Below are 144,179 nucleotides of genomic sequence, written 5' to 3' on the forward strand. Positions count from 1 at the left end.
TAATTAACAGCAAGAGGAAAGGGGTGGTGAGAATCAGCTGTCAAGAAAAGCAGTGACTTAAAGGAGATATTGATGTCCTTTCACAGAAGTGTCAAGAAGAAATGGAAATATAGCTGGGCAATTTCCTTTGCTGTTAAAACTACAAAAAACACCTTTAAACTCTAACAGTCATATACTGTATACCCTGGATATAATGCTGTTCTTAGAAAGAAAGTTCATCTGCTATTTTCTCTGATGGGGGAGGGGGAGGAAGAAATGAAAGAAAACAAGGAAACAAGAAAAAAGTTTGTCCTCTTGTGACGACTGATGACTGCTCTTGTGTCACAGTGAGATGGAGAAAAAACTAACCTACATAAATATGGCATGGGATTGAAGGACTTGTTAAATAAATCTTTCCACCGTTCATCCACTGGATTTTTTTCCAGTAGTTAACTTGTGGGAGAAATACACTTAAGGTGAAGTTTGATATGTAGGTTTCCCTAGAAGACATTTTATACTTTTAAAAAATAAATTTGAGTTTGTTTCTGACCAGAAAGTGGTACTGGAATATTCTGATGTGCAAATAATCAATGATGACATAAAATCAGCCCTAGAATTTAATCCCTAGAGGTCAGTGTTATTGAAAGGTAGATCTGCAGAAGGAATCAACCTATCTATACTCACTTAAAGGAACCAGTCCAAAATTTCCATGAGGCCTCCAAAAATCTTAGTAGACCTTGAAATTTGTAGAAACGTTGCCTGAAAGATGCAATTTTTAATAAATTCTATATAGTAATGTATTAACTTTGATGTAATTTTAATTACATTTAAATAAAACAATTTAAATTTCTGTCCTGGGTCCACTCACTTCTTTGTCTTTGTTCTGCCTGCTTGTTGGACTGCAAGTTTTAGCATAGCCTTCAGGTAGAAAAAGGCTGTCAACACCTATACCACTGGAAAAGAATGAAGGTAAGGAAGAAAGTACTTGGCTGTGGCATGTACAGCTAGAACTGGACAATTGGCCCTCTCCCCCACAAACTATATTGTAACTTTCTAACCAATGATACATTGGGCAGGGGATTGAAAAATGAACAGGGTGACAATGGAGAAAAACCTCTACCAAATGTGAAAATGGGTAAGATGTCCATTTTAAGATCCACTTTATTATAGCAAAGCCATCAAAAGTGAACCCATGAAAAACAATTTCTCTTTTCTACTTCTATTGGGCCAGCATAGTATTTCTGGGGCAAGCTGTTTTAAGTGGTCGAGGTTGCTGTTTGTCCAAGGATTAGGAGGGTGAATCTTCCAGAAATTGCTGTGAGATGATACAAGTTGATGAGTTCCTTGTTGATATTGAGTGTGGATGAATTTCAGCTTGTATTAATAAGTTTCAGACATGTTGTTTGAAAGGACTAGACCAGACATGTGCCCTTTGGAGCTTTATTAATTTTGTTTATAAAAGTTGCTGAAGGGGAGTTGACTGAGTAGCTGTAGATGCTGTAAATGTTCCCTTTGATGAGGGGCATACACCAGTCCCTCTATATGAGGTGATGAGAAAATGCTTCATAAGGTAGCCCAAACTAAGTTCTGTAATTCAGGATTAGGAGGAATTTTGCCTTCTGTGGGGTAAAACTCTGATGGTAAACCACTTCAGTCTCATCAGGAGTGTGTTAATGAAGAACAAAAGGGACAGGGCGGCAAAAGCCTAGAACCAAATATGCAACTAAGGACTGGGGTCAAGAAATCAGAACTCAAAAGTAGAAGCAGATAACCAAGATGGGACCTCAGGGTTCCACAGCAAATAGCAGCAGAAGGGCCAGTAAATTATCATATTTGAAACCTCAGCTGTTTCTACACCAATGGCCAGATTATGTGAGACAAACAGGGAAAATTAGAGATTCTAACTCAGAAATACAAATGTCATGTGATAGGCATCACTGAAACTTGGTGAGATGATACTCATGATTGCCAGATAGTACCAGAAGGCCATAATTTATTCATAGTCCTATCCATAGGACTGATAAAATGGGTTCGCAAGGGTGTCTGCTTTTTCTTTTAATTTTTTGATATATTTTTAGAACTCTCAGCCTATGGTGTTAAATAAAATAATATTCATGACTCTTTTCATAATTTATTAGTATATAAATCAGTATTATATATAGATTATATTTTAATATTGTTATTTTTCCCTGAATTTCATATGCTTGAATGAAATCTGGCCTTGATGCAATTGATTAATGAATTTAGTTGAGTTGTGGTACACTGTTAATTAGTCTGTGTCAGACCTGGATGGGGAGAAACCAATTCTGGCTCAATCTTACCAAGAATGAGTGGCTTGTCAACTTGTTAGTGCTTGTTACATTTTGTGTGCCTGAGAATTCCTAGCACCCACTAGAGGTCTTCAAATATAGAGTGGCATCTCTGACATCTGTCAGAGACGCCCTATGGATTCTTAATTCTTAATTTAGCCCTGAAGACTTGGCTCTTCTTTCAGGCATCAGGCCAAGATATTGCATGCACCATCATATGTGCTGATATCTGAGAAGTAAATGTTAACCCTGGTGCTACAGGCATTTATACATGGTTTTCTTGTGTAGGTTGCTTTTTCTTTTTTAGAGGGAGGGAGGGAGAGAGGGAGGGACAAGGATCTTTTGGGTTTAGTTGCCCATGGTATTCTCAGGAGTGTCCTCCAAGCATCCATTCCTGGTTATAGTGCAAAGCTAAAATTGGGGTGATCCATGTTCAAACTGTCATTCAACAATGAAGCCAGTTAAGTAATCTTGAGCAAGGAGAAAATATGTAAACCATATGGAAATATGTGTTACCTTAAGTTCCTTGGAATAAAAAATGAATATACTGTAAATATAAATAATTTCTGTCTTGGCTGACCACTGAATTGTGGCGCTCAGTCACAAAAGACTGCTTCAATCCTATGAATCAAATTATGCATTATTTTGTTCCTCTGAGCAGAGCAGAACAGAGCAATGTTCTTTAAATGTGTTAAGCAGGGATGGACAACCTTGTTCAGAAGAGGATTGCATTCCTTCAGATCTGATGTGTCAAGGGCCAGAAACACAACTGGATGGGAATACTTACTTTCTTTTTCTCTTGACACCAAGCTCTTTCTCTTTCTGAACTAGTTCTTGCCAGAAATCTAACCTGACCTCTTGAGCAGAAATTTTGCTCAAGAAAGCCATGAGTCCCATGAAACTGAGAGGACACATATTTCCCAGCTCTGATGTAATGAGATAAAAAAAGGATACATTCTAGGAAGTTTCAATGCTAAAAACACAACTCTTTCCTATACATGGACTGGAGAGTATCATTAAAGTACTGCCAGTTGCTTGTTTTGGATGTCCACAAACAGGATGGCTAATTAGAGAAATTCAGTATGTTATTATTCAGATGCCCAAATCTAATGAAATGAAATAGTTAGAAATTAAATAGTATAGAAACAAATATTGACTATGTCAGTGACTGATGTTAGGCATTATTTGACAGAACAGAGGGATACTATTACTGTTAAAGCTGTCAGGGTTTATATAGCTCTAGAAAAATAATTGTGTGGTATCTCAGGCTTAGCTAATGCTTCACACAACAAATTTCTAGGCCATAATATAGAACATGACATTGATTTAGTGCCAGCACACCACATACTACCAAAAGAAGAAGCCAATTTGCCTATTGGATAGGGGAGCAGTGATTTACTCCATCATTCTGAGTTACAATTTCAGGATATAATTTCAAAGAAGGAAGAACAGGAGAGACACACAGACTTTTTCTAGGTTTTATGGCCATGTCCCCACAAGGTTTTGCAAAAGTAACTCTTCTTTCACTTATATTTGGAGGAAAATGTGCATGGAGCTGAAGGGAGGAATAATATTAGCCCTAAGACTATTACATCCATTTATATATTTTCCCCCTAATTCATGCATAAAGCCATTTGCCAGCCAAATCACCAAAACCCTCTTCAACAATGAAGCTGTACCAATTTTCATGGATTGTTTGTGTAATTAACTTCATTAGCATGGTGATTTTAAATAGGATTACCAATGTCTGTTTTATGTGCTTTCTTTGTACATGGCTGTAAACTGTGGTCTTAATTTCATTCAAATTCTAGGCATTGCAGCTATTACGGTATTTTGCATGGAATCTGAAGAGAACAAAAGCTTTTCACTCTGGACTGCTCAGTTTCATTCCTTTCAGGTTAATTATACGTACTCACTATTTGGTATCTAGTGGAAGAGCTAAAATGCTGCAGATGCCACTATATGCACTTCAATAGCTTTTAAAGCTATATTACTTAATAGGCAGAACTCCTTACAAATGCATTAAAGCACATCAAAAATAGCTTGCACCATTTCCTAAAACAGGAGAGGCTCATGTATTCTGCAACAGACAAGTGGACATTTGTACTGAATAATTAAATTTCAGTTCTCAGGACATTTAGTTTAGCAAGAAGGCATTCTGCTTTAATATCTGAAAATACTCCTTCTGGATTACTTTATTCTCTTATTTTTTTAAACCAAGCTATATTTTGGGGAATATTTTTTTGCACTTATGGAAACAGTCCCATAAGGATGTACAAAATACTTTAGGAGATGCCTTTCTGAACTAACATCACAACCCACTGAATAATGGTTTAATTTAGAGTAGGGCGGTAACCACATCATTTCCCTATTTCTTGTATATAACATATAGTAGCTGGCTACAATCTCCTATCCTATTTATGGAATGCAGGGGTGGAGCTCACTTCCAGACCCACAGCCCTTGAGTCAATTTAGGGTTTGTGGATTTCCCCCCCCCCCAAAAAAATAAGTGTGGGAATGAAGCAAGAAACTTCCCACATTGCTCACATTTCCATCCTTGCCTTTTCCTACCTTTCCAGCAATAGTAAAAACTGAATATCACATTATGACACTGAATATCACATTATTTCAAGGAGTAGGGTTCCTACTCCTACTCCCACCTTAACCATTAATAAAATGGTGCCAAATTAGCTCCTCCCCTTTTTTCAATGCTATTGCATCACTCCTATGGTATACTAGCTGGTGGGAGGAGCTATTGTGGTCCTCACCCAACAAATGGTTTCCTAGCCTTGATTTAACATAAGAAATGGTTGGAATGAAATGGTTCTTTTGTGCTCTCATACAGGCTTTAAATTTTATCCCAACTTGGAAGTGGGAAAAATGCCCCTGTGCCAAAGAACGTATTCATTTGGGAGCAGGCAGCGGTGCACAGTAATATCCACGTTGAGGATAGTAGTGTTGTCATTGTTTAACTATCCAGTTTGATGAAAAAATATGGTTTTAATTGTTTTTTTCCTCAAAGGAAGAAATATTGCCATATAACATCTCAAAGATTCTGGCAGTTACTTTAGTGATGAGATTGCCCTATTCATGTGAATGTCCCATCCTCCAGAAGAAACACTTTGGAAATGCAGTAAATGCATCTAATAATAAGGCTGGGATGTGACTGGTCATTGCTTTCTCAGAATAGAAATGTGGGAGGGCACAAAAGCAGTGGAAATGTCCAATAGGAAGATATAATGCCCTGCAGTACAGATGGAATGCTTTCCAAGATTTTGCCAGAGTGACTCAATTCAGTTGTTATTTCATCTGGCTTGAACTGCCACAAAGACAAGACAGTAGCATCTTAAAAGTGCAGTCAGTATGCCCCGAAAAGCGCTAGCACCCAGCTGAATACAGCCCACTAAATGTATATGTCAACAGTGAAATGCAGATAACTGCAAAATCCACAATTAAACATTATTTGTTGTAGGGTAGACAATACAAATGTGATAACGTTGCAGGCCTTTAGCAACAAGGAAAAAATAAAGCGACTCAACTGATCATCTTCACTGCTATCTGAACACCATTCCAATTGGGAAGATTAAATCTGGCCTCCAGATATTTGTAATAAAAAGTAGTTGTTGCATTTGTGCTTACACATTGTGCTTAATGTTATGCTTCTTCAATGAAGAACAATGATATTAATTCAGAAACTACTGAAATGAGAGATTTTATTTCTGGAATTATTACTGGTTTGGAGAAAGGCTGCCCATAAGTGTTTTATGTTGCGTGCAAGCAAACTGAATAGTCATTTTGTGAAGATAGATTTTGTGCTAGAGGACTATTTCTAATACAGTAATGATTGAACATGTTATTATGTTTTATTTGCAATGCTTGCCTTTTAATGGAAACCAGTCATGTTTTATCTAGTGATGAAGTCAAAGCAGAAATCATTTCATTAGTATTTCTTTGTTTCTTACATTCTTACATTGGTATTTTTTGTTTCTTACATTCATTAAGTACAAATCAGGAGATGAGATAAAACAGCAAACATTTGGGAATGAAGTGAATTGGGGTATTTCTGGTGGTTGAATGCTCTGAATCAAGATCTGGGATCCCAGCATGGAGAACAATTTTAATTTCATCTGACTGTAAGGAAGGAATACTTTCTGTTCCAATATGGGGCTGCTTTGAAATTCCAAATCCAGACTGATTCTGCAGATGTCTGAGGAGTTACATAGGGCAACAATGAGGCAATGGAAATAAAACCATGTCCTGCATGCCTGATCTTTATAGATATAAACCTATCACAGCATCTGAACATCTTTTCCAAGGTCTTCATTGCTTCTGTATCAAATGCTAGTCTGTTGTGTATTTTTTTGATTGCTGGTTCCTGTATTATTGATAGTAGATACAAAAAGCAGAAGCTATCCACCACTACAGTATCTTAATTGTCAATTCTAAGGCTGATTGCTATACCCATTGTTATTAATTTTGTCTTTTTTAAATTTAATCTTAGTCCAATTTTTTTTCCTGTTTTCCATAATAGTCATTACCAGAGTTTGCAGTTCATTTGCATTTTCAGCTCTCAGAGCTGAAACATCATCAGCAAAGCAAAAGTTATTAGTGTTTCTTTCTCCAGTTTTAAAACCACACTTCCCTCAGTATATACTCAGCATATAGGTTGAATAAATGAAGGGGAGCGTACAGCCTTATCTCACTCCTTTTTCATTATAACAGGTAACTTAAAACAGTAATAACTGACATACAGTATATAAATTGGGGATGATGAAGAGGAATTACATGACAAAGTATTAAAATCTTATCAATAAGTCTATATGTTCCAGTGCAACATGGGAAATATAACCCATATATTTTGCTAAATTCCAGCAAGTGCAAGATGATTTGGCTAGGTGACTTAGTCTGACTTAGCCTTAAAAAACAAAAACTGAATCCCTCAACCCAAAATAATGAGGAGGAAAAAGACGAGGGGGAAAGACCTGGAAAACCTCATACCACTTAAACTTCTGTACTGGGCAAGGTATTAAAATTTATTGTCAAGCAGCATAACTACCAGGAATTAGAAAAGAATGCAACCATTACGTGGAGCCAGAATGGGTGTGTCAATTAAAAAGTCATGATGGACTAACTTTTTTATGACAGAGTAAGTGGCTTGCTAGAACAAGGGAAAACTGTGGATGTAGGATATTAATCTCTTATGATCTCCTTAAGACAAAACACAGCATGGCATTTTGATGGATCTGGAACTAGTCGAACAACCACACCCCAAGGATGCTTGTAAGTAGTTTTGGATCAGACTGAAAAGAAATATGATCTCCAGGGTTTTAAATAACCAAGAAAGTGGAATCAAAAGGAAGTTTATCAGATTTGCATGTAACACTAAACTAGAGTGATTGGTCAGCACCTTAGAGGACAAAACCATGACTCAAAAATGACTTTAGCAGGATGAACATCAGGCTAAATCAACTGGGGTGATGTTTAATATGGCAAGTGTAAGGTCCTGCACCTAAGTAAAAAGAAAGCAAAAGTACAGGACTAGGGAGACCTGCCTTAAATGTATATTTAAGAAGAATCTAGACTACTAAATGACATTCAAAGGTCAGACAAGGCAGTCTCAACTTGTTCTTGCAAGTCATGTTGAGAAGACTTCCTGTTACTCTCATGAAGTACAATATAAGAAATAAAACAAAGTGCATGATCTGTGGTTCCAAATCTTTGAGAATTCCAGGGAAGAAATACATATGTAAATACAAAACGATGGATTTTTATGATTAATTATGACACCCTTTGTCAGGGGAATTACATGTTACAGCTGCTGCAGTGCTCCATTCTAGGTCTTCTCCCCTTCTGTACTTTCACAGCTGATCTGTCCACAACAGTAGGTTGACTTGACCTGCAATAGCCATGGCTCCCTCGTCATCTCTGCCTTAGTCTTAGGACAAATTTCTTCTTGTCCCAACTTGTTTCTGAATTCAGTCAATTGTGTGCTTTTATTTCTCTTCTTCTTTCCTCTTCTCATTCTCCATCCTGCTCCAGTCCTGCCAGTTCCATCTATTAACTGCTGTGGTTTTCACAAATCACTTGCTGATATTTCTTTCTTTCTTTATCCTGTAGGATTCTGACTTTGTTGCTTTAATTGTATTCCCTTTCTTTATTTCACTTATTGCTCTATTCTCTTGTTTTCTTTCAGTCGGCCATCAATTGCCAATATTCACATATTCCTTATCTTCCACCTCCTGCAACCACTGTAGTTTTTTTTCCCATTACAATTCCTATTTCTTTGTTTCTTTCTGACTGTACTCAAGAAATAAAAGTGGTTGTAGGCATCCAGGGCAGCAGTGGTGGACCTCAATGAACTAAAAATCTACTGTTGTGGAAAATCCAATAATAATAATAATAATAATAATAATAATAATAATGTCTTTATGGATCTCAGGGCAGCATGTAAGCCTTAAGAGGGCAGGTATGCAGGGGTCATGGGTTATCCAGCTGTATCGCATTCCTCATTGGATGTAATCATTAATGCAACTCTTTTTCTTTAAAGATACAGAAAGCCCAATATGCCTTCCTTGCTCTCATGCAAACCTTGTTTGGTTTCATTATTTCTAATTTCTTCAAATTTGAAAAGCCATTGAAGAGAAAAGAAGGAATGAAAATTTGAACTTCCATAATACAATTAGTCTAAATTTATCATTCAGGCTTGGATGACTGCACAACTCCATGCTCAATCTAGTATATACATGAAATTATAAAAAATCTCTCTCCTGATAAATCTAAAACTTGCCTTCTAAAACTGTGGAACATTATGTAACACTTCTATTGCTTCACTGCTCACTGTTTCATCAAGTTGGATATTGTTCTCCTGTCAGTACCTAAGTATACCTTCCTTTTAGAGGCATGATTAGGGTACGTCTTGTTCAATAATATGGTATATTCCTCAGCACCTCCAATTTCTTGGCAGCAATACCTATTGAACAGCTGACATTTTTCAAACAAGGCCTGACAGCTAGTAGTAAAACAACCATTCCTCTTGCCTATGAATACAAAATCTAGCTTCGCTCAGAGCATTAATTTGATGCTTTCCATTGTTGCTGATTCTTCTATTTTGTATAGTTATGCCGATCGCTGTGCCGAATAAGACCTTATGTTGAACAGGAACAGAAAATTGAAGAACGGCAATGGAAAGTCATTGATGGCAGCCTCTATTAGCAAATCAATACATAGGAGAGGCAGCGTTAATAAAAAGAGACAGCAAAGACATTCCTAAGACAGGCCAAGTTCTCTCTTCTACTGTTCCCTGATGTCTTCTGACAATTAAAGAATAAATTAAGCAGCAAATAACTTTTAAATATCTTAAAAGGTAGATTTTTTTTTCATATCTCTAAAAAACATTAATGGTGCTAAGGTGAAAAATTGAGACTTTTTTTTCTATTATCCCAATGGTCCTTCTGAATTCAGTAGGATTTAGGAATTATAGACTAAATCTATTTTGCCTTTATCATGGAGAAACACATCCCTTTATATGGATTTACTGAATTGCACAGTTAGAAATTATTTATCCCTTTAATTTTTTTCCATAATTAATATATTTGCTACATCAGGATTATCTTAATACCATCCCAGGCCTATTAAAACTTGAGTAGCAGTTAACTGGCTTTGTTTAACCAGCCCAGTGTCATTTAGAAAGCATGTTCGCTCTTCTAATTCATAATATGTATAACATACTCAGATGCTTTCCGTTGTTGCTGATTAACAATTAACACCCCACTCCCCACCAGTTAATCCTAATGACTTTCTCACACAAAGGCACTGATGCTTTAAGCAACAACATTGTTTTGATATTGTATCCGAACAATCCCAGTTTTATTCCATACTATTACAATGTCATTCCATTGTCCAGAAAAACAAAACAAAAATTTCCAGTGTCTCTACTGCCGAATATGTGGCACCAGTGTGGAACACATTGGCACATGTTAAGCAAGTAGATATCGCTGTGAATGAGGCAATGTGCATAGTGATGGGATGCCTCAAACCTATGCCCGTTAATAAATTATATCCCCTTGTAGGCTTCTAATCTCCACCTAAGATTAGAAGGAAAATAGAAGCAGATGCCGAAAGAACCAAGCAAGAGACTGACTCTCGTCACCCTTTAAACAGATATGCTCCTCCAGTTCGTCAACTTAAATCTAGAAAGAGCTTTATGGCAAGAACTAAAACCCTAGAGGGACCCAAAGAACAGAACCGAATAAGTAAATGGAGGAATGAGCTCACCGATTTAAGAATTCTACCGAAGGAAGAAATGGCCGCAGGAAGCACTATCCCGTATACAGTTTGGAGGACAATGAATAGGATGAGGGTGGGGGTACCAAAGTGTAAGACAAATCTATGTAAGTGGGGGCTGCTGGCTGATGGCAATATATTATGTGGATGTGGAGAAATCCAAGATCTGACGCATCTGATGGTGTGCCGATTATTTCTGGGGCCTTGTACTGTCAATGACCTACAGCAAGTTAATGACAAAGTTGTGGCGGTGGCTACATTTTGGCAGAGCAAAGTTTGATCTGGACACGAAATAAATAAATAAAAACAAAATCAGTGGCTGCAGTTTGCTTTAGATGCACTTTGTAGTCAGGATGGAAACATCACTTTGTTCCTCAGCTATTGATTCATATTTGTTTGGACATTAATTCATCCTGCAGATTAAATCCTTGAGCACATATGACATTTTGCCTGCATTTTCATATGCATTTTCTCTCAGTCTACTAATTTTCTTCTACAATTTCTCTTGATGCATGCATTTTTCTGCACAATAATTCCTAATGTTCTTCATACTCAGTTTCTGAGCCAAGAACTGAACCATTTCATTCAATGCAATCTGAAGAATATCTGTGTCCAAACTGAAACATTAATCTGGGAAAAGAAAATAATTTTTCTTAGAATTAAGTAATGCATATATATTTGTACTTTTGTTGAATAATTTAGTAAAATAGAATAAGTAAATCTTTACAGCCAAAATTCTGAAGCTTGGAGAGAATACTTACATTTAGTCAGTGTAGGTAGTATTGAACAATGTTGGGCTAATAATCTGGCTCAGTTTAAAAATTGTTATATCTTAAAGGAAACTTCAAGACAAAACCTTCTTAGTTTGCAATTATGAAGCAACTTGCTTCCAGATACTCATGTCTTCTTATCCTCATTTATATTTGAAATATTAAGGTAACTATGAGAACATATATTTTTTTTCCCATAAGCAACCAGTTTTGAATAAAGTGACATAATTAATTTTATCTAAGTTCATGATCTTTTCACTGGAAAAATATGTCCAGAATAAGACCAAATTGCAAATAAAAGTTGGATTCTGGGAAAATGTTTTGTTATATGTTGTGGTCATGTGATTATATCTTTGATTTTTTTTTATTGCCTCTCTTTTATCCTATTCTCATACTGAATATTTGTAACTTCTAAATTACTTTTTTTGAAATTGCTTATTAATTGCAAAATGTGTAATTGTTAATGTTTGCCAAACCCTTCATTAATCATTTGAGTCTGAATTAGTCTTAAGAAAAATAAGACTACCATAAAAGCTCTGTAGATAACTGTGCAGATAATTAACCCTACACTTGTTCAGTAACTTACTAAAATGAAACACTTGCTGAATCACAAAATCTGAAACAAACTTAATGGAGATATGACCTACCAGGCTGAATAGAGGCCACCTCCCTATATGGCCACTGTTTGACTGATCACAGCTGTTCAATGTGGCCATCTGCCTGTTCCTTTTGCTGTATTCTTTGCAAATGTCTTGCAAACATTCTTTGCAGTTTCCCCCCATTGTGCGTAGTATATGATACCTCTCATCTGCATGTTTTTTAAAGAATTCCTTCACTTATGTGTATTTTCCCCTGAATCCACAGCCTCTTTCATTTCATCATACTACCAAGCATACTTTTTCAAACTTCCCATTAGCAAATCTCAACTAGCTTCTGTAGCACTCTGTAATACAAATCTTTTCACTCTCCTCCAAGCAGCTTCCTTTTTTCTAATATCCACTTTCCATTCATCATTTGGGGAGATTAACCTGTCTTCTAATACTTTTTCAAACAGGACGTCCACTTTCTTTTCGTGCACATTTGATGCTATAGAAAATGGTCCGTCCCCCATTTAATTTCTTTTGCTATGTGTATATAAGAATTGACCTATGCTTAAAACACACATTTGAAACAATCAGTCCTTTTCTAAATGGACAGCTTTTCAAAACTTCAAAAACAAAAGCAAAACAAAGACACCCCCCCCACCCTTTTCTAAACCAGTTGCTGTTCTTAATCATTCTTATTCAAATGGCCCAATCATTTTTTCAGTACTTTCCATTTAATTCCCAATCATCCATCCATGTCCCCTATCAGAATGTTTTCCTACTGGATCATATTGTCAAAATGTTGCATAATTTTTCCCCAAACCATCCCTATAAAAATATGATAATACTAATTTCTTGCCATCCCGTCCAAGCTGAAGCAATCTTTCAATAACTCATCTGTTCATTAATATTTTGATAATGAAGGCAAGGCTTCATTTGCCTTCTGTTATTAGTTTATTGATGGAAAAAGCACCCCTGCACCCCGCCCTCATGCAAATCACACCTTCATTTTCCCCAACTATACGGTATGCCAGCAGTTTTGAAAAATTCAGTGGAAATGCAATAAAGAAGTAAGTAAAAAACCAACATTGAATTAAAACATTCTAAGGGAACCATTTGCTGTTCCTTCATAAGTTCTTCAGTACAGACTTGAAATGCACTTTTCACCCCTTTTACCTGTTTTTTACTCAAGAAATGTTTTGGCAGAAATATCAGATATTTTATGTGTATCAGAGAAATACAAACAATTTTAATAGTTTATCTTGAAATTCCTAAGGGAATTTTTTTTTGTTAAGAGTGTTGCAACATATAAATAATTGATGCTTTAACAACAATTTCTACCTACAGGGTAAGTCTGAAAGATCTCCATTCTCAAGAGAATCATTTACTTGGAGAAACATACCTCACACAATATCAGACTGCTGATCATTTCTGGAAGAAGGGGAGAGAGAGAGGGTTAGATCAGGAGCTAGACCTGGTGTATAGCAGTCTGCTGCTATCAATTTGCAGTTCATATACGGAGATATTTGGCTTTTCTGACCTTAGCACATTCGCTCTGTAGGTTTGAAGATAGATTCAATTAACAAAAGTGAGAGGGGGTAACCTTTTGGAGACTGCTGTTCTATCCTTGATTCCGTAGCAAATTCTGATGGAATGGAAGGAGAGTTCTTTCTTCAATCAATATGAAAGCAATGAATAAGAATTCCCCAGTTGCAGTTGGAGAAGACAATGCAAATATCTCCATCAGAAATTATGTTGATAGCAGGAACAAAAATGGGGGCCAAAGAGTGGATTTTTTGTGCCTTTCAAAAATGGGGGAAGGATTTTGGCAGCTTTTGAAGAGCAGGGAGTTGGTAGCAATGATTTTGTTTGTAGAGATGAGTGGACTTATTATTTAATATAAAATATACATTCGGTGTTGAATTATTTCCCTCACTTAAGTAAGCTCAAAAGCATTATTGTCAACAAGTCCAGTGACATTTCTGTTTGCTGAAAAATGATAAAGTCTTAGGAAATAGAAAGTCCGAGTGCAAGTATTTAATCCAGCTTTAGTGTGAAACTATATCACTGTACTATCTAATTGAACTGTTCACTGTCAGCCAGCTCTAAGCCTGTAGCATTTCAGGCTACAAAATCACTACAGATCACTCCTCACAAACTTAGTGTGCAATGGATATATTGAACTTCTTTTTTCAGGAACTCCAGCCAGGATGGTCAATACGCATGTTGCTTTTTGTTGTGCATCTTGCAGGTAAAGTGAAAATGCAGAAGACTTTGCATATATGTGGAAGAAGGAATAAATAAATAAATAAACAAATAAACAAAATAATCCAGTGGAAAAAGCTATTGCCAGTTGGGTTTCTCTCTCAGTCTGGCTTTCCTAATAATTTGAAAAAAAAAAGTTAATTCAATCATCTTTTTTAAAAACATAAATTAAAATAGCTAGGAAAAACAGGGATTGTAAGGGAAAACCAAAGGATAGATCAGAACTGAACCGTGCCCTGTCCATGCGATATTCAGCTATGGAATATCCACCACTCTAAATATGCCGTATAAGGAATATATGAGTTTGGAAAGACTATAGTTTCCTTTCAATGTTTGGGCACTCCTAACCAGGCATGAGGAAAATAGCTAGCAGTGAGGGAAGAAAAAAAATCTCTGAAGCTTCACCATTGGCACTGTATTTTTTTTTCCCCTTTCTCAACTTCCATCCTTTTTTATTTGGGTATTTTATGTTCTTTCAGACTGAACAAAACATGAGCATTTTTTGTGATTTTATTATAGTGGTGCCAGCACTTCCTCTTGCCATTGTGTGATACAATAATCCAGTTGTTGCTTTTTATGACTTCTTGGACCATGCACCGATAGCTTTTTATACCATGTCTGCACTTGTCTTTCTGTTAGTAGAGTTAATTGAGAAAATAGGATCAGATAGACCCTCCCCCACAAAAACCTCACTTCTAAATAACCTCCTAATATAACCTCAAACTTTCTCATGGAGGTAGTCAAAGGACACAGTAGCCAAAATTTAGAATTATTAGGACAAAATGGAAACAAAGGGCTGGTTAAATAATTAGCACACAGATTGGAAAAATAGCCTGACACAAATGAGTTGAGAAATAGTTTTATTTGGCTTCGTACACAACAGAGATTCATGTGAATTAATAGGATAGGTATTGTTGTAATATCATGGCCACATGAAAGGAAGGGAGGGAGGGAAGGAATTATCAATGCATACAGTTGGGAGAAGACAGCTTAACTCTTCAGCTAGATAACGCCCCCCCCCCCCAATTCTGGGTTTCTGGAAACCAAAGCCATGTCATAACTATAAATCTGTGGTCACCAAATGTTGACCTTCATGATTGCTACCAACATGCCCAGTTCATTTGTGGAGTCAAACATTTCCTGCTACACAACACCTCTCATATTACTTGGCAAAAAGCCTTGAGAAGATAAATGCCAGTGAGTCATTCCTTTCCTAAGGCAGATGATATGGGCTAGAAGGAAGTCATCTGGGCTATGCTTTTCTTAAAGGGAGTTGTTTGCTTGGAGCTGAGATTCTGCAAAATCTTCATGGGATTCCCTTTAAATCAGGAAAAGACACATTACAACATAAATGCATGCACATGTGCATGCACACAAACACACACAAACATATATGACAGAACTTAACTATGAATGATAAGATTAATAGCCCAGAGAAAATAATAAAACAAGAACAATAATAAAACAGTCTAAAACATGGCTTACAGTTCTATGGAAGAGCCCATGAAGGTTTCCCCATAATTTTTCTCCTGTGTGCATAACGGGAAGCAAGTAAAAAGTATCGCAGTTTCCTATTAGGTCCCAAGTGGGAGCATGGTGCTTTATCCTAAGCCTAGTTAAACAGAACACAGCAAAAAACAGGATATCAAAACACAGCATGAACCTGATTTGTTTCTGTTAATGAAAAATATAAACTACAATTCCTTAAGGTACACAGACTGATATTTGGTTAAACACTACGGTGGAAAAGAGAAGGGGAAGGGAAACAGCATGAAGCCATACTTTGATGGAATTGATTCAAATAACCTAAAGCATGGCTCAGTTTGGGTTGGGCATTCAGCAGCCATGCAAATATTGGTGAATGCTAAAGTCCATCATTCATATATTTTTATGCTAACTTCTGGGACCTGGGCGGTCTCCAAATCTAATAATAAATACATAAAATAAATGATACTTAACGTACTCAGTAGAGAAGCATCGTAGCAGCTACAATTAAATAACATTTGGTAGAGTACACATGGTCTGCCTTGCAAATTCCAAATTGTTGTGGATTGTTCACTGTAAGGTCTGCACTCATCACCTCCTAAAAATCCATCAGTGCTACATACTAAGACCATGAGCTGAAACACTTCATGTTGGCTGCTTTAAATTGAAATAACTAGGGAAATTGAAAGCTGATCCTTATGCAGTTCAAATAGCATTATCTACAAATGAAAGAGAAATATTAATAGACTGGAGGAATCCCAAGATTTGTGTTTAATATTCTTTGAGGGAAAGCATGAAAGTGTGCGGGGAGGAGACAAAAATTATTGAATGAGAACTGATCATACTAAAATAACACGGATGGCTGATTGGAATTTGAAACAGGATCATGGCATGCTGCAACATGCAACCCACTTATTGGATCCTAAAATTTATTCTCAGTGCTAAGCTTAACTATTGATCATCAAGATACTTTTTAAGACCAACCTTAAGATGGAAATTTTGCTGATATGATTTCTAGCATAGATCTATTTTGCTGTTGTTGTTTTGACAGAAACTCCAGGCTTTTCTGCATAACTTATTGAAGTGTAGATTAAAAGTGACATGTTGATTTGCTGCGGACTTTGAAGTTTTCTTTTTATACTTTCTGCCTCCAGCATTATACAGTCCACTGAACAAATAGCTTGTATATGAATCTGCTCCCCCTGTACTTCCCCCATTTTCTAATCTTGGAACTTTGTGATTTTCATTCTAATGCTATGCATGGTGAATTCATCCAACAAAATGGGGAAAAAGTGATGGAACTAATGCCAACAAGACTTGCTCATGCTCCAGAGGCAAAGCATTTAATCGCTTTAAAATGGTCATTGACTTTGCATGCAGTGTATGATTTGGGTATCTTCTCTGCATATACTATAACACTGTTGATAAACTGAGCTAAAATATAAGCCTTAACTTCACAGGATTCATTTATGGATGAAGAGATAGATCATCTGCTTCCACGCTAGCTTCTCTTTTCATATTTTCACACTGAGCTGTTTTGTAACCTTATAGAATAAGAATATGTAGAAGGGAAGATGGCCATAGCAAAATAGGGCACCTATTTTGCCCACAGCAGATTCCAGGTTATGTAGATGCATCCCTCCCTTCAGACTAATGCTGATCACCTAAAAGCTGTGCACATGACTGGCTCATGTGTCAACACTGAGTGAGCAACGTTTGTTAATCCCACACTCCTCCATTCAGAAGCCATAAGTTAATATCAAGTGTCCAGTTCAGACATGACATTTTTGCTAACATAATATATAAATAGATAGTAATTGTAAGGAACCCAATTCATTATTTGATTAGGTGTTTCCCCCCCATGTAGTATCTTTACTATAATAATCAGACCATATATAACTAGCAAATTGCTCTATATAAAATGTGTAATATTAAGCATTTCCAACTGATCGTCCTATAGCCATGGCCCTCAATGGTACTTTAAAAAGTTTTAATAGCATTCGTCATTATTATTTTGATCTTGATACTTCACTAAAGGTCACCTCAGAACCATGTAAATAATCTAATTTAGATTCAATGCAAATCTAAGAATCCCTCCCTTTATAAAAATGAGAACTATCTCTGAAACATCCATCACCGACACTGGAGAACAAGAAGAGCAGCCCACATTCCATAACCTGGGGCGAGTTGCTGAGAAGTCACATGAGGCTTCCCCCCCCTGGGGGTTGCGTGTTAAGTTTAATGGGGTCCCACAGCAATTGCCATTTTTCATGACTAATGGAAATGACTAATTCTTATATGGAAGAATTCAGGGCCACTTTCCCCATGGAATGTTCAAAAGTGAACTTAGTGGGGTTGAGGCTAAAAGGGACAACAGCCAAATGGCTGGTGCAGTTGCATGATGCGGGTGCCCCTGAACTTTGCAATTTGGATAATTTTATGAGAGCCCTAAGAGACCCGTTGGCAAAGCTTCGAGCCAAAACATCTCTCTAGCAAAAATATCCAACACCATATCAGAATATGCCATGGAATTTAAAGCTTTGGCTGGGAAGGTAACCAATTGGTTGGAATCCACCAAAGTGGACTATTTCAAGGCGATCTGCAGCCAGAACTGTTGGGCCTAGGGCGAGGGCATCCTTGCACCATAAGAGAATGAATCTGTTTAGCAGGGGAAGTAGAGAATACCCAATTCCAAGTCAGGTGACAAGTGTGGGCTCAAGCGATGGGAAAAAACACAGGAGCTCCCACTAGTTTACAATCTTCGATGAGAAAGCAGAATCGCCCTTGGGATGAGGAAAGAGAATGATGTGTCAAGAAAGGGCAGTGTTTTAAATGCGGAAAAGATCGACATTGAGCCGCAGACTGTTCCATTTGGGGTAAGAGCAACCACAAAGGCTGGGAGCAAAGCAATGAAATCTCCACTGGTCAAGTGCAAGGGGGCTGCGGCCACTGCAATTGCCTGCAGAGAGGAGGATTATTTCTTTTTGGAGGACTCTGGGAAGAAACTGAGGAAGAAGCCCCCCAGCCAGCAAGAAATGAATCATGCCTGCTCTGAGTTGCACCAACAGGCAGGCGGTGGATGATGGGCATGAAGACCCAATGGTAAGTGATGATTGCCCAACATTGCTGGTAGGAGTACAGATAAAAAAATTAAGAACTAGCTGCAAGGCTGATTTAATGGCCATGCTGGACTCGGGGTGCACAAGGTGTTTAATACACCCTGTTATAGTATCAGGACTGGATTTAAAAGTGAGAAAGCTGAAGCAACACATAGTATTTACTCAAGTAGACAGATCCGAAGCCCATGGGGGTCCAGTGGAGTATTATACAGAGACAATGCAAATAGGCAGCCATACAGATAATTTACAATTTATTGTGGCACCTATCGTGAACTACTCCATAATCTTGGGGTTGCCATGGCTACAGAGCTGAAAACCCCACGTAGATTGGGAAATTGGGAGTTTACAGTTCAGGGATGGATTTTACCCAGGATTACCCAAAGAGGTAATTTACCCAGCCACAAAGAGGGACTTTGCAGGGACTATGATACAAGAGAATTTCCCTCTCTCGAGGGAGCACAATCCATTAATCCCAAGCCAATATAAAGAATTTGCAGATGAGTTTGATGAAAAAAAAATCAGAACAATTACCCCATCATAGAAGAACAGACTGTGCAACTGAGATTAATCCAAATGCCAAATTCCCTAAGCCTAAAATGTATGCTATGTTCCAAACGGAGGTGGTGGTACTTAGGGAATTTATTGATAAAAACTTAGCCCGCAGGTTCATCAAACCTGCCAATTCTCCAGTGGTGGCACCCATGTTATTTCGTGCCAAAAAAGATGGTTCATTAAGACTATGCACCAATTTTAGAGGTTTAAATGCCATTTACACCAGAAACCAGTATCCTCTGCCATTGATGAAGGACATGCTTGTTCATCTATCCAAGGGGAAGATTTTCACTAAACTGGACTTAAAGGAAGCATATTTCCAAATTCGCATTCAGGAAGAGGATGAATGGAAGACTGCTTTCAACTGTCCTTTGGGGTCCTTTCAGTATAAAGTCATGCCATTCGGATAGTCTGGGGGACTTGGAGTGTTCTTGCAGTTCATAAATGAGCTTTTACATGAATATTTGTACAAAGGGTACAAATATTTAGATGATATCCTAATATACTCAAAAAATGAGCAAGAGCATGTTCACCTGGTCAGGAAGGTGCTAACCAAGCTTGGAAACATCCAGCTCTATGCCAAATTGTCAAAATGTGAATTTCATTAAAAAGAATTGGACTATTTGGGCTACAGAATGTTTACTAAGGGAATAGAGATGGATCCTGCCAAAATTCAGGACATTGTTGCATGGGAACCTCCCCGTACGTGGTGGCAATTGCAAAGTTGTCTTGGGTTCACAAACTCATATCATCAATTTATCCCTAATTTTGCACAAATAACATTGCCTTTGACTGAGTTATTGAAAAGAAAAGGGAAAGGGGAAATGTGCAAGGTTGCAAGTCCTGATGCACAGTTAAGCTGGACTGCTGACTGCCAGATCACCTTTGACCGTCTCAAAGCACTTTTTACTGCTGAACCCATACTAAAACATACTGACCCTGATCAGCCATTCATAATTCAGGCAGATGCATCAGATACTGCAGTTGGGTCTGTATTGCTCCGAAAGGACCCTCAAGGCACCTTGTACCCCTGTGCCTACTTGCCCCATAAATTTTCTGACACCAAGCATAGATGGCGTGTATGGAAGAAAGAAGCTTTCACTGTAAAATCAGCCCTTGTAACCTGGCGGCACCTTTTAGAGGGGCCTGCCATCCATTTGAGGTATGGACTGATCACAAAACCCTAGAAGCTTTACGCACACCTCGGAAATTAAATGCCAAGCAGTTTAGGTGGACTCAATTTTTCAGTTGATTCAATTTTACGCTGAAGTATTTTCTGGACAATAAAAAATGTTTGGCTGATGCTCTCTCTTGCCTTTCTCAGCACAACAGCCAACAAAAAAAGACTATAGATACTGTCTTTTCTCCCACTCATCTGGGGCTGGCTGCTGTAACTCACAGGCAAACTGTGGCGGAGAAAGTAAAAGTGCACAGAGAACTGCAACAAGAGTTGCAAACGGTGCTTCAATATGATGCTTGGCTACAAAGTAACAAAGCCAATCTAACTAAACACAATGGCTTCTGGTACTGTGCTGAGAAACTGTATATCCCTAAGTCTTTACTTGCCAAAATCTTGCAATGCTCCCATGACAATAAAACAGCAGGTCATTTTGGATTCGTCAAAAGCTTACATCTAGTACACCACAGATTTTGGTGGCCCACCTTATGTAAAGATGTCAAAGACTATGTTTCTAGCTGTCCTGTGTGCGCTATAGCAAAGAAGAAGGGCGGAAAGCCACAGGGACTTCTCCAACCCATTGCTGACCTTTCTAGACCATGGAAACAAATTGCCATGGACTTTATAGTAGATCTACCTGAAAGCAAAAACAAAACCATCATTTGGGTAGTTATAGACCTGTTTTCTAAACAAGCTCACTTTATCCCCTGTACTAAAATCCCTACAGCTCCCCAACTTGCTAAGCTTTTCCTACAACACATTTACAGATTACATGGGTGTTGTAAGGATCTGACACAATGAATTCAATAATGACCTGACTCATGCATTCATTTAAAATACAAATTTCAGTTTTGTTGCAGATATGTACAGAATGAAAGCAAAAAGCCACGACTAAGGATTCCCACTCAAACTGCCTAATAAAAAGCAAACAGGCAGGCCAGAACTCCCTCCACATTCCTTCCCCCTTTCCACCAGCAGACCGGCATTCCATTTCCAACCATCTCTGGCTGATATGACCTTGGAATCCAACATTAGATGAAACACTATTCTTTCCCACTCTCAGCACATCTCCCCCTCCCTTCTGGTGCTTGACACTTGTTAATGCGACTGGCAGAGAACAGGATCAAACGATCTACCACTTCTGTGATCATGGGTTCTGACAGGTGTCCTAAGCATGTGATCTCAGATCATGGAATTCAATTTACTTCCAAGTTTTGGAAATCCTTTTTAAAATTACTGGGGATTTAATAGGCATTAAGCTCATCTAGCCATCTGGAAACAGATGGATTGACTGAATGGGTTAACTCGACTCTCGAGCAATTCCTCCGCTGCTACATTAACTACCAGCAAGACAATTGGGTTGACCTCGTCCCTTTTTCTGAGGTCACTTATAATAATGCAGTGCATCAAAGTACAGGTCTCACCCCCTTTCAAGTTGTTACTGGCCAGGATTTCATCCCTATTCCCAAATAACCTCTCTCTCCACCTGAGAGTTGTTCTGCAGCAGACTGGAGCAAAAAGATCACTTCTGCCTGGCCGATCATTCAGCAAGCTCTAAACGATGCTAAAGCCATCTATAAAAAAATTTGCTGACTGCAAACACATTCCTGAATGGTCTATGAAACTTGGGGACAAAGTTTACCTCTCTACCAAGTTCTTCCACTCCCCTCAACCTTCAAAAAATTAGGACCAAAATTCATTGATCCTTTTCCCATTACTAATCATTAATCCTGTACAACTCCAACTTCCACACAATCTAAGAAGAATTCACCCTGTTTTTCATTGCAGCCTTTTGAAACCACTTTGTGACTCTCCACCATGACACCCTACCTCACCTGTTCCACTGCCTATCATGATTGATGGTGAATAATATTTTGAAGTTCAAGAAATTTTGGATTCTCAAAAACATTGTGGTTCCTTGCAATACTTAATTCACTGGAAACATTTCCCTGATAATGAATGTCAATGCACCTGCTTTACTTAAAAAATTCCATGCTAAATACCCTGACAAACCTACTGCTTAATACTTTTCTGCCTCACTTATATCCTCTCATTCTGTCTTTTCAATTGCTTTTATTAATTATGCATATAGTTTTCATTTTTTTCAGATGGGCAGTATGTCATGCTCCCTGATCAAACGCTCCCAGAACATCTGATTGGACTCGCATGCATGAATGAACTTAACACGTGTTGGGACTTGCAGGTCAGTAGAGCTGGGAGGGGGAACATGCCAGGAGTGTGAAAACATCTTGTTTGGACTATCTCTGGTATCCAAGGTCAAGCTACTGAGCCATTGGAGACATCTGCATGGAGTTGAGCTGACTGGCATGAAGAGGGAGGCTGCATGCCTGGGAGAGGGAGGGACTCATTCCGTCGTTTAACGTGGGGAAAACATGGGAACTTTCATTCGCAACTTTTTCACTGTTCTGTGTGCTACTTTCCATTAAAGAGATTTCTACTAAAATCATGTATGAATTGAACTTAATGGTAGATTGATTAACACAGTCATTACATTCCAACCCAATGATGTTATTCACTATGTACTATCTGAGCTGTAGTTTAGGGCCACGGAAACTGCTTCCAAGAGCTGGAATATTTCTCATGACAACCCTACATCTGCCCCCTTTGCTCATTACAACTGTGAAGACAATATATTTCACAACTGATGTCAGAGTATCACATCTTTTTAATATTATACTCAGCCTGGCTGAACATCATACTGCCACAGTTTTATTTTTCTAGTACAAGAATACCTACAAGCCTGGTAGAAACATAACATGGATTTTATTTAGCTGTTTCTCTTTATATTTCAGCATAATCCTGGAAACAAAAGGATACCTTGAATATGATTTCCTTCCCCTTTGCTTATTCCCTGTGGTAAAAGAGAATGGGTTTTCATGTATAAAGTCATATCCATCCTTTCCATAATTTCCCACAGAAAAATAGCAATATTGTCTTCCTTTCCAACAAATATCACGGCAACTGGAAAGTTTATTACTTAAGATATAGGCTAAATCCATGAGATTATTTTAATATTCATGAGCATTTTAGCATGGAGCTTCTGAGCACAGTTGGAGCCTAAACTGTAGTAGCAAATATTCAGCTAGCAAGTAGGCTTCGAGGGGAAGGTGTTTCTTCATTGTATTAGACTGTCAGAGTTAGATGTAAGAGGTAGAAGTTAGAAACACTGTTAGAACAAGATGCAAGAGGATGTGGACTCTACGGTTAGAGCTAGTGGAAAAATTTACTATTGCACAGCACAAGTCTAACCCACTTACCTTTGTCTATGGGTTTTCTTTGTAACCAATCATATTCTTACACATCCGTAGCTTTCTGTTGCTTACAGAATTATAAATACAATTTATTTATTTATTTATCTATCTATCAAATTTCTATCACCGCCCATCTATCCTGAAAAGGGGACTCTGGGCAGTTTACAATAAAATCACAATTAAAACATATAAATTACGATATAAATAGATCAGTAAAAAAAATAAAATAGATATATAATATAAAATCCAAGCAGCACAGATCTTGTTTGTTGGGGAGAAATCTATGATACTAGCCACCCCCAAGATGAACTGGTGCCCCTCCCACCCCAAGCAAGGCGGCAGAACCAGATTTTTAGGTTCTTCCGGAAGGCCGGGGGTGAATGGGCCTGTCTCACCTCCGGGGGCAGAATATTCCAGAGGGCGGATGCCACCGCAGAGAAGGCCCACCTCCTGGACCCTGCCAGGTGGAATTCCCTTACCGGCAGGGTTCGTAGCATGCCCTCTCTGCATGACTGGGTGGGGCGGGTTGATGTTAGGGGGATGAGGCGGTCCCTCAGGTCCTCAGGTAACCTGGCCCCATGCCATGTAGGGCTTTAAAGGTGATAACCAACACCATAAATTGGACCCAGAAGCAAACTGGCACCCAATGCAGCTTGCGCAGCAGTGGTGTCACATGTGCTGATCTTGGGGCACCAATAATTGCTTGCGCGGCCGCATTCTGGACCAGTTGAAGCTTCCGGATACTCTTCAAGGGTAGCCCCATGTAGAGAGCATTGCAGTAGTCTATGTTGCTATGTCAACTTATTGCCTTCGTTTCAGGGTCTTACCCATGGGATGTTACCAAACATGTCCATGTATGCCTGACCTGGCTTTACAAACCCATATTAAAGTGTTTGGAGACTGAATTGTTCTTGTGTCCTGCTTGAGCAGACAAAACAAACCTCTTCTTGAGAAGGGAGAGAAAACTTGTTCAAACAATTTGAGAAGTTCCCTCTGACAGATTGTTCTCCAACAGTAGCTTGTTCATGTTAATTGTTCCTCCTGACATCCTACAAAGCTATTAAAAGTGGATATATTCTCTTTTACACCTGGCCACCATATCCTTGATGATTGCAATTGGGCTATTTGAACTTTCCACCACTATAAGGGGTTTATACACTGCTGGGACAATGACTAAGACAAGGGTGGGAACTCACAGCTAGCGAAAGTTTCCTCCTGATTATATCACTAAGATCTGTCACCAGGATTTCTTCCATATGGTGACAAAGGGTCATTTTAGCATATTTTAAGAGTAGTGGGGATCTTAAAATGCTTTCAGGGGTTAGTGAAGACTTATTGGGCTATACTTTTTTTCTTCCAGACCATGTTGTCTGGCTCAGTATTCTTAAACAGAAACATCCCATGGCAAATCTTATACAGCTATTCTGATCTTGTTGTAAATATCTCAGTGCTCCACCAAGAATTCTGGAAGTGCTCAGAGTCTGCAGTAGCTCCATACGTGTATCATATATGAGCTGCAAAAATCAGGACAACTTCTAGTCAGCAGCAAACATCTAAATAAAACTCTAACACTTTGTAGCAATGTTGCAGTGGTCTAGATTGTTTCAGCCTAGAGGCAGTATGCCCCATTTTACACTTAAAACATTGAGTGTGGAATGCTTCCAACAGAGCCAAAACAGCTGGGGACATTCCATTAATGTCAGACTGACCTGCTTTAAGCTCAAAATAGTGGCTATGAATCCAGCACAGATTCTTCTTGTCCTTGTTCCCAAGGATGAGCTTTTGGGCATTCAAAGATGCCCATCTCTACCCTAATGGTTACTTAAGGGCCCAACTGAATATAGTATCAGCTGACTTTTCTTTTTTTACCTGATCACTACTGGGAGCCCACTGCACATCTACAGTAGATTGCAGAGGTCCTCCTGTACCTGCTTTGCTGCAGAATTACTCTCACACAAATAAATGGAAGTGGAGGAAAAATAAGATCACTGGTGCCACAATGGAAGGTCTTTATTTTTCAACTTATGCAAAAGCGAATGGAGTGGCTCATATATCTACGATAATGTTCCAAATATGGATCAGGGCACTGAATGCTTATAGTTGATTTAAAGAGAAACAAACAAACAAAAACAGTGACATCAAAAGATCAGCACATCGGTGTATAGCATGCAATATATTAAGACAGCTTTTATATAGTGTGAAAATTACAAACATGTCACAGATATATAGACTTTGGGGGTGGGCAACTTGAGGCCCAAGGGCAGAGAGTCTGATCAAAATTGCCAAAAATCAATGGTATGGGTGTTTGACATTTTGATGGGGGAAACATGAAAATTGTAGTTAATATTAAAATGGGGTTGTGTGTGCACGTGTGTGCTTTAGAGTCATTGCTGACTCCTGTAGATTGTCTGGATTAGTCTCTGTAGTTTTGTTGGCAAGATTTTGGAAGTGGTTTTCCCTTCCTTTCTTTCTAGACAAAGTGGCTGGCCCAAGTTAATTTTTCCCAGTCCATAAAAAAAATGTAAGATTCTGGGTCTGCCTCTGCGTGATATTATTCTACACATTTTGCACTATCATCTTTTCCTCCTAATCAGATAGAAACTTGATTGAAAAAGCTTACTACTAAATAAATAAAAACGTTAAAATAAAGCTACAAAAATGCAGCTGTATTTGGTAGAGTTTATTCCTATTTCAGACTTCATAGAATCACATTTTATATGATGCTTCTCAGAAGTTATTTCTGGGTCAGCTGTTGATCAACATCTTCAGTAATGAGGTTGAAGTTTTCCAGTGGAGTGGAAACACTGATTCTGCAAACTTTTTAAAGCAAATATCAAATACTAAAAATGAACTCAAGAAATGACTGAGCTAAGTAAGAAGTTCAAAAATGCATACAAGAAGAACAAACTTAAATAGCTAGTTTGAGAAGAAAATAAAATGCACAAGAAAATGACTACTGGGCATAAAGTATCATGAAAGGCAGGACTGAAATAAAGAAAAGTTCTTGTCAAGCTGATCCCTTGAAAGTTATTGCAATAATAGAATGACATCTTAGAATTCTGATTGCTATAGGTGCGAAGGGTCGGCTAAATCTAGATTCGAAGAACAGCAAAAACACATCAATTCATTTTAAAGCCTATATTTTCTGACCAGAGAAACTGATAACTTCAGTACTGCAACTAAAGAGGGGAATGGACATATTCAAAATAAGCAGCTGACATGCTGAACCTTATTTTTCCCCTTAACTGCTATTTCATCTGTTTTGTGATGAGTGAATATAGATAAGGCAAACAATAACAGTTTTTGGAAACCTCACAGGCTGAGAGTTCATTTTCAAGGTTGATCATTTACTTCCAAGGATGAAAAAAAAATGTTTTGTTGTTTTTCATGCAGTGTGTATGTGTCATTTTTGGAGGGTTAGGTTTAGAACAAACTTGTAATACACCAAACTTCTGACACCAAGTGATTTGCACAACTGTGATGCATCAGTTCCAGGGAGACTTCAGAGGCTTTCATAGGCAGCATTTCCATGTCTCTCATCATTTCATGTCCCCTAAGGATCTGATTGGTCACATCCCCACTGAACACATGGCTAGACAGTGAGATCCAAGACTCAGAAGCAGTACCCTACTGTATGGGAGCTGATATTTATTTATTTATTTTTATGTGACATTTATAGCTCACAGAATGTGACTCTGGATGGTGTAAATAAAAAACACATCATAATAACTAACAATTTAAAAAAAAGACAATCTACAAAGAAGAACACCAATTGGGATTATTAGTAACAGAGTATCAGAGTTCCCTCCTGCTTCATTTCTAGGGATCCACTGGTGAGTATTGCCCTCTTTCAGGCTGAGGTGCCCAAACCCATGACCACACAGGTATGTGCGTGTAATCCTTATATTGCATTTTAATTCTTCCTAGTGGTACCTCTGTCACAAAGGCCATGGTGAGGATAGGACTGATCAGGCTTGTTTGCTGCAGAAGGAATCTCATTCCTTGCAAAAATATCTGCTGTTTTGTTTTGCAATATATTATATCAGTGGTTGGATAAGCTGCATCCATACTGCCTTTGTTTCAGAACTTTTTTTTTTCTTGGATTCACAATGTACAATATGGACATATTGCTGACTACAGCACCATCCCATATGCAAAAAATCTCATGCATCATAAAGAAAAATATTGTCTTTTAATTATACTACATATGGCTGATTACTGTGGAACATTGTTGAAAATTATTCCCCAAAATGGTATTAACCTGTCTTGATTTTGTATGTGTGTGTGTCTGTGTGTTCTAATGGGCCAACATGGCTGCAAATATTTTATAAATAGAATATATACCTTTAAGGCTGTACTTTCTGGGCCTTTTTCAAGAATTATCTCCCCAAAGTCAATTTCCCCTGCAAATTCACTTTCTATTAATAAAACAGCAAGTGCCTTGATCATCCCTGACTGGTAGAACACCTAGAGTTTTTGATGAGTGCCAACTTGCTAAAATTTATTTCAGTTTCTGCTGCAGATAGTGGCAATATGCAAAGATTTTTGAAAAATACACATTTAGAAGCTTTTTCTAGTACTTCAGGGTTTAATGTCACCGTTTAAAACTAACAATATAAACAAAACATGTTTATTACTTTGAATCTGTGCTCTGATTCATATATAACTTTGTCCAGAGTTACATTAATTAACATCTAAATAAAGGTTCTGGATAGCTATCAGGGATGGTGTGTTCCTTTAACTGTTTTAATGAACTGAAATGAATGGTACAGAGGTCAAGTTGCGAATGGAGAGTTCCTGCTCAAACCTAGATTTAAAACTACATTTCCTTAACTGGTTCCCTTTCCCACGAAAGTATGTCACCACCACCCCCTTCCCCCCAGAAAGTGGTGTTTCTGGTGTATCTCAAGTCATTGTCCTTGTTGTCTTCCATAGCCATAATAATCCACTTCACACTCCAACCTCACACCCCCTCCCATCTGGCAACACAGTCTACACCCATTGAGAAGGAAATGATGGCAGATGCCCCAATAAGGAGTTCTGTGAATCCTTTGATCGGTGGGATCTGACACAATTCTTCGAAGAAACTTGTACAAGAAGCTAACTAACAAAAGGTATGAAAATGAGCTAAAGTACCATTTCAGTGCTTCTAGATGTGTCAAGTTTAATTCAAGAATACATTCCTGTGTCTTCCAGAATACCTGGAACATTGTGAGTAGATGATGCATCATGCATGCACTCTGGCCTGTGTCTGACTGAGAGTGGTGTAAGCTATATTTTAATCTTTCAGCTCATAGGTCTAGCACCAAAAAACCACAAAAAATTGCTGCAGACTCCAAAAATCTCAGTGTTTCAGGGCATGTTGCTGTAGTATTAACACTGAAAAGATATCATTAGCACAAGGAGAAATCAGAGGAAATATATTTTAGGAAATAATGCAGGCCTAATATCTTATTTTTCTGACATATTGGAGCCATCACCAAACCTTGATCTCTGCAGTCATCAAGAAGAATGCTATGATTCTTCAAGCTGGTAATTAGCATTTCAGCTACCTGTTCTGCAGTTGAACTCTGCACATTTTCTTTTATAATAAATGTATGCATACCTTTGCTGTAAATTACAAATTGGCACATGTTGTTCTTGATGGAAGTAGGATGGAAGTAAGATGAATTGATAAAATAATAAAGCAGACTCTTTCTGTCTGCTAGGATGGCCTTCTGCATACTCCAATCACAGTTCAATAACTTCATCCTGACTCTCTCATAAGAGACAATGAACTTTTACTTGCCTTCTGTTTGTTTCTATTTCAGTTTGGCCAAATCATCATGAGTGATGCTGTTAAAATGAGCTATTAATGCAAAAGTTCCAAGGAAACTGTCATTGTGTAGGTCACCAATCAAATTATTATCACCCTGGAATGATAAAACTCTCCAATCAAGAAATAAGGTAATATCCAACAAATATTTTCAACATTTCTTTCCAGCTTGTTGCTTCTCTTAACGTTTGTTTTTGACCACAGTAGTAAGTAAGGAATTAAGCTGCTGAGGCAGGAACAAATGGTTTCCAGGCTAGAAAGAACAGCTGGGTCAGCATAGATCAGGTGCCTCCCAAGGACATCAAGTGAATGGCCAAGTATTCATTAAAAGGGCAGAAGGAAGAATTGAAACACTGGAGCACAGACCTATAGAAAAGCTTTCACTTTTGTGTACTGCAGTGGGCAAATCAGTGCATATACACCTTCATTCCTGTCTGAAATAAGCAGAGTAAGTTGAGTCTGAGAGCCTTATGCTGAATAAAACAATTCCTGAGGAAGGGTTAAATGTCTGGAGACCAGGATTTACAACCAAGCTTGATACTATCTACTGTCCTAACAGTCAGAAATCACGCTGAGATGAGGAGTAGGTCTCTAGTGTTTATTACTGCTACATAAAACAGAATCCTAACAAACTGAAGAAGCGTGGGAAAAACCCAGGCAGATAAACCCCAAAAGTCAAGGTGGGTCTGATCTGTGTCTCTTTGAATGGCTGCTTAACTCCTCAGTACTACGCATGCATTTTCCCCCCTGGATAGAGGCCCTTCCAGCTCGCCATCAGTACTCATGACATCTACTCTATGTCTACCTGATAGTGGCTACTATAATTTTTTGCTCTGGCAGCAGCAAGTTTCATATCCTGTATTCTTTTTATGCTTAGGAAGTTTCTAATATACCTTAGGCCAGTGTTTTTCAACCTTGACAACTTTAAGATGTGTGGACTTCAACTCCCAGAATTCCCCAGCCAGCATGCCAGTACAATTAAATATGTATTGCATGCTGGCTGGGGAAGTCTGGGAGTTGAAGTTCACACATTTTAAAGTTGCCAAGGTTGAGAAACACTGGCTTGTGCCATTTATTTACATTTAATCCATAGAATTCCTTTCTGCCAGCAAAGGGCCTTGTTTTTATTTTTCCTCAGAAAACACCTGACATAGGAAGCAACCCAGAACTTGACTGACAGTCATTTGGTAACTGTTCTCCAATATAAGTCTTATATTTGAGAATTCATGAATATGCTCACCAACATCTAGACATTAAGACGGCACAAAAATTGTGCTGTCTAGATACTAGACAGCACAATTTTTGCAGGACAGAATCTGCAATCATTTTATATTATGACCTCGTATCTTTCAAAAAGCAGGAATCAAATAGTATGTGGTTATCCACCCCTATCCTCCCCCCACCCGCTTCTCACCCCTAATGTTCTTTTGCATATGCTGAGGTAGTAATGTTGATAATACTAACTATCTCTTGAAAACACTGTAAATGTGGTACATGACAAGAAACAGATATGTTTGTTCCAATTTTGATTTTTGTCTTTTCCTTAAAACTTGATGTTTCTAGATACAGTAGTCCAGCTTTCAGCCATTTTCTGTCACATCCTCCAACAGGTCATAAAAAGGATCACTATCTCCCCTTGGGTATTCCTTGCTTATAACTCTATATCACTTGTTCTGTTTTAGAGCAGGTGGGTCTTTAGTAACATGGACAGCCCTCATGGATAAAGAATAGTCTCCACTGCAAACAATTAACATTCGTATGTTTAAGATGATGCAAGCAGCAAAAATAATAGACTTGCACCCCCTCAGTGTGAGTATTAGTAATATATTGCTAGTAATATGAATAATATGTTTCTATGGTGCCTGAAAAAGGCTGTCATTCAACCAGCAACTAAATAAACTAGGAAGTCCTCAAATCCCAAACCATAATTTTCTATGCATCTGAGGGTTTAAGAGCATTTTCAGTACTGGAAATATCAACCAGCTCCAACATAAGATAAACATTTATAACACTAAAAATAATTTGACTTTTATCTTAAGATACATAGATATAGATAGACAGACTTCTTGGCTGATCTGTTTTCTGCTTAAATTTAGATTGGGATTTATACATTTCATTTCACTTCCTTTGATAATAGAATATCCATTTCACATTTTTATTTCCATTTTATTTGTATCTGCCATTATGTTCCAAATTTTAGAGTCTTGTACTTTGAACCAGAGTATAATAAATGATGGAATTTACATTGTGGGCATTAAACCCTTCAGAAAAGGTATGCAGAGGCAAAGATTTATTATTGTAAGTATGTGAGTCATAAAATACACACATTCACTATAGAAAAAGTGTTTTTATTCCCTTGTTCTTTATAATACTCTGCACTTAATTCTTTTTTTAAAAGGTTGTGCACTTCTGCATGTTTAGAGATCTTTCAGAGGTAATCAAGCTTGCAATATATTCACAGATCTGAAAGTCAGTCTGGAGAAAATTATTTTTCAGTCAATGGAGAAAATGAATGTGTCTAGTTCTTCCCAGCTAAAGCCTAAGTAATTTCTTTGGCTGTGTATGTGGGACAGGGTGGGTGGCGGAAATGTGTAGCATGGACAGAAATCCTCTGTGAAGACAGAAAATAACTTTATGTGCAATAATAGATAATATTTAGGCTAGAGGTTGGGAAATTATGCCCTCCAGATATTTCTGAACTAGAATTTCGAGAAACTCCAGCCAGTATGGTCAGTGGTGTGGAAAAAAGAAAGAAAGCTCTGAATAAAAAATTCAGCAGCAGTCTGCTGTTCTACTTGATTTTTTAAGGATTTCCCCCCTCTCCCTTCCCAAATAAATTTGACAATAAAATGATGTGATGGAATTGCTTATGGAATGCCTCCTATTGCAATCAAAAGCTGTTGTACTAAATATTGCTTTCTCTTCCTTTTCTTTTTGCTGAAGTGCTCTAAATATGTAGTCACTTCTGGAAGAAGTCACAAATCTTAGGAGGTTCAGTCAGCGACACCATAGGCTTCATTCAGATAATAGCTCAAATTCAAGATGGGAAACAGCACTTGCAAATCAAGGGATCCTTTGGGACAATCACAGTTCCATAACAGCATATATTTTATGTGCAGAGTTCCCAACCAAGTACCAAAACTTAGCAGCTTTGATCATCTAGAACAGAGATTGTCTGCCTTATCTCCTTATAGCATCTTCCCACACCCCTCTTTCCATCCCTCGGAGCCCTCCTGTTTTTACCATTTGGGGGACAGTTTTTCCTCCATTTTGAGGAAATAAACTCAAGAATTAAAACCAAAGCAAAACAGAAAACCACCACCACAATCACTCTCAAAATAGAAAAAAGAAAAGAAAATCTCAGCCCCAATGACATAATTAACCAATTTCCTTCTTCTTTATTCCATTGCCCCACCTCATTCCAATATTTTTAAAAGAAACTTTATTAAATTTCAAAATATCAGTAAAACATATGAATAGAAAGAGATTAGAGAAAGAAAGAATAAAAAAAGAACAAACTTTAAAATACAGAAATAAAAAGAAAGATATAGAAAAAAGAGTGACTTCTGACCATCTTCAGTACAGATAAAAACATAAAAATACGTTAACCTCTTACTCTATTTTTAACTGTAAAAAACATTATTTCTATATTCTTATGCAATCCTAATCATCAAATCTCAAAATCAAAACTTAAACTTTTTCAGTTTCAAGCAAAAAGTCTAAAATTAGTTTCCAAGTAGAAACAAAATTAGACAAATTATTTTCTTTAATCAATGCAGTCAGTTTTGCCATCTCTGCCAGCTCCATTAATTTCACCATCCATTCTTCCACTGCAGGAATTTGTAAGTCCTTCTACCTTTGTGCATACAAAGGTCTTGCTGCTGTTGTCATGTATAAAAACAAAGTCCCGAAAACTGTTTATCCATCAAACCTAAAAGAAAAAATTCTGGCTTCAACTGTATATTGACTTATCCTTGAATTAAAGTACATATCAAGGGATGCGGTGGCGCTGCGGGTTAAACCGCTGAGCTGCCGATTGGAAGGTCGGCGGTTCGAAACCGCGTGGCGGGGTGAGCTCCCGTTGCTCATCCCAGCTCCTGCTCACCTAGCAGTTCGAAAACATGCAAATGTGAGTAGATCAATAGGTACCGCTTTGGCGGGAAGGTAACGGCGTTCCGAGTCGTCATGCTGGCCACATGACCCGGAAGTGTCTATGACAACGCCGGCTCCATGGCTTAGAAACGGAGATGAGCACCGCCCCCTAGAGTCGGATTCGACTGGACTTTACGTCAAGGGAAACCTTTACCTTTACCTAAAGTACCTATCAGGCCTCAATAAGTCTTAACTTTCTTACATGTCCACTCATTCCAATATTAAGAGTAGTTCTCATCTTGGCCCCACAAAAGTTGTTCACCCCTTTTTTGTAGATATGCAGACAAAGAGCTGCCCTGTTTTTCATGGCTCAAGCTTCAACAACTAGTATTTTGGATGATCTCAATGAATAGACATACAGCAGACTAAAATACTGTAGATGTCAGGGATGAAAATATATTTCTATATCAGAACTTTGTATATAATATGAGGTATATATAATATATACAACTTGAACTTTATTGTCAGTAACCTGTTTTTTGGTGTTTTAAGAGAACCTTTTTTTTTTTAGGTAGTTAGTAGGTAAACTTTTATTGTAGTCCTTGCCCAACATGTGTATGTGTACATACATTTTTTTTACCATACGGCATAGCAGTTTGGTGTTCATGCTTTTTTTTCTTGCTGGGAAATCCGTGTGAGGTCCAACAGCCAGATGTGTAGACTATTTAGCCGTGACAAGTCACATTGCCTGGGGTGTACCATGAGGAGGTTAGTCTACATTGCACCTAGTTGGACTGAGAGAAAGTGACTGGCCCAAGGTCACCCAGCTGGCTTTCATGCCTAAGGTGGGACTAGAACACACAGACTCCTGGTTTCTATCCCAGAACCTTAACCACTAGACCAAACTGGCTCTCGTATACATACATGCATACATTGATGTATACATACATAAAAGACATTGACACATGTACATTGAAGATGGCAGTTAAAATAAGTTATATGAATTAAAGAGGAAGAAAAGAAGGGGAGGAGAAAGAGTTTTAAAGGTATCAAAGAAATGCAGTTTTGTTGGACAATATTCGTTGCCTCACTCTTTTAGCAGTGAGGTAAAATTTGGCAACATTATGGGTGATAGTGCTTTATGGTCTGCTAAAAGATAGGAGATGTACCACTGGTCCTCTCTCCCTGGGAATTCTTTTATGAGTGGCTGGATTAATGCTTCATGCAGGTTCAGGTAGAAAGTGTACTACAACAGGTCATGCTGAACTTCCTGTATGGCATGCGAATCACAGGGGCAAAGTCGTTCGTGGAAGGGAATTTTTTTTTAATATTTGAGTGCATTGAATCAAGCCAGAGCAAATACAATGTCCATTGTTTATTAAAGATTGACAGTAATCATCTGGCTTGGTGGTAAAAGTCGTAATGCATACAAATTAGCAGTTTGCTTGCTTGCTTGCTTGCTTGCAGTTGTCAATAAGTGTATGAATTTACATCTGGAAATGAAGTGATTAAAGTGTAAATGGAAAACATGCATAGAGGCCTACATAGCCTGCCAGGTCTCTCCCCTGAAAGCTCCCCAGATTATCCTGCCCATCCCATTTTGCACCAACATTGTTCCACATCCCTCCCTCCCTCCCTCCTTCCTCTTCTTCAGCTGCCATCACTCCACGTCCTTCTTTGTTGCCAGGTATGCTTGATGGCATAATAAACCATCTTAGAGGTCCTCATGTAGCTTAGTGTGAAGATGCTATGAACCACAAACCACAGTTTGTGGTTCATAGCATCTTCACACTAAATCTGCATCTTAAATTGAGATACAGTTGTTTCCAGAAACAAAACAATGTTTATAAATTTAACCCTTGAATATATATTCTACTTACTATCTCAGGTTCCTAATAAAGCAGCTATTCCAATTTTGTGCCATTTTAGTGGAAACATATTGCAGTATACAATAGCAGTTAAGGGCATCCCAACCAATTAGGACCTTTTCAGTATGCAAGACACTTTTAACCATATCTGAGGACCTGATTATTTCATTAAAAGATGAAATATCTTCTCTGAAAACTTATTTCCTTTTGGCAGGTTTTCAAGATGAGAATAGAGGTCCAACAGAAAATCATGTGAATCAAAGGAAGATTTTCCATATTTTGCTCTGGAAAATCTGTGTGGTGTAGTGATTAAGATATTGAACTGGCAGAAGGAAGACGTTCAAGTCTGCCATCAGCCACAGAAGCTCAGTCCCTTGGACCAGTGACTCACTCTTTAAAAAATGCATATATTTTCTGTGCACCTTCATACATGTTTCTTACCTATTTAACTACCTGGAAACATAGTTCTCACCTATTTACTGAAACTGTCATTCACTCCAAACAGGAAATTCTGTAGCAGTGGAGAGAACAAACCTGAAAATATTTCTCTGCACTTACTGTGCTGTCAGTAGTTGTGTAGTGTGGATTGGACCAAGAGCTCCTCAACACTCAGGAGGATTTTAAACTGATTTGACTTTCTGCATTGTACCATGCTTGACAGTATATATATTTTCCATGCATTATGAATCCCACTGTAGAATAGTGAGAAGTCATGGCAACATGTTTTGCAGCAAGGCATACAATTGCCTCTTCTGGAAAGCTTTCTGTATTTTCTCTGCCCTCTGAAAAGTAGGAAGACTTTAGGGTAGTTTCACAATTTAACTCCCAATAGTGCTATGTAGCCTGAGAATTTATACCCTGACATAAATGCAATGAAACAAAAAAAGTGCATTTATATATACATCTGCCAAACTGTTTCTGACTCAAAATAGGCTCTCCTTACTCAGAGCACAAATGTAGTCCATGGGAATTGCATTGCAAATACTTCTTGTTGGGCAAAAGGTGTGCAGAAAACTTGAAATGACTGCAAGGTTGAGTTTCTGTAGAGCTTCCTCCTTTATCCAGTCCATTCAGCTTCAGTATTTATACTCCGTTTCCATGAGATGTACATAGAACAAAGCTTTGGCCCCAGTAGTAGTTGCTTCAGATTTGTAGTGTTAGCGTTGAACATTTCCAAATTATAGCATCCAGTTAGACACCATGCACATGGGTCCCTCCACCACTGCTGCCCAGTACATAGAACATTATAATACCAGTCTTTTATAGAGATTCCTTTTCTGTAAAATCTACATACAACAATTAGTATTTCATTAGAGCAGAGGGTAATAGAACCTGTTATCCAAAGATAATTTTCTATACCTGAATTTATTATTTTTCTTTTCATGTAGATTTGAATGTTGTCGGTATATCAATGTAATTTTGTTCTATTTGAAATGTTGATTTATCTAAACATGCCAGGCAAACTACTTATGCAAGTCAGGTCATGTCTCTGCTTCTAAACAATGCAGTACATATCATAGCTGTAATTGTTTTGGGAATACAAAATCTGTTCACGTCCTTTATTTCACCTTGCGATCTAATCTGTCAGAAAATGTTTATTTTGTGATGCAAATGCAAATAATGTATGCCATTAGTTGCAAATGGAAATACTGTAATAGTATACATCATGAAAAGGAAAAAAAAATCTTAAATGGAATATGTTTTCAGGAACTATGAGGCAGGAACATTCAGAATGCCCCAATAAGGTGTCTATTTAATGTGGTTGGTTATTTCCTAGGTCACCTCAACTCTCCATAAAATTTAATAACTACAGTGTTTTCTATAATGCCAGTTCACAATACTGTTCTTTTGAGGTGTGGACATGTCCATTACATGAGAAAATTTTGTTTAGACTTGCAGCCTCCTCAGTGATCACAGCTCTGTGAAAAATGTATACATTAAAAAGCCTTAAATTAACCTAGTTACAATATAGTGTGACTTTTTCAACAAGTAGGTTTTATCAAAATAAGAATGATTGACAACTGATAGGAATCCTTCCCTTCCCTTCCAGCCTGAGGGTAAAAGTGCTGGTTTATTATTTCTTTTAAAATAATTGTTTCCTGTGACATCGAGGAATTGCATTCAATGTGCTGTTTACAAATCAGGAACACACACAATGGTATATAGGAGTAGCAGTCTTATGAGCTTTGTTGTGCAGTTTATTTTCAGTCTACACTCATGATTGTATGAATAAATTTTCCAATATAAATTAACCATTGGATGGGCTTATAACTATTTTTTCCCCAAAGCAAAGAGATTAAAGAGTATTATTTGTTATTATTTATTATTCATTCATTAGCATTATATCCTATCTTTCTTAAAGAGGACAAGGTGGTAAACATGATAAGGCTGTGCAAAGCTTCACAAGAGTGCTTCAATTTTGTAAAGTTTTAATTAAATCATCCCATTATGGCAGATTTGCAAAGTGGGGTCAGTTTTTGAGGCAGGGAACTGAATCAGTGGCTGCAAAACACAATTGATTAAATGGCTTTTCTTCTGCTTCTGGAGTTGTTACCGGTGATATACAATGTTGTATATTACAGATGATATATAACGTCACATCCATATATGGAGAAAACTGAGAGGGTTTTAATGCTGCAATAGGCTCTCTGATTGACATGAGTAGTCAGCCAATGAGTTTAACCACCTCATTAATATTTCTGCCTATCAGATTCTTTGGGGTAACTTGGCTAACCTTCTTTTCGACTTCCTCAGCTGTCAGCATTTTTAATGGGGCCAGCCACAAGCCTTAACTTATCTCTCTTGTGTTCATGAAATGTTTCACTTCTGGCCTGATTCTGTCATTATATTTGGGAGTTCAACTCAGCTTCCAGCACTCTGTATGAAGCCCTAAGGCTGATAAGTCCAGTAAACATTCTTGGGTCAACACAGTATACACTTTTGAATCACTCTCAGCTTTTAAAATCTGTATGACAGCAGCATGTTCAAGATTCTCAACAATGAGTAAATAGATACCTGGCTAACTTGAGCACTTAAAGTCAGTTTTATTAATGAAGGTGCCAAAGTGATCAAGGCCATTTTTGCCAGCATCTTTCTTTGTAGCCTGCCTGTCTCTGTGGCTTTCCTTCTCACAGTACTTGCCTGCTCCTGCTGTCTCTGATAGTTAAACATAACTGTGTTTAGTGAATAATAACTATGGCACTAGCAAGTCCTGCCAGTGATGAGGGTGTCCTTTGCAGAGTTGCCAAGCCTCCAACAAGTTATGCTAACTCTCCTGGCATTTATTAAACCCAGTGATTTTGTGTGTGTATACGTGTGTGCGTGTGTGCCTTTGAGTCACTGTTGACTCTTGGCAACTGCCTGGATAAGTCCCTGCAGTTTCCTTGGAAAGATTTTTGGAAGGGGTTTGCCATTGGCTTCCTTTTAGGGCTGAGAAAGAATGACTGGCCCAAGGTCACCCAGCAGGCTTTGTGCCCAAGGTGGGACTAGAACTCACAGTCTACTGGTTTCTAGCCTGGGGCCTTCACCACTACACCAGATAGGCTCTGTTAAACCCAGTGATTACAGACAGCAAAGCACCACTATCCACAAGAGCAAACAAGTATTGTTCTTCAGTGTTATGCCATGCCTGACATCTCAGAAAAGCAAATAGAAAACTAATTGTTTACTTTTCAAACAATTCTGGAAGTTTTTATTTTTAAATTAGTAGGACAGCTTCTGTACTGGTTGAGCATAATTTCTTCTCTTCACTGGACTATTTGAAGGCTGTTGCATCCTTGCTATCTCTTCCTTTAAAAAGAGGAAAATAATTCAGCAATTTATTGCACTGAAAACCTTGAGGTATCCAGCTGAAGTCTGAGAGCTACTACCTAAAGAATATATAGTCTCTGCAATTTTCACTTTATTCAGGCAGAAAATGAAAGAGCTGAAGTCTTCTGACACTTTCCAGTTATAAGAACATTTGATGCAAATCTTTTTTGAATCAAATTTCAAAATCAAAGTCTCAAATCAAATAATATTCTCTCTGCATCTCAAATCTTCAAATTCAGATCAAGGCTGATTTTCACAGGTTAACTTTGTAGTATTCCATCCTCTGACTGTTCACCACAGCTACAACCCTGTGAGATAGAAAATATAATAAAATTAATGATGGTATAGGAAATTTGTAGTGGATCAATGGTAAACTATATACATTTAATCACTTTTTCCTTTATGATTAGTTTCAGTGTTCAGATTTGGGGTGAAGTATATTATTTTATAATATAGAATATGGTTGTTTTTATATTCTGCTACACTCTAGAAGAGTTATTCATTTATTTATTTATTACATTTCTGCACTGGCCATCTCGTGACCCTGGGCAGTTTACAATTCAATTAAAATAACAAGAGATTAAAATCATAAAAACAAGTACATCATAAAACTATAAATATAAAATATAAAAATATTTAAGATGTATATAAAATATAAATTCCTCAGGGACACATCACAGTTCCAACCACCCCCATGATTGACTATCCTTCCTCCTACCCCTAGTGATATAGCAAAGCCAGGTTTTCACTCCCTTTTGGAAGGCTGGGAGAGAGGGGACCTGCCTCACCTGGGAGTAACGTGTTCCACAGGGCGGGGGCCACATCAGAGAAGGCCCTCTTCCTGGACCCTGCCAATTGAGAATCTCTCATGGACAGAGTCCCTAACATGCCCTCTCTGCCTGACTGGGTGGGACGGGTCAATGTAATGGGAGTGAGGTGTTCCCTCAGGTAACCTGGACCCACACCATGTAGGGCTTTAAAGGTGATAACCAATACCTTGAATTGGACCCAGAAGCAAACTGGCACCTAATGCAGCTTGTGTAGCAAAGGTGTTATGTGCACCATACTTGGGGCTCCTAAAACTGCTCACGTGGCTGCATTCTGAACCAGCTGTAGCTTCTGGTTGCTCTTCAAGGGTAACCCCATGTAGAGCGCATTGCAATAGTCCAAACGGGAGATGACTAGGGCATGAGTGACTGACCAGAGGGATTCCCAATCCAGGAAAGGGTGTACCTGGTGCACAACACAAAGTTGGGCAAAGGTTCCCCTGGCCACAGATGCCACCTGCTCTTCGAGCAGGAGTTGTGAGTCCAGGAGAACCCCCAGATTCCACACCAGGTCTGTCTGGGGCAGTGCAACCCCATCCAGAACCAAAGATGGTAGTTTCCTGGATGCCAAGGATCCCCCAACCCACAGCCACTCCATCTTATCAGGGTTCAGCTGAAGCCTACCCCATCCAGACCCCTACAGCCTCCAGGCACCAAGAGAGGGTGGTCACAGCATCACTTAAATCACCTGGGATGGAGATGTGTAATTGGGTATCATCACTTCTAAATCACTTTATCACTTCTAAACGTGATTAAGAATCACTTTTAAATCACATTATGAATAAACTTTGCATAGATCCATTACACATTTTAGTCTATTTACACCCATCAATCTGTTTCATAAGGTATATAAAACCTTCATCTTAACTCTTATAATTAATTCTTATAATAAATCATTCTTATATTGAAGACATGCAGGCCTAACAGCAATTGTTAACGAAGCCTAAAGAACTAGATTATTGTATGACTCCAAGTAAAGCAGTATGCCTGCAAACCTATCACAAACCTTAGTTCAATTCCTTTCTTATGGATTACCATTTTGGGTATATGTTATACCTGCTTTCTGATAAAAATGCAGTTTTCTGAAATTTTTCACATATGACTTTTCCTTATTAGAATCATGTTGTGAAAACTATCCCCCCAATTCAGTAATGACACTTTAGCAAGCTGAGGGTTTTCCAAAATTTGCATCATAATTCCCAATACTCCAACCAATTTAGCCAATGTTAAAGGGTGTAGGAGCTTTAGTCCCAAATAGCTAGAGAGGACCATGTTGACTTCTTCTGCCTTAATTCTAAATGACTTGAACTACTTTTGCTCAGAAGGAAGAGAAAGAAATACATAATAAATTGGAGAAAATACTAGGAAAAGGAAGAAAATATTGCATGGTAAATATTATTGTGAAGGGACGCGGTGGCGCTGCGGGTTAAACCGCTGAGCTGCCGATCGGAAAGTCAGCGGTTCGAAACCGCGCGGCGGGGTGAGCTCCCGTTGCTAGTCCCAGCTCCTGCTCACCTAGCAGTTCGAAAACATGCCAATGTGAGTAGATTGATAGGTACCACTTCGGCGGGAAGGTAACAGCGTTCCATGTCGTCATGCCGGCCACATGACCCGGAAGCGTCTATGGACAATGCCGGCTCTAAGGCTTAGAAACGGAGATGAGCACCGCCCCCTAGAGTCGGACACGACTGGACTTTACGTCAAGGGAAACCTTTACCTTTACCTTTAAATATTATTGTAGACACGGGAGCTTATCCATCATGCCATGTGCCAGTCAGCATCATTAACAGCAGTGAGAAGATCTAAGGAAGAAGAGTAAATTTCCTTACCTTTCCTTTCCCATTATTTAACATCTTTGAATTTTATCATCTCTAGAAGAGTACAGCAAGAAATAGCAAGAATCAGGTAGGTTGAAGAAATGCAGTAAAACTTGGCACAACAGGCTTTTTGAAATTCTCCACCATTATTTATGGACAGAGAAAATAGGTGGATGATTTCTTGAAGTTCTTTCAAGGAAAGAGGAAATTCTCCAATGATACTTCCCCTTAGCAGTGAAAAAAAAAAGAATAATTTTTTAACCATCCATCCAATTAGTGAAGCTCAGTGAAAAGCATTCCTTTTGATGTCTTTCCTTGGAACCTACTGTAGATCTTCCTTTCTGTTCTCTCTTTTTTTAATTCAACCTTTCTACCTTCATTGTTCAACCCAGTGCCATGATAACGGTAAAATACACATAATCTATTTGTTATTGTTGTTTATTCGTTTAGTCGCTTCCGACTCTTCGTGACTTCATGGACCAGCCCACGCCAGAGCTTCCTGTCGGTCAACATCCCCAGCTCCCCCAGGGACGGGTCCGTCACCTCTAGAATATCATCCATCCACCTTGCCCTTGGTTGGCCCCTCTTCCTTTTGCCTTCCACTCTCCCTAGCATCAGCATCTTCTCCAGGGTGTCCTGTCTTCTCATTATGTGGCCAAAGTATTTCAGTTTTGCCTTTAATATCATTCCCTCAAGTGAGCAGTCTGGCTTTATTTCCTGGAGGATGGACTGGTTGGATCTTCTTGCAGTCCAAGGCACTCTCAGAATTTTCCTCCAACACCACAGTTCAAAAGCATCTATCTTCCTTCGCTCAGCCTTCCTTATGGTCCAGCTCTCACAGCCATATGTTACTAAGGGGAACACCATTGCTTTAATTATGCGGACCTTTGTTGTCAGTGTGATGTCTCTGCTCTTAACTATTTTATCGAGATTTGTCATTGCTCTTCTCCCAAGGATTAAGCGTCTTCTGATTTCCTGACTGCAGTCAGCATCTGCAGTAATCTTCGCACATAGGAATACGAAGTCTTTCGCTGCTTCTACATTTTCTCCCTCTATTTGCCAGTTATCAATCAAGCTGGTTGCCATAATCTTGGTTTTTTTGAGGTGTAGCTGCAAGCCAGCTTTTGCACTTTCTTCTTTCACCTTCATCATAAGGCTCCTCAGTTCCTCTTTGCTTTCAGCCATCAAAGTGGTATCATCTGCATATCTGAGATTGTTAATGTTTCTTCCAGCAATTTTAACTCCAGCCTTGGATTCCTCAAGGCCAGCTTGTCGCATGATGTGTTCTGCATACAAGTTAAATAGGTAGGGTGAGAGTATACAGCCCTGCCGTACTCCTTTCCCAATCTTAAACCAGTCCGTTGTTCCATGGTCTGTTCTTACTGTTGCTACTTGATCGTTATACAGATTCTTCAGGAGGCAGACAAGATGACTTGGTATCCCCATACCGCTAAGAACTTGCCACAATTTGTTATGGTCCACACAGTCAAAGGCTTTAGAATAGTCAATAAAACAGAAATAGATTTTTTTTCTGAAACTCCCTGGCTTTTTCCATTATCCAGCGGATATTGGCAATTTGGTCTCTAGTTCCTCTGCCTTTTCTAAACCCAGCTTGTACATCTGGCAATTCTCGCTCCATGAATTGCTGAAGTCTACCTTGCAGGATCTTGAGCATTACCTTACTGGCATGTGAAATGAGTGCCACTGTTCGATAGTTTGAACATTCTTTAGTGTTTCCCTTTTTTGGTATGGGGATATAAGTTGATTTTTTCCAATCTGATGGCCATTCTTGTGTTTTCCAAATTTGCTGGCATATAGCATGCATTACCTTGACAGCATCATCTTGCAAGATTTTGAACAGTTCAGCTGGGATGCCGTCGTCTCCTGCTGCCTTGTTATTAGCAATGCTTCTTAAGGCCCACTCAACCTCACTCTTCAGGATGTCTGGCTCTAGCTCACTGACCACACCGTCAAAGCTATCCCCGATATTGTTATCCTTCCTATACAGGTCTTCTGTATATTCTTGCCACCTTTTCTTGATCTCTTCTTCTTCTGTTAAGTCCTTGCCATCTTTGTTTTTGATCATACCCATTTTGGCCTGGAATTTACCTCCGATGTTTCTAATTTTCTGGAAGAGGTCTCTTGTCCTTCCTATTCTATTGTCTTCTTCCACTTCCACGCATTGCTTGTTTAAAAATAATTCCTTATCTCTTCTGGCTAACCCCTGGAATTTTGCATTTAATTGGGCATATCTCCCCCTATCACTGTTGCCTTTTGCTTTCCTTCTTTCTTGGGCTACTTCTAGTGTCTCAGCAGACAGCCATTTTGCCTTCTTGGTTTTCTCTTTCTTTGGGATGTATTTTGTTGCCGCCTCCTGAACAATGTTGCCAACTTCTGTCCATAGTTCTTCCGGGACCCTATCTACTAAGTCCAGTCCCTTAAATCTATTCTTCACCTCCACTGCATATTCCTTAGGAATATTAGTGAGCTCATATCTAGCTGATCTGTGGGTCTTCCCTAATCTCTTTAGTCTGATCCTAAATTGTGCAAGAAGAAGTTCGTGATCGGAACTACAGTCAGCTCCAGGCCTTGTTTTTACCGACTGTACAGATGTCCGCCACCTTTGGCTGCAAAGGATGTAGTCAATCTGATTTTGGTGTTGTCCATCTGGTGAAGTCCATGTATAAAGCCGTCTCTTAGGTTGTTGGAAGAGAGTGTTTGTTATGCAGAGTGAATTGTCTTGGCAAAATTCTATCAGCCTATGTCCTGCTTCATTTTGTTCTCCCAGGCCATACTTACCTGTAATTCGAGGTGTCATTTGACTGCCCACCTTAGCATTCCAGTCTCCTGTGATGAAAATAACATCTCTTTTAGGCGTGTTGTCCAGTAGGTGCTGCAGATCCTCATAGAACTGCTCTACTTCAGCTTCTTCAGCATTTGTGGTTGGGGCGTATATTTGGATCACTGTGATGTTAGATGGCTTGCCCTGAATTTGAATTGAGATCATTCTGTCATTTTTTGGATTGTATCCAAGCACTGCTTTAGCCACTTGACTATTAATTATGAAGGCTACTCCATTTCTTCTGTGGTCCTCTTGTCCACAGTAGTAGATCTGGTGGTCATTTGATGTGAAGTGGCCCATTCCAGTCCATTTCAGTTCACTGACACCCAGAATGTCTATCTTTAATCTTGACATCTCACCAATAACCACATCCAATTTGCCCTGGCTCATAGATCTTACATTCCAGGTTCCAATGGTGTGTTGATCCTTAGAACATCAGATCCGCCGTTCACCACCAGCACCGTCGGCTGCTAGCCGTCCTTTCGGCTTTGAGCTAGCTGCGTCATCACGTCTGGGGCTAGTTGAGCTCATCCTCTGTTCCTCCCCAGTAGCATTTTGACCATCTTCCGACCTGGGGGTCTCATCTTCCGATGGTATACCGACATATCTCTGGTTGTACTGATCCATTTAGTTTTCACGGCAAGAATACTGGGGTGGGTTACCATTACCTTCCCCAGGGATCGCATTTAGTCTGACCTCTCTGTCATGACCTTCCTGCCTTGGGTGGCCCTTCATGGTTTAGCTCATGGCATCATTGAGGTGCTCAAGCTCCAGCACCACGACAAGGTAACGATCCTTTGCTGAAGACATAATCTATTAAGTATATTATAATAGCATTTCTTGTATTCTTTGCTCATTTTTTTTTGTGAGCCATGATTGATAAACTCTTCAGTGATCATCATTTCTCTACCACCAGATCTAGATCTGGATGCATACACGATATCCATCAGTAGCCACTGTAACTAAATGATTGTTCTTTCTTTTTCACTGTTGGTGGGCTACAATGAACAAATGGCAATCGGTGAAGTCTAATTTATGCCTAACAACTGAGAAAACATCACACAGATATGGAGTAATTTGGTGAATACTCTAGCACTCCTTGCTATATTTTTCTGTTTTGTGCTGAAGTAATAACTGTTCAATGTAATGTATTTATTCTAGATGGTTGAAATTATTTTATAGTCAGGATAGCAGTGCCAGCGTTCTAGGCCTTTAAAATCAATAAATTATTTAGATTTTATTAAAGGAAATAGTTTAGTTTATTGTTTATTGATTAGTCTAATGACCATATCAAATAAAATAGAGCAAATTATACTGAGCTGCAGTACTGGTTGAGTAATTGTATAGTGTGGAAAGCCCTTGAGATGCTGAGGACTGAATCTAGAAGAACAGAACATCAAGAAGAGGCTGACTCATTACTGTACTGTGTGCAATTTGTTCAATCAAGGGCAAGAGTGATTATGTCCTTTCTGTTGGAGTTTTTAAAGGTTAATAAAAGAACCCCAAGCAGCTAACAGCAATCTTGCAGAGTAGAAGCATGAACCAAAAGAGAACTTGCACATTAAGCTTAATTAGTTTCAGAAATAAATTCAGTCTTCACACTGTAGTTAGATGAAGAAAAATAGAGATAGCTTAATTTTATTCAGTAGATCTGGATACAGGTGGGTTCATAGTAGAAAGCACTTAATCATCACTGGTTCTTTGGTAGCAGAGGATGGTTGGAGAAGGGCTGCATTCCTGCAGCAGCTCCTGCTTGCATGTCTGCCCATGAGGTAATGGAGATTGTTAACCCCCAAGCCCAAGAAGAAGGAGGAAGTGGAAATCAGGTAACCCATGTGACATCCCACAAGCACAATAGAGATGTGATTTGCTAGAGTGACCCCCTTATGCTTATGAGATAATGCTGACTTGACCCTTGATAATTCCAACACTTTCAAGGTAGTCATGTTCCTTGAATCATTCCTCCTACTAGCAATTTTGGTGTTGTGCAGACTCTAACCCAGTGTTTCTCAACCATGGCCACTGGAAGATGTGTAGACCCATGGCTGGCTGGGTAATTCTGGGAGTTGAAGTCCACAGATCTTTAAGTTGCCAAGGTTGAGAAAAACTGTTTCAACCACTGGCAGAATTTTTGACTAGGGGTATAAGTGTATCCCAACACAGATTCCTTTGAGAGAAAGCTCTGATGGATCAAATATACCAACTTTAAGACTACCATATCTGGGCCTGCCAAAATCCAGATGACAATTAGAGGACAAAAAAGAGTTAGTGCTTTCTGCATTACTTTGTTGCCCTTGACTGTCTGGATGGATTATTTACAATTCAGTTCTGCGAGCTCTAGTCAGACAGGAATGCTAGCATCAAACAGACAAAATCTGTTAGCCTGCAACTGGCCCTGATCAAAAATATATGACTTTGCATGGACATGCACTCATACATACATACATACATACATACATAAACATCTGAAAAACAATCTACTGAAGATTGCATGAAAGCCTTAGTTTTTACAAAGAGCTAATACAGGGAAAATACATATTTAAATCATGTCCATCATGCAATATAATATCAAAGAATGAAATGAAGGTAGTTTGCATTAAACCAGGTAGAGAAAGCATGCATCTCATGCTTTCTGGAATTTCCAGCCCACAGCTAATGTGACCAGGAGTGGGGAGAGCTTAAAATGGAGCAATCAGCAGCATTTTAAGCTGTTATCCTTATTATTAAGGTTCTGCTAGACAGAGGCAGATAGCCAAATGAGTAGGCAGTCAAAATCCTAAACCCCTTTACATAATTTCTGTCTGACATTCTGTTGGATTTGAAAGAATAAAAAAGAATTACAGCTATGTAAAATGGGAAAAGGTACATGCAAATGAGAAATGACAAAATCCAGAGTATTATTAATCGTATCATTCTAGGAATGCTCTCATGGGAACATGCCCCATTTGTGGATTCATAAGAAGTGAGCGTGACATGATGATTGATAACGAAGTGGATGGAATTATTTTTACTGATCTGCTAACTTTCTCAGTTGCTTAATTCTTCTCCTTCCTCCTCCTCCTCCTCCATCTTCTCTGGAGATATGCAGAAAGCGTAATGCTTGGTTTATGAAACTTTTAGCTTTTTTTAGCTGGTGAGTATTTTGTTGTCTGTCATTGCTGTCATTTTGCTCTGTTTGTTTTTAGGTAGTATCTTCACTATAAGTTACTTAAGCTAGACCAGAGGACCTCAAATTGAGGGCCATACTTGCCTTCTAAGTGGTAAACCCCAAGGCCACTTGGGTGAAATTAGAACAAGATAAGAACAAAAAATTGTGTAGAGTCCAGATACAAACTAAATTTAGTAGAATGTAGTTTAACTAATTGCATACAGCTAATATGATTGTCCCCATGTATTTAATACAGTTTACCTCTCTGACATTAAAAAATACTGTTTGGAGAGGCTCTGAAGACTACACTCAAAACCTTGAGAAGCAACATGCATCTCAGAGTTAAATTCTACTGGTTGGTTTGGGGTAGCAATTAACTACCCCAATAAGTAGAATGACTCAGCTCTTATTGTTTGAAATCAGTAATTACCATCTCATCACCACTAGAAGCATGGTTGTGTGCAGAGGGGGGACAATCAACAGCATGTGCATTATGACATTATCATGCAAATGAAACAATGTGCATCATTTGTGCAATCACATAATAACCCATGAAGCCATTGCACAATTTGTTACAAATATCTTTGCCAGGAAGTGGCATCGATGATGCCATGTTTCCAGTAAAAAACCTCTTGCTTTATAGGAAAGGTGTGCAGGAAGGCAGCCGTTAGATCAAAATTGGTACAATTATAGTCTTAATAAGGAACATGTCGAATGACATATTTCATTACAGCTCAGACAGGAGCATTAAGAAGGATAGAGAAAACTAGGTATACAACCTGAGAAATGCCAGCCTGATATTAGCAAGGTCCCCAGGGTTTCTCCAGTTCTCCACAAGAAGTGTAGCATTATTGGCATTTTAGAAACAATTGGTAGGCTACAATAATGAACAGCAAATCAGTGTGTGCAAACTACAGCAATCGTTTCACACTTTTTACAAACAAATGAAATTAAAAGCCACTTGATTAAATGAAACAAATACATACTTTGAGGAGAAAAGTATGATAAAAATGTGCATGTTAATTCACCACAATATGTTTAGCTTATCCTTATGTAAATGTATTTTCAATTTTAATTGTAGTTGGAAATATCTTTATTTCTTCTGTCAAAATAAAATAATCTTTCTTTCTGACAGACCACCTGTTTTGCACATGTGCACCAAAGTTTGTAAATCTAATAAATACAGACTAATTAGACTAATAAATACAGCAAACTATTAAATAAATATAGCAAACTATTTGATTTAAAATATGCTAGAATCCAAAAAGATTTGGGCAGTGATCATTTTATGTGACGAACCTGACTCCATTACTGCACAGCTAGATTGCACGTCTCTCACGTAGCCTCAGAATGCTGTATATTCCCTTATAAGGGCATGACTTGTATTTCCCTATTCTCTTTGTACTCACTCCCCCGCCCTGATAGAACTGCTGAATAAAAGGAGGTGGGGGCGTGGCACGCAGGAGGCAGCACCAGCATCCTCCTGAGATGTAGCGTCTCTCACCACAAAAGAATCCTGTACCTACCGTTGTTTTTTCGACCTCACCCTTGCGAGGGAATCGTTGGCTCATTCCCCCCCAGGGAATCCCATAGACCGAAGGGCGAAGGACTGGTCGCGCGACGCGACAACTGGGGGCTCGTCCGGGATCCCTTCGGTCTCACGGTGTGATCTCTGTCTAGAGGTGCACTGCCTTCACTCTCGTTACTACGCACCTGGAAAAGGCTCTGCAATCGTAAGTAATGGGCTCCCCACTCTCCAAAGTTTCGTCAGTTCATAGGGACGAACTTTATGATTTAGTGAAGAAGGCTAACTCTTGTCAAAAGGCTAACGGTACGACCATCTTTCCCATTTCAAAAAAATCGGTGACTCAACTCCTACTGTACATGGAGAGACACTGTCCTGTCTATCCTTCAGAGGGGTCGCTCAAAGCATCCACTTGGGAAAGGATAGGAAAATATTTTCATGATACCCCACGAGCACCCGTGCCTATTCTGACTGCCTGGAAGGCTGTCATGGCGGCCATCAACACTCTTTACCCTCCCCCGTCTTCCCCGGAGACTTGCCCTTCTCCTCCCGACCCAAAAATCCCACCCCCTCTTGCCGCCCATCTCGATGCTGTCTCACCACCACCCCCTCCATACCCAGCCGTTCCTTCTCCCCCTTCAGCTCCAACGCCCGACTCCCCTCAACACCACCCCCTCGGAGGCGCCATCACTGAACTCCTCTCCTCCCCCTCTCATTGGAAATGGAGAGTCCCTCTGCCTTTCCCATGACCATCGGCCTAGGGGCGGCGGGAGGAAATTTGTATAACAATATTGAACTTAAGGTTTTGAAACAAATCAAAGATGCTGTAACCACCTACGGCTTGCACTCTCCTTTTACTAGGGGAGTTTTAGACTCTTTAGTTACTGCTAACACTGTTATGTTATTGTATGATTGGAAAATGCTTTTTTCTATGCTTATGACCCCGGCGCAATACGTTGTGTGGCAATCTGAATACGACAAAGGGGTGGAAGTAGAAATTAGAAGAGGTCTTCCCGCAGGGGTGACCGCAGATCAATTATTAGGAAAGGGACAATTCGCAACCTTAGTCCAGCAACAGAACTCCCCCCGTCGTAGTTTTGCTATCATTCACATGTGCGCCATGAATGCTCTTAAAAGAGTGGATGATTCCGACTCTCAATCCACCCAAACGTTTCTGAAAATTATGCAAGAACCAAATGAACCATACGCTTCCTTCATAAGTTGCCTTCAGATTGCTTTAGACCGACAAATTGATAATGCCACGGCTAAACAAGAGCTGCTAATGAAACTTGCTTTCTCTAACGCTAATCATGACTGCCAGACCATTCTGCAACCCGCAGTCAATCAACCGGGTGTAAAACTTGCAGACTTCCTGCAACTTTGCAGAATCGTTGGTACCACCTCTCACAAAGTGAGCGCTCTCGCTGCCGCCATTACCACCTCGCTGCCTTCTACTAACCCCTCCCCTCAGCTCCATTCCCCGGAAGCCCTCGCAGTCACTCATCATGGAAATTGCTTCAATTGTGGGAAGCCGGGCCACTTTAAGAATCAATGCCGTGCACCCGGGGGAGGTGGTGCGCCCCCTTCCACTCAAAGGGGGCCGCCCCCCCCTTCCAAACCTAAAACTCCTTGTCCCCGGTGCCGCAAAGGCTACCATTGGGCCTCGCAATGTCGCAACAACTCCTCCCTTCACCAGCCTTCGGGAAACTAGATCGGGGGTTGTCAGCTAACCCCGCCCCAAAGGCTGAATTACCCATCACCAGCTTCCCTGTGGAGTTGGCAGAGGATCTTTTGTATGACGATCCGGGGGCTGTCCTTTCCCTTCCTCTCGTTGTCACGCTGAATAAACCCCTTCCTCCTCTTACCCCTGCTTTGCTCATTCCCAACTCCTCGCTCACGCTTGAGGGAATGGTTGCTGCTCCCTACTTGTATGACTCGTCAGATCTGACACGAATTGCTCTGGCAGGAGTGGGAGATAGGTGCTTTTCCTTAGATAAAGGAACAGTTGTCGCCACGCTCATACTTCTCCCTTCTCCTGATACGCCATCATTGTTTGCCTTGCAGCAACCAGTCCAAACCTCTAAACCCACCCTCCTTGTCACACTAAATGGTCGCTCTTTCGAAGGCTTGATTGACACCGGCGCCGACGTCTCTGTCATTCGTTCCGCTGAATGGCCCTCCTCCTGGCCTCTCGCCGAAGCCTCCTCGGTGCAAGGAGTAGGCGGAGCACAGGCCGCTAAGGTCAGCTCTCATTGGCTTTCTGCTGCGACTGCTCATTCTAATATCACAGCTTATCTAAAGCCTTATATCCTGCCTTTGCACTGCAACCTATGGGGCCGTGACTTGCTTTCACAGTTCCACGCTTTTATTCAACTTCCCTAATGGCTTTGCAGGACCCTTTAGGGTCTCTCTCTCTCTCTCTCAAAACCTCTGTGCCGGTATGGGTTGATCAATGGCCACTCACCAAAGAGAAACTGGACACCTTACATATCCTGGTCCAGCAGCAGTTAATTGAAGGCCATATCGAAACCTCCACCAGCCCATACAATACTCCGGTATTTGTCATCAAAAAGAAGTCTGGCAAATGGCGCCTCCTACAGGATCTTAGGGCTATCAACACCATCCTTCAGCCCATGGGACCTCTGCAGTGTGGACTTCCCAACCCCAACTTGATTCCGGAAGGGCACGACCTCATTGTAATAGACCTCAAGGATTGTTTTTTTTCCATACCTTTGGCACAAAAGGACAGAATTATTTTTGCATTTACGGTACCGGAGCTCAACAATTCAAAGCCTACTGCTCGGTACCAGTGGAAGGTCCTCCCACAAGGCATGTTGAACTCACCCACAATGTGCCAATTTTTTGTTGATAAAGCATTGCAACCCTATAGATCCCAATTTCCGCATTTTCTTGTGTATCATTATATGGATGACATTTTAGTCGCTGCTGAGGGCCCGAAGGGACAGTTCAAAAAACTTTTCCTATTCTTTTAGCCACCCTAGCAACGGCAGGGTTACACGTTGCACCAGAAAAGGTCCAGTCTCGTTACCCAATGCAATATCTAGGCCACAAAGTTTTAGCCTCCACGGCTGCCCCACTTCTACCTATGCTCACGCTTCCCCAGCCGACCACTTTGGTCCAATTACAACAATGTCTGGGGGTCATTAACTGGGCCCGCGCATACCTCGCTTTAACTACACCCATGTTATCACCTTTATTCCAAGCGTTAGTGGGTTTGACAAATCCAGCTGACAAGGTGTACCTTACAGAACAACAATTGCATGCCCTACAACAGGTTAATGCCGCCCTTACGACCCAATGGGTGGACCGTGCGCTCACTGACAAACCACCCTCTCTTGCCATTCTTTCAACACATCAATTACTGACTGCCATCATTGTCCAAACGTCTGATAAAAAACATCTACATATTTTAGAATGGCTACACTTGCCACACACACCTAAGACATCCATCATCACCAGAGCAGCACAAATGGCCTCTCTTGTTGAGAAAGGCCGGAAGAGGATTAGAGCCCTAATGGGACTGGATGTTTCCACCCTGTACATTCCCCTTAAGGTTACTCAATGGGAACCCCTCCTACAAAACTCCACTGCATTGCAGGATGCCTTGGAGGACTGGTGTGGCCAGGTGTCATGCCATCTTCCCCCTGATCCTCGATTGCAACTGTTGCGAACAGTACCCTTCACACTAACCTCGCCGTTCGTTCAGCAGCCACTCAAGGAAGCCCTCACTGTTTTTACAGACGGCTCCAAAACCATAGGGGCTTGCATATGGCAAAATAATCGCAAATGGCAAAAACGCCTAACAGCCCCACAAGCATCCGCCCAACAGGCTGAGTTAGCCGCTTTTCTGTTAGCCTTGTCTCTTTTCCCAGAACAGCCTTTGAATGTTATATTAGATAGTATGTATGTCACTCAAATGGCTGTGGCCATGTTTGATGCATATATTTCCCCTGTTACCCCCCCCTCTCTCATGACGCTTTTTTTGCAGCTTCAAACTTTCCTGAAGGACAGAACATCCCCTTTGTTTGTAGCGCATATTAGAAGCCACCAACAGCTACCCGGTTTCCTGTCCAAAGGCAACCACATGGCAGATGAGGCTTGCAAAATTATGGCCTCTTCCCCTCTTCCTCCGCAGCTTTTAGCAGGGGACAGCCATGCTTATTTCCACCAAAATAGAAAGGCCTTGGTGCGCCAATTTGGCATTACATATCAAGAAGCTACCGCCATTCTTCAACAATGTCCAACCTGCAGTTTGCAGGCAAAGTGCATCCCTGAGGGTGTTAATCCCAGGGGTGTCCAAGCTTGTGACACATGGCAGATGGATGTCACTCATTATCCCTCCTTTGCACCTTGGAAGTACATCCATGTATCTGTGGATACTTATTCGGGATTCATCCTGGCAACTTTGCAAAGAGGAGAAGCCACGAAAAACGTAATCAATCATTGTATTCGCACTTTCGTCACATCGGGATGTCCCAAAACTTTGAAAACTGACAATGGCCCTGCTTACGTCAGCGCTCCCTTTGCTGAGTTTTGCCGTAAGTGGTCCATTACCCACAGATTCGGTATACCATTCAACAGCCAAGGTCAGGCTATTGTGGAAAGGGCTAACCAGACTCTAAAGAATGCCCTTGATCGGCAAACGGGGAAAAAGGCCTTAGGCCCCCCGAACCTCCCGATGTTACAAAATCTCCTTAATCTCACCTTGTTTACCTTAAATTTCCTTAATCTTACCGGTACCCCCTCTGCTACGGCCGCATCTCGACACTTCTCTAAGCCAGTAGTTCCCTCTTCCCGTCCCCTTGTTTATTTTAGGCAACTGCCCAGCCCTGAGTGGAAAGGCCCTGCGCAACTCGTCACCTGGGGAAAAGGCTACGCTGCTGTGCAACTTCCTGATCGAGTGCTCTGGGTTCCTGCTCGCTGTATCCGGCCATATCATGGGCAGCCTCCTGACAAGCACCTCCTTGATCCTCCTTCTCTGTTATCTCTCTTCCATCTCTGCTCCCCTCACAACGAACCCTAAAACAACCTCTCTCATTCGAACCCATCGTTTACGCTACCCTGCCATCATCGGCCGCAGCTCAGCATCCAACGCCATGGAATGTCTTCAACGCTCTCCCATCAAAAGAAAAGGCACCTTCTGGCGCTGGTTCCGCAACAACACCCTTCTCCAAGATGGCGATTCCTACTCCATCACTTATCACTTCCGCCAAACTACCCTTGCTGTCACCAACGTACAGTTGACCGATCTAGGACAATACCACTGTGAAATAACAAAGTTAATTAAGGGGTTCGCCACCTCATCTCGCCTTACGCTCACCTTGTTTCAACTCTCCCTTCCTGAGCCCGCCCGTTGGCAGGGACGACGCCTGCTGGCATCCGACGCCCAGGAATCGCATCGCCCTTACAGTATCACCTGGACAATCCGCGATGCCTTGGGTCAGGTCCTGAATACCTCCTCCTGTTATAGCCCAATTGCATCTTGTTTCCCTAACCTGTATTTTGACTTTGCAGAAATGCTTCTAGGAGTGACAGCCTACAGGAGGCTGGACGGCACCCCAGAGCCCAGCCACTCCATCGTTAAAAGGTATCCCCTGTACGTGTGCCCAGGACATGACACCTGCCCTGATCACGTGCACGACTGCGGAGGCTTAGCAGATTATTTTTGCAAGTCTTGGTCCTGCGTTTCCACCGGCCACATCGACTGGACCCCTCCATATAAGACTGATTACATCACTCTCACTCGGTTGAGAGAGGACATTAGGTGCACCGCAACCAGAAAGGGTGCGACAGGACAGGGGGGTTGGAATAGATGTAATCCGGTTATTGTACAATTCACTGCTGCAGGGAAAGCTCAGGGGAATGCCTGGGACTCAGGTGTAAAATGGGGAGGTCGTATGTATGGCACATGGCCCGGGTTTCATTACGGCAACATATTCTACATTCAACGACAGGTCACTCTCCCTCAGTCCCCACCTGTTGGGCCCAATGCCGACGACATTCACTCCACCTTTCTTAAACCCCTCAACAAACAAATAAACCCCCTCGTCTCTCTTCTTAACTCCTCCTTTTCCCTCGTTCACACCGCTTCTAACACATCTCGATGTTGGCTTTGCTTGTCTTCCTCTCCACCATTCTATGAAGCAGTCGGTTCTCCTGACCCTATCCGAAACTCTACCTCAGCCTCCTCCTGCCGCTGGCAAAACACCACGTTGACTATCACCTCTATAATAGGGCAGGGCTGCTGCCTTGGCCGTGTTCCTGCTAACTATACTCAATATTGCCTTAATTCTTCTCATGATCACTGTGCCCTCTATCTTCCAAAAAATCGCTTGAACATCAACGGTTACACCGGCCATGGTGGCTACGGTGTACTCTACACTGCCTCTGGTAATATCTCTGCCCGATTGACAGGGCAATACTTCATCCCTGGGAACAACTCTGTTTGGGCATGTTCTTCTGGCCTCACCGCATGTGTATATGGCGATACCTTGTTACGAACTAACGCCTTTTGTATTCAGGTGCTCCTACTCCCCAAAATCTCCATCTATTCCCCTGACGAACTTATCTCCATCCTAGAGCCCCCTCATTACCCCCTCAAGGCTAAGCGCGAAGTAGTGACTGCTGTAACTTTATCAGTCCTACTGGGCTTAGGTGCGGCCGGAGCCGCCACCGGTGTGTCAGCCCTTGTTGTCAATGATCAGAACCTGCGTCACCTTAGTGCTACCATTGACGCTGACCTTCGCGCTATCGAACAATCTATTGTGGCGCTACAAGATTCCCTTACCTCTCTATCCGAAGTGGTTTTGCAAAATCGTAGGGGTCTCGACCTTCTGTTCCTCAAACAAGGGGGACTGTGTGTTGCTCTAAAGGAAGACTGCTGTTTTTATGCCGACAACTCAGGAGTAGTATTGGACTCTATGAAAGAGCTAGATTCCCGTTTAAAAACAAGGGAATCGGAGCGCCAACAATCCATGTCATGGTATCAAAATATGTTTAGCATTTCTCCGTGGCTAACCACACTGCTGTCCACTCTGTTGGGGCCCCTCCTTTTACTGATTCTCGTATGCACCATAGGCCCCTGTGTGCTGGGTCGCGTTCTCCGCTTCTTAAAGCAGAGACTTCATACATTGGACTCAGAGGTATCCGAGACAAAGCTTGCTGTTCAACACCTGGTCACTGCTGTAGGTATGGAGAAAACACCACTCTTGGGATGGTCCTCTGATAGTGAATCGGAAATGGACAAGGACCCCCAGTCACACTACCCCCCGGAAGAGGAAGCTGGGATGGGTCTCCTTGGACTGAAGAGTCCCTGGCTCCCCGACTCAGACCCTCTGGGGGGAGGACTAAATTAAATAAAAAAGGTAGAAATGTGACGAACCTGACTCCATTACTGCACAGCTAGATTGCACGTCTCTCATGTAGCCTCAGAATGCTGTATATTCCCTTATAAGGGCATGACTTGTATTTCCCTATTCTCTTTGTACTCACTCCCCCGCCCTGATAGAACTGCTGAATAAAAGGAGGTGGGGGCGTGGCACGCAGGAGGCAGCACCAGCATCCTCCTGAGATGTAGCGTCTCTCACCACAAAAGAATCCTGTACCTACCGTTGTTTTTTCGACCTCACCCTTGCGAGGGAATCGTTGGCTCATTCCCCCCCAGGGAATCCCATAGACCGAAGGGCGAAGGACTGGTCGCGCGACGCGACAATTTTATTTGTATTGTATGATTGATATTTTATTTATTGGATTTATACCCCATATTTCTACTTTCTAGGGGTGACGGACTTGTCCCTGGGGGAGCTGGGGGTGTTGACGACCGACAGGAAGCTCTGGTGTGGACTGGTCCATGAAGTCACCTTCATGGTGACTTGAGAGTCGGAAGCGACTAAATGAATAAACAACAACAACAATTTCTACTTTGGCAGGTACTCAAGGCAGCTAACAAAACAAAACAAACATATAAAAAATTAGAAGGATAAACTTGTTGAACACTAAAATCAATACTGAAATCATATGATTCTGAAATGCCAGATAAAAGAGAATTTCTTAAAGCTGAGAAAGTGGGGGCCAAAACAACTCCTGAGGGAGTGTGTTTCATAGGTTGAGGGCAATGTGGAGAACCCTTTTCTCACCTGTGAGAAAGATGTGTTTATGGCAGGAGAGGCATTTTCAAATGGGCTTCAGTCAGATTTGTTTCAGGACAAAGTATTTTAGATACACTCCCTTTGCTTTTTTTGACTATATTTTGGCACATTTGAAAGATAAGACCTTTCCGGCAAGGCATGTCTCTTAACAACCAAAGATCACACTTCATTCTGATAGGTGCACTGTCTTCATTAAAATAATGTTTGTTTATACTTGTTGGAATGAAGGTTGGAAGTCACCTACATGATGGTTGAAGAGATCATAGCCATCTGGATTTTATGAGCTGGGGTAGTTAAGAAATTGTTTTGGTTTTAATGGGATTTTATTGGAATTTTACCCTGTATTTATTTGAGTTTTTATTGCGTATTTATTCTGTGTTGTAAACCGTCCAGAGTCCTTTCCGGTCGGAGGAGGTGGGCAGTGACAAATTTGATAAATAAATAAATAAATGAATGAATGAATGAATAAATGTATTTCTTTTCTTTACTATTTTCTTACTTTTCTTTTTTCTTTCTATTCTTTACATTTCTCATATTTTCCCCCTCTGCACCTTTTACTCTTTCTTTCTATTTTTCTATCTTTCTTTTAGTTTGTGTTAGTTTTTCTATTATAATTATAGTCTTTCATACTTCGGGAAAAATGCAACTAACAGGTAGGGAGCCTTGGTAGAAAGACTACTCATGAGCAAGACGTAAAAGAAAAGAGGCACAAGACTTTGTGCAAAGAATACACAGCAAAGAGTGGCTGTTGAGTCAATGTGGATTGTGAAGAGCTGGAAGTTTTACCTGTGAGGAGAAGCTGAGAAACACCTGAAGATCTAGCAAAAGAGGACAAAGATGCTTGGGTGAGATTTCTGCCATTATTGACTGAGTAGCTCATGGTATAGAAGAGGAACAGGTTTTACTGGACAAGACTGAAATTGATTCAAATGTGGACTAAAAATGACAAGCTAAAAGAAGGTTATGGAAAAAGATGGAATATTGAATATACAAATGAAACTGGCTGATAATAACTGAAAAGGGCATACAAATAATAGATCAGAAGAATGACTTGAATAACTTTTCTATATTAGATTTACAAAAGGGACTTGTTAAAGATCAGAAGAGTGTTTTGGATAACCTTTCTATACTGGATTTACAAAATCAGTGACTTTGTGAGAAGAAGCAAAGAGAAAATGAAAAGAAACCAAGTTTTTGGACACTATTTGAAGGGACTAAAGATTAAGATTGCTGGGAGCAAGGGGAAGGAAAATAAAGTTGGTTTATTTGACCAAGGTTAAAATAGATAGGTTGTTATTTCTGGAATTTTTTAATTGGTTTTCTTTGACCAGGATTGAATGATGATGTTCTAAGGTTTTGTTTATAGATAAGAGTTTTATGGGAAAGAGTTCATTTGCTGTATTTTAATTTCATCTGATTAAGGTTAAAATAGTTATGTTATCTCTGGTAACTTTTAATAGAATTTTGTTGACTAAATTTGAATGATGAGGTTTGGACGGTTTGTTTAATGATAGAAAATGAGATATAAATGTAAGAGGAAGGAATTCAAGTGGGATCAAGTTTAGAATAGATAGGTTATTTCTGGTAACCCTTAATGGACTTTTGCTGATTAGGACGGATGATGAGGTTTTAAAGATTTGTTTATAGAGAATGAGGTGAGATATGAGATGAAGCGATTGTTGTATTTTAAGAGATAGTGATAAGTTGCTTATACTTGCTGGGATGAAGGGGAAATTACTTTCTTTCTTTCTTTTTCTTTAAAAAAACTTTTTTGCACTTTTTCTTTTTTATAGTTTGTATTAATTTTATCTGTATATGTAATCTCCATTAAAATTATTTTATATACATATATACAGTATATATATATACACACACACACACACAGAGACATATACATACACACACAGACACACACACACACACACACAAAATAGCCCAGGCAGGAGACATAAAATTTACACATTTTTCTAAATACATTTGTTTTAGGAACTGCAATTTTTGCCTCTTTTTTAAAAATAAAATTAAAGTAGATGACATGGGAGCCTTCAGATAAAGAAATCTGGTTTCCTCTACTTTTGCCTTCCTCTTCTATCGAATATTGATGGCTAAAATTCACCTAAAATAAAATCTGATCTGAATCAAGGGAATGCAGGGAGGCCTGCTCATGCAAAAGGTTTGTGGGGAATTAAAAGAAATTAAAAAGTATTCTAATTAAAAAGTAATGATTTCACAGGAGAAGGAGATTGTGTGTGTGTGTGTGTGTGTATGCAGGGTTTGCTTTCATTTTTTCATTTCTTGCAGAGTTGTACCTGAAGCAAAATTTGGGAGGGTTTCGAACATCTTCTGCAGCAAAACTTTGGTAGAGATGAGACTGGTAAAATAACAACAACAACAACAACCAGTATGGTTTTACATATATCTAAGAATAAAGTTCACAACTTTCTCTAGTACATTACAAAACAACATATAGCAGGATGCCCAAGTGAGCCTCAGATTTAACCCCAACTCACTGGGTACCTAGTTTATAATGTTCATCCGGTATTATATCTATTTTTATGTGTCCATTTACAACAGGCGCATACAACCAACAGTGAACAAACATGTTTCTTGTGGTGATGAGAAGTCACTGATAAAAACAAGATGAATTTCCCCTTTTTTTTTTTTTAATGGAGAACAACTAAAGCAGGCATGTATGCTTTATGTAGCTTTCCACATCAAAATAAAAACCCAATAATTTGAAAGCTAAAATTCATGTGGAAATCCTGGGCCCACTTGCAACAAGAGGAAAGGAAATTCAGTGTGCTTTCCACAGTCTACATTCCTAACTGTATTTCCAATAGCCCAGGTAGGAAACATACAGGTGACTAATTTACTCTGGTAGTGCGCTAGAGGCCAGGTGCATTTGTGGGGTGGTGAAGGGTTGTCAAAAAAGTCAATGGGGGGGATCAGAAAAGCAATATGGCACCATGCAATCAAAGCCCCACTCCTTTATGTGTGTGACACACATAAAAAGGGGCAGCGTGTTGGTTGTACAATCACAGCCACCTTCTTTACTTTTTTGGCCAACCCTTGCAGACACCCGACCATGTCACTGTTTACTGCAGTTCTTGGCTAGCTAAACAAACCAAGGCTTAAATAAAATGTACCCCTCCTCAGCTATCAAAAGATTGCCCATTCTTAAGGGCATTCATAGTTCTCCAAAAGAGTCCATTCAACCACAGTTTATAGACAGGGGTATAGTTTGTGTAGTGGTTAAGGCATCAGGCTAGAAACTAGGAGACCGTGAGTTGTAGTCCTGCCTTAGGCACAAAGCCAGCTGGGTGACCATGGGCCAGTCCCTCTCCCTCAGCCCTAGGAAGGAGGCAATGGCAAACCACTTCTGAAAAAAAAAACCTTGTCAAGAAAACTGCAAGGACTTGTCCTCTGAGAATTGGACACAATTATGTGTATAGGTAAAGGTAAAGGTTTCCCATGACATTAAGTCTGGTCATGTCCGACTCTAGGGGGCGGTGCTCATCTCCGTTTCAAAGCCGAAGAGCCAGCGTTTGTCCGTAGACACTTCCGTGGTCATGTGGCCAGCATGACTAAATGGAATGCCGTTACCTTCCCGCCGAAGCGGTACCTATTAATCTACTCACATTTGCATGTTTTCAAACTGCTAGGTTGGCAGGAGCTGGGACTAGCAACGGGAGCTCACCCCGTCACACGGATTTGAACCACCAACCTTCCGATCGGCAAGCTCAGCAGCTCAGTGGTTTAACCTGCAGCGCCACCACATCCCTTACAATTATGTGTATATGTATATGTATATTGTTTGCTTGTTTGTCACTTTGAATGCTGTGGCCCAATGCCCACCTCACATGGATGGGACTTACATTGAATTCAGTGTAATTCATATGTAAATTAATTCAATACAGTTAATAGAATTAATCCTTATGAATGTAATCATATTTTACTTCTAATAATTCCTCATTTAATAGCAACTTTATGAATTTCAAGCTGGAGTCAAGCTTTGGCAGGCTGTGTGTGGAGTTGGAGTTCTAGATTGCGCATAGTGTAGTATTTTGAGAATGTTTTTTAACGAGACTCTAATTTGGAAGGAGAGGTGTGAAAAAAAGCATTGTATAGCTGAGGGTGGCAGATAATAATTCTTCTGCAAGGCAAACACTGTTCTCTCTGTTGCCTTCTGTAAAGATAATCATAAACGCATTTTACCTTATCTTTCTTTGATTCCTTTCTTTTATTCAGGGCAGAATCAGTAAGGTCTTAAAACAATTAGCATCCTAATAACACTCACCTGTGCTGGATAGATTATAGAAAAAATGTAAGTAATGCTGTAACCATGGAATAAGAGGTTAATTTATATTTAACTGCTGTAAATGAAAATTGGGGATAGCTTTGACGGTGTAGTCAGTGAGCTAGAGCCAGACATCCTGAAGAGTGAGGTTGAGTGGGCCTTAAGAAGCATTGCTAATAACAAGGCAGCAGGAGACGACAGCATCCCAGCTGAACTGTTCAAAATCTTGCAAGATGATGCTGTCAAGGTAATGCATGCTATATGCTAGCAAATTTGGAAAACACAGGAATGGCCATCAGATTGGAAAAAATCAATTTATATCCCCATACCAAAAAAGGGAAACACTAAAGAATGTTCAAACTATCGAACAGTGGCACTCATTTCACATGCCAGTAAGGTAATGCTCAAGATCCTTCAAGGTAGACTTCAGCAGTTCATGGAGCGAGAATTGCCAGATGTACAAGCTGGGTTTAGAAAAGGCAGCGGAACTAGGGACCAAATTGCCAATATCTGCTGGATAATGGAAAAAGCCAGGGAGTTTCAGAAAAAATGTCTATTTCTGTTTTATTGACTATTCTAAAGCCTTAGACTGTGTGGACCATAACAACTTGTGGCAAGTTTTTGGTGGTATGGGGATACCAAATCATCTTGTCTGCCTCCTGAGGAATCTGTATAACAACCAAGTAGCAACAGTAAGAACAGACCATGGAACGATGGACTGGTTTAAGATTGGGAAAGGAGTATGGCAGGGTTGTATACTCTCCCCCTACCTATTCAACTTGTATGCAGAACACATCATGCAACATGCTGGGATTGATGAATCCAAGGCTGGGGTTAAAATCGCTGGAAGAAACATTAACAATCTCAGATATGCAGATGATACCACTTTGATTGCAGAAAGTGAGGTGGAACAGAGGAGCCTTATGACAAAGGTGAAAGAAGAAAGTGCAAAAGCTGGCTTGCAGCTACACCTCAAAAAAACCAAGATTATGGCAACCAGCTTGACTGATAACTGGCAAATAGAGGGAGAAAACGTAGAGGTAGTGAAAGACTTTGTATTTCTGGTGCAAAGATTACTGCAGATGCTGACTACAGTCAGGAAATCAGAAGACATTTAATCCTTGGGAGAAGAGCAATGACAAATCTCGATAAAATAGTTAAGAGCAGAGACATCACACTGACAACAAAGGTCTGCATAGTTAAAGCAATGGTGCTCCCCGTAGTAACATATGGCTGCGAGAGCTGGACCATAAGGAAGGCTGAGCGAAGGAAGATCGATGTGTTTGAACTGTGGTGTTGGAGGAAAATCTGAGAGTGCCTTGGACTGCAAGAAGATCAAACCAGTCCATACTCCAGGAAATCAAGCCAGACTGCTCACTTGAGGGAATGATATTCAAAGCAAAACTGAAATACTTTGGCCACATAATGAGAAGACAGGACACCCTGGAGAAGATGCTGATGCTAGGGAGAGTGGAAGGCAAAAGGAAGAGGGGCTGACCAAGGGCAAGATAGATAGATGATATTCTAGAGGTGACGGACTTGTCCCTGAGGGAGCTGGGGTGTTAACGACCGACAGGAAGCTCTGGCGTGGGCTGGTCCATGAAGTCACGAAGAGTCGGAAGTGACTGAACGAATAAACACAACAACAAAGGAAAATCAGAAGTCACTTCTTTATATATTTTCTTTTTTTCCTGCACTTAATTTAATATACCTGTTTTATTTAAAAGCCCCCTCCATTAAAAAAAAATGAAAATGGATTGAAGATTCTTACTCCCCACCCCCACCCCACCCCGCTTTGGGCTTTGTTGGCTTTGTTCTTTTCTTATTTCCTTCTTTTTTCTCCTTTCTTCATTCTAAATATTAACTCTTGTTAGTTTTTATCTTCTTAAAATTTTAATAAAGATACACACACAAACACACATTCACCTGTGCTGGCAGTGGCATTAAACTCATTTTGCTAAACCTGCTGTCATGGTGAAGTAGCATATGCTAGCTTGAGTTCTACTTTGGCTATATTCCTTAATCCATCTTTAGTAGGTCTATTTGGTGAATTATAATTCTTTTTAATAATTATTGGGGGGGATACAATAAATTTAATATTAATTTAACTATAATTCCAACAAATGTACACACCGATGAAGTCTTTGAAACTGCCTAAGGGACAGGAAATTATATTTAATACTACAAGGTATCAATCAAGCTTCTTACTGTAACTTTCTTAATTTGCATTGGATCCTCATTTTTTTAATGGAAGGCTGCTTATTGCAAATAAGGGTCATCTTTGATATAAACTTTATTTCCTAGAATATCTCTGTCTTGCTAAAGAGGCACCTTAGAGAAATAGTGGGTGGCTCTTTGGTTTGAAAGAAAGCCCCCCTGCCTGATAAAATACAGTAGTTCAGGTAGTAAGAGAGGTTGATGGGCAGAATCAGCACTAATTCGTCTTCTGTTGATAGGTGGATTGTGACTGACCATACCCACTATATCAGCCATTTTGTGACCCCACTCACAATTCTATATCTGTTAACAATATTACTGTTATTGTTGACTGTTATTTTATTTCAGGGTTTTGAGGTTTTTCTGTATACCATCCAGAGTTGCAAGTTCGAGTTGGGCAGACACATAAAATTTAACCTAAATAAATCTATATTCTCCTAAAACTCTCATTGTGTTTATCTTTTTGTCTGTTTGTACTCAAGTTAGCCCAAATAGTGCACTATACCACAACAAATTTTGAATCAGGGTATCTAAAATCCACTAACTTAAAAAATGTGTAAAAAATCTGGGACCCATTACTCCTGTGGAACTGAAATTTCCATGATGTTCAGGCCAGTTTTATTCACCAAGTTGTGGCCATTGCAGCATCCCCACGATCACATGATTGCGATTTCCGATGCTTCCTGCCATCTTCCCACAAGCCAAGTCAATGGGGAAGCCAGCAGGAAGTTGGAAGTTGCTCCCGCTCCCACTGTTTTTTTGCCCACCCATGGTCATTCTGTTTCTCTGTTTAGGTAAGTAAATATTGACTTATTATTGACGTTTGTTTGCCACTACAATTATTTTTCTATTTATGATATGTACTCTTCTTAGATAATTACGGGAGTGTCCAGCATGAGGTAAAAAAAATATGGTCAGCCTAAAATGTTCATTTTGGTCACATCAGACTGTACTACCTTTCTCTCAGAGGACAACCCAATTGGTCACAGGGTTAACTAGTAATAAATCTCTCCGCTAGTCCAGGGTTTTAAAAACTTTTTCAGGCCAGGGAATCTTTTAAAAAAATCTTTGAATCCCTGATCAAAAGGCAAAACTCTAATAATAGAAAATTGTCTGTCTCTGAGTGACCTTTTTTTTGTCCTGAGTCTCTTGTGAAACCTCATCAAATTTTAGAATTCCATGGAACACCGCTCGAAAACTGTGTTTCCCCAGTCTACAACATTAGCCTTTGTAGCAAAGGACATTTGCCAACATTATTTTATATACACTGCCTGTAGCTTTCTGTGCCAGGGATACATGTTAAGCAAATGTTAAGCTAACTATTGGAATGTATAAGAATTAAAAAAAGATCTTATGAAATGTATTAGATTTCATAGCATGTGAAATATTCGTCTGTTATGTTCCTTGAGTGATGGCAAACAAATCTTTAATTTTGGTTTCTTCATTTTGTGGATAGTGAACACTTGTGTTTTCATTTCCATTTCTCAGTTCAGCACATTTCATTCCTCAGTGATAGTCTTTGCAACTTTTGGGGCCACTCTGGACTATCATTGATGAACACTGAAGTGCTGATCCTTTTATTAATCTCAGGCCTGTCAGTGTCTTCACCTTAAGTAGCCTTGTTCTTTATACTCTTCATCAGTCTCTCTTTCCATCTTCCAGAGACCATTATCCAGTTTATCTTGCAAGTGTCACATTGTTATTGCATGCCAGAAAGTTGATTGCATAGCTGCTGCCAGACTCCTTTACCTATAATGTTGGAGACATAACACTGGGTGCAATTGCACACATGATGATAATGTATTCATGTGCAATCTCCATGCAGGGCTTCATCCCCATTGATTCCCCATACCTGAAAGGCAGTTGGAAAAAGAACATATCTCTACCTTGTGGTGGTTCTGATATGGTTTATGCCTCACAGAAATACCTAGAGCAGGAGGCCAACATTTATGTTTGAAAACGTTTTCTGAGTTGGGATAGCTAAGTGCCCCAGTATCTACAGAAAAACCAGACCGGGGTGGGGGTGGGGGTGGGGATCTTCAATCTTCAATCCATTTTCATTTTTTTTTAATGGATGGGGCTTTTAAATAAAACAGGTATATTAAATTAATGATGTAATTATTCCACTGTAATTTGACACAAAACTAATATTTTATACATTTTATATAGACTAGATAATTTGCTTATACCTGTTAAATGTACCCTACTGGGGTTTCTGCATCAACTGTCTCAATATTATGATATTTATAATAGTGATCAGTATGTCTGTCTCTCTGTTCTCTCTCTCTCTCTCTGTATACACACACACACACATACACACACACGTGTGTGTGTGTGTGACTATATTTTTACTTTTCCAGTACCAATAAATGATTTCCAAACAACTTGTATTGCCGAAAATAAAAAGAAATTCAATGGGTCAATTAATCATTATGATGATCCTCAGGTCTTCTTCCACTTCATTTGTTTTAACAATCACAGCTATAATTTTGAAACAGAAACAGAACTTAATGGAATTCAGTGTTTCTTATGGACAAGCTCCGAATACCTGGACTTTACTGAAGGGAAGACAGATTAACAACTGATCTTGAGAGGTGTCCTGTCCTCATTGCTATTATAACTGGTAGCCATTGCTAATCTTATCTAAACTCAGAAGATTAAGCTATCAAAACTGCTGCTATTTCAGATGCAGATGACTCTGTAGAGCAGAAGCTAGACATCTAAGCCCTAATTATGCTTCTTCCATCCTACTGGCAAGGTCTTTCATTATACTCTCCCATGTAAGATTTTAAATTATAATAGAAGCCATAGAACAACCAGCCACTCAGTTTCATGCTTCAGTCCAGCACCAGGGTAAATCACAGTTTTCCAGATGATTAATCCCTTATTCAGGAATTGGCTGATTGGTGGTAGACTCTCAGACATGATTTAGCTACTATGGATACTTTACTACAGACCAAAAAGGAAGCCAGCTACAGTAGAAGATCTGCCTACTGCATTCAGAGCCTATATACTGTATACATCTGGGCATCAGGGTTTAAATTCTAAGCTTTTTCCTCCTACCTAACAAATTTACAGATATTTGTCCATTCTCTTCAAGGTCATAAAAGACAGCTGGGATGCATTAACCTAAGAGTTCTCACTGCTAGTCCTTGATACGTGTGCTTCATTCCTAACACATTGTGAATTTTGTTTTGTGTATTTTCCCCTTAAACTAGTCTTTTTTTCCCTTTTTCTTTCTTATTCAATTAGAAAGACCTGCTTAACAATATAGCAGAAGTTAAATCTGGCTATTTATCTATTTGCTGTTAGGGTCATCAAGGACTTTTCCTAATGCTAAAAATACTTTTCTAATAACCCAGAAAATCTTTGGGTTTTAAACTATCCAATCATATTTCACCATGTTAGTATTTCTTTCTCCTCTGCAGCTTTGAAGAATTCAAGCAGAATGCTAAATGAACAAGCTTAAGAATCTAGGACCATCCACTTTCATTGGCATTCATTTCTACCTTGACAGGCTTAAGGAAGGGGAAAAAAACCTCACAATATTCAGGCAAAGCTATGGGAAATAGTGTGAGAATACCTGTTTTGGCATCAGTAGATGGTAGATGCATACAAGATGAGTTGCTAGGCAGTTGCAGAGGAATATTAGATCTTCCCCATATCTTTGCAGAAAAATGTTAGTAAGGTATTATCATCTTGCCTGTTATATGTTTAAGTAGTTTTGAGCAGTCTGATATCCTCAGTTACCCAAAGGGCTTTTGCCTGAAGAAATGTGTAATATAAAGAGGTTATAAACTAGATTTGCAAGTATATTAGTTCTTTTTTAAATGACATCAGAATTGTGACACAAAAACGTGGCTTGGGTGATTAACAAGTTCCAAATCTACAAATACTTTTGTAAACTATTTATATATAATCTTAAATCATGTATATTAGAGATAAGAGTAGAGTGCTTTTCTGTACACTGAACCCATTTTATCTGCATTTCTGGACTGATTAGAACTCAGGCATTCTTTTGCTTTTATCATATTTTGCAGTTTGGGGGCTCAAAATCTGCATTGAAATGTATATATTAGAGAAGGATGTGAATTTTCATGCATGTTTAAAACATTCACTGATTAATGAAAAATTGAACAGAATGGATATTTGATGAATATCTGTAAATCTGCTATCATCAGAAATACTTCATAGCATTGGGCTTGCCAGTGGATTCTGTCAGCAGCCACAGCTTCTAGTTCCCTCGGCTGAATGTCACAGTGGCGTAGGGTTTCTTTCACAGCATCTTTGTAGTGCTTGCGTGGACAACCACAAGGTTATATCCATTTCTAAATACGCTATCTACTTTCTCTTTAGAGGTAAGTAAGAGGCTAAACATATTGGGTGGCATTCCTTCTTTAAGCCTCATATTGCCTTTTTTTCTGTGGCTGATAGAAACTGGTTTTCCCTATCTCCTTTCAGCTTCCCCCAAAGGTGTTCTGTGAATGGTGGAAAAGGTTCTGTGGTGTCTTCCCCTCTTCAGGTCTTTGATGAGTCTTCCTAGGATCTCACCCAACAAAACAGATTCCAGGCTCCCTTCCAACTGACAGGTCGTCAGCATTGTAACACCACCCTGTCCATCTCATGTTCACTAGTCAGCATTATTCTTTATTAAAAAAAAAAAAAGCAGATCCTCAACAGCCAACATGCCTAAATCCATCTTGGGTTGCCAGCCATCACACCTCTATCTCCCTTCCCAGCAGCTCTTTGTTTATTTTTTTTTTAAGACTCTGCCTCCTTTACTAGCTCAGCAGCTGTCCTATAAAAAAATCTTCCTATAGGAAACAATATTATCTCCCTAATGTGAGGCTCTACTTATCAACAGAACAGTCTCTATTTGAGTATTTGCATGGATATATCATAGAGGCATGGAATCCTCCAAGCTGTCACACCCCAAAAAGTTATTCGCAGTTATACATTTAGGAATCTAAAAAAACTAAGTAAATTGTTTCAGTTTAAGAGTGTGTTGTTCAAACTCTTGAAAACAGTTTTATATATTTTATTCACTAAACGGTAGTGGTTTACAAAGGGTGGAATAGTAATCTGTCAAAGGCCACCAAGGTTTGACTAGGCCAAGAGAAACATAATTGTTATGGATAAAATATAGGAAATATAAAAATATGTCCATGGATGTGTGTATATGTGAGTGATGTAATTATAAATGTATGGGAATATAATCCAGAATGTCACTCTAAAGTTGAGAAATAAGGAGTATCAGGTCAGTGCAAACTGGTAGGATTTTTTTGGAATATGTGTTGTTTAGTTGCTTCCGACTCTTCGTGACTTCATGGACCAGCCCACGCCAGAGCTTCCTGTCGGTTGTCAACACCCCCAGCTCCCCCAGGGACGAGTCCGTCACCTCTAGAATATCATCCATCCATCTTGCCCTTGGTCGGCCCCTCTTCCTTTTGCCTTCCACTCTCCCTAGCATCAGCATCTTCTCCAGGGTGTCCTGTCTTCTCATTATGTGGCCAAAGTATTTCAGTTTTGCCTTTAATATCATTCCCTCAAGTGAGCAGTCTGGCTTTATTTCCTGGAGGATGGACTGGTTGGATCTTCTTGCAGTCCAAGGCACTCTCAGAATTTTCCTCCAACACCACAGTTCAAAAGCATCAATCTTTCTTCACTCAGCCTTCCTTATGGTCCAGCTCTCGCAGCCATATGTTACTACAGGGAACACCATTGCTTTAACTATGCGGGCCTTTGTTGTCAGTGTGATGTCTCTGCTTTTAACTATTTTATTGAGATTTGTCATTGCTCTTCTCCCAAGGATTAAGCGTCTTCTGATTTCCTGACTGCAGTCAGCATCTGCAGTAATCTTTGCACCTAGGAATACAAAGTCTTTCACTGCTTCTACATTTTCTCCCTCTATTTGCCAGTTATCAATCAAGCTGGTTGCCATAATCTTGATTTTTTTGAGGTTTAGCTGCAAGCCAGCTTTTGCACTTTCTTCTTTGACCATCATCATAAGGCTCCTCAGTTCCTCTTCGCTTTCAGCCATCAAAGTGGTATCATCTGCATATCTGAGATTGTTAATGTTTCTTCCAGAGATTTTAACTCCAGCCTTGGATTCCTCAAGCCCAGCTTGTCGCATGATGTGTTCTGCATACAAGTTGAATAGGTAGGGTGAGAGTATACAGCCCTGCCGTACTCCTTTCCCAATCTTAAACCAGTCCGTTGTTCCGTGGTCTGTTCTTACTGTTGCTACTTGGTCGTTATACAGATTCTTCAGGAGGCATACAAGATGACTTGGTATCCCCATACCGCTAAGAACTTGCCACAATTTGTTATGGTCCACACAGTCTAAGGCTTTAGAATAGTCAATAAAACAGAAATAGATGTTTTTCTGAAACTCCCTGGCTTTTTCCATTATCCAGCGGATATTGGCAATTTGGTCTCTAGTTCCTCTGCCTTTTCTAAACCCAGCTTGTACATCTGGCAATTCTCGCTCCATGAATTGCTGAAGTCTACCTTGCAGGATCTTGAGCATTACCTTACTGGCATGTGAAATGAGTGCCACTGTTCGATAGTTTGAACATTCTTTAGTGTTTCCCTTTTTTGGTATGGGGATATAAGTTTATTTTTTCCAATCTGATGGCCATTCTTGTGTTTTCCAAATTTGCTGGCATATAGCATGCATTACCTTGACAGCATCATCTTGCAAGATTTTGAACAGTTCAGCTGGGATGCCGTCGTCTCCTGCTGCCTTGTTATTAGCAATGCTTCTTAAGGCCCACTCAACCTCACTCTTCAGGATGTCTGGCTCTAGCTCACTGACAACACCGTCAAAGCTATCCCCAATATTGTTATCCTTCCTATACAGGTCTTCTGTATATTCTTGCCACCTTTTCTTGATCTCTTCTTCTTCTGTTAGGTCCTTGCCATCTTTGTTTTTGATCATACCCATTTTGGCCTGGAATTTACCTCCGATGTTTCTAATTTTCTGGAAGAGGTCTCTTGTCCTTCCTATTCTATTGTCTTCTTCCACTTCCGCGCATTGTTTGTTTAAAAATAATTCCTTATCTCTTCTGGCTAACCTCTGGAATTTTGCATTTAATTGGGCATATCTCCCCCTATCACTGTTGCCTTTTGCTTTCCTTCTTTCTTGGGCTACTTCTAGTGTCTCAGCAGACAGCCATTTTGCCTTCTTGGTTTTCTCTTTCTTTGGGATGTATTTTGTTGCCGCCTCCTGAACAATGCTACCAACGTCTGTCCAGAGTTCTTCCGGGACCCTATCTACTAAGTCCAGTCCCTTAAATCTATTCTTCACCTCCACTGCATATTCCTTAGGAATATTAGTGAGCTCATATCTAGCTGATCTGTGGGTCTTCCCTAATCTCTTTAGTCTGATCCTAAATTGTGCAAGAAGAAGTTCATGATCTGAACTACAGTCAGCTCCAGGCCTTGTTTTTACCGACTGAACAGATGTCCGCCACCTTTGGCTGCAAAGGATGCAATCAATCTGATTTTGGTGTTGTCCATCTGGTGAAGTCCATGTATAAAGCCGTCTCTTAGGTTGTTGGAAGACAGTGTTTGTTATGCAGAGTGAGTTGTCTTGGCAAAATTCTATCAGCCTATGTCCTGCTTCATTTTGTTCTCCCAGGCCATGCTTACCTGTAATTCCAGGTGTCATTTGACTGCCCACCTTAGCATTCCAGTCTCCTGTGATGAAAATAACATCTCTTTTAGGCGTGTTGTCCAGTAGGTGCTTCAGATCCTCATAGAACTGCTCTACTTCAGCTTCTTCAGCATTTGTGGTTGGGGCGTATATTTGGATCACTGTGATGTTAGATGGCTTTCCCTGAATTCGAATTGAGATCATTCTGTCGTTTTTTGGATTGTATCCAAGCACTGCTTTAGCCACTTTACTATTAATTATGAAGGCTACTCCATTTCTTCTGTGGTCCTCTTGTCCACAGTAGTAGATCTGGTGGTCATTTGATGTGAAGTGGCCCATTCCAGTCCATTTCAGTTCACTGACCCCCAGAATGTCTATCTTTAATCTTGACATCTCACCAATAACCACATCCAATTTGCCCTGGCTCATAGATCTTACATTCCAGGTTCCAATGGTGTGTTGATCCTTAGAACATCGGATTCGCCGTTCACCACCAGCACTGTCGGCCGCTAGCCGTCCTTTCGGCTTTGAGCTAGCTGCGTCATCACGTCTGGGGCTAGTTGAGCTCATCCTCTGTTCCTCCCCAGTAGCATTTTGACCATCGTCCGACCTGGGGGTCTCATCTTCCGATGGTATACCGACATATCTCTGGTTGTACTGATCCATTGAGTTTTCACAGCAAGAATCCTGGGGTGGGTTGCCATTACCTTCCCCAGGGATCGCATTTAGTCTGACCTCTCTGTCATGACCTTCCCGTCTTGGGTGGCCCTTCACGGTTTAGCTCATGGCATCATTGAGGTGCTCAAGCTCCAGCACCACGACAAGGTAACGATCCTTTGCTGAAGGGAATATGTGTGATAAAGTAAAATCTGGTTACAAAGCTCTGTATCTGGAGGAAGTTAAAATCAGTGGGGGATAAGTACCTTCTGTGAGAGCAAATAGAAGACAAAGATTAAGAAGTGATGAACTATTGCTGCAACAAAAGGGCAACACAGTTTGGAGTCTTTAAAAAAATATATATTGGGGGCCTCTGGTCAAGGAACAGTCCTTTATCCCAAGAAGCGGAAATGCAAAAAATGAAATTCAAGAGTTTGGAAAAGGTGTAAAAAGTTCGAGACAGAATCTGGGACAGAAAGAAGAGGAGCAGAAGAGGAACGATGGCTAGGAAAAAGAGGAACAGGAAGAGGTTAGCATAGAAAGGGATATCCTAATAAGATAAAGAGAAAAAGGTTATGAAATTAGAAAAGAAAAAAAAGCTACTCACAAGGAAGCAAAAAGTATGAGTTTTTTCTCAAGGCAACACCATCCAGGTGGGATTTCAGTCCCTGCAGCTACGAAGGAGAGAAGAAAGGAATTAGGAGCCTCAGTTGGCAATGTTCAACCAGTGTGGAAAGACAAAGAGAGAGGCTGACAGTTTCCCTACTGACAAAATCACCCAAACAACTGGGGAAGGGTTGAGGCTTAAAGAACTAAGATAACTGGGCTGGGTCAGATGGCCCAGAAAGAGGGATCAAGCAGCAGGTAGAGGAGAGTGAGAAAAACAAGACTTTAGCAGAAGCAGCTGTTGCTTTAGATATTTTACAAGGGAAAGGAAAAGTTGATTTCTTTCAGTATGTACTCTGCCTTAAAAGAGACTGCTTAGTCTTTTGTTTATGTGCATTAGAGCAGGGAGGAAAAATGCTGATTTCCCAGAAAGCTCTTCCTGTGAGATTCCAAGTTCAACATTTTATTGCTGCTTAAAGTTATTCTTTTACTTGTTTGATGATATCTGTATGTATGGTTGTTGTCTCCTAATGTGCGTGGTAAAGTTGTTCTTGTCTATTCATAATGAGAGATTTGACTTTTTTATTGGACTTGCAAAGGAGAGGAAGGAAATTGCCCCTTAGAGCCCTGCCCTCCTCCACTTGTAGTAGATGCAGTAGAGGATTGATTAAAGTGAATTGCAAAGGAGCTGGAAGGATCCTGCAGGGACGTTCTATGGAAGCCAGTGTTCTGAGCCAGAAAGGAAGAGAGACAGATGATGTGTGTGTAACTGAGGTGTGTCTGTGCATCCTGAGAGAGAAGATGACTGACTGGGCTGTGTATTTGACTCAGGCAACATCCAAATTCTGAGATAGATCAGTTTTATTTTTCTACTTCAACATTTGTTTTCAAAATGGAAATGAAAATAATCTGGCTCATGCTTATGAGCCTTCAGTCAAGTTAAACATGGCAGGACTTTGAGTTTCTGTAAAATAAATAACTTGTTAAAGGTATTTTGTGTTATCTTGATCATAGAATGATACTTGTGGCAAATAAAATCTCAGAGTAAAGCCTTAACTCACTGTGTGCATTTATTCTCAGTGATTTCTTGCTTCTACCTGCTTAAAAAAGTTCCAGGCAAAGGGAAGTGACAATATCTTCTCTGATCTCATTGTGGGTCCCTGTTGTGAATACCACTGATCTCTACACTTTGGACTCCTGCTTGGCAAGGCTTTTCTGAAGCATATTCCTCCCTGTTTGTTGGATTTTGTTTCTGGCTTTGTTTTGTTTCTCTTTCCTTTCTCCTGTAAGGGAAAAAAAAATCTTTACCATTAGGAACTGGGATTGAAGATATTAAGATGGTGGCTGTTTTTCCCCCAACTCAGGTATTGCTATTACTTCCATAGTGGCATAACTATGCTATGTTGAGGAATGATATGCAAAATGCCTAAAAATACCATAGTTCAAACTGGTCTTGGAAATCTGTTATAAATAAGATCTGAGCAGATTTCCAAACCAAGATCAACAAGGGAAATTAGGAAGTCTAGGAGAATGTTAGAACTGAACCTGTGAGATTCTGAATAAAATCACAAAGTTAGAACCATTTGTTTAAAAAGCAAATTAGACCAGGCTGCAATAAAATCTGAATTCACCTACCAAGTTATATACTGGCTTGCCATTAAAATCATACCAAGATATCTGTTAACTTTCATTTGTAAGCTGCCCAGAATCACTTGCATAGTGCGATGGGCAGTGTATAAAATTTGATAAATAAATCAACTAGTTAACTAACTGGATCTGGTGCTCAATGGGGACAATGTTTTTAGGTTCCCTATTATCCATAGACCCAAGTTTAGTCTGGATCAAGGCAGCTTTTATTTTAAGGAAACAGTTATGCAAATTGATTTTGTCTGCTTTGCCACTAACCTTCTTGGGAAGCAATCTGAGGTGTCTTTCAGTTTAGGGATTATTGTTATCAGTGGCTGACACTAGCTAAATTCTATATGGAAGGTACAGTGAAAGAAGAGGGCAAGCACTGAAGTGAAGAAAAAATACATTTCAGAAAACACATTTCTTTTTCAAGGGCTCTTCTGAAATATCCATTAATTTAAATGCTCTTGGGGGGAAAAAAAAACAAATTTCCTGAGATTGCTCAGGCCAATTTTATTTTTTAATTGGCACTAAGTTTAAGTTTTCCCTATTTGTATGAGGGTAACACCTTTCACAAGGTCTTTATGCCTGACCTCTTAAATCAGGGCTGGAGAAACCCTAACTCTCCAAATGTTGTTAAATACAACTCCTAATATCTCTAATCTATGGCTGGGACTGCTAAGAGTTGTAATTCCTTACCTATGATGTAAATGAGACTTTTTCAGTCCAAATGTTTAAATAGTGACAATTTATGCAAAGTCTGTAAGTCATGAGAACCGGTTTGGTGTACTGATTAAGGGACCAGGGTAGAAACTGGGAGACCGGGAGTTCTAGTCCTGCCTTAGGCATAAAGCCAGCTGGGTGACCTTGGGCCAGGCAGCCCTAGGAAGGAGCCAATGGTAAACCACTTCTGGAAACATTGCCAAGAAAACTGCAGGGACTCACCCAGGTAGTCACCAGGAGTCAACACAAACTTAAAGGAATAATAATAATAATAATAGTCATACTCAAAGCTTTTTTCCCCTTGTCTAAGAAGTTAGAAGGATAGTATTGCTATTGTTACTTGAAGGTACTTTCTTACCAAGCTATACATTCTGAATATCATCCAGTGATGGTCTTCTTAGATGCAAAGATTGTTCACCAAAAAGGAAGAGCAGCCTCTTAAAATAATACAACAAAGTTCATGTAAACTACTGATATTTTTTGGCAGTACATTTTCCTAGTAGCCTTAGGCATTTTCCAAAGCTGTGCTTCCTTTTTCTGCATGCCAGACACTTCTACAGCTTTGCTGAATTGAAATCCTTGATGATACTACATCCCTTTGTAAGTTGGAAACCACCTGACATGAGTAAACAAATATTCAACATGTTTAAATTTTTGTTTATTGATAATCCAAAAGAGAAATGCCTGGACAGTATTGCTGTTGTATAAGCTATACTATTGACTAAGTGTACATAAACATGACGAACAGAGAAACCTATCTGTAAAATCACAATAGGAAAGTTGTCAGCCTCAAATTTTCAGTATACACTCAGAGTAGTGTGTTAATAGATCCTTGCCACAGTCAACCTGACCTCACTCACATGAGACAGATGTTAGAATACAAAACCAAACAATCTAAGAACCCCATTAAAACTCCCTAACAGAGGCTAAGCCACTGGAATAATAATTTGGAGGGGAAGAGAGTGATGATGTAGGCAGTGGAGAAAGAGAAAGAAGGAAAAAGGGAGGGGTTGAGCACACCCATTGTTCTAAGAGCATTTTTTTGCTATAAAGGTGAACAAATGAGGTTTTCACTCAAATATTTTTTGTCAAGTACTCTCAAGAGTTTTACAAGCAAAAATGGTTAGCTTTTCCATTTAGGAGTCATCAGTTGAAAAGAGAATGAGACAGAGGGAGCAACATTTGAAAAGCAGATAGTAAGACAACAGTAGTTTCTCAAAATATATTTTATAAAACAGGCAAATCAAATCGATTGCTTGTTGGGCACTCCAAATGATGAGATTGGAAAGGCAAGCATTAAGGATCTTCTTAAATATTCTGGTTTTAATTCTTCTGGTGCCCTAAACTTAAGTTGCTTTTCTCAAAAGTGAATGCAGAAAATGCTCTTAACTCATACAGAACTGGGGTAAACAACCAGGTATAGCTGAAATATCATTCCCAGCATTCCTTACCCAGTTTAGAACCTGCGAATTGTAGTTTTGCAGTATCAGCAAAGCTACAGGTTCCACAGTTCTGATACAGTTTCCTCACCATTCCGTAGGATCATGTACTATAACAGTTTATCTTGACCTTCCTAAGAATGCTAACTTCATTAATGGTGTCACATTTACTTTGCTTCTTATTGTCAGAGGGTGGGTCAGAAAAGGAGCTGATACACACAGACACACAGCCAGTAGTTAAACAAATGAGGGATTTTATTCTGGACACTGTGATACCTACACTAATGAAGTACTGTGATCTAGTACTATATACAAGTGAAAGGATCCTTTACAAAACCAGCATGTGTTCCTTTGTATGTACAGAATAAGATCAGAAATGTAAGAAATCAAGTCTTAACCTACTTAATTTTCTTCCCCCTAAAGCCTATTTCCCTCACTTTACCTTGTAATTTATTACAGCTTCTTCTCCCCCTCCTGATCTCAATTATTAACACTGGGATGTCTGAGTTTTCTCCTGGCTATTTTGCCACCAAACAAAGCCTTTAATTCACAAAGTTCCACTGTCCAGCATTGGAATATTCATACTCACAACACAGCCTACCCTCCTAGTCTTTCCACACTCTCACAAGCTGCTCCCAGCTTTTTCATCCTGGTCTTTCTCTATATTTCAGGGCTGGAATCTCTGGACTTGGCAGGCTGGGTTGTTCTTCTACTCCACTCCATGTTAACCAGGTGATGTCTTCTCCAGCAACTTGTCCTGCAGCATCTGAAATATACCCCCCCCCTTCTCTGCTTCTTCTTTCTCTTTTTATATTCTATATCTGAGGGGTATATGTGCCACTTTACAGGTACATTCTAGAATTTTTGTCTTTTTCTGCCCACGTGCTCTTGGTCTTGTGCTGAGTCATCTGCCTTCCCCAAAATAAATAAATACATAAAAATCCATGACCTTGGCACAGACTTGTCACTTGTCTCCAGTTGGGCACTTTACCATGCCACTCTTAACCTTTTTCCAAAAATGATTATTTTCTCAAAGAGGATAATATATGGACCTGAAAGTAACTTATTACCAGTGAACGAGGTCTCCATGTTATTTAAATGGGAAAGCTAAAAGTATCCAGAAGATAACCATCATGTACTGTATGTATGAGAAAGAAAGAACAGGAGCTGGTCTCCATAAGATTGAAATGACAGGTACTTCTTCCAATTTTTGTTTGTTTAGGCTTGTTTAATTTTAAGTTGGCCTCACAAACAAGGATGAATAAGCTGAACCATAATTTAACTAGTTTGTTTTGATTTAATCAGTTTTTAACCATTCTCTAGAAAGCTGGCAAATAAATAATCTGTGGTTATACTCTTCTCACGTGTTAAGATGAATTAGCCTTATTTTCAATTTAAAGAGAATTATATATTGAATTTTTCTGAATGGAGCACTATGCATGCATGCTTAGGATGTAGAATTTGCATGTAGCTGCTAAGATCTTCATCTGATTAACTTCATCAACCAAGATGTTATAAAATTCTATTGGATGATGACAAAACATGTAAATTGTCTAATAATATTGTCATGAGTAAGGATGGCGAGCAGGGGGCTCCCATCCAGACTGTTAAGTGCATGTGTAGCACTGAGGAATTAGGTAGCCATTCAAAGAGACACAGATCGGGACCGCCTTAACCTTTGGGGTTTATATGGCTGGGTTTTTCCCATGCTTCTTCAGTTTGTTAGGATTCCTGTTATGTACAAGCAATAAAACATTAGAGACCAGTTCCTTGTCTCAGCGTGTTTCCTGGCAGTTAGGACAAATATCAACTCTTCCAATAAAGGAGAATTTGCATTTGCTCTGGCAAGTTAAGAGTGAAAGTCAAAAATGTATTGCTTATTAAACATACAAGGGTGCCCACAGGGTATAGTCAAAAAAGTCAAGATGGCAGTACAATAGTAACATCAAAGCTCTGCCTGTTTTTAATAAGGATTAAACTGTTGTGGCTGCTATCTTGACTTTTTTGACAACATCTTATGGACACCCTTTTAAACAGATCAAGTGTGACTTTGTTTCCACAATAATGCCATGATTATGACTAGAAACGTCAGTGTTACCATATTTTGACTTTGTACTGGATCACATTATAAATTAGGGTAGCCCAAAATAAGGAGATAGATATTCAAGCCTGTTGATGACTTACAGAGACCAAACATTCTAACATTCAGGTCCATGTATTATCCATTCTGAGAAAAGAATCACCTAACACAAGTCTCTAAAATAGGCTGAACAAACAACTGTTCAAAACCAAACAAATATTAGTCCTATTTTATACACCAGGAACAAAGAGGATAAAAGAAAGTCAAGTAGCACAAGGGCAGCCCTAGCAGGGATGCTTGTTATTAGTTGTTCTTGTTCTCATTAAAATGTTACAAGGTGGAAGTCCTTGGAGATCTGTTCAGAAATTCTACAATCTACATTCTGCCCCGTGCTGCAGTAGTATTGATTCATTGGAAAATAAATGGTATTCAGATAAATGTTTTGTGATCTTTCTTTCATTACGAGCAACCATATATTGCCCCAACTGAGTTTATTTGCTTTTTTTTAAATCATTGTATATAAAATACCATTTTCAGCAAAAAGAGACATTAGCAGGCAGGTTAAGAGAATAATTTAATCTGAGTCTCAGAGTTGTTTCTCCTGCTAGCTTGATATAATGGCTATTTATCTGTACCATAGCAATATGTAACATTGGTTTGTTGCTTCCTCACAGGTGCTAAAATAATAGGGCAACTTCTACAATAAACCTGAGTTTGAAACTCATTGAAACCATCAACAACGTCATCAAATGAAGTGACTCTAACTCCAATAACCTCAGATTTTATTTCCCCCTTTTTTACAAAACATTCATTGAAAATAATAGCTTCATTGTCAGTTTCTCAGCTTACTTTTCTAATTTCCTCCATGAAAAGCATACAGAAGGGGTTGAGATGATACAATGATGAACAGCTGTGGAGTAGTTGAACCAACAGCTCATATACTTTGGTTTCCGTTCTGCATATATGAAATTCAAAAACCATAACTGGGGGAGAGGGGAGATTTAATTAGAAATTCAACTGCAGGTGCTTTCTGTAACTGTTCAAGGTATCACTTTAACTTTGATTACACTGGACTTTATAGGACCGGTGCTGGACATACACTTTTTATTAATTCAGATCCTTAGTGCCTGGAAGACGCACCATTTCAGGTTTGAAACTTTGCTAGATATTTAGAAATGATTAAGATGTCATTATTTATGTACATGATGTAACAGTAAATTCTTGATTTAAAGGACTAATGGAAGGAAAGGCTTTCTGTTAAACCTGAATGTCCATTAAATGTGAATGGGATTTTATACATGCATAAAGTGGTGAAAAATGCTAAACTGAGGTCCAGTAAATTAAAGGTTTACTGTATACTGCAACATATAGTATGACTGACAAATCCACTTTTCAAAAATATAATTCAGATTAGAAACTAGAATTTGCAAACTAGTAAAAAGTCAATGGAAATAAGTAGTGATATTAGATGAAATATTGATGCAGTGCAAAAGTAATGTAGTTTCTTTAGTAAGAATGAAACAGAAAGAAATCACATTTAAGATACAAAATAGAGTACTGATAGTCCCATTAATGTTTGAAGTCTCCTGAAGAATGTTGGTTCAATACAGCGACCTTCTTCTAATGAATCTGAATCTGGAATTGTTTGGAGCCACATTCTATGCAGGACATAATCTTTTTGCAAAACTGAGGTGGCATGGTATATAGGGACGACTGCATTATGCCTACTTCCACATTTCTATTTGAAACATTTGTAATGTTATGGTTTGCACTAGGGATACTTGAGGAGCACATTCAGATTTGATTTGAACCAATCAGCTTCGGCTACACTAATAAATAGAACATAGTTACCTAGCAACTTTCACACTTCCAAAATGTTCTGAATCGGTTCTCAAATTGTAAAAGGAAAGAAAAGAAAATATCCTGACTGTGTGTCTCTACGTTGCATATATCTCCTAGTTGGTGGAATGCAGGTGGATTATATTCACTAGCATGGTAGTCTCTAGATTAGCAACACTAGGATGCATAGAATACCATTAGTATATTTTGGGTAAAAATGCAATCGTGGTAAACTGGCCAAATATACCCAAACCAATCAGAATTTACCATTGGTAGGGAATACTGCATGTGGCACAGATATGACTAATGCTACATCTTCTGTATCTTACTAATAACAATACATGAAAATCTCAATTAAACAAAGCCATGGTAGGCTGCAAAGGTCAATTCTGTGGTCAATCTGATGATGACATGATAAAATAGAGTATATGATAAAAAACATGAATCAGTGAATGAAAGGGCAGGGAAAAATGTATATTATGAGAATAAGAGAAACAAAGGAAATTATGATTTGTCTGAAGTTTGTCAGATCTCATGGACTGGAGTTGATGAACACATGCAAAGGAGTAAAATTGTAGGTTTAAATTATGAATCACAGACTTAAATGTATGTTGTTTTGAGTGAGTGTGAAAGTTGACACCCCTAGAATGGTAATAGTTGCATATTATGCTCCAGCAAATGATGATAATAGAAGGCTCAGAGAGAGGTTTTGGGGAAAATTATGCAACATTCTGAATGAATACCATCTAGGTGATGTGAATGAAGAGGAATGCAGTTGGGCAGAAAGTATAGAAAAGTGACTAAGCATTTGGAGACCCATGAATGAATGAGAATAGTCACCAACTATGAAATCACTAGGAGTCAAGCTCAATTCAGAGACTTTACTTAAATGACAAATGTAGGTGGGAAAGGAACAGATTGATTAATGAGGGTTCAATTACAAAATTGTTCTTATTACACTTAATGAGAATAAACCTACTTGCCCTGATAATTTGTCTACCTCCTTCCATGTCCATAATGGGCTGCTCTATTCCAACATGAAAGTAAGTCATGGGAAATGCTTAGCTGGATGGTGGCAACCATTTGTGTATCTCTTACACTTTTTGGTGGATGTTTCATATAGCCTCTTATATTTGCAGTGGGACTAGTTGCAGTTGTGCAAAATATTGCTTGTTTTATGTGCAGATCACATATAAATCACATGTTTTGCTAAAGCTCAAAATACGCCTAAAAACAAGAAAGGAGAACACACCATCGTAGGAGCACATATTCAGAAAGGTGAACTTGGTGGAGAAAGTAAGTCCTAGCCACCCAGTGTGTAAGAAAATGGTCAAATATTTGCAAAAGTGTTTCCTATCTATAGCTAAACCTTTAGCAATTTCTATCAATGCAGATTTCAGAAATTTATTTTATTTTTATTTTATTTATCAAATTTGTCACCACCCATCTCCTCCCACTGGAGGGACTCTGGGCAGTTTACAACAAAATACTCAGTAAAACAATAAATATATAAAATACATTACAAAATTACATATTATTAATAATATAAATAAAAATAAAGTCCAGATGGCTGTATCTCATTCAGTCTTCACGTGGAAGGGGTACTTCAAGGCACTAGCCAACCCCAGGCATGATTCCTCTCCTCCCCGCCCAAGGCCAGCTGGCAGAGCCAGGTCTTCAAGTTTCTCCAAAAGGCCAGGAGCAATGGGGCTAGCCCCACCTCTGGGGGAAGATGTTCCAAAGGGCGGGCACTACTGCAGAGAAGGCCCACCTCCTGGACCCTGCCAGATGGAATTCTCTTACTGACGGGGTCCTCAGCATGCCCTCTCTGCAAGATCTGGTGGGGCGGGTTTAAATTACCTTTGAATTTAAATTACCTTTAAATAAGAAATGAGTAAACTTCTGACTATATTATATGGAAACCCCATTTCCTCCCATACCCGAGAGGCTTTTGGCATTTGAGTAGAGGCATTTTACTGCTTTCAATCTTTGCCCCAATGCAGGGACTGCTCTGACAGCTTCAGAGCTCAAAAGCAAGCTCTGCCTGCATTTTGCTTTTTTTCTCCAAAGTCTGCTCTTTAGATAATCTGGTATGTGCAGGGAATGGAATGAAAAGAGTGGTTGTATCTGTTCCAAGCAGGAACTGGCTACAAGGGACAGGTTGTATTTTAGATGGCTTCAGTGAAATAATCCCAGTCATAGGCTCAGGGTAGAAGGTACAATGAAAGCCAAACATCTTTTATCCTTCATTAATATCAGTGGAATCCAAAGTAGGAGGAAGTTGAGACCTTAAGGTAGATATGCATTTTCCTGGTGAACAATATACAAATTCCTTACAGCATTATTATGTAAGTTTACATACAATATTGACTATACATACTGTAAGAGCAAAGGGGGATAGTCCATGACCTACAAGATGAATGCAACCCCCACCTCCATTTTTGTGACTCCCTTGAGCCTCCCAAAATGGGAATTCACCTATTTCAAGGGCATGGTTTTTAAACCTCTTGTAGGATTAATGCACCTTCTTTGCTTAAACAAATAAAATAAATCCCAACTCTCCAAAAGGGCTCCCCTGCCACTCCAGTGATGTGAAATGGTTACATTATCACATTACTGCCATCTCCTGTAGTTCCCAAATGCCAATTAAATACAGCAGGGTTTCCCAAACTGTGAGGCAGAGCCCAGGGGAGGTATGAAGAAACTTTTGGTTCAACATTATTACAATAAATCCACTTTTCCTCAAGTTTCATTTTATTATTTTCCATTTCTGTTCCTTTCCTTTTGGTATCTGGATTTTTAGAGGAGGTGTGTACATTAAGATTACACTAGAAGAAGGTGTGATGGCAAAAAAGTTTAGGAACCCCTGCCTGAGAGGGAAAGACTTCTGTCAACTTAAGAAAATCTCCTTCACTGATTTCTCCAACAAAAAACCCCTCAGGTTTGGGACTATCCAGTGTCAAAAGGGATTGCAGTAGGAAAGCAGAATTAAAGAAAATAAATTGTCCTGATGAGTGAGAGATCTACTAATTCCAGTACAGGTAGTCCTCGCTTAATGTCCATTAGTTCAGCAACTGTTTGAAGTTACATTCAGCGACCTCTTTACCCACACGCACTCCACCCTCCTTCCCCTCTTCGCTGGCATGCACCACGCCCGCCTCCCCACTGTGCTCATGCCGCTCTGCAGCACCCTCCTCCCCCAACTTGCATGCGGACTGCACCGGGTCTCCCAGGGCCTCCTCCACCCCCTGTGGCATCCCCACACTCCTTATCTGGGACTTCTGCTGGTTTCTGCTTAAAGACCTGCACATCTCGGGGGTTACAACAACAACCAGGTCTACCTGGGATTGCTGTTGCTGAGTGATGCAGTCATGTGATGTTGCGCTTTATGACCACATTGTTTAGCGATGGCAATCCAGTCACAATTGCTGATGAGACTACCTGTATCACCAAAAAGACTGAGAAAAGGTAGGCAGGATGGGGCTGTTCAGTTAGGCACAGCTTTGATGACAGAGATCATCAAAGCTGTGCCTAAGGTCATCAGGTCATCAGGTTGTTCCTGTGCTTTTGCAGTGGAACAGGGAGGGAGAAGCAAGAAAGATTTCTTGGAAAAGGGAAAATTGGATTGATGGAGTAAAGAACAGATTAGAAATAGACCAAAGTGGAAGAAGAGGCATGGCTGCTCTATTTCATCCAGTCTTTCTCCCCAAGCACTTTCATGGGAATCATCATCCATCATCATCATCATCATCATCATCATCATCATCATCATCATCATCATCATCGTCGTTTGCCAAGTGATGTTTTGGTGAGAAACACTTAGGCTAGTTTGATGAAGCACTGTTTTTATATACTGTATAAATACTTTGAGAACAAATCCTCTCAGAATCTTTACCAAGCAGTATTTTTTTTCTTTATTTTAACAAAGAAAATTTGCTGCCATTTCTTTCCTTTGTCCTGATAATATAAAAGTGAAGAAGAGGCACAGATGAAAGTAGAAGCCTGTGCAAAACTGCATTCATATTTTTTTCTTCAACATTTAGAAACAAACCTATAAAAATGAGAACTCCTAAAAGATCAATTCTATTTACTGTAGGAGGCAAGAATCTCCTATTTTAATTTAATATCCCATCTATGGTAGATAAGAATATTTTTTCAGGATGTTTACATCAGTTCACTACATTGACCATCACAACCTATAAGAGGGCCATTGCAATCCAGGTAACCACCATGTCACCATTGCTTTTTTTCCCTCCTAGACTCTTGATAGAGATTAAATAACCTCTGACGCTCTGCTATCTTGCAGCATGCAATGAAAATACTAAAGTAAGTGGGAGACAAAAGATACAGATATAAAGCAAATCTGATTCTTAAATATTTAGCTATTTTTCTCAAGGATTAGGTTGATGGGGAGACAGATAAGGCTATTGCAGATAACACTCAAAGAGCTTTATGCTCTGGTATTTTAAGATTCTCTGCAACTGGGCTGGCAACTATTTACCAGCTAGCTTTAAGATTTTTAAAACAAAATCCATTATCCAGATGCTGCATAATTTAAAGATTGATGTATCTGGAAATGATAGGATACCTAAAATTATTTATTTAAAATTCCTAAGGAGAGCTTTTTCTGTCCCCTGTTTCATGGCAAATTTGCTGTTGCAGTTGGAATTTGGAATGACTACATATAAAGTAAAGGCTAGGATTTGCAGTTTGAATTTCTGGCTCATATTAGTCCTTACCACTAAATCCATAAAAAAACCCCTGGTTCTCCAGGATGTATTTGCTTCATCCTGGCAAAAAGAAATTGAACAAGAAATGTGGCATTGTGTATTTTCATCTCAATTGTTGATTGATGTGTGGAGACAGTTTAAGGGTGTAGGAGCTAAGTGTTGATGCTGACCATCAAACGCTCTGTTACTGTCTTGCTTAGATGGGGATTAACCCTTTATTTCCACAAACTATGATTGCAAGGAATCATATTGTCCAGTCTTTTTTTTTTAGACAGCCAGTTGAAAGATTGAGAATTAATATGTTTTGTCAAGGCAACATTTAGAATCTGGTACACCAGTATTTTTCCATGAACACATAGTGAACATTATGGCAAGAGTCTAAGTCAGGGTTTCTCAGCCAGGGTTCTGTGGAACCCCAGGGTTCTGTGAAAGGACACTAGGGGTTCCCTGGGAGATCACAATTTATTTAAAAATTATTTCAAATTTAGGCAACTTCACATTAAAGAGGTAAGTTTCATTCTTCATTTTTAGTTTAAGAACACTGTTAATGCACATATACAGGCCTACCCATGAAATGAATATAATATGATTTTGTTAACTTCTGGCCTATATTTGAGCCTGAATGTGCAGGGGTTCCCTGAGGTATGAAAAATATTTCAAGGGTTCCTCCAGGGTCAAAAAGTTGAAAAAGGCTGGTAAATCCAAGTTAATCCAAAGTGGTAAATCCACAGTAAATCCAAAGTTCTTCATAAATACACAAATTTCAGATGTTACAAATATAATGTAAGACAATCCACTTCCAGAATGTTGGTTAGAAAACTGGGTGGATTTGTCCATGTAGTCATAAGGAGTCAACTCTCACCCAAGGGTAAAAACAGTCTTTTTTCTATCTATAAAATTGAATTGTTGGTTTATCCTCTGAACAAATTTTCCATAATTCATTGATCTCATTTTATTTATGGTCTCAGACTAATAAGACACAATACAAAATTTAAAATACTGTACATGAAATAAAGCAAACCTGAAACAATTAATACATTCAGAAAGGTTGGGGTTTCTGAGACAGCATACACTTCTGGTCCAAACAAAGAAGATAACTTATATTTAGTTGTTTTTTTTTTACAAATCTTATTGTGTTGTAGTCTTTCAAAAGTGTTAAAAGTATCATTAATAAGCAGCAATTAAGGGTAATTTTTTTCAGCATATACTTTCAACAACAACAATAGTAATATAAAATTTCCACCCCTTTTCGTATAAGAATTATTGCAAAGGGTCAGTCTCTTATGACAACAGGAATCAATTTTAATTTTTAACCCATGGTGACCCAAGTATGTTTGATCGGTTTGATCACCTCCAATACTGGAAATATATAGAGTTCCTCCAGTATTTAGAGAATGAACAGCTTGCCAAGATTTCACAAGTGCCAAATAATAGTTCTCCAGTTTGGACCATGGAACATAATCAGTGCCATTTTCATTCTGGTACAATACAGAGATTAACAAATATGCCCAATGATATAACTGAAAATCAGGAAAATTAAAACCCATAATCTTATTTTTGAAAGGCAAAACCTTAGGTTTGACCATTCTATAAAACATTAATCATTAACTTATCAATTTCTTTTAAATATTCATTTTACATTTATTCTTCTCCCTCAGTTTAGAGGCATTTCCAACCATCTATTAATATCACCATTAATTTGTATTATACAATTTGCAATATTCAGATATATCCAAATTTAGGAATTATCCCCAAATAATTCATAGAATCTGAACAAAAGCCAAAATTCAATTTTGTACATACAGTATTTCTATAGAAGTGATAGCTCTTGGCAAATACATTAAAAATAATATTAGATGAATTAAATTAAATTTATTCTAATGTATTTTATAGTAGATGACCTATACCTGGAACAGCTACAGGATATTGCTGTAGACAGACATATGGCTTTGCAGCCTCCAGGAGTCAAATCTGATTCAGAGTAACACTGACTAAGATGAAACACAGATATACACCATCTCCTTAGGCAGCACTGCTTTTGATGATGCTGGTTGGGGTGTCAGTGGTATGAAATTCAGTACATCTGGAAGACAGCTAAATTGGGAATGGCAGTTCTAAACTATGGATAGTACATCTGCTTTGTCTTTAAGAGGTAAATGCCATTTATAAGAAATAACTTGTTTGTGGGGGAATCATATTGAATACATAAACTACTGTGTCAAGATTGGTCATTTTTTATTTAGTGATTTTATTATTTTGATCATTTATGCCTATCTACCTATCACCTATTGTCTATGTTTGTGTATACAGATACACACTAAATTTCTGTAAGTGATATGAAGAATTAGTTTAAACAACTAGTTTAGCAGCAAACAGCCATGGCAATGAGCTTTAAAAAAATGTTTTAATATATTGGGGAATATCAGTATTAAGGTTTGTGTCCTTTCTCTTGAAGGATTCCTTTTTAATCAACCTTTCTAGGTTAGAGTTCAGTTTTTATAGTACTGGGCAGAATCCACTTTCCAAATACATCATCACTAGCAACAATATTTATCTTTGTTCAAGTTTAATGTTGATTTATTTGCCTTTTTTCGGGACATTTCATAGTGTACAATACAGTGTCACAATATATTTTTTTCTCCAAATAAAAGGAAGTGTTAATAGGGAAACTTAGAAAAATTCTGTCACATTATTTTTCTTTATTTATAAGAGCTTAAAGTCAGATAAATTAAAATGTAATAGCCACTGCAGAACACCCTATTTATGTGAACACAAAGATCCTAATAAAATTAATGGGACCTGCTCCCAAATAAGAAGTTATGATTTATTTAAATCATTTAGATCATGTTCATCCTCCCTAAAGAGATCAAGTGTTAGGTAATAAAAAGAACAGCAAAACAAATCAGCAAGCCACAACGAAAAGCAGACGCTGAGAGCCATTCCCTTATCTATGGTAGCTCAAAAATCTGATTAAAATGGAATGGCTTGAATGCCAGTATATTATCACTGTTTAAATACCTTGAGACATAGTGGAAAAAGTCAGTTCTTGGGCAGGATGATATAGAGAAAGGCAGTCTTTCATGTAATTTTATTCCAAGATCTTGGGGCAGTATATAGCATGCAGTACTATATAAATAATATGTACAGGACTATAGTACTTTCTATGAAAATAATCATAATGAAGGACAATGATATGTGTAGAAAGAAGGCCTATATATTACAGGTACTGTTGATGACAATACCATAGGGTTCATTCATCCTATGCCCAAAAGATAAATAAGAAATTATTGTATTGATATATTATAATCTGGACACACAAACACACACACACTTATTAAAGGCTGCCCCAACTCCAAAATGACTCTGTAAGCTTACATCCAGAAGGGTAAAAACCAATAATAGACAGAAGAAACCATCTATTCCAGACAAGACAGACTCTATATGCTACAAAATATACATCTGATGGGGACTCAACAGCCCCCTACTCCTATTTTATTGACTTTGTGATTTGTTCATGGTTTCAGAGTTGCATAGGAACATATGAGAAACTGTGCACAATCCCAAATTACATTGAGAAAAACAGCTTGGAGATAAGAGCAGAATTGTGAAGACAAATGTCTATCTTTTGAAAAGAACATTGTAATGGTAATCAGAGTTTTTTTTTTAAAAAAAAACACTTCAGAGTTGACGTGGAAGGGGCTGAATGAGTTTGAGATAGGAACCATGGCAAACTGAACAAGAACAACACTGACAGATTGCTTGTTCAGAATGGGCATTGACAGATTCGTCCATTCCTACTAGAGACACGTTCAATTTTTTCCCTGGGGATCCTTCTAGTGGATTTTCTTTGAAAACAGCATTTCACTTCCTCCTTAGCAGTCAATAGGGCAATTTATTTATTCTTTTCATTAAAATTATGTTATGGATTTTGAAGTTCTAAAGTGCTACTTCAAAAGTGGAACTGAGATTGGAGCATGCCTTTGTGTACATTGTAGAGATGGAACTATCTACTTTTGCATGTCATCACTTCAGACCAAATTTAGTGTTTGTGAAAGTTCTGTGAAGTCTGTATCTCCTGGACTAATTTATGAAATGAATGGAATTTAGAGCTAAAGTGACTGCAGAATACTTTACTTATATTTAAAAAGAGGTTCATTGGCCTGTAATGGAAAAAAATCAGCATCCACATCTTCAAAATTTCATCAAGCAAGAAGTTACAAAAACCCAGGATAGGGAAGATGTAAGCAAGTCCCCAAATTAAACCAGATTTTCAGCCTTGAGGTCTGCAGTTCAAAGTCAACTCATTGTAGACTAATGCATAGACCATGGTAGGTGTTCTCTGTTGTGGGACAAAGAATAACAATTGACTAACCACCGTCACCCTGTTTCTGAAAAGAAAAAGGGCCCACTCTGTGTCTTGCTATGGGCAAAGTGCCAGCAGAAAAGAGAACTAATCCAACAATACAATCTATCAGAAAAGCCACAGTGAAATGTAATGTAAGATGCTAGGGAAAAAAGTCATTTAAGCCAAAGATATGGTATTTTGTATAGGACTGAGCATGCAGTTAGGCTCTTCTTTTCTGTATAAGTTGGGGGAGAGGGCAGATAGATTCTGCCTCCATGTTCACAGGTAGACATTGTTCAAGGATGGACTAGACTGATTCTGCAACTGGAGACTGAATAAAGAAATCTACAAACATATTGAAATGCTTGTCTTCAATTTGCCCTCTCCATCAAGGAGGGGAGAGAGAACACCCGCTGATGAAAAAATAAGGACATTGATCTACTTCAAACGGCATACAAATAATATTTCTTTGCTTTACAAGAAAACACATATCACAAAGATTTCAGCACTGGAATGGAAGGTCTGTATCACCATGAGAATCGTTACTGCCAGGCTAAGTCTGAACCTAAACTTGATGTAAGTAAAATGCTAAAGTGTGGAGCAATTTGTTTGGAAAGACTTGCTTTCAATTAGAAGAACACTGTGTGGTTGAGTGAACCACAGGCCTCCCCTTACCTCAAAGAAGGCTTTATCAAATAAACATGCTTATTTATAGATGGCAGACCTGTCTGTGGTGTGTCGATAAAGGAGTAGCACCAGCGTTATCCTCATCTATTCAAACATATCTTGTTAGCACATTCATCACCTCGGTTTTTCAAAAGGAGACAATCTGAATCCTGGCCATTTATGACTATGTGGAACTAAAATACTGCTGAAAGGATGGATAATGTTTTCCATCCATTGTGAAGCACAGCAGAATTATGGCAGTTTATTGATTTACATCAGCTGGAGGGATTACATCTGAAGATAAAGATGTTTTTATTATTATTATTATTATGCGGAATTATGTACAGATTTTTCTGAATTCTGCCTTGAATTTCCATACTGCCCCTCTAAAAGTTCATTATCATTATCATTATTCCTCCTCCTCCTCCTTCTCTTCCTCCTCCTCCTCTTTTTTTAAAAAAAACAATATACTGCTTTTGCTATTGATAAAACAAATGATTAAAAATACAATAACAAAATGCACTGTCATTGATGATTAAAAAGTTAAACTCAATAAGCTGTATAATTTATTATGAGTAGCCAGCCATGAGATAACCAGGGAAATGGTAATACAAACAAGTACATCTTAAATTGCTGTCAGAAACCATCCTCTCTGGGAACACTCAGTGGGGACAGCACTCCACATAATGGGTACCACACAGGAAAATATCATTCTCTGCACCACTAAGTGAGCATCACAAATTTACTTAGCTGGAAGGAGATATTTAGATCTTCAAATCCAAGCTGCTGCTCAGTGAAGGAATAGAATCCAATTAAAGCATACCTGGTAGATGGCTGTCTACCCTCAATTTAAACATTTGCAGAGAAGGAGAACCCTTTCTGAGTTATTTCACTGCTGAAGTGTTCCTATTGAAGATTCTCCCCCCCCACCCCCTACCCCCCAAAAAAACATTTAGTCAGACTCTGCCTTCCTATAATCTCCAGTCCTGTAATCTAGACTGCTGAGTACAGCTCCTGTTCTTCTTCTGTATGACATCCTTCCAGATATTTGAAAAAAAATGCTATCCTAATAGTCTTTTCTTCAAAGCTAATGATGTCCAATTTAAACTTTTTTTCAAGAGACTTAGCCTTTAGTCTCTTGATCATCTTCACTGTCCTTTCCCAACATGTTCCAGAAATGGACACAGTAATCAGAGTTGAACCTAAAGTGAAAGAATTATTCTCTGTGACTTAAAAAAAACCCTGCATTTTTATTAATGCAGCTTAAAATTGCGCTTGCCTGTTTTGTTGCAGCTACATCATCCTAGAGCTACATACAGTAGTTTGCAAACAACCTTTTTTACAAGTATTATTACTAAGACAGGTGTTTTCCCTTCTATATCTGTGCACTTGAATTGTTATTTTGTTAATGAAGAATTTTTGTTTGTTAACTGGCCTTTCAGCCCATTTCTTTCCATCAAGATGTTTTTTTCTTCTTCTACAGCATTAGCTGTTCCAGGTGATTTGTATCATCTTCAATTAGATTTGCATTTCTTCTACCCATCAGTCCAAATCATTAATCAAATACTAAGGATTAGAAGGTCCAGGATGGAACTCCATGGCACTCCACTCAATACAACTCCAATCTGATGAGGAATCACTGGCAAAGACTCTTTGAATATGCTATTTAAGCCAGCGATATAGCTACTCAACAGTCATGCTAACCAGCCCCACACTAGCTTGCTAACCAAAATGTTATGGACATCTTTGTTAAATATTTGGCTTAAATTAAGATATTACATCTAAAACAGTCCCACACTCTATTAAAGATGTTATCAGACAAGACATATTCTTGACAAATCCACAATGACTTTTGGTAACTACTCCATTGTTTCCAAACCCTTCACACTGATCTCTTTCCAGGTATCAATATTAGACATGATGGAGTGTGTTCAACAATATTCTTTTCCATTTTGGAAGCTAGTGACAACATTTGTCCTCCTACAGTAATTGGCCCTTCACTATTTTTACCTGGTATTCTCTATGGTAATATATTCAAGTTGTGCCAGACCATCACTTAAGCTTTTCAAATACAATTTTGAAGATGTTTGTTGTTGTTTATTCATTTAGTCGCTTCTGACTCTTCATGACTTCATGGACCAGCCCACGCCAGAGCTTCCTCTCGGTCGTCAACACCCCCAGCTCCCCCAGGGACGAGTCCGTCACCTCTAGAATATCATCCATCCATCTTACCCTTGGTCGGCCCCTCTTCCTTTTGCCCTCCACTCTCCCTAGCATCAGCATCTTCTCCAGGGTGTCCTGTCTTCTCATGATGTGGCCAAAGTATTTCATTTTTGCCTTTAATATCATTTCCTCAAGTGAGCAGTCTGGCTTGATTTCCTGGATTATGGACGGGTTTGATCTTCTTGCAGTCCAAGGCACTCTCAGAATTTTCCTCCAACACCACAGTTCAAAAGCATCGATCTTCCTTCTCTCAGCCTTCCTTATGGTCCAGCTCTCGCAGCCATATGTTACTACGGAGAACACCATTGCTTTAACTATGTGGACCTTTGTTGTCAGTGTGATGTCTCTGCTCTTAACTATTTTATCGAGATTTGTCATTGCTCTTCTACCAAGGATTAAGCATCTTCTGATTTCCTGACTGCAGTCAGCATCTGCAGTAATCTTTGCAACTAGAAATACAAAGTCTTTCACTGCTTCTACATTTTCTCCCTCTATTTGCCAGTTATCAATCAAGCTGGTTGCCATAATCTTGGGTTTTTTTTGAGGTTTAGCTGCAAACCAGCTTTTGCACTTTCTTCTTTCACCTTCATCATAAGGCTCCTCAGTTCCTCTTTGCTTTCAGCCATCTAAGTGGTATCATCTGCATATCTGAGATTGTTAATGTTTCTTCCAGTGATTTTAACTCCAGCCTTGGATTCCTCAAGCCCAGCATGTCGCATGATGTGTTCTGCGTACAAGTTGAATAGGTAGGGTGAGAGTATACAGCCCTGCCGTACTCCTTTCCCAATCTTAAACCAGTTCGTTGTTCCGTGGTCTGTTCTTACTGTTGCTACTTGGTCGTTATACAGATTCTTCAGGAGCCATACAAGATGACTTGGTATCCCCATACCGCTAAGAACTTGCCACGATTTGTTATGGTCCACACAGTCAAAGGCTTTAGAATAGTCAATAAAGAGAAATAGGTGTTTTTCTGAAACTCCCTGGCTTTTTCCATTATCCAGCGGATATTGGCAATTTGGTCCCTAGTTCCTCTGCCTTTTCTAAACCCAGCTTGTACATCTGGCAATTCTCACTCCATGAAGTGCTGAAGTCTACCTTGCAGGATCTTGAGCATTACCTTACTGGAATATGAAATGAGTGCCACTGTTCGATAGTTTGAACATTCTTTAGTGTTCCCCTTTTTTGGTATGGGGATATAAGTTGATTTTTTCCAGTCTGATGGCCATTCTTGTGTTTTCCAAATTTGCTGGCATATAGCATGCATTACCTTGACAGCATCATCTTGCAAGATTTTGAACAGTTCGGCTGGGATGTCGTCGTCTCCTGCTGCCTTGTTATTAGCAATGCTTCTTAAGGCCCATTCAACCTCAGTCTTCAGGATATCTGGCTCTAGCTCACTGACCACACCGTCAAAGCTATCCCCGATATTGTTATCCTTCCTATACAGGTCTTCCCTATATTCTTGCCACCTTTTCTTGATCTCTTCTTCTTCTGTTAGGTCCTTGCCATCTTTGTTTTTGATCATACCCATTATGGCCTGGAATTTACCTCCAATGTTTCTAATTTTCTGGAAGAGGTCTCTTGTCCTTCCTATTCTATTGTCTTCTTCCACTTCCATGCATTGCTTGTTTAAAATAATTCCTTATCTCTTCTGGCTAACCTCTGGAATTTTGCATTTAATTGGGCATATCTCCCCCTATCACTGTTGCCTTTTGCTTTCCTTCTTTCTTGGGCTACTTCTAATGTCTCAGCAGACAGCCATTTTGCCTTCTTGGTTTTCTCTGTCTTTGGGATGTATTTTGTTGCCGCCTCCTGAACAATGTTGCGAACTTCTGTCCAGAGTTCTTCTGGGACCCTATCTACTAAGTCCAGTCCCTTAAATTGATTCTTCACCTCCACTGCATATTCCTTAGTGAGCTCATATCTAGCTGATCTGTGGGTCTTCCCTAATCTCTTTAGTCTGATCCTAAATTGTGAAAGAAGAAGTTCGTGATCTGAACTACAGTCAGCTCCAGGTCTCGTTTTTACCACCTATATAGATGTCCGCCACCTTTGGCTGCAAAGGATGTAGTCAATCTGATTTCGGTGTTGTCCATCTGGTGAAGTCCATGTATAAAGCCATCTCTTAGGTTGTTGGAAGAGAGTGTTTGTTATGCAGAGTGAGTTGTCTCGGCAACATTCTATCAGCCCATGTCCTGCTTCGTTTTGTTCTCCCAGGCCATACTTACCTGTAATTCCATGTGTCATTTGACTGCCCACCTTAGCATTCCAGTCTCCCGTGATGAAAATAACATCTCTTTTAGGCGTGTTGTCTAGTAGGTGCTGCAGATCCTCATAGAACTGCTCTACTTCAGCTTTTGAAGATGTACACTCATTAAAAATAAATAAATATGCCCAGACCATGTTTTTGTCCATCTCATATTTCTGTCCCATTTCCTCATTCTCCTCCTTATAATTGTGCAATTGTTTAAGTGGAACCTTTTGTCAGAAACCTCGAGACAAAACAAGATTTTAGGCTTATTTATTTAGAAAATATTTAAAGAAGGACAACATCCTTGTTGTTTTAGCATTTTTCTCTAACATCAGTCATTCTGATCTTTAAGTTTCCTGACCCCCTTTTTACAGTTCTGACCTGCCTGTAATTTTGGTGGATATCCTGGTTCCTTTTCAGCCTTATAACTACATTTTCTGACATTCATTAGCTTTTTATAAAACCACATTGGAATCTTCTGTTCTCCATTTTTTTCCCCTCATTGTACTGTATTTGTTTGCAATTGTGCTTTTGGTAACCCTTTTTTAGGAATTTCTACCATCTTGAGCTCTTTTTCATATTAATTTCTCCTGCCATGGAGTGCAATAAATTTGATGTGTTTATGACTTCAGTTTCTCTTAAAGTCAAGATTTCCATCTCTATAAGGTCACTACTTCCCCCTCTCCATATTTGTTACTTTTACTTCTTTGACTAAGTCTTCTCTGTTGATTAGTATTAAGTCAAGGATGAGAAAGTTGTCAGCAAGACAAATCACAACTTTCCTGGAAGGACCATGCTTGGCAGTGTTTGTTTACCAGCAGATGTCAGCAGATGTCAGATGTCAAGTTCCCATCACCATTGTTTCATGCCTCTTTGAAAAATCTGCAGGTTGTTTTTGGGTGGCATCATCTACATATCCTTCTTGATTAAGCAGACAGTGGCAAACACTAACAACAGTAGCATTATTATTTTTTTCATCTACTTGTTTTAATTCAGATTCTCTATACAACATTGCCAAGTTTATTTACTTAATTTTCTGGTAGAATCAATATTTTTAATACATGCTATTCCTCTTCATTTTCTCTTGTGTCTGCTCCTTTTGAACAAATTATTTCTTTCTGTTGCTATATTTCCATCATGGGAAATATAGCAACATCAAGTTAAACCTATTAAATTATACTTGCCTTCCTTAGTTCAAACTCATCTTGTTTATTTTCCATGCTTTGACCACTATTATACACAAGACAAAGAAGAATGTTATGAACTAGTGCTCTTCCTGATTTTTCATTGAGTGATTTAATAGGTCCCATTACAGCAAAATTCCCACTACATTCTTTTGTAAATCTTCATCTAAGGCCCTTGCTTCAGGTTTTTCATTTCAAACCCACATAGAATTCAGTGTAAAGTTCTTTCGAGCAAACTCATCATGCTTCAGCCAATATTGTTACAAATCCTTGTGATGTATAACCCATCATATACATATAGTATATAGTATTTAACTCAGACCATAGTCACATAAACCAAATCTCTTTCATCTATGCAGTTTGTATAGCCAATCATTCATTTGCAGTATTCTTTCACAAATTAATAACTGTGGTTTACACACATTTGTTTCAATTCCTTCATGTAGAATTTCACCTGTGCCTTCAAGCAGCCCCAACAACCCTTATGGGCTAATTTGGACCTGGGAAAGAACCCTTTTACTTTAGTTGGTTGGAAAATTGGTAAAATGTTAAAATTCTGGACATTTTTTTAAGGCAAAAAGGGAAAGCTACCTATTCCAGAAAGACTGTAATTACAACAAATTTCTTTGCTAAGAAAGATCTTAACTATTACACTGTTTCTCTACCGCTGCTAAGAGTAGGTATAGAATGTATTAGAGTGGAGGCTGGAAAGGGTATTTTTTAAAGGCGCTTGTTGTTCCTACATGTCCCTGCATTTTGATGCTTTAACTTTGAAAATACAAATTTAATCTAATTCTATATATGAATATAATAATAATAATAATAATAATAATAATAATAATAATAATAATTGTGTACTTTAACTTTGCTAAACTAAATCTCCATCTCCATCTGCTTTTTGTGTACGTGTATGTTAAGGAAGACTCATTCACAGGAAGGAACATGGAATTGAAAGGTTAAAGAGCACAGTGGAAGGGAATTGTCCAATGTGGGCCCTCAGTCTGGATTGATTAATTTGCAAGCTGTTGCCAAAGCATCTAAGTCTGGACAGGATTTTCTTAAGCCAGTTTAGAGTCCTGCCAACAAATGCTCAGGATAGGAGCAGCTTCAATGGTAGAAGTAGGTAGCCTGTTTTCTTTCAGGGTGCAACTGCATCCATTATCCTATTACCTGTTTTGCAATGTCACTTTTTCTTCCCCAAAATGCTCATTTCTTCTTCAAAGGCCTGAAAGGTGTGTTTTCTATTTCTCTTGCTTCTGGTAGGTACTACCTTCTGGTAATTACTCCTACCCACTGGGCCTGTTGCTTTGTTTGAGTCTCTTCTTTATGTAGAGCTGCTTCCTCTCTCATTTTCTGTAGTAGTGGTCTTGTCTTCAAGCTGATAAAACTTCACCGCCTTTTATCATCCAAAGCATGGCCACTTGTTTTAGCTGCTAACTTTTTTATTTACTTGTTTGTTAGATTTATGTCATGCCTTGTTTTCAGAAACTCAAGTCATCTTAAACAGTCCCCCTTTCTTTTACTCTGGTAATAAATCCCCTGTGAGGTAGACTGAGTTCAGAGAGAGGGTGCCTGGCTTAAAGTCAAGTGAATTTCTGTGGCTGAAGATAGACTTAAACTTTGGTCTCTCCGATCAGGCAGCTTTCTGTCTCTCTGTTCATCAAGAGCCCCACCACCCCAGCTTTCCTTCTCCTATTAAAGTCAACGCTTGCATGGAGAGAGATAGCAAGCACTGAATGCATGGAGAAAAAAATAGCTGGGGGTCTGAGAGCCCTGTACATACATTTGCAGCAGGAGAGAAAGATAATTGCTACTTTTCCCCAACAATCTTCTCAGCTGGGAAGAAGCAGCATGGAGCATCCTGTCCTTTGCATGCACTGCAAGCAGAGCCCAATCAATGCTTTTCAAACTTTCTCTTCTTCTTCTTTCCCTCTTCAGCCTCCTTGCCTTTTGGAAAATTTATGGTTGGCTGCTGGGAGTGGGAGCTTCTCATTGCAAATGCCATCCATTCCGAAGCCAAAGTTCCTGCTGCTGCTCTCACTGCTGCCATTGCCTCAGGGTCCACCACTTGCTTTCCCTTCGTCCCCACTCACCAGCCAACTTATTTTGGCACAGAAGATAGAAGGTCTGACAAGCATCCACATGCAAACCACAGTTAAAATATGAAGATAACTGAACTAGTAGCATTTTTCTGTGTTTTCAAGAGACCCCGAATATGTTGCCTAAGAGTGGTGGACTCTCACGCCTTTCATTGATCATAATAAATGTCTTTGAAGATTTGATTCCACAGGGTTAATACGCCCATTATTGAAGCAAATAAACAGGAAAGCAAAAATACAACACCCCAAACAAAAACAAAAATGCAACACAACACCACCCAAAGAAATAGACTGCAGCAGGAGACTGTGTTCTTTCTGGGAATCAGAGCTGAAATGAAAATGAAGGAGCAGAACCCCAAGGCTAGATGGGAGGGAACAGTTCTGCAGTGGGCCAATAGGCTAACCTCCTTCAGGCTTCTCTTCCATGAGCTATAGAATGTTTGCCTATGGGGCTTCATTGTGTTTTCTGATGGAAAATACCATTTTCCTCCAAATAACCTTGATCCTGCTTCCATCTGTGTCAGCAGCAGGCTGTCAATGAAATGAAGGCTCCGCTATAAGAAAAGGTCCCCAATACCTAGTATGTGGGCCATCTCACAGCCTGGAAAAGAAACGTGTGTGGATGAGCCCCAAGTCTTAAGTCATACAAGAGTGCTTTTCAAAACCTTTTAAATAATTAATATTCCCTAATACTGGTCAGATTCCTTCTATGAGACTTAGGAGGCTTTAGTCCTTTGTCCAATTGTACAGGCCTGCTTCATATAAGATCCCTACTTCCCTAATTTGTATGGGTCAAAGCTCCAATCCACTCCACTAGGAATTTTCCCCACTCCAGGTATATTGCAGGCAGGCAGCAACCCCTAAATCCTTGTATCTCTGGTCCAGACCAAAAGGTCTAGAATTGATTATTTCTGAAAAAAGAAATCATTTCAAGACCAAGTGATATGATTAATGTCACATTTAATTTGACCTTATAATGTTTGGAATTGGTTGTAAAGTTCAAGATGTCTCTGTATACAAATAAGCCTGAAAATGAAAACATTTAGATAAAACAGTAAATCAATTCCTGACTGCTCATAATCAAGATGCTCACCAGTTGCATTATGCATTAAGAAAACTACCCAATCTGTTTCAACAATAATATTTTAATATCCATTAAGCCAATAGGAATTTAAGATCCTATTCTGGTGGACTATGTATATCTAACTGTAGTATTAATTTCAAATAGCCTGATCGTATGTCTGAAGTTGATTACCTTAGTATTAGTGCCTTTGAGGCCAAAATTAACGGGCTATATATTCATACATAAACACACACACACATGCACACAGACACACACATATCCCAACTTGTATTATCCTGTGCTCAGGCAAGAACTTTACACATTCAACAACAGATTGATGCATTTTGACATTCCTCCAAACACACTGTACAGTAATGATATTTCTGTCCATTTTTAAAAATTATTTTTATTATGCTCTGCTCCTAAATGTATATGTCAAGCTTTGAACAGATTGGATTTCTTTCAGCTTACCTAGATACAATAATGGTTTACAGCTGCAAAGCACTTTGAATATGTTAGTTAATTATGCCTGATAATGCTTCTGTGATAGACAAGAAATCAAATATTATTCTTCCATATTGATAATAAATCACTCTAAGCTTATATTGATGATCTCAAAAGGATTAAAATGTACACTTTTCAGATGAACTATAAATATTTTTGACAAACATCTTTTGTGCTACTGCGTATTAATTATTATGCCTTGGAAAATATCTTTTTATTCTTTAGCAGTTGAGATAGAACACTCATTTTGTTCCGAAACCACACATCCAGCATTACTAAGGCTCCACTCTATTTTGCGCTGACTTTTTCTTGAACACTCTACTGAATTCTGAGCACCACATTTTAAGATATGGACGAACTTAAATATATTCAGTACAGAGAAAGACAATTAGATAAATGGTCTGGAAACTAAGTCATATAAGAAATAGTTTGAAAGAACTGGGTTACAATTAGCTTTACAATAGTCATCAAGTATTTGAAAATCTGTCACACAGAAGATAGTGAAGGCTGTAGTGGTTAGGGCAGTGGGCTAGAAACCAAAAGTTCTAGTCCTGCCTAGGGCACAAAGCCAGTTGGGGGATTTTTCAGCCAGTCATACCCTCTCAGCCCTAGGAAACAGGCAAGGGCAAAGCACTTCTGAAATCTTGGCAAGAAAACTGCAGGGTCTAGTCCAGGCAGTCACCTAGAGTCAACAGTGAGTTGAAGGCACACGGGTGTGCACATGCGCATGTACAGAGACACAAATAGAACTTTCCCATAACATAAAAGAAAAGGAAGGGGGATAATATTCAACAACATTAAACTTGTTAAAATTATATGAATACTAGGGCTGCAAAAAAGTGTTTAGTAGTTCAGGAGAAACTTAGAACAGAATAAATATACATTCCTAAACTTATTACTCCAGTGTCTTGGAAGAAGTAGCAATTCTATGGCTGTTATCCTGCCAAGATATGCAAGACCAAATTTAGAGCTGTAAATTTTGAACAACCTACAATCCTTGAAACAGGGAAATAATACAGGACTTGAAGCTTTTATCTCTTGCAATTTTAAAAGCAATAGGTTAAATGAAATGTTCTTATTGCACTCAGCAAAAATGGTTGATCTTAGGCAAATGAATAAAAAAAATGTATTAGAATTTGAAATTATTCTGGGAATAAAGATTCCAACCACTCTAGTTGTATACTTTCACTCAAATGATTCAGAACAGAAATGGATTCATAAAACCATAATATACCTGGTATGCATAGTGGAGCAAAGCTGCATTACTTTAGATATTACATACAAAGGAATCCTAATGATCATTCTTTTGTTATTGATCATTTTAGAATTTATATGTCATAAAGCAGTTACTAGTTTTAATGTTATATTTTTCAGTCTTGACAAATGCTTAAGCAGAAGATATGAAAATTCATTTTAGAATATATACATATATATTTAAAATAGAAAAAAAAAACCTTGCCTCTTCTTTTGATGAGTTTATTTCATTACATTTTTAACAGCTAATCTGCTTTCTAGTGCAATGTGATATTTCACAGCATCAGCTTCAGAAGATAACTGACATCATTATCATTATTACTATTATTATTACTGATGCTGCTGCTGCTCAATTCAGCAACCCAATCAGCTTAGACTAAATTTTGCATAAATAAAAACATAGTTTTTGGTTTTTATAAAAAATGTATTTTTTTATGTTTTTATATTTACTAGGAAGAAAAAAACATATTTTTCTTCCTTGTGAAAGGAAAAATTATAAAAAAGACAGCTAGCTTGACCTTTCTTACTAAGAGTTCCAAAGAAGGAGAGTAATCACAGAAATGACCCTCTCTTACTACATGTATTTTTAATGGTAAACATTGGGATGTAGAAGTCTTTGATGGGGTGCTTCAGCTGAATGGGTGAGCAAGGCACTCCTTCAAAATATGGCTCTTTTCCTTTGTTTTGCTTCACAGCTGTTCCTCAGCACACTAAATTTGGGTGAGTATTAACTGGAGAACTTCTTCCAGTATTGTTCATCAAAAGCTTTGGCAGGTAATACAGGAAGATGTGCTGTATTACCCAGCGCCACCAAGAAAAAGCTGTGGCATCAGCTCTTCCAACTTCACTGACTACAAGCTTTGATCAGGAAAATCAACCCGTTTTTCCCACTATTCACCCTGCCAAATTTGGAAGAGGCTTTTGCATGGGCCAGTATCTGTGCACAGGCTCTTCTAGCTTTAGTAAGGAAAAGTTGGAGACAGGAAAAAGCTTTTAGGCAACTCAGAATACTTAACTAAGCACACTGTGTTGCCTCTTTGCTTCAATGAGGAGAATGAGGTCACCAGTGCAGCCCAATTTTTTACACTGAGATAAACCTAAGTCACCTTGGACAGCCCTATCCTAGTAACCATCAAGCTCTAATAGTTGACCTAGGAATATCAGAACACAAACTGTACAAGACCATTCATCTATTCAAAATGGTAGGAAGGAACAACAAAAGCAAAAAATAGCCATCTGAGCAGCATTTGCTTATCATGAGGTAAGAGCAGAGGTATATGGGTTTCTATATTAGGACTGTGTAAGCCCGGAGTTAAGGACTGGGTGACAGGACCAACCAAACACTATGAAGGTTAATTTCTAGTACACTAATGTACAACTGTTGGTGTTACTGTTGTGTGTGTATGTATTTATGTATGTATGTATGTATGTATGTATGTATGTGTGTGTATATATATATATATATATATATATATATATATATATATATGAAGAAAAAGAAGAATATACAAAATTATAAAAGAATAAAAAATAAAAAAGGAAACAAAAGCATACAATATACAATATGGATATTTGCAGACATACATATATTTATAAACTAAATGCATGGTTCATTACAGTTATCTATGGTGGTTGTTAATGGAACAAAGCACTATACTGCATGATAATTGATATTCAACTGTGCCTAATTCATGTTTGTGATATTTGCGTTACATCTATAAAATTTGTAAGCTGCTTCAATCACCCAAGTGGTTCTAGGCAATGGACAATACAATCAAAACACTAGAAGAAGGCAGAAGAACATAGTAAAACAAAAAACAAAAACAATGTAACTACTACATTTGGGGAAAAAAACACTATACAATCCAAGGCATTCATATTGGTATCAGTGCAGAGTCACAAAACACCCTGTCCTGGGGCGTGTTGTATTTCAGATTTCTGAAACAATGGAAGGGTCAAACCCAGGTAGACCTAGAGGGGAATACTGTTCCAAAAGTCAGGGGCAGCTACAGAGATGGTGCATGTCTGAGATCTAAGCAGATGACATTGTTTCATTGAAATGACCTTGAGCATGCCAACCTGACTAGATCTAAGACAGCGGGCAGATAAAACTGGAAAAAACTGGCTGTCCAGCAGATACCCAACTTCTGGATTTATATTTCCTGTTGATGCTTTAAAAGAAGAAAAATAAGTTGTACTTTGCTGCTTCTGTGTTTGATGATTCTTGTTTGCTTCTAATAAGCATTTTATTCTGTTCCAGCTTTCTTTATTTACATAAAACACTCTTAACTATGTTCTGTCAATCATTATCAAGCAAAGTCTCTCTATTTATCATTGTATGCTGCTGAATAGATCTCTGAGATAAAACAAACTCCCTGTTAGAGGCACAAATATGAAGAAGAGGCCAAAAAAATGTATTGCAGGTAGGTAGTACTCAGATGAATGCCTTTCAAAGGCAGAATATATGAAACGCAGTGCAGAATTAACTTGTTCTGAATGCAAAATCAAATACCTAATATTAGGTGAAAATGACTGCTGAGAACTTTTTTTAAAGGGATTTTTCATTTCTGGGTTTTTATTGTTTTCAAAGAATGTTTTCCAGTGTCTCCAGCTGTTTTCAGTGTATTCTATATGTAATCTGTTTCCCAATCAGCATATATTGGAACTGGTTGAGGAGTACAGATATGTCAACAATATGGCAGATGGTCAACAATATGGCAGGTGGGCAAATAAGCAAACCATCAGTTATGGGATCTGGAATCAACTGAAAACAATGGATTTATATCAAGTATTAACAGAAGGTACAAAACAGAGTAAGTGCAAAGTTAGCATCATGGAGAAGATGATGTTGACCACAGGGGAAAAAAAATCTGAATAAACTTATATAACAGTTTACTAAAAGCATCTCATAGCTAACAATCTGCAGGACACCTAAATTATTCTCATCAGTCTTATTCTACTGAAGTAAAAAGTGAAACAAGAATGGTAACAAATTTTCATTAATGGGACCACTCAGAATGTTGAACTATTCTATACACACTCTATACACATTTTGTACTTTCTTAGGATTTTTTCCCCACATTTCAGCTACATGGGAAACAGCCCTTACTGTGTACCTATAATATCACAGATTTCTGGTGACCATCTGGGTAAGATCTCCTTGCTGAATATTTTAAGGGGGATTGTCTGTACCTTCAGAGCTGTTTCTCTATGTTATCTTGTGCTAGAGGAGTCCATATAAATGCCTATACCAAACTGAATCCTCCAACAAATATTTAACACACAGTTATGAGTATTCCAATTCCCATAACGGTGAAAATTTTCAGATGTTACTATTGGGATTAGTTTCCTCTAAGTGCCCAATACTGAAGGTGTAAAGTGTCTTTGAAAACTCTGGCTTATTTACAAATCTACAAACCGATCATGATGCAAACTGGCGTTTTTTCAGGATAGTTCTCCCAGCAAATAATTTGTGCAATCTTCCAGGGTTGAAGTTCCAAACTGACTCCCCGATGGGGGTGGGGTGGGGGAACACCAACAAAAACACCACCATTTCTCTTTGTCGGCCTCTTCTTGTCTTCTAAGGTGCCAGTTGCTCTTTCATTCTTTCATTTCTCTCTCTCTCTCCCTCTCTCACACAGACGGCGTATACAGCAGGACAAGTTTTTCTTCTCTACTCTTGTTCGTGCAAATGTCATCCAAAATCAAACAAATTTTCCATCAAACATCAAGATACTTTCTCATAATCAATTGTTCCTATTGTTCAAATGTCAACATCACTGTAGCCTATCATCTAGCACTACTTATTGAAGAAACAGTTGGCCAGCAGTTAGAAAAGTGCTGTCCAAAAGGTTGCAGTCAGTTGCATGGAATACTAAATGAATTGTTAAAAACAGCTTGAAAAAATGCTTTGCATAGAGAATGACTGTCTTGAAGTTACCCGCATAGACATCCACCAGTCTTAAGTTGCAGGCCATGTAAACAGGTTCCAGTGACCATGTAAAATATCATTTCAGCCTTCATCTAGATATCATTACATTCCATAGCCATTGTTTTCCAATAAGGTCTATTATGCTTCCTGATCTCTGTATTACCAAACTTGCACAGCACAGTTGTCTGTTTTCTTTGTTAGCTTTTCAAAATCAAGGTATCAAATCTAACAAGGCTCTGTAACCTTCTGTTTTTCCATGTCTACTTTAGCCATGCTGAAACAGTTTAAATATATTTTACGGCCTGCCACAAACAAGACTTAGGACTTAGGTTTTCTTAGCCTTAGGGGAAATAATATCCAAATATTTATGTTATTTCTGTATGAAGATATGTGGTATTTCCTTCTTCAGTGCTGATTTAGTTAAAGCAAGAGGCAAAGTTATAGCAACTGGAAGAAGCACAGTAGTGTTCAAAGGGTGGGCTGTCTTGTTTAGATTCTTTCCAAAATATGTTGAAGCCAAACAATTGTCTCCTTATTGATCATCCTTAATTCCATCTGTGGTCCATAAGACATGGAGTTGCTGTATGAAGGAACAGATTCATGTTTAATATACACAATGAAGCCACAAGCCTACAAGAAATTGTGGTGAGTATTAAAAGTAAAGTAGTTTACACAGAAATGATGTGACTTTCTTTAAGTCTGTAATAAGACTTGGTTGTGTTTGTTCAGGGTTGGAAGCTAAGAAGGATCAGGCCTAGTTAGTACAGTATTTGGATGAAAATACAGTAGAATCCCAGGGCTGTAGGCTAGACTGGGGAGTTGAAAAAACAATGTTGCCAAGAAAAACATGTAAACATGTCCATGAAGTTACGAGGAATGTTTCTGAACTTCACAAATATCTTACTAAGAGAAAAATGCTCATTTTGCAGGACAGTTTGCAGAATATAAACAGAGAATGTTTTTTTTCAGAAATGACACATTAGAGTATTTTATAATGTTTTCTTTTTCATTACCACATTTTTTTTTTCATTCTGTTATGATATTACCTAAAGCTCACATGGCAAAAAGCAAAATGAAGATGCAGAAGATGAGGTCCTTGATCTACTGGCTTTATTACCATAAACAACTTTGAATGTGTTAGTTCCTTGCCTTTCTCATCATGTTTCTGATGAAGCAATGTTTTTTTTCTTCCCCCAAATGGAAGAGCTTTAGAGTTTTGTCACATCTTGCATTCGATCAAATGATTTTTCAAAAGCTCATTTTTATTCCATTGCCATTTTAATTGTTAACATTTGCAGACAAGCAAGCAAGCAAGGTCTGTTGTGCTCTCATGCACAGGAATGCAAACCAAAGATACAATCATTCTCTGCTCAATTTTATTTATTTTTTTCTCCGTTCAGAGCAATGCTTCACCACACAAACATTTTAAACAATGACAGTGATACGCCAACAGGTTTGGGTTTTATTTCCAACTGCATTATCAGTAATTACAGGGCTTACATTCCAGTTTGATCTTTTTTGACCAGCAATGAATTTGTTATCAAACAAAGCACTAACTATGACCTGTTTTTGCATATTTCGAGAATGCAGCACACTAGAAGACTGTCATTTGCCTGGAATTGCAAAAATATGAGTCTGCTTCTACAGCCACTGAGGAGGAAGTGTATGTGGTTAAAATTAGGGATCCAAGGGGCACAGATGAAACAAAATGAATGGTAAAAGCATTAGCTACACTATCACAACTTGTTTTGATACTGTGTGATATTCAAATACAGCCTTGTTCTCTGCAGGTGAATTAAACACATTTTTACATTTTTGACAACACACAACAGTAATACAACTGCATACAATCTAATTTCACTCCATGTCACATTGGGGATAGATCTCTCCCTACTGTATCCATGTTTATATGCAACTTGCCTTATTTAATGCATTTTCAATGCAGGCTTTTTTTTCCCAGTATTTTTTTCCTATGCAATCTTCCCACGTATGAATAACTTTGTGTGCCATTTCTGAAATGAGAAATATTTTGGAACAGATGCTAGCAATCCTTTCCAATATGGTGCTTGATGCCTTAGAATTCTAATAAAACCCAGGGTCTTTTATTGTCTAGGGTCTGCTAAAAAGATAAGTATATAAAAAAGAGTGGACAACCTAAACTGCCAATGTCATATGCAGCACCACAGGGGCAGTCCAGTCAAAGGTTGTGATCAGATTGTAGTTTTTAATGTGACAGATGTGAGAAAATAAAGACATGACTGCATTTACAATAAACTACTAGAAGAAATCAAGTTAAGTTTAGTTTTTGTCCTTGAACCAAAGTGAACCGAATGGAATGGACATTAAATAAATAAAACTGTTGCAAAAAAAATAATGATGATGATATGCACACAATAAGAAAGAAAATAAAATTCATACTCTAATGATGATATGAAATCCTTCACATCAGAACATCAGAAAGTCATACTGTATGGCATCCACATCAAGCATATTTATATTTGCCAAATGGAGCTTAGATAGAATGGTGTAAAGAGCGATAAAACAGACTGGGACAAGTATTTTGAAGGCTTCCAAACAAACCAAATTTGCATTCAGTAGAAATGGGAGAGCCAGATAGAACAAAAGAATCAGCAGAGGGGGAAGGGGGAGCAAATGATGGCAAATGTATGGTGACACCATCATGCAAATGATGCACCTTATGTTCTTGTATCAAATGTCACAATGTGTATCATTTTGATGCCATTGTGGCTTCCTCTAGATGCCTCTAGGTCAGAACCAGCCAATCAGTCTACATTTCAGGGATCTGTTTACTGGTCTACAGATAAAAAAGCCCAGAGGGGCCAGTTTCAAGGCATGCTCTCCCACCTACAAATATGAAAGGTTGTATTCCAGGACTATGTGCTTAGAAAGTGTACACTGTGGAAACATTGTTAAACTAGGCAGGAGAATGTAGATAAGAGACCTGTCAGTGCAGATGATACAGTTCTGGTGACATTTGTAACAACAACCTATCAGAAGGCTACATTACAGAATCATAAAAACTGAAAGCATTTGAATACTACAGTGCACTGAAGCAAGCAAAAGCAAATTAGAATTAAGCCGCATAGTGGTGGTAAAATACATTTCAAAACTCACCATTTTCACCATTTTAATACATAAAAAACACCTATTTTGCACCATACATAGCATGAAATAAGCCTCCAGATGACTGTAACTAGGCAATAGTGATCACATGTTAATTTTCTTAAGGGTGCTTGCACAATCCTGGAAGAACTTATCCAGTACCATAGCTGAGTTGCTGACTTTTTTTTAAGTCCAAGGAGTGCCTCCTACTGGTATGTTTTCTACAACCATCTTTTGAATACTAGGAAGAACCCAACTGAAGAAAAGGCACTAATCTGCAGGGTGATATGGAGTCCTCAGAAATAATGCAGCCCTTGAAGTTGAGTCTTTTGAAGGTAAAAAGATAAATTTCTAATATTTTCATGTTCAAATTTGTTGCATACCATTTTTAATGTGTTTCTATTTGTGCTATTTTGAACTATAATGCTAACAGCCAAATGACAACTGGGATGATGTGGACTGATTTGGAGGGGTTGATGTGCAGATGATCTTGCCTTGAAGCAAGATATTCAACTGGGCTGTGCTTCAGTTTGGCTTGTGACCAAACTGGATGAATTCCAACTGTGGTTGCAGTTCTAGGATCTGATGTTGAGCAGAAAAGTCTAGGAAAATTCCAGCTGGAAATTCAAGTTTTGTAGATTTCTACACATGGGACACACATTTTTGAAAAACAAAAGAACATGTATGGAGAGAGTTTAGTGTTTTCCAACTATGTAGGTTTTCTGTTGTACCTGACAATCTCTCTGCACTGTCCTTTTTAAAAAATAAATAAATATACAAACAAATAAATAGGTGAATGGCTGGTGTGTTTGCAGTGTCCAGGGTATATGATAAAACACAACATGTGTCCAGTTTTTAAACCATAAAATAAACAACTAGGTCCAGACCTGTGTCAGATATGATCCAACCAAAGTTGACCACTTTTACATTCCAGTGGTTGAGCAAAGATATATGTTAAACTCTTCTACTGAAATCAGCACATAATCTCTTCCTTTCTTTTGAAGGATTTTCACTAAACAGCAATAATGCTGTTTTGGTGAAGACATACTGCACATCATTAGGAATTCTTTAAATAGGCCTTCTCTGATGTGTATATGCACAGCATGTAGAGACATTAAGTGATTAGTATTGATTGTCATAATGCCTCAGTTGTCTCATCATGCTGTTCAAAAACAAAATAATGAAGCAAAAATGATGAAGCAACTCACTGTGCACAAGCTTCTTTCAACTAATTTCCCTGTGCTTTTAAAGCAAACTTTTAAAGCGTCAATAAATTTCATAATTTGTGTGGTAGATTGTTGAAAACTGACAGTTGCAGGAAAATTCATTGGTATAGTAGCAGGAAATTTCATTTCTCTATGCTGATGGTACAAACACACTCTCTGACCATTTTATGTTGCAGATCTCAAGGAGTCCTAATTCTTGTCCTTCAGCTCAGATACTAATCTGTTATTTCAGACAGGACAAAGTGACAAACAAATAATATGGAAGGATGCTCATGGTGATTCCCCCCCTCCAGCTTTATTAACTCATATTTAAATAATGTTGTGGGTTTAGGTCCTGCTTTTCCGGGTGTATGCATATTTGTGGAAACTTGCTTAGAGAATGGAGTAGGAGGAAGGAAGCAGTCTGTTGCCTTGGCAACTATAGATGAGGCTAATTTCTTTAGTACCATTGTCCCTAGGAATAAGACCTCTTATTGTTTTAATCAAGAAGGGAAGAGAAGAGGGAGGGAAAGGCTTTAAACTTTTTATTTATTTATTATATTTATATAACACTTGTCTCCCAATGACTCAGGGCAGTTCACAAGTAAAAGAACATTAAAAACAAGGAAAAAAGATACCATAATGGACAAAAATAAAGGAGTAAAAGTTGGCAAAAATGACAAAAACTACACAGACACAAAACAGAAATTGACTCACACAACCCAAAGGGGGCTTCAACCATCTTTTCCAAAGGCCTGGGTGAAGAGCTAGGTCTTCAAGGCCCTTCAAAACATCAACATCATCTCAACCTTGGTGGCGGGGGGACCTCATTCCAGAGGGAAGGCACTGTGATGGAGATAGTGCATTTCCAGGGTGCTGATAGATGGCAATGTTTAATTGAAGGAACATGGAGTGTGCCAATCCTACCAGATCAAATCAGCCAGGCAGATACTATGGCAGTTCCTTAAGTAACCAGTCCCTATGCCATGTAGGGTTTTATAGGTAACAACCAGCACCTTGAATCACACTTAGAGGCAAACTGGCAACTAGTGCAGCTTGCAAAGCAAATTTCTTACATGGGGATACGGAGACATGCCCATTGCAGCCCACACCATGGCATTCTGAACCAGTTGAAGTTTCAGGTTGGTCTTCAGGAATATCCCCATGTAGAGTGCATTGCAATAGTCAAATCATGAAGTTATGAAGGTACAAGTCTTGTGGCCTAAAAAAAAGAAGAAGAGGAAAAGAATTAACATTTGGATTCTTAATTTTTTATGCCCTGTATTAAATAGAAAGGTCCCAATTATAGGATAAATTTGATACGTTATTTTGTTATCAGTTATAAGACTTCTGTCCAACATTTCTGCACTATATTATCAGACCACCATAAATGACAAAAACGTTTCTTTTTCCTTACATCCTCTCCAGCATAAAATTGAATAACTGTGTGCATAAGAGAAAGTACAGCTGGGGCAAGGTATTATCTATGGAGTATTTCAAGGTGCATTTCTTGTATTTTTGCTGATAAGGACAATGAGGTTTTCTCCTCTTGAGTGAAAACCACATCTTTCTCCCAATTTTAGTCCTTAGGTCCATTTCCCCTGCTTCTTTTAACCCTTCTTTATTTTCTGCTTCCAAAGACAAGTTGTGGTCTGTATCATTTTGCAGTAATACCTAGGGTACTGTTAAGTTTACTATTTGCTCAAAAGGTATTAAAGGTCAAAGAGCCTGGCTTCAGGGTGCTGTAAAAATATAATTCAACTGTGCTCATTGCAGCCAATATAAATTATATCTTAACTGGGTTTCTACTGCTCTTTTAGATTTGGGGTCAAATTCTGCATAAAAATATTTTGAAGGCTTTTTTTTCTTTGCTGATTTGGAAGCAACTTATCCTTATTGTAAAATAAGGGATGAACTAGCAAAAGAGTCAAAAGGGAGTTGCCTAGATTAAGTTGTGAGATCCTTTTTTTTACATACTGAAAACATGACCCCTGACTTGTATATATTTGTTTATCTCTTGTAGCATATTCTTTCCTAAGATCATTTATAAACATTTGTCATATGCTGCCACTGTTTTACTAGGGTCCCTTTGTGTCAAAGAAATCATACAATGTAGGTGTGCTTCATGATAACATGTTTTATATATATTTTATAACAGGTACTTCCACTCTTTGTATAGTTCTCTTGGAATTATTGAAGTGGCCTTGTTGATACCCACTGTGTAAGTAAAAATATTTATAATGAATAATAACTACTATATGCAAGTTTATGATCTCATTGCCTATTAAACAGTATGGTTATGATGTGAACATCTGTCCATTCTGATTAAAACATAATACAGTTTTAGACTAGGATTATATTGTACATGCAACAAAATTGGATGGAACTGATTATTCTTCATTGCTCTCACCCTGAGATTAGATAGCAGGAGTAGAGCAAGCAAAGCTTAATACTCTAAGATACCATGATCTTTGAGTTCTTTCTTTGTGCTTTCTGGATAAAATTGCCAACAAGATATTTATTATATCTTTTTCTATCATCAGTGGAAATCATTCCAAAGTCTTAAAGTTGAGAGTTATGGAAGTAACAAAATGCATGTACAAGAGTTAACAAGTTAGCAGCTAATATACCAAAATTCTTTACTCTCCTCAAGACACACTTAAGAGCCTCCTGAGGCCCATATGCCAATTAAGGCACCTTTTCAATGTATTAGCTGCCAACTTATGCATATGATAAGTTTCCAATCTGCCACTTATCTAGGAATTTCTCACACACTGTGCTAATTATGCCAGGGTAATTAAGATAAGTGTTGACTGCAAATGAATATTGACTCACTAGTAATATAACCTGGATTTGGCAGATTTTCTAACAGGTGCAGGGCTCCCATGTCATTGGAAACAAGTGCATGACGGAAATGTTTTAATGCTGTGTCTTTGGAGAAACCATACAAGCAAATAACACCACTTGTTTTGAAAATCTCTTTATTGGCTGTGATAAGCAACCATTTCTACTTGTGCTTTCTAGGATTTTGAAGGTATATGCCATAAGCAAGCAGCTCACAGTCTGGGGACTATTTGCAATCATCATCCACAAAAAGAGAGACTTCTGGAGCTATGGTGAGCACTGTCAAGTTTTCACTAGCTCCTTGATCAGCATGGGCAGTTGTCTTGCAGGAACAAGATTGCTGGTGTCATGCTGCCATTAATGACCCCCCCACCCCAAAAAAAGAATCAATTGATCTGCTTTCTACCAGGTAACAAACAACTTGTATGATTGCTAGTAATCATTGGGCAGGGTGGGGATGAAAACGTAAGAGCAGGTATGATGGTAACTACCATGTACATATGTATACCAGAAGCAGAGCATGTATGCATGCATATGAATGGGTAAGTGTAAGTCTGCAGTCCATAACCCAGAAACTAGTACATTTCTGGTGTTTGACAAATTTCCCCATGTATGGCCTATGTCAGGATTGTGCAGTTGTGTGTGCGTGTGTGTGTGCACTGAAAGCTTCACTTGCACTTTGGGTAACGTGCCCCAACCATGCTCCCAAAATAGGCAAGGGCAGGATGAATTGCCATTGCCAAAATAAAAGGACACTTGGTTTTAATTTAATTTAAAATACAGTAAATCGATTAAGCCAAATTAGATTAAAATTATATTTTCATGGCAACTTTTGGATGGCATCTGGACATTCTGCCACTCAGGGCTTTTGGAGTGTAAGCAACTACTGTAGAGAACTTCAGGCTATATAAGCATATTTGGGCTATATATCTCAAGAGCTTTTCAAATGATAGAATGTATAGTACCCTTAATGGCATATACTACTATAATTTGAAATTCATGTCATGGATCTTTATGGCTATGCTCCAAGGGCTGCAATCAGCTACTGGAAACTCTGAAAATGGAAAGTTGGGTGCATGTCTGCAAGTAGAGACCAAGAAGGTATCTAAATCAGCAGGTAGATCAGGTAAGGCTGATTTTTGTTGTTGTTGTTGTCTGATTGGATTTGAATGTGTTGACTCCCCAAATCCAGAAGTAGGGCAGACTTTAAATTGGAAGGTGGACTAATTATTTTGAAAAGTATCTCAGCCAATTTCAATAGACGGTGATTTTTACTAGGAGAATTATCTGATTCCATCTAAATGGAGGATTTTTTTCCCCCTGCTGAATTAGCAACTTGAGCAAGTCATAACTTCTAGAGGAAATTGTGTTAGATTATCCAATTTCCTCCTTTAACCCTGCTGCTGCTTGGCTTCCCTACAACTGTTATTTACCATTTTTAAAATCTGCATATTAATTGTATTTGGACTTTTAATGTCACATTTGCTTTGGCCCTTTAACAAATATTTATTTATTCACTGCAAATAAAGAGTTGGAAGGAACCTTTTAGGCTATGATAAAACTTAGTTTCAAGTCTTCTGGTGATTCTAGTCCTCCCTCTCTGCATGTGCTTCAGTGTCTTTCAGTCTTTCTAAAACTGGTATTGGACACAGTACTTCAAGTGTATTAAGTCATGTATCTCTCATCCTATACCTATACATTTGAAGAAGTTTGCAATTTGTTAATTCTGTTATTTTCTGCCTACTTCTCTAAGCTTTCAAGAGTCTATTTTTCAGCATGTTAGCTATTTCATCCAGTCTGGGATCATCTGCAGAATTGAAAAAAGATAATAATATATAGCAGACTGATGATCAAATATCAGGCAGGTAAAACTTCTATTTGCATAGCTACCCTGTGGTATATAATTGGTTTCCCCTATACACTCAACAACTTGGGGAGGAGGCGCTCACCACGATCAAAGAAATTACAATAAAACACATCAAACATCAAAAATAAAGATAAAGGAAAGCATGCCTGATGAAGTGAGGGGTCTCACTCTCCCTCACTGAAAGCCTGAGTGAAGAGCCAGGACTGCATGGCTCTTCTAAACAACAACAGAGTTGGTGCCATCCAGATCACTGGAGATCTCATTCTAGAGGGCAGGCACTGCTGCAGACAAGGTGTGCTTCTGGGGTCCTGAGAGATGACATTGTCTAATGGAAGAAACCTGGACTGTGCCAACCCTACAGGATCAAATCAGGCAGAAGTTATGGAAGACAGCCAGTTCCTGAAGTAACCAGGCTGTATGCCATGTAGGGCTTTATAGGTAACAACCAGCACCCTGAACTGCAACCAGTGAAGCTCACGAAGCAGAGGTGTTACATGGGCACACTGAGGCATGCCCATTAACATTTGCACCACTGCAACCTGGACCAGTTGAAGCTTCCGGGTGGTCTTCAAGTCCCAAATGCCCCCCCCCCCAAAGAAGGAAAAGTCTTTTCATCAGTTCTTCTTATAGAGATACAGTATATCAATTAACATCAAAGTTTCTTCTCTGTTACTTTTTCATAAAATATTATTTAGGTTTGTTAAGACTCTATTCATCTTCCGAAGCCCAGAAATAGTATTTCTTCCTTGTGATTGAAATAAAATTAGCTAGAAAGGAAAGGAAGTCTCCATTTATACCATATTCTACTTTTTGATTAATTCTTGAAGGTTTTTCTTCTTTCTAACATGGTCATACTTGATTTATCTTTTTCAGCCCACAAACCTTTTACAAAATTATGTCATACATTTACAAATCTTATTATCATATCTCTTGGTTTTTGCATTTAACTGAACCTAGAAGCAAAGACTATGTGTGTGCATTCCACGTCTTTATCTAAAATTTTTAAATGCAGTAGCTTTTCATTACTTTTTGTGATAAGATATCCAGTTAAATCAGTCTTTTCTACATTTTCTCTAATTCCTTTATTCTGACATTATTTCTTCTGGTCTTATAGTGTACATCAGCCAATCCAGTCTAACATCTGAAATGTCTTTGTACATTTTTCAAGCTCATTTTTTATAGCAACATCATATGCATTGCTAAACAGACTTAGCAACCTCTGAAACTTGAGAAGACAGTTCTTGTGGTTGTTTATTAACCTATTCAAACATACCTGCAAAGACCTGCTGGATAGTATTAGCTGACTTATCACGTTCTGCCTTTGTTCTTGTTTGAGTTACTAAATTATATTTCCTATCAAGTCAATTTCAAAGCTTCATCCTGCATGTTGCTCAGTTTTCCTGTACTCCTTCAGAATGCCATCCTCCTCTGCCATTTCTTCTTCGTTATTAGAGCGAGGTGCCACTTCAGTTAGTTTACTTACACTCACGTAAGTCCTTATTCTCTGCTTGTTTGGGAATTACTTTCTTTAGTCATCTTTCTATTATCAATTCAATTTTGCACATGAAGGATTACTTCCAGGCATGTTTACTCAGGAATGTGTTCTGCTATAGTGACTGGACTTGATCTTTGGTAAATGGGTATAAGTCTAACTGTGTAATCCTATTCAGGTTAAGCTGTATTAAATTTAGGGGTACTTGACTTTGTGATGGAAGCAAGCAGAGCAAAATGTATTACAATTGGCCTTGCTACAAATAGTTATGGTAATGTTTAATGCCCCTGTACTGAAGTTAGGTTCTGGGTTTTATATGAAAGAAGATGCTTTATGTTATCACTTGTGTTTCAGTAACATAGGTAAAGCCTCTGTCAGACATGCTAAGCATTGTAACCATTATTCAGTGCCAGATCTGGAGAAGGCTCATGCATATCTAAAAATTGCATAATTGCATAAATGTGACAATTTCACAAAGGTGGACCATTTTCCATGAATAATAATAGAAATAAACTTAGTCAACAAATTTCTCTTGCATGCAGAAACGCTCTTAGACAATGCAGCTGGTAATCCTGTCTTCTCTCATCCCTAGTTTTTCTTCAGTGCAAGAAAGAGAAGTGCTGTTCAACTGAATAGATTGACTTAAGGTCCAGGATGGACAAAGACATCACTGCTCTGCCCAACACATAATGTATGGAGGCTGCTGTCACAAGATGTTGATGGCTGTTCTCAGTGGAGAAAAAGTCCATCAGTAGCTGTTAGGCATTATGGTACATCTAAAGTCAGCAGGTCTCTATAGATACCAATTGCTGGAAATCAATGACATAAAAATGTATGAGTCAAGTGCCTCTTAAAAGGCTCCTTGGAGACTTCTAGTTAGTCATTTTCTGCCTTGCTCCCCATCATTGGATGCCTACTGCGGCATCTGCAGAGAGCCAAGGGAATTAGACTGATAAAAGCAGACTTGCAACATCAGAAGGCAAACCTCCCTTTTTCTATATGTGTTGTGACATTGCTCACTTGCACCAAAGGGTCATGGCTTACAGCATGATATTGGCTTTGTCCTTCTGACCAAAGCAGTGAGATCTTTTGGATGCTGCTGAGTGCCAATGCTCCTTTCCTTCCTGTATATGGAATAAGATATTTTCTTCTGTTTTGAGCAAAAGGGAAGCCATCGAAGGGCCTTCTCCACTGTGAAGTCATGCCTCCTGAATTCAACTGGTTGATATAGGGGGAATAAAACTGATCCCTGAGATAGATTTTTGGTTTGATGATTTAGGGTTCTTTTTTTTAATAGTAATTTTATTAAAAATCACAATTGCAAAGATAAAAACTAACACACACAAAAACAAGAAAAAAGAAAAAATAGAAGTTACAGAAAAGAAAAAAATACAAAGAAAAATAGAAAAGAAAAAAAATAAGGATATAGTAAATCAGAAGATAAGAAATGACTTCCCCCTTCATCACAAGTATAAACAATTTTACTAACTTATCAATTTCTCTTAAAATACAACAAATGACATTTTATTTCCATATCCCATCTCTTATCTATAAACAAAACCTTAAAGCCTCATTGTTTCAGTCCTGATCACCAAAAGTCTATTAAGGGATACAAGAGATAGCAACATATCAATTTCAACCTTGATCAAATAAACCAACTTTATATTCCTTCTTTTTACTTTTAACAATCTTGATCTTTAGTCTTTTCAAATAATGTCCTAGAACTTGATTTCTTTTCATTTTTTCTTTGTCCCTTTTTCTCACAAAGTTCTTCAGAGCTTTAACAAGCCTCTTTTGTAAATTTAATATAGGAAAATTATCCAGGTCACTCTCTTGGTTTGTTATTTGTATATTCCTTTTAATCATTAAGACATCAGCTGGTTTCTTTTGTATATCCAGTGTAGCATCTTTGTCCATATCATTCTTGTAGCCTGTCATTTTTAAACCCACTTTCAGATCAGTCTCAATCTTGTCAGGTAAAACTTGTTCCTCTTCCATAATATCTTTTAAACACAGTCTATCTATAGAGGCAGAGACTCTTAACTTCTGGGTCCATTGTTCAAAAATACCCTTCAATATATTAAAATATTTTGCTTCATTCTGTATTAGTAAGTCAAATTTAAGTGATCTCCTTTAATTGTAATTTTTAGTTTCTTCTGGTTCTCTCTAGTGTTCAACCTTCAAAGCCTCATCCTATCATTTTTTTTAAGAATTAAAAAAAGCATTTTCCCACAGGAAGGATTCTTATAATTAATTCAAAAATCTTATTTCAGATCCAAATGGACCCTTAGTCCATTTGTAACTTTCCAAAATCAAAGTTCTAATCACCCTTTTGCTGTTTATTAAAAAAAAATTAAGTCCTTAAACTTGTATTAAACTTATTTCATTAAGGATTAAAGGAAACTCACCTGGTGTTTTCAAATTTATTGATCAAAGATTCCTAATAGCTATAAAAGCAGTCATCAAACAATTTTTGAAAGTGATAGAGGAAGTCTGTGAACTTAGAATTCTTTTAACGGCATCAACTGTGGTTTGAGCAAGATGGCTATTCCTTCACCTCCCAGAGCTCTAAAACCACTGGAGACTGCTGTCTTGTGGTCTCCTTGAGAGGAGCAACTGTCTGGAGCTCTTGTGGGCAATCTTATGTCCTTTCCTCTTCCAGGGTGGAATTACAATGAGCTTGACTACTTGCTGCCTCTTCATTCCCCTATGGTCATCAGCTCCATTTTTAACTAAGCCATCTTCAGTTTGTCATTTCTTTCTCAGAAAAATTCTAATTCTTTTGAATTACATTACTTAATTTAAAATTAGATTAATCAATTTAGAGTTAGATTAATTAACTCTAATTATTCAAATAAGGTTCTAATAATGTCTTGAAATTCCCAAATTCCCCAAAGAGTTTCCTATGTTTTATTACAACAAACTAGGTCACTCTAATTTGCCTAAATGAATAAATGAATGAATGAATATATACATACACACACGTACACACAGACTTTAAAAAAGAGAGAGAGTCAGAATTAAGTCTGCTGGTTTATAAGCAAAATGTTCTTGCTGTAGCTTAGAAACTATCCAAATGGGTTTATCTGTATAACATTTTACAGGAGATAACTGATAATTAAAAACTGCCAAAATGTGGAGAACAGTTTGTTTTTTCCATTCATGTTATTGCCAGCTGGTAATTGTATAGCGCCAGAGAGTCAGCATTCTGATGGCATTCTGTACTCATGCTCTGATGATAGCTGACATTCAACTGATTATTTGCATAGAAGTTGAACAGCACTATTTCTCTTTGAATTTAACAGTGTCTAACTCATATTTTTGCTGCTCTTGTGTGAAGATCGGTGTCCAGTATAATACAGTCCTGCAGTTTCCTCACCCTAATACTATACTGGAAAAGGATTGTCTATCCTCCTTTCTTATTTAAGAAAATAAATGTTTTCATTTCCATAATCTCTCATCCTAGTTTCATTTGAACTTCTTTTTACAGTTTATTCCTTTTTTAAAATATCAAAGGAAATCCAATCAAAGCTGGTGAACTCCAAAGCAAACCAGCCATTTCAAAACAGTTGTTCCTGGGCAACTGGCCCGAGCAATGGGTTAGGGAGTCAATTCACAATGTTAAATGGTCAAAGTAACTTCCATGGAACTCATTCCTGCATTATGGTAGCAAAATAAATATTGTTACCGTAGCCTAGGCAATTTCAGAATAATCTTTATTATCATCATTAATATGTGATCAGTGCCATTCTGCATCCCCACAATGCTGAGGTGGTTATGTACAGTTTTGGCAGTTGAGTCAATTAATTATCAGTTTTGCTTCTCCGAAGTTAGCTTTGCAGAGTTTCCTCTGAAGCTGGTAGATTCCCATTTGAGTAAGCTTCTATTTCCAGAAATTTATCCACTCACTTTTGCATCCCTTTGGCATATGTGCTCCCTTGACACCACCACCCACTCTTCAGTTGCTCCAAGTGGCAGTTTGGCTGTGCTTCTCACACACTGGCTGGTTGCTGGTTCTAACATTTTCTACTCTCAATGCAAAAAGTAAATGCAACAAGTGAAGAAATGGTCTGGGTGTTATCCCTTTGACATAGGCCAGATCAGGACACAAATACTATAATCTGACTTTATCAACATAGGATATAATAACAGAATTTTGAAAGCCCAACAACATTTCCCTTTCCTTTCCTCTTATGCCAAAGAGATTCAAGGTGGGGCAACTTTAGATGTCTTTCCCATACTGTCTTGTTCTCCTGGAGTGAGCCCATGTTTTCTAATGGCCTCTGCATATCTTTTCCAAGCCCAGGTCTTGTTCTTCTGCAGTGGAGAATAGGGCAGTGTCTGGCTATCAGCTTTTGTCCTCTGCCACTGAGACCCAGAGGAAGAACTGGCTGGCAACACAGGGGAGGATGGATGGGAATAGCTGGATACTGATGTTTTGGTATGCAGCTGTTAAAGAGGAGTAGCTGTGCGGAAATGCCCTTGGAGATTGGTTCTGCAAAATATAGGTTTTAAAAAAGATGTGGGGGACTACTTTGCAAAGGACAGATGGTTGTTAATTTAATCAAGATTATTGGCAATAATAAATAGCAATTGAATAGTAAGTATTGTGTAATTTAAAGATGAGGTTAACTTTGACAGTTTTTTTTACCACTCATGATGCAGTCCATTTAATCTCTTCAGAAAGTGGAAAAGAGTGTTTGTTCCAGAATAATATTAATAGACATGATTGTATAGCATCTGATTATAATTGTCTGGCAAATTAATATCTCCCTATAGAGTTTTCCAGAAAGAAGTTCAGATATGATTAAGGCAAAGGACACTTTTGAAAACTAACCTAGGAATTTTGTTCAGTGCTGTCAGACAAGCATACCCCAACAGCCTAAATGGGGGGTGGGGAGGTGGGATAAGGAGGCAATTATTAAAGAACTGATAATCAGGAATCTACAGTAATCTTCAACAAATCACCAGAGATATACCAGATGATCTGGATATACTTTCTACTCTCCACCTCTCTACTCTCAGTGTTTCTGTAACTCAGCTCAGTGATCCTCAAACAGTAGGGTTGAAGAACCTCATAGTTTCATGTAAAATCAAAGGATATCTAATTAATATAACTGGGTGCAGCAACCACTGAAATACTGCATATATGCTGCATCCAGAAATTTGCTTACCACATTTGGACAGCTATTATAGTTGAGGACAAATATATCAAAGCATTTCATCTATGATAAAACAAAAGTTAGATGTTGTCTCCTTGTTCTGCAAATAGATAAAGGAGATTAAAAAGAAGTTTGTTGAGAAAAGAGTGTGATAGAGGCCTCCATTAAGGAACTTTCCTTAACTGCTGTAAAAGTTGAAAGAATGGGGAGGTTTGAGTATAAGGTGGTAGATTTTGCCAAAACAGAAGAAATTGCTTGGATTGAATGTTCTACTCTAAGCCACTAAGACTGATGGAAATACTCCAAGCCATCAATTGTTTCCATGCTTTTTTTGATGCATAGCATAAGGGATATCTATTCCATTGGTATACATTTCAAAACAGGGACAAACTACAGAGGATATAGCTTTAACATAGTTGAAAGGGCTTTCTGATTATTTCCAGTCTTGCTTCCATTGCAATACACATTCATGGAAGTACTTCATATTTACATTGATAATTCACCATAGACTGAAAAATGGTCCTCTAGGCATTCAGAGAAAAACAGCTGAAGTGGATGTCCAACATAAGAATAGGAAGATGCCACTAGTTCATGTAGCCTGTATTTTTGACCCTTTGATGAGTAGCAATAACCCAAGGTTTTCTTGCAGGGTTTTTTGTTTTAGCTCTTCCTAGAGAAGCCTCTTGTGGCGCAGAGGGGCAGGTGGCAGTATTGCAGCCGAAACTCTCCCCACGACCTGAGTTTGATCCCAGCGGAAGCTGGATTCTCGGGTAGCCGGCTCAGGTCGACTCAGCCTTCCATCCTTCCAAGGTCAGTAAAATGAGTACCCAGCTTGCTTGCTGGGGAAGGTGATGACTGGGGCAAGCCACCCCGCTATAGTCTGCCAAGAAAACGTCACAAAAGCAGCATCCCCCCAAAGGGTCAGACATGACTTGGTGCTTGCACAGGGGAACGTTCACATTTCGCTCACCTTCTGAGAGATGCTGGGATTTGGACCTGGGAACTTATACATGTGAAACACATGATCTGCCGGTGCTTGACTTACGACCATTCATTTGTTCAAAGTTATGACAGCACTGGAAAAGTAACTTGACTACTGGTCCTTGCACTTACAACCATCATAGCAGGCCCATGGTCACATGATCAAAATTTGGGTGCTTGGCAACTGGCATGTATTTACAACAGTTGCAGCATCCCAGGGTCATGTGATCACCATTTGCAACCTTCCCAGCTGGCTTCCAATAAGCAAAATCATTGAGGAACTTAACAACCATGTGATTCACTTCATGTTGTAAAATCGGGTGTGGTCACATGATGCCTCACTTAATAACTGCACTGCTTAACTACTAATTTTCTGGTCCCTATTGTGGTTGCAAATTGAGGACTACCTGTACATCCTCCTCTGCAGTAGATCATGTTAGAAAGGACAGTTCATCAACTATCTTGCTGTTGGATTTCCAAGTCTTGCATGCTAGCTTTCCAGGAAAAGAAAAGTTACAGCAGGTCTGTCATCACAATTTCTGGGTAATTTGCTGATGATAAACTATTAATAAGCAAAGCCCTCATTTAGGCACGCAACACAGAAAACAACTCAGGCAGATGCCCTTGAGGCATTAACCTGATACAAGCCAAATTTTCAAGAGGTGAAACAGACTTTGGGGAGATCCCCTATTACATATTGTGGCAAACACTCTGAATATGCTTTTCACAGTTGCTTCTGCATGCAGATAAAACAGGGAGTGCTCTTAAATTCTCTTAAACACTTATGTGCTAAACACATAGGTACTCACATGAAACACAACTTCGGGCAGGAAGAGGCCACTAGAGAGAGAATTTAACATCTTCCTCAACCTCCCATGCTCAGCAGCACTCTAAAGCAGTGTTTCTCAACCTTGGCCACTTGAAGATTGCTCACTGGGGAATTCTGGGAGTTGAAATCCACACATCTTCAGGTGGCCAAGGTTGAGAAACACTGCTCTAAAGTATGCATATATCGGTGTGGAATTCATTTGAAACGTAAGGATCAATTGGTATAAATTGGTATGTGGTATCAAAACTTGCTAATTGCTATATTGAACCCAAAAAAGTCAGTAGGACTGATGATAGTGAAGGATGGAAAGAGGAAGGCCATAGCATTGTCTCCAACACATTACACCTATATGGGTACCTCTATTAGGCACTTGGGGTTGAAGGAATCTGTTAGGTACCTGGGCCTCCAATTTGATTGGAAAGGCCGTGCCAAAATTAAACATATGGGTAAATTAGAAATAATGTTGAATGAAATAACTAAAGCACCACTGAAGCCATATCAACGACTGAGGGTACTTAAAGTCTACCTTATTCCTAAGTTTATCCATGAGTTAGTGTTAGGGACAGCCCATAGGAACACCCTGAGGAGGCTGGAGCAGCAGGTGTGTTTAGCAGTGCAGTTGTGGTTCCAGCTTCCTAAAGTACTGCCCTTGGTTTTTTCCATTCTTCTATTAAAGATGGAGTTATTGGGATTCCTTCTTTTTCTACCACCATTCCGTTGCTACAGAAAGTTCAGTTTGCAAAACTACTTTCGCAATCCGGTACCATTTTGGAGATCATCAAAGAGCAAGAGGCCTTTAAGGTGATCGATAACATTGTGAATCACCCATGTAAATTAAATAATACAGTAATGACTACGAAGGAGGAGTTATGGGCTGAGTGGCAGAGGGCTTGGTCCCATTGGATGGGGGTGATTTCTTGGTGCCTGATGTGGATTCAGCTAGTCATCGCTGGCTTAGGAACTCCTCTAAGATTTTCCCTAGCTTATTCCTGCAGGAGGTTCAGCTGAGGGTTGGTGTGTTACAGACTAGGGCCAGGAGCACCCAAGGTTTGAATCAGCAGGTGGTCGACAAGAATTGTAAAGGTCCCTGTGGGGCCTCAGAAACACTCCATCATATTTTGCAGGCCTGTAAAATAACGCATAATGCCAGATGTGCAAGGCATAATAGGGGTTTGCAGCGATTAGAACAATTAGAACATAGGGAAGGAGCGAAGACATGGGTTGAGTCTATTATTCGCTCTGGTACTTCTTTCATTAAGCCCAACCTTATTGTATTAAAATCTAATCAACTATGGATATTAGATGTGTCAATTGTAGCTGGTACATGGTTCCACAAAACGTGGGACCTGAAAATAACAAAGTATGGGTCACCTGATCTTGCCGGTGATATTTTAACGTGATACTCACTTCGAGTGAGTCTGAAACATCTGTAGTAATTTCTAACTGTGGTCTGTGTTTTAATCCCTCAGGATATGGACTCCATGGGTTGGGCCTGTCTCATCGAGACATTATGGATTTGTGCTTATTGACTATTCAAGGGTCCCTGAAATGTTATGATCTGTATACCCGCGGTACACAGACTTGGGCCTGACGATCCCCTGTAAGAAATCGGCAAATTTATGACCTGCCTTTGTGGTGACAGCCCTGTGAAGACTGTTTCTAGCGAGTCATTGCCTTGGAAGATGTCGGGCCAGGGTATCTGGCTGTTCTTGTTTCAGTTGCTTGCTTTGTATTCTTTCCAATTATAAATGTTAAATGGCCAAGGTTGAGAAACACTGCTCTAAAGTATGCATATAGTAAAGGTAAAGGTTTCCCTTGACATTAAGTCCAGTCGAGTCCGACTCTAGGGGGCGGTGCTCATCTCCGTTTCTAAGCCTTGGAGCCGGCGTTGTCCGTAAGGACCCGTCCATGGTCATGTGGCCGGCATGACTGCACAGAACGCCGTTACCTTCCTGCCGAAGCGGTACCAATTAATCTACTCACATTGGCATGTTTTCGAACTGCTTGGTGTGCAGGAGCTGGGACTAGCAACGGGAGCCCACCCCGCCGTGTGGATTTGAACCGCTGACCTTTCGTATGCATATATTGGTGTGGAATTCATTTGAAACATAAGGATCAATTGGTATAAATTGGTATGTGGTATCAAAACTTGCTAATTGCTATATTGTGCATAATTTCATTTTTGGAGTACTTAGGATTTCTTATTTTCACTAAAAAAGTATTTTTTCTTCTTTTTAATGAACTCTGTCTCATGACTTTTTTCTCTGTATGAGCATTAACCATTCCATACACTGAAGCAAGTAGAAACAAAAGGCCATCGTGTCCCACAGTAACTTTCTACTCCAAAGCACATTGTTTTCTGTGTGACTTATGCGCCGAATACCTTCAGTAATCACTTCAAGTGGAGATTGAGGAGATGCATATTGTTAGACCACAACCTCCATTTGGAAATCTGAGAGTTGTAATCCCAACATATCTCAGGTGGTTTAGAGAAGAAATCTTTTTCTCCATGCCTTTTGATTTGGTGTGAGTGGATGTAACATTTCATGCCGGTTGAATCAGAACAGCTTTTAGAACAAATTAGTTGCCTTCATTCAGAACTAGACTGGGATTCATTAAGCAATGCATGCATGCATATCCATGCAGTTTCCTAACCTGGTCTAGCAAACATTCTTATATTTTGAAATGAACAACAGTGATTATCTATCGCTGATGTCCATTTCAAAAACAGAGGCGTGTCTCACTATTTCTATGCAAATTGCAGAGACAGTGATTATGAGTTAGAAGGCAACTGCCATTCTCTTTCCCATGATATAGAATGGAGTGTCAGCTTTTATAAAGACGTACCTTCATCAAACATATTTTGCCTGAGTATGCAGGCAGCCTTATGAAATATTAGAAGTTCATACTCATTAGCAGGTCACATCATCAGTCACATCATTTTATGCTGCAAAGAGGAATGATACTTATCCATCAATCTTCAGGTTCCTGATAGGACAAGGGAGAGTACAGGTGCTAGGATTATGCAGTGAAGATGGTGTAAGTGATGGAAGAAAAAATCCCATAATATAAATGAGTACTTGATGAAGTGTAAAACAAGAGCAGTCAAGGACAGGTGTAGGATATTGTCACTTACTATGTGCTTTTGTATTTCCTGTGACTCAGTACCATCTGGGCTTGTGTGCGCTTTGGAAACTAAGCTATTGGATACCATAGAAATGCCCTGACGGAAGAAATAGAAACTTTACCATGCATGAAATATTGAAATTAACAGATTTTAAAGAAAAAAAAAGGCATGTCATAAAGAAAAGTCAAGGCCCTATGTCATTCAACTCTGCAGCTGATGTTTTCCTTGCTTTGCTGTATGCCTAATGAGCTACCTAATCCATAAGCAAAAAAAGTATGGTAGACGACAGGAAAATATTAATTAAGAGCTTGATCATCATATTACAAAGGGATGGGAGGCATGAACTGGGTCATTAGTCAGGACTGCATATCATGCATTGTATTAATGTTTTAAAACACAGGCCAATTATCAAATGTCTCTGGGACATTTATCTCTTGAAAGAGATAAAATATGTACCTAATATGTTAAAAAGGAAAATGTTATACTTTAGACCAGTGCAACATTAGAATTTGTTTCCTGACAAGAAGAACCACAGAAATATTTTGAGAAAGATATGCCCCTTCAAACTCATTGCCCACCCCCCACCCAAAAACATTCAATATTGCTAGCACATAAAATGGAACTCAGGGTCAATGACTCTACAAAAACCCTATACACTTTCTCCATGGATCACCCTTAAATTCTTTCTTCCTCTTGCACATAGAGTTATACACTTTATTGATTCTTCACACTCCCTTTGCTACCTCACCATGTCCAAGGCTGCATCCTAATTTTTATCCATTGGTTTCTAAATTCTTTGATGGCTTTCCAACCTCTCTCCCTCTCTTCCCTCTCTCCTTTTCCCATTCCTTGCCTTTTGGACAAAGGAGAATAGAAGGGCAGAGCAGTTATAGGTTATAGCTCTGCCAATTTCCAGAATCCAGTAATATTAAAAAATATATAGCCCCAAGAGTGGAGAAAAAGCTTGAGCGGCACCAAAAGGTTTATCTGGTGGTCTGAAGAGGAAGATAGAATAAGGGTCTATTTATGGAGAAATTATTCTGACAGGGGAAACAAAAGTAAGAATAAATGAAATTCTACCAAAATGTTTTGAAGCATTCTTGCTTAGTTCAGCCAGAATGAGCAAGGACAGAGAACAAACTGGAGGGAGCTTTATTTACGCAAAATTCATTACTGTATGAAATCATAGTGATTGGAAGAACCTTGATGACCCCAGCTCTTTGATTAGAAGGTAAATTATTGAACCTTTCCCTATACATGTTTCCCTTATACTGATTTGAATAATTATATTTTGCAGATGCCCTGTCTGTTTTCCAGCAGTCTTGAAACATCAGCAGATTGATTTGTTCTTCTGTCTTAAATGGATTTCCAATTGAGAAAATCCATAATCTTTCCAAAGCAGGTCAACTGGCTGTAGATTTGGGAATCAACCAAACCCAATATAGATTTGACTGTTCCAAAATCTGACCAAAATATTTGGAAGCAAGCAGTAAACCAGTTGGTGAATGAATAAGGTGCAGAACCTGATAACTGAAGATACCTGTGCTGCCCAAATTTTCTGCATACTTTCTGCAGTTCTTCCCAAAGTTGATGCTGATTTGTAATTTTTAGGATTACAGCTCTGCTTTGAATAAAGCACATTATTCGAAGGCCAAGCTTAATTCTCAGACTGAAAAAAGTTGCACATCCATGAGCTACAGGTAGCATCTATTTATTGGGAGATGTGTTTTATCAGATCATTCAAAATAGAACATTTACACAGTATCCTCAGCTTCTCAAATTCTTGTTATTGCATGAAACAAATCAATACCATACATCTACATATTTTTTGTAGATTTTTCTTCTCAGTATGACTATAACTACCTTGTACTCCCAGCCTCCTGATAAATTTAAAAGAAGTAAGTAAAAACTGAAAGATGAACAAAGCATTGGTGGTTTTTGACCAACCCACTGGTATTCATACAACCTAAGAGCAGTCCATCATGACACTGAAAAGAATAATTGATTTTTAAATGTTTAAATTGTGTGGTGTAAAAGTAGCCCAAACAAGCTAAAATGCTGTATCTTGCACAAGTTTAGAACAAAGAAACAAAAATTACCATCCTTTTGTCATTTGAACTAAAATATGAATTTTTGATTGATTAAGTGATTGATTATGTGCCATCAAGTTGTTTTCAACTCCTAGCAACCACATGAGTAAAGGGCACAAAGTGTCCAGTCACCTTGGCATTAAAAGGAAACATTTATAATATGCAAGTTATAGAAATTCACCTACTTGTAATGCATCAAATTTGGATAGTAGCATAAGATTTAAGCCATTTTATTCCATATTTATAGACAAAAATGGAAAATATGCAGCAATAAATGGTTTGTAGTCCCCAATGCTGATACTTATAGCTGGAGAGTTTCTTTATAACTTTCTACTTGCTTCATGCTCCAAGTAATGAGTAAAATCACACCATTCACTTATGCACCTTCTGTCAATGCATCTTGTGGGAGGGGGAAAGCAATTGCTCCTGGCTGTTTTTTCTTCCTTGTTCTCTCTGTGCCCAGCTGCTTTTCCTTGCTTTTCCAATTGCAGGCATGTGTGAGCAATACTAGGTTAATTACATTTGTAGCAACATGTTTTCAACAGATGTTCCAAGTGTATTTGGATGGTTGCTCCAAGTTGTTCCAAGAATACCTATAATCAGAACAATTGCTGATTATTGAGTCACATTATATGCTAACCTGCTGATGGGAGGCAGCAGGTTAGGAGCAATAAATATCATCCAGTAGAAGGTAGGGGACATCATAGCTAAGTAGCAGAGTATATGTTTGTAGAAGATCTCAAGTTCAGTATCGGATTAAAAGCATCTTTGCTGGAGGAAAATTCATGCGTGGGACCTCGCAGTTGGATGGGGGTCACAGTAAAGCAGACGATCCAAAGGTTTCCCTGAAGAGTTAATCTGATTTTTGACACAATGTTTCACTCAGTGGAAACCATCTCCTATATATGTTGCAAGCAAACAAACTAACAAGCAGAACTAGACTCCACAGGAAGGTACTAACTTTCTTTTAGCTAAGAAGGTTAACTCCTGATCTTGTTGGAGGTTTGAATCTGATAGCAGAATCTTCAGCACCTCATCCCTTGCTGACCACAAGGAGGCAGTAGGGTGTAGACAGAGATTTAAAGATTTACTTTGTGTCCCCTCTTTCTCTTGCATTTTGCGTAAGAGATTACTAATTTGCGGTTACTTCCTTCTACCTTTCTTCCCATTGGCAGATATACAACTCATATGCTGTTAGACCTGGGTGTAGGTTCTCTACTTTGCCTATCCTCATAATGTATTTTCTTTCTATTAATAGTTATAAACCCGCTTTACCAATAATTGCTCAGGTTAGAGTTCAGCTCTCAGGAATGCTCGCACACATACACAGAACACCTCAACCTTCACCAGGTTTAATTAAGGAATTCTGGTGGGAGGAAATGTGATTTTACCCATTCTACAAATATTGGAACTTTATTTCTTTATATGTTGATTTATAAAAGTTTATGCTTCCCGTAACAGAAAATTCTCTTGATGGTTTGTAACACTGTATCATTATACACAGAGACAAACACAGAGAACAATCTCATAGATCAAATGGCTTGATCTATGACCATACCTATGACCACATCTTAAGGTGCAGAGTTAGTATGTCAGAAAGATGGTACAAAAATATATGGGTATATGATATTTGATAATGTTTTAATTGTCAGACCGTATTCGGCATGTCTAAAAATGTGAATGAGTCGGTTTGGTGTAGTGGTTAAGGCATCAAGCTACAAACTGGGAGAATGTGAGTTAGAGTCCCGTTTTAGGCATGAAGCTGTCTGGGTGACCCTGGGCCAGTCACTCTGTCTCAGCCCTAGGAAACAGGCAATGGCAAACTACTTCCGAAAAACTTTGCCAAGAAACTGCAGAGACTAGTCTAGGCAGTCACTAGGAGTCAGCCCTGACTCAAAGGCAACCAAAAAAAAAAAAAAGTTAATAGGACTCTGGTTTCTAACCAGACAGCTATATATTATAGTGATCCAGAGAACATGTGCTCCCCATTTACAAAGCCTCATTATGGAACCACCCTTGCAAAAATCTGACCTACCCTGAACAGCTATTTGTATGGTCATCTCATAATGAAAGACAAAACGAAAAATGGAACAGAAAGGGTCATAGACGAGATGAAATGATAGTTATTTGCTGGCAAGCTAGAGGTGTTTATGCTGGTGATGTGTTATTATTAAAAAAAATTAATCTGATAATCCTTTGGAGATCATTAAACTGTTGAACTGAAAGACATATGTTCTTTGTTAGAGCTATCTGAGCTCCATTGGCAAATATACATCACAAAGTGGATTCATAATTTGAATACTGTCCAGTCTAATATATTCAGCCATCAAGTGAAGTCACTGCATTTTAAAAAGATCCTGAGAACCGATTGGCTGCAGCCTCTTCATCCATTATTGCTAATTTTGAGGCAATGAGAGGAAGATCATAACACTCAACCTTGTCTGAGCTTAGAAGTCAAATAGGGGTAGGTTTGGTCAGTGCTTGCCTTGGAGATCATCAGAGAATTCTAAAGCTGTAGGCTAAACTGGGAAGTAAAAAACAAACAAAACACCTTCCTTCCACTAGAGAACTTAGCTCAAAGGAATGCCTTTATAGTTGTTTCAGTTCCTCAAGTTACTTTATTATTATTACAAACTAATATAAACTTTCCTTGAACTTGTATGATAGACTAATATAAAAGAATGGCTTACAGTTGGACAAAAACCAACACTGGGACCAATTAAAATAAGTTAAACACGGCTTCTGTGAAGGGTTGAGCATACTGTTCTTCCAGTGATGGATTCTCTACAATATATATCTGGGATCAAGCTGAAAAGCTGAATCCTATAACTGAGCTTTCCCCAATCTGGTGCCTTCTCCTGGGCACTGGAGTTCTCACAATTCTCAAGCAGTATCTGGAAAGCACCAGGCAAAGCAAAGCTTCTGTAAACATTTTGACACAAGAAAAAATAAAATCTTTGAGTTGTGCACTCACTGTGATGACTTCATCCATGTAGTTCTCTTGCCAGCAATATGGAAATGTTTGCCACTCCCTTCTGGGATTGTTTTTTTCCCCAATATCCTAATCTGGGGTATAGAGTTAGTATTCCCTGGTAGTCTCCCTTTTAAATACTAACAAAGCTTGCAGGCATTGCAATGAATGAGCTTGAACTTGATTGGATGGCATAAACTGAACTATTTCTTTTTCAGATAATCTGATTTGTTTTCTAATCTACCTTTACCATTCTCTCACTCAGCCAGCAGCCTCCAAGTTCATCATATGCAAATAACCTGAAAGGCATTATTTCTGCCATAATTTCAATTTCCCCACCTCATGAATTTATGGAGGATTAATTTATTCACTGTGTTTCATATTATTCAACAGTATGTCCTAGCACACAAGCTCTCAATTTTGAGATATGATTGAAATGATTTACAGTTTTCAGTCAGTGAATAGGCAGATACTTGAACAGGGTCCCTCTCATCAAGCACATTCTATTAAATACAAATGCTCTTGAGAATCATCCTTTTTAGCAGAGCTACACGCCCTCTTTTGCTAATTTAGATGTTCTCATTTTGAGAACAAGTGTTTCTGCCTCCCCACAGCTATTTTTTGTCTTTAGAGGAAAAGTTCACATTTTGACAATGTGCGATAAATTCATCTGTTTCTGTTTTATCACATAGTTCACTTAATCAACCATATTTTCACAAGGGAAAGCATAAATGGTTTTTTTTCCCTCCTCAGTCAAAACTGTGTATGGAGTTAGAAACCAGAACTAATTCATGCAAACAATGGGCTTGCTTGAATGTGTTTTCCCATTTATATACTTTTATAAAAGATATCAATAGTATACTTTTGTGTAGAAGAAATAAATAACAGTATACCATCAATCACCTCAGCTGTATAATAGGATCAAGAAAATCCAAGTATTGTTATGTATGCATTTAATCTCACCTATGTAGAGCTCCATCATAAATTGTAAACATTTAAAATTTTTAAAAAGGGAAGGAAAGGAAGTTAGGCAGAAGTTGATAATTACTAAGCATCAGTGCATCTCTCAATCCTAGGTTGGACAACATTTTTTCTGTCTAGGCCCACATTTCTTCAAAGTTAATCAGGAAGGGGGCTGCATGGTTGATAGAATTAAACTAAGAAAACCAAGGGGACATCAGATTGAATCTTACTCGCCAGGTTAAATAAGATAAATATTTCACTGAGTACTGTTTGTTTTAGAAAGAAGAACTCAAACATTTTATAATTGTTCATCTCATGGATATAATAAGTTCTGTAAAATGAAGAACTTGACAGAAGTCTTCAAATACCTATATGCAGATGGCATATAGAAAAGAACAAAGACTTGGTATACTTGGCTTAACTCACAGAAGGGGAGTTGAACATGATGACAAACTCAGTGCTACTTCATTAGCAACATTATCTTCTTTTTTCTATCACTGTTCTCTCTTCCTTAACATATGACTAAATATTTAGAGTTTTCCACTCTTCTTCCTAAAGTATACTTTTTTAAAAAAGGATCACATTTCTTTTGAAACAATCAGAGCAGAATTGCTTCTTGATTTTGACATAAGTAAATGCACAAATCTAAATGCAGAGCAACTAAAAAAATTGGAAAGTCCATGTAATTAGATTTTTTTTTAAAAGACAGCATTGATCGTGAAGCCGCTGCCTGGTTCTTCAGTAGTCTTGGCATGTTTTACAAACTTTGCCTGTATTTCAGAAAGTAATTTCTTGCTTTTTCAAAGCCCTGACATCTACAGTTGGCTTCCCAAGATTCATGTCAAAAGGATATCTAGGGAGCTGAGATGAAGTTGTAAAAGAAAAGAACATAGCTGAGTCAGAACAAAATCATCAAGTAAAAAGATATCTATCAAAGGAGAAAAATAATAAAATCACTTCTTCAACATTTAATTTCAAAATGGATGCAGTGAGTGTGTTATTGAAGATGCAAGCCATATTCAGACACCAAATTTTGTCATATAACTATACATTAGATTTCTCTTTTGCTGTTGTTTTAGCAGACAGTGCCTTCCCTTATTCTAGCTTTAATAAATGGATTTGTGTCAAAGAGAAGCAGAGAACATAACTTGTGTTTTCCTAGCCTATTTTCTGTTTGGTGAAAGGGACCATTTTATGATGAGGAGAGAAAATTCAGAATTATCCCTTCGTTAGGTTTATTCTTTATTTGAATAATATTACTCAAAATTGGTGGTTCAGAAATTCCATACATGTATATTGGCAGCATTTTTTAATCTTCGGCCCCTTGTGTATAGAGGCCTTCATGAAGAAATCTACCAAGATTTACTGTGGATATTCCCAATATTATTTTGAAGTGAATGGCTACAGGCTTTCTTCTTTATGCACTGGTGTATTTCTCCTAAAATAAAAGATTACACTGTGGGAGAAAAAGATGGAGAAGTTCAAATGTGTGAGCTACTTTAAAGAATGCCAGCAAATCAGATTCTGGCAGCAATTTCTAGTCATATTGCCATCCAATGACTCAGACATAAAGACCTATCCTGCACAGTGAGTAAATATATTAATATTTTATTTATTATCCATCACACCCAATATTCCCAAACTTGGATTGCACCAGAATCTATGGAAGTTCATAGCCCATTAAGTCTACTTAGTATTCTGTTGGCTGTGATGGTCTTGCTATCAATCCTCCTTAGAGTATTTTTTCTCCTTCTTACAAACCATGACTTACTTTAAAATATTGGAAGATAAAGTTAGGGGCTTGAGAAAAGACAGAAGGGAAAAATTAAAGAAAAATATTTCTGTATATGCACATTCACAGGCACATTTATAGTATTTTTTTGGGTATGCAGTAATATCTAAGTACAGTACAAAGAAAATGTAAATGCAAAATACATTTATAATACAGTATAAACCAAAAAACAAAGCAATATAATAATTTGAAACATGATCCCAACACTGCCATAATTTAATTGGTATCATGTACTGACACATAAAAGTTCTTCCAGCTTTATTAAAGGTCCTAAGAAAATAAGCAGATTAAGGGTCTTTATAAATCTTAGAAAATCAGGCTACAAACAAAGTTCAGGAAGGAAACAGTTCCAAAAATTAGGCACTAGGTGGGGAAAAGCTCTGAAATATAAGGTAGCAATTCTGGTGTGAAGAAAAACTAAGGGATTCTGCATGAATGAGCCAAATTTATATATTTCCCCACAAAAACAAGATAAAGTTTTCATTGTGTGTGTGTGTGTTTCATTGTTGTGTATACATAAACATAATACATATGTATGTGGGTGTGTACATATCCATACAAACATAATTTCTAATAAAACAAGTTTATTTCCTATTTATATGACTGTTTAAGAAATGTAACAGCAAATGACTGTTACAGCTAGTCTTATACATTAGAAATTGTCATTACTTTGTGAAATGGTCTCGTAAATCCTGAGTACTGCTATAGGTATATATATCATTAGCTTAGAGTATAGCATTTATATTTTCACAGATGCTGTGGTATCAACACAGCATCTGGAGCTACAAATTCTCATCTGGATTTATCTTCTGAAGCAGAAATGACTGTACCCTGAAGATGTATGAATAAACAAAGCTTGCTGAGGACTAAACCAAGACTTACACTTTAGCAAAAGAGCTAGATTTAGTAGGAGCAAGTCGCTGTAAGGATTTTATAGGTCAAGGACAAGAAATATATGGATGTAAATACCCTGTGGAGGGTTGAAACAAAGATCATGCTGGACATTGAAGCTTCAGCACTATGCTTCTGATCCTTCTGAAGCTTGTGATCAGAGTAAAAACCAATGGAGTGACTCAAATGGTCTGATTCAGTCTCAAAGCGCTAAATTAAAAGTGATATATGTATTAGCTACTATGAATTTCTGCTACAGCTCTAGTGATGGAATCATAGAAAGGAGTGGTCATGATGATTTATCAATTGCAGTCTCTTAATGGAAACAGAAATCCCAACCGTCAGCTCTTTCTGTTAAAGAATAAGGTGTCCTGTTTTCCACTAATAGTCATTCCAGAATGAGTATGATTATTTATGAGATAGGCAACATACTCTTCTAAGCAAGTAAGGAAGTGGGAATGTGTGTGTGTGTGTGTGAGAAAGAGAGAGAGAGAGATTCTTCAGTACACCATAGGGAGTTAAGCTAAGGTTGGAGTTAATTAATTTCTTGTCGAAGACCATCTGTATGCTTCACCTAAAAGACTGAATTTGAAGCTAGGTTTCCTTCTCCAGACCACTGATAAATAAATCGCTATGAGTGACTCTGAATTTAAGATAATTATCCCAAAACAATTTAGTCACAAAAAAGTGAGTTGTGAAGCAGTGCCCATCTTCCTCATCCTCCAGTTATTCTTAATCAAGTAGAAGGACCACTTTACCAGTATTCCTCCCTGTTCAAGCTCCTACTCACTGCAAGGAAGCATCCAGTCTGGCTCTCCAGAGACAGCACCAGGTACAAACTGTGATTGAAGTGGCTTTAGCTTACACTCTTGTGATTGGACTGGGTGCTTCATGAAAGATCGACAGGTAGTGAATAGTAGTATCAGTGGGAGAAATGGCATGAGCAGAAGACATCTTCCCAACCTTGACTTTCATCACTCATAGCAAGGGGTGTCTAGTATCTTCCCCATTCCCTTGCTTTCAGTAATTGGAGGCACTTCCAATGCCATAATAATAAATTTAAGAAGAATCAAAGTAAATTATTCTGGGAGGGGGAAAAAAACCCTATTTTTTTCAATTACTACTGAATTAAGCACCCTACTCCATTATCTTGCATCAAGGGAATTGCCTATAAGTAGTAATGAAGCAAATGTTGTTAGAGAAGAAATTGCAATATATATGTAACCTAATAAATATATACATATACATATACATATACACACACATACATACATACATACATACATACACACACATACACTGTTATTATAGCAGTCCAGGCTGCTGCTTAACCATTTCCAATTTCTACCTGCAGACCATTTTTCCAGCCACTTGTGGCAAATTTTACATTGTATTTTCTCAATGAATTTGGGAATAAATCCTGTAATGTACTATTATCATCCTTCCAATAGCACATTCTTGATTCCCACAAAATCCCTTTGGATGATTCAGCCATATCTGCCTTTTCACTGCCATTCTTTGGCAGCTATTCTTTAATGGCAGAAGGAAGATATTCAAAGCAACATATTGGTTGACACTTTCAACCTCCCAGACTTGTGGGAAGGGGCCATAAACTGGGATGAATTCTGTACCTCAGTTATACACAGACAGAAGGGAATACTTGTACTGGGTGAAGACAATTAATAAATTGGTTAACTGTGTTGTTGATAAATGCAGCTTTTTATGATTCCATTCCATGTGAAACTGTGAAACTGTAGAAAGATTGTCTGAAAGTATCTTAAGTTAGCCTTTCATTTTCAATCTGTCCTTGCCATTTTCCCTATTTAGAAAAAAATGAAGGTAATAAAATAGGAGTGGTAAGGATCTGTTTCCACAAGTCTGTATGTAGCAGCATTCTCAGATAGATTTGCTATATAACTAGTTGTTAGCAAGGCCTTTTAGCAATGTTGCAGAGTCTCTCTGTCTCTCCTTCTCCATGCGTTTGTGTGTGTGTGTACGTGTACAAGGGCTAACAATGCCACACTGAAGAGATTGCTTTATGAAAAGCATAAAATATTCTAATAAAATGTGCCTTGTGTTCTTGTATAGTAGAAAGGAATGGCAAATTGTTACTAGTTGCTAAGTAACCCACAGGAACTCATTTCTCTTTAAAGAAAAGCAATTAGGCCTTTTAACCTATTTTAGTGGGAGAAAAAAAATTGTTTGCAATTCAAACTTCTTGCATGCTTTCGGTCTTTCTTCTTCCCTGCTGTTCATCATGAGAATTTCTGAAATTAATTTCAGAACTTTCAAAATTAATTTCCCACCTTCTGGGTTCTACATGTTGTGACCTAATGACCAACTACTTCATTATATCTCAGTCTCCTCTAATATATACTTTTTTTTATAACTTTCCAATATCATTTTTCCTCTAAAACTTCACCTACTAGGCATATTTTTGTATACATCTCTTGGGTACAATTTGGAGAACTGTGCATTCTTAAAATTAACTGTGTTTCCATCTGCATTTTATCTAGACTGCACAAAGTTGCTTGATGTGCTTTAACATGCAGAGAAAACCAGGTTGCCTTCCTTTCCTGACATATATACACACACTTACTTTTCTGGTGTGCTTTCATGTATATTTACCTGAGAACTCTTCTGAAGAAAATATAACTGAGATATAATAGCAAAGATATCAAACCCAGCATTCAGTGAAGAATATATATCAAGTTGACTGTCCAATGTTTGGATTTAAGGTTTAAAATCTTTTTGCTCCGCATGAGTGCAAATGCATTTTTTATGATTAGGGGCAAAAAAAACCCCTTAAACAACATATGATTGCTGATTGTCAGATTGATTCTTGACAGGGCCCTGAAGCATCACACTGATCCTCACAATATTATTCCTGCTGCCATAAGAAAGGTGGATTTGTTATTTTGTAGGGGAAAAGATTGCAGCTGAACTATGTTTGTTCTGATCTTTTTCAGCCTCCCAGGAAATCAGCTGGACAAACAACCAGTTTGTTTAATTTGTCAACAGCTTCCTAAGCTGGAGAGGCAATTTGAGGCTAACAAAGTCATTATAATAATAAATAAAGCTACTCAGAAACAAAAGGGAAAACTGCCACCCATCTGTGTTGTTACAAGACAAAGTAAGCAAAACCTTTTGGAAGCTATGAAAACAACAGACCAGCCCAGGACATAAATGCTGTGTGTTCCCTTTGGCAAAATGTAAAATGGGTAAACCACCAACTGGTAGAAAGATTTAGAAATGACATCTTCCCTCAGGATATTTCTGTAGGATATTTCTGTGTGTGTATGTATGTATACACAGACACACACACACACACACACATACACATACACATACACAAAATGTGTGAATGGTTGAGAAAAGCAAATGTTTGGAGATAGTACCGGTTGCGGTTCCTGGGCTAAGTGGATAGTTCAAGTGGTAGATCTGGGCTTGTTGCTATGTAGAGTGGACCCTAAAACAAATGTGTGCAGGCAGAGGGATGCTTATGGAAGATAGCTTTCTTTTCTCTTTATTTGCCAGAGGTGTGCACAGTCATATTGGTGGCCTCAACCATGGCATCGACACTCCATCCCCCTTCTATGTGTATCATACATGACTCAGGTAAAAAGGGGCCTTCAGTCACAGCCACCATATTGACTTCTTTACCTGCAGATGCCCCACGTCACCCTGTAGCCATCTCAACTTCTACAAAGAATCCTCCAGTCCTCCAGAACAGAGTTTGGAAGCACTCGGGAGATAGGAGGGTGGAAGAATAATTTTAGCCTTTATTCCATTGATTTTTTTCCCCCATTGATAGAAGGGGAGTGAGATGCAGCAGGACAACCTTGCAAAACACTGGATTAGAGCAGCCAGACTGCTTCATTCCAGTAGATCAAAGGAGCTTCTGCTCATGCACATTTTTAGTTGAATTGATCAGAGATCAGTTCAGCATCAATGCTTTGTCAATGCACAGCAACATGTCTCATCAAGGCAAAGCAACATACCAGGAGGTAAAGTGCCTCACTGAGGCTGATTACTGTGCAGCTGTGCAACCCTATTAATTAAATAGTACCCAGAGTGTATCCAGATTATTAGAGCCTTCCCTTGAACCTTGCAATTACTTCATTTTTCTCCCCATTGTTCCAGTAGTTGTTTTGATTCCCACAGAATTCTTTTCCCTATCTAACAAAGGTGACATTTCTATTGGTCATTTGGTAGATCTTCTTCCAAAGATTTCAAAAATGGTATACAGGTATGTAGGAAAAGGGTGTAAGAAACCTTGAGACAGGGAAAAGGAACTACTTGCCATGTTTTTCCACCAAGGACAGATTTTTCTTAATCCCACCAAAGTCATTCCCATGTCCCTGTCCCTAGTTTTCAAGACTTAAGCAGCTGCTATTTTAGCATTTGTGGGTCACTACCTTACTGCAGGAAACAACACAGTAGGAATATCTGAAAATAAAATGCAAACTATCCATCACCTGAAACCCAAAAAGATAGAATGATTGGCATTTGTATGGTTTCTTGCTCTTCATTTATGTTAAGTAACCCTCCCATCACTGTGAGTCAATACAGTATGAGCTCTGAATATAATGCCTCTAACTTACCAGTATCATTTGTGTGCAGTAAATTAAAGCTTACTTCCACTTTTTCCTTTGATAGCGGGATTTACACATGCAGAGTGCTATATAAATAATATATAAGGGTACTCTTGACTAACCCAGGTCTTTCAGTGTTATCAGCTTATTTTACCATCTTACTCCTCCTGTTTACAGACAATGAGTCAATACATTTCATTCATTCATCTGGCTGCTGTGTTGCTATTATTCTATTTTTTGAAAACAGTAAACTATTATTTTTTAAAAAATCAAAAAACAAAGGAGATCACTCTTAGTGTTATAATGTAATCGGATATTAAAAAGCTAAAATGCTACAATTAGGTAATAACTGTAATCAGACATTATTAAAAAAGTAACATACTTCAAAACACTACAATTCAATTGCACTATTTAATTTCACATTTGAAAGTCTTGATTGGCAATGCAATGCTATACAAGCTCCCCCACCAACATTTTGCTAGTTATTACTCCTTCATTCCTCCAGAAAACAGGAAGGAAATCGTGGTTCTTCATTCCATCTTTTTGAAAAGGAAGTTTTACAGAGGTTCTAGATGAAGGCAACAGCCAGTATGGTGTAGTGGTTAAGGTATCAGGCTAGAAACCGGGAGACTGTGAGTTCTAGTCCTGCCTTAGGCAGAAAGCCGGCTGGGTGACCTTGGTCCAGTCACTCGCTCTCAGCCCTAGAAAGAAGGCAGTGGCAAACTACTCCTGAAAAACCTTGCCAAGAAAACTGCAAGGACTTGTCCAGGCAGTCTCCAAGAATCAGACATGATTAAACGGATAAAAAAAAAAAAAGATGAAAGCAGCAACTAAGTTCTCCTGGACTTATATTGGGCACAGGGGCTTAGCATTCCATGGAAATGAAATTGGCAAATGCTGTGTCTGGATCTTTATTTCACATTGCTTCATATACAGTATAGCACACCCTGTGGTCCTTCCCCAGTAGTGCCACTATTGGAAATAGACCATGTGAGCAAACCGCTATTGCCTTTTGAAGCTCCTGCAACTTGCAAAGCTTTCCTAGCATCTCTTTTTCTTTAGGTACCTCTGTTGGACCATGCTGCTTTGATGGGAACCCCAGAGTTCAAAGCTGAGGCAAGGTGAACATTCCTTCCAATGAGAGTGTAGACCACCTCTTGAATAAGAAGGCAGCAAGAAGTTTCTATTTCTAAAATACCATTTGCTGGGTATTGTTCAAGGAAAAGTAAGTCCATTGGCATCAGAATGGGCTACAACTGCAAGCCCCTATCAATGATGTTCTACGATTAGTGGCATAAGTAGAGGAAGGTCATGTGCTGGGGTTGCACTGCCATCTGGAAGACTCTGCAGAACCACAGTGTTCATGGCAGAAAGTCTCTTTGCCTTAAGGGAAATGTAAAACAGTATTTGGGGGAAATTTCAAAAGAAGCCAAAAGAGAGTTTTGCATGTTCCTTGTGGCCAATCTATCTTAGATGCAATTATTTGAAATTATACCCATTTTATGTTATTGGAAGATATGCTCAAACAAGGCAAGTGATGTTTGTTTGTTTGTTACCACTGTCAAAGACGTGACAAACTTTTCAAATAAGAATACTTACTTCATGAGCTGGAACCATCAGTTTGTAGCAAGCTCTCTAGCTTAATAGCACAGCCCCCAAGGCATGTGTCTTCTGTGAAGTCATTCAATCACAGCAACTGCCTTTAGCTGAGATACTGTGAATTTATACTGTGCAATAAATTAGGACAAAATCAATCCTCTACATTCCATTATGCCAATTGACATTTTAGAACAATAGAATTTCTCTCAGCTTGGTCACTCAACCAGAACTAAGCTTTTTAAATGAGAAGAATCACTTGTTTTTATTTTCAAGCTGGTTTTCGAGTTTCTGACTTTTTCCAATAGCCCTGGAATCCCAGAACAGAACCTTAGGAAACCTGAATATTTCAAGGAACCAATCTCTTCCCCATAAGGGACATTCACATCTGCACGAGAAACCCAATCCTTGAAAAAATTCTACTTCTTCACTAAAAAAAACAAAAGGATCCTGAGAGTGCTCTTCCTCATTTCAAGCATTAAAACATTAAATTGGGGCCCAGGTGAGATCTGAAGCCAAGTTGCTCCAGAGGACTCTGCCCTGGAGCAAGGGAGGAAAATGACAAAACACAACTGAAGCAAGTATGTAATTGCCTTTGTATGATGATGTCATTGTGTGCTGGGTATCATTTGGACATCACTGGGGTTTGTTATGGATGCTGCTGCCTGGCTGTTCCTCCTGTGCATCCTTTGTTAAGAGCACTACAGAATTCAGGCTCAGTGGGAAGCATTGGATTAAACTGTTGGCAAGGTTGATACAACTTTAGCTAATACAGCTAAGAAGCACATATGAAGGGCAATGATTCCATGCTAGAGCATCCATTTTGCAGAATCAAGGTCCAAGTTCAATCCTGACTTCTTCAGATGGTACTTCTAATTGTATTGAAGTGCTACCAGCTCTTCAGACACCAGTCAGAAAAAAAAAAGATGCTTTCATAAATATATTCCTTTCATTCTTTCTCTAAAATAAGTCAGGAGACAAATTATGTTGCTGAAAAAAACCTCTCCCACTGCCCTCATTTCAGCTATTTTAATGTCATCTTAATTTATTGACACTGGGTAGGTCCATTTGCCTTTTGGAGGGTGAGAAATTAACTGAATGGCAGTTAATGGATCATTAGAAAAAGGAACTGAAAATAAATCTGCCAATATTATAATGTCTTGTCAGGATCTATGGTGAGACCAGTTTCTGTAGACCTGGAAAAGGTCAACTCAAATGATCATAAACTGAAGAAACCAGTTGTGCATGAGAAAAAAAGTAAATTCAATCCTTTTGAGTTTAGAAAAAGTCAAGTATATAGCATGATATGTACCAATGCATATATAAGTGAGGTTACCCAATGATGGGAGATTCAGAATAGAAAAACGAAGTTCTTCATATTGCACATAAACCATGAAAATTATATCCATGCAATAGATGATTTTAAAGGATTTTTAATAGTTCCATGAATGTTATGGCTATTAGGGTAGTATATCATTATGCCAAGGCACAGAAGCAGCATTATATCCTAGGGAATATGAGTGGGAAAGTGTCATTGTACTCATCCCAGTGAAATCTGACTAGTGAATGAATTCCAGTCTGAGTTGAATTAAGTTGATGGGTAACAAATCAGTTCAGACAATTAATTGTTCAGACAATCAAACCAACTTGATTTGATTTTCTGAATTGATATGGAAAAAAAAAATGTTTTTTGAGCATGCAGAAAAGACCTTTGGAATCATCTATTAATTTGATATAGATTATCAATCTGATTTAACTTGACTAATCAAATAGTACACTTGGTTTGATTTTCTGAACTAATATGGAAAAGACCTTCAGAATCATCACATTAATTCACAAACATCTTAGTTAATTCAACAGTTCAATCCAAATCAGCAATCATATTCAACATGTTGATTCAACTTGGAGATTTGATCGAATTGCCCTCCCTCCAACTGAATTTCTGTACCAAATTGTTGGCCTTCCCTATTGGCTACTATCATGCCTCCCCCTTGATGATTCCTTCACAAAGAGGGACAATAAAGTACAGAATGGGCTCTGAATCCTGCAGGTCTTAAATACTGAAACAGCTGGCTTGGGAAGCCCTGGATTAAACTATAGTTCCCTGAGATGCAGAGGGCAACAAATGGATCAAAAGCCACATTTCCACTGGATCTATAAAGAGGAGATACCAAAGAATGCCAACCCGGATATAGTTCCTTGAGTAGAGGGTCTGCCTAAAGGTCTAGGTGGCCAACAGATGAAACACTGGCTTTAGTTTATAAAACCTCATTCCAGCCAATCCACATTAGCAATTAGGTCTGCAACTAGCTCCCACCTTGTGTCAAATTCCCCAAAGTCTTCAACCTGCTCATCTTTGAGATTGACTCTACAAAGTTGTTCCTTTGGTGCTAGTGCTCAATTTTGATTCAATCCAGCACAGTTCTTCTTAAATGTCTTTATCAACAACATCATTTGCTAGTATTGCAACTAATACCATAATGATTCCATTATGGAAGACTTTAGTCACACCCCACTCAGCATGAATGATCAAAGATAATAGACTTGTCTGAAAATTTAGGAGTTGAGCTCCACCACCGGAAAATATTGGAAGACCATGGTACAGATTGCAGGTCTGTCATATGCCAGCTTTATATACCAGGAGAAACAATATAGTTCAGGAGGAAATCAGACATTTTGTGTATGATTGTAATCTTGCATCAGAAAAAGAACCATGCTTCCCTGTTCCAATGCTGATTTAAAGTCATGTGAAAAGAGAGCAGAATTCATTCATATTTCATCCCCCTTTGTCCTTCTAGCTAGTATTCCAATTATTTCCAGGGACTGTCATTTTAATATCTCCTAGTGATCCTGACCTAACATCACTCAAGATGGCCAATCCTGAAAAAATAAAATGGCTTCTCTGACCATTAGATGGTGCTGTTCTGCTTGACCAGTTGCTCTATATTTCTGCCTTGCTTGTTGTTCTGTCTTGGCAGAATCCCTGTAAAGTACAGACCTATGTTACTAGCCATGATATAGGTTTAGCTTGCAGTTTTCTAATAAAGTATATTTCTTTCTGCACATATTACCGAACTTTCAGCAAACTCACGGCACAAGTGACGTTTGAAGCAGCGCTGAACCATTTCTCTTTCAGTATCACCCCTACCCCAAGAGCTGAGATAAATAACATATTTTTAGGTGATGTGGTGTTCCAAAACTATGCTTTCCTCTTACATTATAGTATTTGATTATTGAAAACAAAGATATCACAAGCTGAAATAATAGCATTCAGTAACACATTTTCTCTTAAGAATCACATATGGGCTTTTGTAACTTGGAGGAAACATTTATTACCTTGGGTGGTAATAAATGCCATTCAAAGATATTTTTTTCTCAGAAAAAAAATCCCAAACCTGATTTGTTGGTTACATTACTATTAGAAATATAGTGAAGAATAATGCTACAGTACCAAGAGTCTTTGTTTTATCTCATTCTTCTTATCTATTCACAAAAGGCTGTATTTGTGAAAAACGTCCTCAAGCTGAGCTCAGCTCCTAGAACCTGCATC

Source organism: Candoia aspera, chromosome 6, assembly GCF_035149785.1.
Source record: "Candoia aspera isolate rCanAsp1 chromosome 6, rCanAsp1.hap2, whole genome shotgun sequence".
NCBI classification, from domain to species: Eukaryota; Metazoa; Chordata; class Lepidosauria; order Squamata; family Boidae; genus Candoia; species Candoia aspera.